Consider the following 144,179-nt stretch of genomic DNA (forward strand, 5'->3'; position numbering starts at 1 on the left):
GGTATATTTACTGTTTTATCAGAGGAACCACTTGTGTACTAAAAGTATTCGGATGATGACAGTATATTGTGTGGGCACCTTCTTCCCTGATATATTACATGTTTCTTTAACGGAGGACTTAACCCTTGAAAACACATCTGTTCAGCAACATCTGGCAAGAGCCTCTGAAAGTGGATAATTCAGACTCTCTGAAATGCAGAGATAATAGGAACTGCAGATGCTGGAGAATCCAAGATAACAAAGTGTGGAGCTGGATGAACACAGCAGGCCAAGCAGCATCTTGGGAGCACAAAAGCTGACGTTTTGGGTCTAGGTCCTTCATCAAAAAAGGGGGATGAGAAGAGGGTTCTGAAATAAATAGGGAGAGAAGGGGAGGCGGATCGAAGATCGATAGAGGAGAAGATGGTTGGAGAGGAGACAGACAAGTTAAAGGGGCGGGCATGGAGCCTGTGAAAGGGAGTATAGCTGGGGAGGTAGGGAGGGGATAGGTTAGTCCGAGGATGATGGACAGGTCAAGGGGGCGGGATGAGGTTAGGAGGTAGGAAATGGAGATGCGGCTTGAGGTGTGAGGAGGGGATCATTCTTCCTCTCACCTATCCCCTCCTCCCACCTCAAGCCTCACCTCCATTTGCTACCTCCTAACCTCATCCCGCCCCCTTGACCTGTCCATTGTTCTCGGACTGACCTATCCCCTACCTACCTCCCCAGCTATTTTCCCTTTTACAGGCTCCATGCCCGCCCCTTTAACTTGTCTGTCTCCTCTCCACCTATCTTCTCCTCTTTTCCACCTTCGATCCGCCTGCCCCTCACTTCCTATTTATCTCAGAACCCTCTCCCCATCCCCCTTTTCTGATGAAGGGTCTAGGCCCGAAACAACAGTTTTTGTGCTCTCAAGATGCTGCTTGGCCTGCTGTGTTCATCCAGCCTCACATTTTATTATGTTAACTATCGACTAGATGTTGAAATTATACTCATTATCATTTGTACCAGACAGTTCATCTAAATAAGTTTAAGCTGCAGGAATTAAAAAAGTTTTTAGAAGAACAAACTGGTTTTTCATAACAAAAGCTCTATAAGATCAGGTTCCATTGATGTTTATATTAAGATTTTATAGGCTGCCTTGTAACAAGGCTGCATTTCACAGGGAACTGCTTGGCCTGCTGTGTTCATCCAGCCTCACATTTTATTATCTCGGAATTCTCCAGCATCTGCAGTTCCCATTATCTCCGATAGTTAACATTTTCACTTTGTATACAAACATCTCCATTATTTCTATGCAGTGCTCTATTGGCCTTCAGAATTTTTCCTGCCTTGTTGTCCTATTTTCACTTGTACCTAATTAATTAACTAAGCTGAGAGCTGTAGTTTCTCCTTTGCCATTCTACTTTGGAATGACTCCTACTGATACACAGCCAGGTAAATTACTATAGTACAGAGATAATCATGTGACATTTAAGTAGGTACAGTGGATGTTTCTCTTGCAGAAAGGAAAATGCATGATGCATGTAAAAATTCAAACCATGTTGCAGCTCACTGTGTACCTGCACTAAATGCTTCATAGAAACATAGAATATAGGAACAGAAGGAGGACATTCAGCTCTTCAAGGCTGTTCCATCATTCAATGTGATCATATCTGATTATCCAACTCTATCCTGTTCCTGCATTCACCTTTAGTCCTAAAAATGATATCTTAGCACCTTCTTGAAAAGTATGGGGTAACATTTGAATGTCTGTGAATGAGATGGTGGCTTCTTCCAGATCCATTAATTTGTTCATTCATTGTGCCTTCAATTTCCTAAGCTCTGAAATCCCCTCCCTAGAACTGTCCAATTCTCCACCTTTCCTTGTTTATGATGGTCCTTAAAATTTTTCCATGTTTGTTGTCACTTCCTAGCATCTCCTAATGTTGTTGGTTGTTTGAAAGTCCTGTGACTGTTTGGGCTATTATACTATGTATAATGTGCTACATAAATGCAAGTTATTGTTGACATTTTTTATTGAATTTGGGGAAGTGATGACCTAGCAATGTCATCGCTAGTTTAGGTCATTGCTAGATTATCAAACCAGAAACTCAGTGAATGTTGTGGGAACATGACTTTGAATCCAGCCATTTTAGAATTTGAATTCAATAATAATTTAGAATTAAGAATCTACTCATGACCATGAAACCATTGTTGATTGTCAGAAAATAAACATCTGATTCACTAATGTCCTTCAGGGAAAAAAAATCTGCCATGCTCACGTGGTCTGACCTGTGCGTGACTCCAGACCCACAGAAATGTGGTTTACTGTCAATTGCCCTCGAAATGGCCTAGTAAACAGCTCAATTCAAAGGCAGCAAGGGACAGATAATAAATGCTGGCCATCGTCCTATGAGTGAATAAAAAAAAGTACAATTCAGATACTGTGTGTTTATACCAAAGAATGGATTGATATCTCTGGAGGTTTCATTGTACAATTTCTGCATTTCCCATTTTCATTCTCTTTCTGAGAGGTCTGTCTTGGGAAGGTACTTTCTTGAGTAGGAAAGAAATACATCATGTTGGAGGTACATCAAGAAGCCAAAGGAGAAAGGGCACTTTGGCCGTTTTTGAAGCTTTCAGTGCTATCAAGTTGAGCTTTGCATTGCTCTGCTGAATCCTAATGCTTTTAGTTTCCATTGGTAAAGTGACAGCAAAGTCATCATAGTCCCAATCTTTTATTAGAGAGAGAAGATTTTTGTTAAGTTTTTAACAAAGTCTCACAATGCCTCAGGCAAGGTTGAGTTTGCAGAAGGCAGGACCCACATTCACCTGGCGCAGGAATCAAATCCACACAATTGGTATCACGATGCATCGCACACCTGCCATTTGGTCACTGAGCTAACTGACCCTCAGTATAATGCTCCAAATTGCTGTCACCTTTTGATCAAAATGTAGGTGCTTTGAGGGGGATCTCAAACATTCAATCTAGGGTGATAGAAAATGCTGTACAAGTCCATTCAAAGATATCTATTATTATTTTAAGAAGCTTTAATTTCTCAATCTGCTCCTAAAGTGCATTAATGGCAATACTGCAATGAATTATTGTTCATAAGTCTACATTTTGTTTACTCAATTGCTAGTCTGTGGATTGTGCATGGTTCTGGGCTGCTGCAAAGTATTGAAGATCTAATCACGAATTTCTATTTCTGTACAATTTTTAATGGCAGATTGAAAATGTATTAATCACCTAATGTAACATAAACAAAAAACTTTTACAACAAAATACTGGTTTTATGATTCACCAACAGATCATGCTGTCGTTTGGGCCTGAAATAATTGTATGAACTTATTTATTTTCATCTATGTGATTAACTGAGAGTAAGAAGTGATGAGTTCTTGCAAGTTGTAGTCAGTGTCTCTACTTTAAATCTAAGAGGAAAGACTAGGCTAATTCTGAAACCCACCGAAATACTGGAATGAGTGGTGGGAAAGTTTAAGATACCTTAAATAGAATTTGCTCACTGATGTCTCTCTTGACTTACTTGTATCTTTCTTGCCTATGATTTAAGTAGTAGTGGTTAAACTCTAAACTAGAGACTTGACACATAAGTGCAACATCAAGATATGATACCTTTCAAATGAAGTTTTAAACCAAACCTCGCAACTGACTACAAAGGATCCCACGGCACTAACTAGGCGAAAAACAAGGAAACTCATTGTGTCTGAACAATCCCTCAACTAATGTTACTAAAGAAGATGATATGATTTCACAGCATTACAGTTTGATTGACTTTGCTGTGTGAAAATTGGCTGCAGTTTCAAATGATCGCATTTCCAACGTATTGCTGAAAAAATACATCAAAGGCTTGCACTCACCAGTACATGTCACAATCAAGTACAAGATGAGGAATCTCAGCTCGATATCTTCTTTCAGTAATATTCAAGTTCTGTATCATCAAATGCCTTTTTAAAAAGAAGTTAGCTGGCTGACTGACACTTTGGAATGTGGAAGGTAGCATCTAAATGAAGGTTTCTTCTTCTCTCTTTCCATCTGCTGCATCACTTCTTTGCCTGGTCTGAACTAAACGATGGAAGACTGCTCAATGCTGAGCTGAGATCTGATAATGTACTTTCTCTAAGACCATTTACTTTCACTTCCCACAACTCACCCCATGCCCTGATATCTGTATCAATGGCTTTTGTAATCTCTAGAACCAAATTGTCCAATGTCTTTCATGGTGGCCTCTCACCATTTGCCCTTCATGAAGTCCAGCTTGCTCAAAGCTCCTCTTCTTGTATCCATTACCAAAGATGTATTCATCTATTGACCTCCCCCTTGCTAATTAGCACCTACTTTTGAACCCTCTAATCTGTTTCAGTTTGAATTAGTTTCATAGCTTTCCTCCACCCTATCCACCTTGCCCTCTCAGTGTTGCATTTCCTCCTGTTTCCTGATTTTGATGTTTACTGCCCCCTTCCTTCTGCTAGTCTGGCTGCATTCAGTGCTGTGAATATTGGAGTTGGGAGGTTATGTTGCGGCTGTACAGGACATTGGTTAGGCCACGATTAGAATACTGCATGCAATTCTGGTCTCCCTGGTATAGGAAGGATGTTGTGAAACTAGAAAGGGTTCAGAAAAGACTTACAAGGATCTTGTTAGAGTTGGTGAGTTTGAGTTATAAGGGAGAGGCTGAAAAGATTGGGGCTGTTTTCCCTGGAGCATGAGATACTGAGAGGTGGCCTTATAGATGTTTGTAATAGGGTAAATAGACAAGGATTAGGTGGAATCCATTTGGGTACAAGTTAGAAATTCTTAAAAAAAAGTCACTGATGGAGGTAGTCTGTAGGCTGTCAAATAATAACATCATTAGGGTGAGCAATAAACAAAGAAATAACTAATGCCTGTAAAAATGGTACGGCAATTATCATGGGGAATTTTAATCTACATGTTGATTGGTTGAACCATGTCGGTCAAGGCAACCTTGAGGAGGAGTTTAGTGAATGTATCCACAATAGTTTTCTGGAGCAGTATGTAATGGAACTGACAAGGGAGCAAGTTATCCTAGATCTGATCCCGTGTAATGAGACAGGAATAATTAATTATCTCATAGTTAGGGATCCTCTTGGAAGGAGAAATCACAGTATAATTGAATTTAGAATACAGATGGGAAGTGAAAAGATAAAATCCAACACCAGGGTCCTGTGCTTAAATAAAGAAGACTTCAATAGTATGAGGGAGGAGGTGGGTAAACTATACTGGAAGCAAAGACTTTATGGTGGAACAGCTGAGGAACAGTAGAGGACTTTCAGTGCAATTTTTCAAAGTGCTCAGCAAAAGTACATACTGGTGAAAAGGCAGGACTGTAGGAAAAAGTGTGATCAGCTGTGGATGTCTAAGGAAATAAGGAAGGCTATCAAATTGAAAGATAAGGCATATAAAGTGGCAAAGACCAGTGGGAAACTAGAAGATTGTGAAAACTTTAAAGCTCAACAGAAAGCCACAAAAAAAACCTATCAAGAAAAGTAATAAAATGTGAGGCTGGATGAACACCCGCATCTCCCGCGACACATCCCTCACACCCCGCCCCCGCCACAACCGCCCCAAGAGGATCCCCCTCGTTCTCACACACCACCCTACCAACCTCCGGATACAACGCATTATCCTCCGACACTTCCGCCATTTACAATCCGACCCCACCACCCAAGACATTTTTCCATCCCCTCCCCTGTCTGCTTTCCGGAGAGACCACTCTCTCCGTGACTCCCTTGTTCGCTCCACACTGCCCTCCAACCCCACCATACCCGGCACCTTCCCCTGCAACCGCAGGAAATGCTACACTTGTCCCCACACCTCCTCCCTCACCCCCATCCCAGGCCCCAAGATGACATTCCACATTAAGCAGAGGTTCACCTGCACATCTGCCAATGTGGTATACTTTATCCACTGTACCCGGTGCGGCTTCCTCTACATTGGGGAAACCAAGCGGAGGCTTGGGGACCGCTTTGCAGAACACCTCCGCTCAGTTCGTAACAAACAACTGCACCTCCCAGTTGCAAACCATTTCCACTCCCCCTCCCATTCTCTTGATGACATGTCCATCATGGGCCTCCTGCACTGCCACAATGATGCCACCCGAAGGTTGCAGGAACAGCAACTCATATTCCGCCTGGGAACCCTGCAGCCATATGGTATCAATGTGGACTTCACCAGTTTCAAAATCTCCCCTTCCCCCACTGCATCCCTAAACCAGCCCAGTTCATCCCCTCCCCCCACTGCACCACACAACCAGCCCAGCTCTTCCCCCCCACCCACTGCATCCCAAAACCAGTCCAACCTGTCTCTGCCTCCCTAACCGGTTCTTCCTCTCACCCATCCCTTCCTCCCACCCCAAGCCGCACCCCCAGCTACCTACTAACCTCATCCCACCTCCTTGACCTGTCCGTCTTCCCTGGACTGACCTATCCCCTCCCTACCTCCCCACCTACACCCTCTCCACCTATCTTCTTTACTCTCCATCTTCGGTCCGCCTCCCCCTCTCTCCCTATTTATTCCAGTTCCCTCCCCCCATCCCCCTCTCTGATGAAGGGTCTAGGCCCGAAACGTCAGCTTTTGTGCTCCTGAGATGCTGCTTGGCCTGCTGTGTTCATCCAGCCTCACATTTTATTATCTTGGAATCTCCAGCATCTGCAGTTCCCATTATCTCTATCAAGAAAAGTAAGATAGATTATGAGAGTAAACTAGCCCAGAATAAAAAGACAGATAGCAAAACTTTTCACAAATATATAAAACTAAAATGAATACCTGAGGTAAACATCGATTCTTTAGAGGATGAAATGGGGATTTAATAATGGGAAATAGCTGAGGCATTAAAGAGGTATTTTGTGTCGGTCTCCATGAGGACACGAATAACATGCCAGTAATTGATGACAAGGAATCTAAGGTAGGTGAGGACCTAGAAATAATCTTTATCATGAAAGAGGTAGTGTTGGCAAGCTAATGAGCTAAAGGTAGGCAGGTCTCCTGGTGCAGATGGAATGTATCCCAAGGCACTAAAAGAGATGGCAGGAGAAATAGCAAATGCACTCATGGTAATTTTCCAAAGTTCACTGGACTCTGGGACACTTCCAGCAGATTGAAAAACAGCAAATGTGATGCCACAGATTAATAAAGGAGGTAGACAAAATACGGGGAATTATAGGCCGGTTATCTTAACTTCAGTGGTGAGGAAAATGTTTGAAACTATCATCAAGGAAGAAATAGAAGGACATCTGGATGGAAATTGTCCCATTGCGCAGACGTAGCATAGGTTCAGAAAAAAGCAGTTCATGTTTAACTAATTTACTGGAATTCTTCGAAGACATTACGAGTGTGATGGACAGCAGTGACCCAGTAGATGTGGTGTATCTGGATTTCCGAAAAGCATTTGACAATGTGCTATATCAAAGACTGCTGTCTAAAATAAAGTTACACTGCTTTACTAGCAACATATTAGCATTGATAGAGGATTGGTTAACTGGCAGGAAGCAAACAGTGTGGATAAATGAGTGCTTTTCTGGCTGGCAATCAGTAGCTAGAGGCATGTCTCAGGGATCAGCATCGGGACGGCAATTGTTTACAATTTACATAGATGATTTGGACATGGGGACCACATGTGATATGTCAAGATTTACAAAAGATACTAAGATGAGTGGTAGAGCAAAGTGTGCAGAGGACTCTGCAGAGGGATATAGATAAGTAGTGGTCAAAGGTCTGGCAGACAAGATTAGATTCTCTACAGTGTGGAAACAGGCCCTTCGACCCAACAAGTCCACACCACCCCTTGCAGCATCCGACCCAGGCCTATCACCCTCACACACCCGTGAACACTACGGGGCAATTTAACATGGCCAATCCACCTAGCCCGCACATCTTTGGACTGTGGGAGGAAACTGAAGAACCCAGAGGAAACTCACGCAGACACGGGGAGGATGTGCAAACTCCACACAGACAGTTACCTGAGGCTGGAACTGAACCCAGGTCCCTGGTGCTGTAAGACTGCAGTGCTAACCATTGAGCCACCGTGCCGCCTGTGATGGAGTACAATGTTGATAAATGTGAAGTCATCCATTCTGTTAGGAATAAAAATAAAAAGGCCAATTATTTGAATGGTGAGAAATTGCAACAGGCTGCTGTGCAGAGGGACCTGGGTGTTTCTGAATCTCAGAAAGTTGGTTGGCTGATGCAACAGGTAATTAAGAAGGCAAATGGGATTTTGTCCTTCATTGCTAGAGGGATTGAATTTAAAAGCAAGGAGGTTATGTTGCAGCTATAAAGGATGCTGGTGAGGCCGCACCTGGAGTACTGCATGCAGTTTTGGTCTCCCTACTTGAGAAAGGCTGTACTGGCACTGGAAAGGGTGCAGAGGAGATTCACCAGGTTGAGATTCAACAGAGTGGAGATATTTGGTTTATGAGGAGAGACTGAGTAGACTTGAAATTTAGAAGAATGAGGGGGTATCGTATAGAAACATATAAAATTATGAAGGGGATAGATAAGATAGAAGTGGGGAGGTTGTTTCCACCGGCAGGTGAAACTAGAATGAGAGGATATAGCCTCAAAATTAAGGGCAGCAGATTTGGGACTGAATTGAGGAGAATCTCTTCACCCAAAGGGTTGTGAATCTGTGGAATCCCCTGACTCGTGAATTATTTTGTAGAATTTCTAGAGTTTGGAAACAGGTCCTTCAGCCCAATAAGTCCACACCAACCCTCACAGCATCCCACCCAGACCCTTCCCACATAATCTACACATCCCAGAACATTATGGGCAATTTAGCAATCCAGCTGCATATCTTTAGAATGTGGGAGGAAACTGGAGCACCCAGAGGAATCCCACACAGACACAGGGAGAATGTGCAAACTTCACATAGACAGTCACCCAAGCGTGGAATTGAACCTGGGTCCCTGGTGCTGTGAGGCAGCAGTGCTACCCACTGGGCCACCATGCCGTTAAAGTAGTTGAGGCTGCCTCATTAAGTGATTTTAAAGCTAAGTTAGATAATTATTTGAACAATGTAGGAATTAAGGGTTATGGTGAGAGGGACCTGTGTGGTTAAGTAGTGCTGTGGACATGAAAAGATCAGCCAAGACCTTATTGAATGGTGGAGCAAGCTTGATGGGCCAAATGGCCTACTCCTGCTCCTATTTTCTTATGTACCTCATCAAACCACCATACCAATTGACTCTAACCTCTTATAATCAGTCTGGCTTCCATGCGTGGAACCAATCTGTGTCATCACTGATATTACACTGGGGTGTGGAAACTTTATGTCAAGCCAGTGAAACTTCTTCCTGTTTTGATTTCTTCTCCCTCCCCAGTTGGATATTCTCTTTCCCAGTTTGTACATTTTTTTCTCTCTTCCCATCATTTCTGATTATTTCTCCCTTGCCAATTTTGAGTTTTTCGTACCTAAATTGTTTTTCTTTCCCATTTATTCATGAGAAATGAACATTGCTGTCTGGGCCAGCATTTATTACCCATGCCTGGGTGTTCTTGAGAAGGCGATAGTGAGCTTTCTTCTGAAATTGCAGCAAATCATTTGCAGTAGGTAGACCCCTAATGCGGTTAAGGAGGGATTTCCAGATTATTAACCCAGTGAAACTGAAGGATTGTTGATATATTTCTATGTCAGCAATGTGTGCCCCTTGGAGAAGAACTTGTAGCTCGTAATGTTCTCATAATTCTGCTGCCCCTATCCAAATGGACGGTCAAGGGTCTGGAGGGCGCTGCCTGAATAACCTTGGTGAATTTCAGCAGTGTATCTTTTCCCCTCACTCTCTATCTGCAGGTTGCATTTTTCTCTTTCTGTCCCCAGTTTATGTTTATCTCTCCCTTACAATTTGTGTTTCTTTCTGTCCTTTTCCAAGTTAATATTTGCCTCAGTCTCACCAGTCTTTCCCCGATATATTAATTCCAGTTTCTTATTAAAGTAGCTGGCAGACCTCTCACATGTGGCAGCCATAGCAACAGCCTTGTATTAATCAGGTAAAATGCATACCTGCCTAGATCCTGGGCTATCTCATTCTGGGCAAGTAGACTCCCACACTTACGCATTATTCATTAATGTTTTGTAATGATTTGCTTCAGCATAAAAAAAGGGTTATTAATAATAAAGCACTCAAAATACTGCAATACAAGAATAATGCCATGAGGTGACTATTGTATCGTGAACAATTAAGATTCATCTTTGAAATGCATAAAAATCAAATTAACAGTGTCAAATTTGAAGCAACCAGATACATCCAACATATATCAACTTTCGTTGGCCATTACTGGCTCTCCTGGGATGGTATCTGTTATGGTCCTGGCCACTGGGACCATCTGAGGTGCCTTGGGTTGATTCACTGCCATCAATCCTTCTTATTTCTAACAATCAAAGTTGCTGATCCCAAGTGGATAAGGTTGCCCACACTGAGTCTGAAGCAGCTGAAAGGCTTAGTCTTCATAAATAGAATAAGTTTCTTGCATTGTACCTAGCAAGTCACATAAGAGTTTTTTGGCCAGAATTCAAGCTGCATTTATGAGTAAGCACACGTTACTGTTAGTGACATCGATTTCACACTAGCGTTGGAGATGGGTTAGCTCCTGTCATGAGAAGTCATTTACATCTTGATAGACAGAGCTTATTTTGGGACGTCAGTTAAACCTTTCAGGTACAAATGGTCTTATAGAATGCTTAAAATTTGAATTGTCATTAATTTCTATTTGTTACAAATTCAAACGAATCTGGTGTTCAATTTTGGAAGTGAATTCCAATGCTTGTTACATATCCATACACATTTCAATAAAAACTACCTGCAGGCAGAGTAGCCGGTGGTAAGGCAAATCACCACTGCTCATTTTGTGCACCTGCCATTGTTGAATGTTGCTCCCAACATGTGAACATTGTCGCAATGCAAAGACTGCCTTTGTTGTTTTCATTATTGAGCAGCTTTTTTGATACAAAAGCAGAAGTTGCTGGAAAAGCTCAGCAGGTCTGGCAGCATCTGTGAAGAGAGTTAACATTTTGGGTCCAGTGTCCTTTCCTTAGATTGTGTGAAGTGAAGGTAAAGTGCTACTTCAACTGGAAGGTATGTTTGGGTCTTTGGATGCTGAGGGGGGTGGAGATAAATGGGCAGGTTTTACACCTGGTACTTTTGATACGCATGTGTGTGTCGGTTCTAGTCAAAGATTAGGAATTGCATTGAAACTCTATAATCTTAAAGTTTGATTGAAACCAGTATTGATGTAAAAGTTAAAGATAACAAAGTGTAAAGCTGGATGAACACAGCAGGCCAAGCAGCATCTCAGGAGCACAAAAGCTGATGCTTCGGGCCTAGACCCTTCATCAGAGATGTAAGAGTTTCCCATTTGCTGTGTAGATTACCTCCCTGTACATGGAGAATTTGCTGAAGCTGAAGTGTAGTGTTGCAGCAAGGAATATTAACAAGAAATCTGGTGCAATGACATAACTGTAGTGGCTGCGCTTTTCAGTGCATTTAACGTCTATGGTGGTTCTATCGATAAGGGTTACAGCATGTACACCATGCTGGTGAAGCTGAAGGATGATGGTGACAACTTTATGAGAGAGACCATATTGAGGAGTATGTTCCATAAACCTTTGTGTCTTACAGAGGAAAAGGTTGTAGTGAGGTTCACCAAAGTGTCTTCATATAGAATGTTGATATTCTTTACATTTTTTTAAGGAAGTGTCTTTGTATTTAGCACTTCTGGCCACATATACTAGGCTGTGTAATAAATATTCAGTGTCTTTGCCTTTATACAAATTACTTTAATTGAAAATCAGTTACTGGGACTTCTGAGTCATTAGCAGTTTTCCACTAAGTTAAATAGTCACTAAGAAGCACTGGGGCTGATCTCTGTTTACCACAGCTCTTAGTTTGTCTGCATTTTATTGAAGTAGTAAAACATTTCATTCTTCGGAAATGGGCCAATGGGCCGAGGAGTGGCAGATGGGGTTTAATTTAGATAAATACGAGGTGCTGTATTTGATGAGGCAAATCAGGGCAGGGTATAGAAACTTCATGGTGGGATCCCGGGCAGTGTTGCCAAACAAAGAGACCTTGGGATACGGGTTAATTTTTCTTTGAAAGTGGAGTCACAGGTAAGCAGGGTGGTGAAGAAGGCCTTTGGCACACTTGCCTTTATTGGACAGTGCATTGAGTATAGGAGTTGGGGTGTCATGTTGCAGCTATATAAAGCATTGTTTAGCCCACTTTTGGAGTACTGCATTTAATTCTGGTCTTCCTGCTACAGAAAGGATGTTATTAGCCTTGAAAGGGTTTAGAAAAAATTTATGAAGACATTGCCGGAGTTGGAGAGTTTGAGCTATAGGAAGAAGCTTAATAGGCTGGGGTATTTTCACGGGAGCGCTGGAGGCTGAGGGGTGACCTTATAGAGGTTTACAAAATCGCGAGTGCCACCGATAGGATTCATAGCTAAGGTCTTTTTTTCAACTTAGGGAAGTCCAAAACTAGATGGCATAGGTTTAAGGAGAGAGGGGAAAGATATAAAAGGGACATAAGGGGCAATATTTTCAACAGAAGGCAATGCATGTGTGAAATGAGCTGTCAGAGGAAGTGGTGAAGGCTGGTACAATTACAACATTTAAAACTGAACGGAATTAGCTTTATTGTCACATGTACTCAAATGAGTAAAGTGAAAAGTTTATAAATTGCCATTTACAGTGCTATCTAATGTACAAAGGTACCTAGATACAACTTCTTCAGTTACAAGATTAGTTACAGTATAACAATGTCACCAATACATAAGTACAATCCTTAGTTACAGAGTAGAGAATTTCAGCTATATTTCAGCTATATAATTACATTTCAGCTATACAGAGTATCACCACAGGTCAGACAAAAACAAGAAGCAAAGTTAAAAAGACAAACATCACAGCCTCTCTCCAAAGGCTGTCCTCAGCAGACCGGCTCAGGGGATCTCCATGTAGTCTGGCTGCTGGCTTCTGCCATGTTCTGCACTTGGTTGCTGCCCCTGCTTCTCCCCTGCCCCCCACCTCCACGACACTGGGTTGCTGCCACCACGCTCTGCACTGGGCCATTGGTTGCTGGTGCCCCGCTCCAGGTCACCAACCCCACTTCAGAGGCACCTGGATGGGTACATGAATTAGGAAGGGTTTCAAGGGATATAGGCCAAATGCTAGCAAATGGGACTAGATTAATTTAGGATATCTGGTCGGTATGTGTGAACAAGTTGGACCGAAGAACCTGTTTGCATGTTTTACAACTCTATGACTAATTGAAGTGCCAATGCAAAGTTAAACATTTGAATAATATTTGACAATGAGTCAGATGTTTCTGGCAGGACTCAACAGATCATTTACCATCTTGTTACAACCCAGATGTGACTGCAAAGTTTCTATTACGAACTGATTAAGGACCATCAACATTTTTATTTAAGGTCAACGAACTTTACAAATCCAAGATTCTTACTAAGAGAAGAAACAGAAAATATGCTTTACTCTACATAATATCTAGCTTATTTTTTAACATCTAGAATTAATCTGAGGTAAAATATGAATTACCACACAATTTGTGTTTGAGCATCCTACAGAGCACCTCAAATGGGAGATGGAGTCAAGAAAAATCCTATGGATTTCTTAACAGCTCACCCAGAAATAACTGCTGCTGTGGGTCACTGAACCTTCTTAAAATTGCTCCAATAGCAATTCAATTTACCGAGGCTGGCACTGCGCCTTGCTTTCTCTGGACTCCAATCACCTAAACTGTACCAAACATATGTTCTTCCGGAGGTGAAATAGGAATTGTTAGTCCTGCGCTGGATTCTGAAAAGTGATTAATCCATTGTGAAGGAGGCAAAAATTTAATCAGATTTGGCAATGCATAGAGGCAGTTATATCTGGGTTAGCATGTTAAGAAATCCGTTGGATTTGCATTCTATTTCCATTTGATGTGCTCTATGGATATTCAAACACAATCTGTCTGTTAACTCATATTTTACCTCAGATTTAACAAAAATGTTGATGTCCTTAACTGGTTCATTATAGAAAGGTTATAGGCACACCTGGGTTTGAAACAAGATGCTAACTGACCTGCTGAATATTGCCAGTAAGATCTGACTCATTGTCAAGTGGTTCATTTTTTGTTCTTCAAATATTTAACTTTACATTGTGACTTCAAGTATTCCCATGAATGAAGCATTTCATTACTTCAATAAGACCTGTGGTAAACTGGGTCAGCCCAAGAAATTCCCCAGCTGAGGGAGGAACAGTGGGTAGAGACCACTGAATTTACTGGCAAACCACTAATGAGTCAGAAACCACAGTATCTGGATTTTCAAGTAGCTAATATAGTATGTAAAGGCACTGAATGTACCTAGCCTGACCCAATATGCTGAATACGAAGACAATGTTTGTTTAAATGTTAGGAATATCAACAATGTATACACAAATACTTCTGAACCTCATTATTGCCCTTTTGTCTATAAAATACAAAGGTTTATGGAACATCCTCCCAATTTTTGGCTCCCTCATAGATCTGTCACCATCTTCCTATTTTAGCACAATGACATGCATTCTGTAATCCTCATCGATAAAACCATCATAGACCTTAAATCAGTGAAGACTGTGGTCACCAAGGTTTTGTCATAGTGCCAACATTCTTCGCAAAATTCTTTTCTGCAATGCTACACCTCAGTTTCAGCAAGTACAGGAAGATAATCTACACAGCAAATGGGATATTCTTCCACCTGCTTTCAATCGAAAACCAAAATCACACCATCTTCAGTCACTGGACTTCAGGTATGTAACTACCACTTGCACATGCACAACAGAAGCTGAGCTCCAGTTCTTTATCAATCACTAAAGCATATGAGAAAACATGTCTATCACCGAACAATCTAAACAATAAAGTCCACTTTCATTAGTTCACATAGCATAGCACCTCTGAAAATCCATCCCGCACATTCACCATTGGTTAAGGCCTTGGGGGGCAGGGTGCTCCCTAAAAGTGCCAGGGAGCTGGGTTCAGCTCCAGACTCGGGCAACTGACTGTAGTTTGTACATTCTCCCTGTGTCTGCGTGTTTTCTCTGGGTGCTCTGGTTTCCTTTTACAGTACAAAGATGTGCAGGTTAGGTCGATTGCAAGTGATAAATTGCCTATAGTGTTCAGGGATGTACAAGCTCGGTGGTTAGCCTTGACAAATGAAGGGTTACAGGGATAGGGTAGGGGGATGGTCTGGTTTGGATGCTTTTTGGAGGGTTGGAGTGAACTGAATGGCCTGCATTTACGTTGTAGGAATTTAATGATTCGAAGACCAGTGGCAAAATACTGGAAAATGTGGATTATTTTTCATTAAGATTTGGAACCTTTACCAACGAAGAGAGATGTGGATGATGAAATTAATCATTGCTGTCTATGTCCCCAGTCAACCTTTAGAGATATGAAGTAAGAATATTTGAGGACCAAAGTCTCAATCCAAAGACTAAGGTCAAGGTTTCCAGGCATGGAACTGGAAACTCCAAAAAGGACAGCAGAATTGGGAACATGCAGAGATAATGTCAAAATGTCAAGGGGGTTCATAAACCACCAGGCATGTCATCTACCTGACTCTTCAGGCATCACTTGCCCATATGTGGCAGACTCTGAGGCTATGCATTGCATTTTGCATTCGTCTCTGAATCCATTGAAATGGAGTGGAAGAATGTCATTCTCAACCCTGACAGACTGCCCAAGGATAAGGAGATACATGGGCCAAGCATTTCAACAATAATTATATGACACATTTAAAAATAATTTCTGTGACGCCTCTATGTTTATTGCTATTTATGTTCCAAATAAGACAAATTACAATGAGATTACTGTAAAACTCTTGCAATGATTCCCTATATCTTGCACATACACATTCTTACATAACAGCGCATATCTTTCAGATATCCCTTCTATTCTTGGATCTTCTAGTGTTAATACTCTGAAAGTTTAACTACTTTGAATGTGCTTTCTGTCAGATTGCTTAGATTGTCTCTTATTGGTGATGGTCATAGCCTGGATTTGTGTGGCACTAATGTTATTTGCCACTCGTCGGTCCAGGCCTGGATATTGTCCAGATTTTGTGTTTGAACATGGACTGCTTCAGTATCTGAGGAGTCACGAATGGTGCTGAACATTGTGCAATTATTGGTGAACATTCCCCACTTCTAACCTTGTGAGGGAGGGAAGGTCATTGATGAAGCAGCTGAAGATGGTTGGGCTGAGGACACTACCCTGAGGAACTCCTGCAGAGATGCCCTGAAGCTGAGATGATTGTCCTCCAACAACTACGATCATCTTCCTATATGTCAGGTATGACTTCAACCACCAAACAGTCGGCCCCTAATACCCTATTTCAATGTCAATTCAAATTTTAAGCATTATATAAGATTGTTCATACCTGAAAGGGATAACTGACATCCCAAGATAAGCTCTGCCTGTCAATACGTAAATGACTTCTCATAGCAGGAGCTAACCAGTACCTCTTAATTGTGGCCTGAATTCTGAGAAAAAAAAACCCTCTGTAGCTCAGATGTGATGCACTGTCCTGTTAAGTACTGTATAATAAACCTATTCTGTTGATCAAACTGGGAAATAGAATATCAAATTGGGGAGGGAGAAACTTAAATGGGACAGAGAGAAAAACAAAACAGGATGAAGTTTTACGGGCTTGATAAGGAACCAGTCTGATTTTAAGAAGTTAAAGTCAGTCAATAAGGTGGTTTGACAATCTCGTGTTGGACGTTTTGGCCAGCTGAGGGAATTGGGGACCTGGTCGTCATAGAAATATCACACAGCCTTATGGTAGGACAGGGGTAGGTTGCAGGTCTTGTGGTGCAATGTCACTCCCTTCTCAATCCACTCAGGTATCACAGTAACAAAGCTGACTGATTCCCCAAAGGCTGGAAAACACAGTTTGCAGAACTTAAAGTTCCCACTTGCCTCCTTGGATCAGGTTGATTGTCAATCTTCCATCCTAGACTAAACCTAGAACTGGGTAGATTTCACACTTTGATCCTGCCCACACCCACCTCAATAATTCTGTACTCCATAATGCAACCCACCTTTCAAAAGTTAAAACTCAGTGCAAAATGAGCAGAGAGAGAAATAAACTGAGAGAAAGGGAGGGAAATTTGGAATAACGCAAATTGGATGAGGGAGAGACCATATAGATCAATGATGTCCTCAGTTATGCCTGAAATGATGCATTTGATTATTGCAGTCAGGTAACTTTGATGCTTCTCTGTAATAACTGAGACACAACTCCCAGAAGTTGAATTTCAGCATTAGAGTTGGAGCCAATGAACTGAATTAGGTTTGGTTTTGGTGTTATTGAATAATTTCATAAATTGCTGAATATAAAGCTTTGGTTAGATGCCACTTACATCAATAATGTTTCTCGTATTTGGTAATATTTACTTTGTGTTCTCATTGCTCAAGACTGCGGAAACATAAAAAAGTCATTTTGTTTCAAATTTGCTCATCATTAAATCTTTTACATTCATTGTGTTCTTTGCTTTACTGCATAGATCTCATTTGACTCATGATGCAACATGAAGTGAAATGTCTGATTTGGTGCTTAGTAACATTCAAGCAACAAGATGAAAACAACAACTCAGACAAATTGCAAATATTAAGTCAGAAAATGTCATAAGGTTATGACTCACGTACACAATGTGTGCTCACATACAATGTGATCAAATGTTGCACAATCAAATCTCCAGGAAAATGTAAAATCAAAGTAAAACCAGAATGTAAAACCCTTTCTGATGAAAGATCTAGGCCCAAAACATCGGCTTTTGTGCTCCTAAAATGCTGCTTGGCCTGCTGTGTTCATCCAGCTCCACACTTTGTTATCAATGACAACTCCAGCTTGGCCCCAAGTCCGATTCCATCTATCCTAGAGTAAAACATCTCTGTCAGTTCACAATGAATGCTCAAAGAGAATTAGAACATAGAACATAGAACAATACAGCGCAGAACAGGCCCCTCAGCCCTCGATGTTGCGCCGACCTGTGAGCTAATCTAAGCCCATTCCCCTACACTATCCCATCATCATCCACATTGACTTTGAACAATCTAAATCTTGTACTTTGTGATTATATTCTCAAAGTACAAATTGTGATTTAACTTGCCCATCAAATCCTTAGACAGAAAGAATCTCTCAGCTGGAGAGATTTCAAGATGATTGACACCAGCGAAGGAAATGATGAATCAGCATTTTCTATGATTAGAGCTGAGTGATGATTTTGCTCAGGTGATGACATGATTTGATACTTTATCTAATCTGGTTTGACCTTAACAAAGAACCGAGATAATGGGAACTGCAGATACTGGAGAATCTGAGATAGCAAAGTGTGGAGCTGGATGAACACAGCAGGCCAAGCAGCATCTTAGGAGCACAAAAGCTGATGTTTCGGGCCTGACATTAAGATACTGCTTGGTCTGCTGTGTTCATCCAGCTCCACACTATCTCCTTAACAAAGAACTTATTGTGATTGACACCAGTCGCCAATGATATGGAAATCTTTTGTTTTATCAATGTTAACATTGTCCATTTATTGTAGGGAATAATACATACTGTGCTCAAATTCAATCATACAGTGTTTGGAATAGTGAAGTTCTGACAAAGCAGTATGTCTTAGAAAGTCAAGTCTGAAATCTAGCACATTTTTATCATGACCTAATTTCTGAGCCTTCTGTTGCACTCCTGTGAAGTTAGCCAAAAATGATCTGGAAAAACCTGTGCATTCTGATGTTATTCCTTGTACAAATGGGCTGAACCTTAGTTTTTTTTTGGATAAGTGCAAATTGCATCAAGTTGTTTGGAGGGATTCTTGCCATGAAATTTCTCACCCAACCTTATGAAACATTAGCCACAATCTCCACCCATGGTGTTCCTTACTGTTCAGTGCCACCTCCATGGTGGGAGGAACAGCCAACAATGCTGAAAGAAGGCCAAGCACCTTCTCCACTATGACAGGGTAACCATCACACTCCTCTCACTGCTGTAGGTCACAGAATTATAAGTACAATAATATTCAATGCCACACAGATTTCTGTGCTGAATTGTGTAAAAATCATTCAATGGAAGCTTCGCACTATAACCAGACTTGCCCTGATATCAGAGATAATGGGAACTGCAGATGCTGGAGATTCCAAGATAATAAAATGTGAGGCTGGATGAACACAGCAGGCCAAGCAGCATCTCAGGAGCACAAAAGCTGACGTTTCGGGCCTAGACCCTTCATCAGAGAGGGGGATGGGGGGAGGGAACTGGAATAAATAGGGAGAGAGGGGGAGGCGGACCGAAGATGGAGAGTAAAGAAGATAGGTGGAGAGAGTGTAGGTGGGGAGGTAGGGAGGGGATAGGTCAGTCCAGGGAAGACGGACAGGTCAAGGAGGTGGGATGAGGTTAGTAGGTAGCGGGGGGTGCGGCTTGGGGTGGGAGGAAGGGATGGGTGAGAGGAAGAACCGGTTAGGGAGGCAGAGACAGGTTGGACTGGTTTTGGGATGCAGTGGGTGGGGGGGAAGAGCTGGGCTGGTTGTGTGGTGCAGTGGGGGGAGGGGACGAACTGGGCTGGTTGAGGGATGCAGTAGGGGAAGGGGAGATTTTGAAACTGGTGAAGTCCACATTGATACCATATGGCTGCAGGGTTCCCAGGCGGAATATGAGTTGCTGTTCCTGCAACCTTCGGGTGGCATCATTGTGGCAGTGCAGGAGGCCCATGATGGACATGTCATCAAGAGAATGGGAGGGGGAGTGGAAATGGTTTGCGACTGGGAGGTGCAGTTGTTTTTTGCGAACTGAGCGGAGGTGTTCTGCAAAGCGGTCCCCAAGCCTCCGCTTGGTTTCCCCAATGTAGAGGAAGCCGCACCGGGCACAGTGGATGCAGTATACCACATTGGTAGATGTGCAGGTGAACCTCTGCTTGATGTGGAATGTCATCTTGGGGCCTGGGATGGGGGTGAGGGAGGAGGTGTGGGGACAAGTGTAGCATTTCCTGCGGTTGCAGGGGAAGGTGCCGGGTGTGGTGGGGTTGGAGGGCAGTGTGGAGCGAACAAGGGAGTCACGGAGAGAGTGGTCTCTCTGGAAAGCAGACAGGGGAGGGGATGGAAAAATGTCTTGGGTGGTGGGGTCGGATTGTAAATGGCGGAAGTGTCGGAGGATAATGCGTTGTATCCGGAGGTTGGTAGGGTGGTGTGTGAGAACGAGGGGGATCCTCTTGGGGCGGTTGTGGCGGGGGCGGGGTGTGAGGGATGTGTCGCGGGAAATGCGGGAGACGCGGTCAAGGGCGTTCTCGATCACCGTGGGGGGAAAGTTGCGGTCCTTAAAGAACTTGGACATCTGGGATGTGCGGGAGTGGAATGTCTTGTCGTGGGAGCAGATGCGGCGGAGGCGGAGGAATTGGGAATAGGGGATGGAATTTTTGCAGGAGGGTGGGTGGGAGGAGGTGTATTCTAGGTAGCTGTGGGAGTCGGTGGGCTTGAAGTGGACATCAGTTACAAGCTGGTTGCCTGAGATGGAGACTTGAGAGGTCCAGGAAGGTGAGGGATGTGCTGGAGATGGCCCAGGTGAACTGAAGGTTGGGGTGGAAGGTGTTGGTGAAGTGGATGAACTGTTCGAGCTCCTCTGGGGAGCAAGAGGCGGCGCCGATACAGTCATCAATGTACCGGAGGAAGAGGTGGGGTTTGGGGCCTGTGTAGGTGCGGAAGAGGGACTGTTCCACGTAACCTACAAAGAGGCAGGCATAGCTGGGGCCCATGCGGGTGCCCATGGCCACCCCCTTAGTCTGTAGGAAGTGGGAGGAGTCAAAAGAGAAGTTGTTGAGTGTGAGGACGAGTTCAGCTAGGCGGATGAGAGTGTCGGTGGAGGGGGACTGGTCGGGCCTGCGGGACAGGAAGAAGCGGAGGGCCTTGAGGCCATCTCCATGCGGAATGCAGGTGTACAGGGACTGGACGTCCAAGGTGAATATGAGGTGTTGGGGGCCAGGGAATTGGAAGTCCTGGAGGAGGTGGAGGGCGTGGGTGGTGTCACGGACGTAGGTGGGGAGTTCCTGGACCAAAGGGGAGAAAATGGAGTCCAGATAGGTGGAGATGAGTTCGGTGGGGCAGGAGCAGGCTGAGACGATGGGTCGACCGGGGCAGGCAGGTTTGTGGATTTTGGGAAGGAGATAGAAACGGGCCTTGCGGGGTTGGGGAACAATGAGGTTGGAGGCTGTGGGTGGGAGGTCCCCTGAGGTGATGAGGTCATGAATGGTGTTGGAGATGATGGTTTGGTGCTCGGGTGTGGGGTCATGATCGAGGAGACGGTAGGAGGTGGTGTCGGAGAGTTGGCGTCTGGCCTCGGCGATGTAGAGGTCAGTGCGCCATACTACCACTGCGCCACCCTTGTCTGCGGGTTTGATGGTGAGGTTGGGGTTGGAGCGGAGGGCTGCCCGTTCTGCGGGGGAGAGGTTGGAGGGGGTGAGAGGGGTGGAGAGGTTGAGGCGGTTAATGTCTCGACGGCAGTTGGAGATGAAGAGGTCGAGGGAGGGTAGGAGGCCTGGGGGTGGTGTCCAGGAGGAGGACTTGTGTTGGAAGCGGGTGAAGGGGTCAGTGGAAGGAGGGTTGGGTTCCCGGTTGAAGAAGTAGGCATGCAGGCGAAGACGGCGGAAAAACTGCTCTATGTCCGACCGTGACTGGTATTCGTTGATGTGTGGTTGTAGGGGGACAAAGGTGAGCCCCTTGCTCAGGACTGACCGTTCGTCCTCAGTCAGTGGGAGGTCTGGGGGGATGGTGAAGATGCGGCAGGGCTCCGTGTGGCTGTCTTCTCTGGGGTAGCAGGCTGTGGAGGTTGTGGGCGGGGCGATGAGGTCGTTGGCCGTGGGCGGGGTTCCGTCGGCGTCGGCCGTGGGCGGGGTTCCGTCGGCGTCGGCCGTGGGCGGGGATCCGTCGGCGTCGGCCGTGGGCGGGGATCCGTCGGCGTCGGCCGTGGGCGGGGTTCCGTCGGCGTCGGCCGTGGGCGGGGTTCCGTCGGCGTCGGCCGTGGGCGGGGTTCCGTCGGCGGTGGGAGGATCGGGGTGGGCGGCAGCAGCTGAGGTGAGGGTGGTGTGTGCGCTGTAGTACCTGGACGTGGAGGTGGTGACTGCAGCAGCGGTTCCGGAAGTTCTGTGGCCGGCGGGGGCGGATGTGACGTCATCGGTGGGGTCTCGGGCCGTGTCCTCATGGTCAATGGCGGCGGGTGCATGGTGGGGGAGGGGCAGGGACAGAGTCGGGATTTGGGAGGCGCAGGAATCCTCTTGTGGGTGGCCGGGGCCCGTGAGTTGGTTGTACTTACGATTTTTGGTGTCCAGTAAAGCTGAGTGGAACTGGGTGTTCAGTCTGTGGATCCTGCGGAGGATAAAAAACAGCAGGGGTCCTTTGCAGGTCTGGGAGAGGGAGGCTCTGAGCTGGGGCAGGCTGGATTGCAGTGTGTGGAGGTGCCGGCGCATGGCTGCAAGTGTCTGTTTCAGGAGTCGCAGGGAGAACCGCTTCTGAAGGGTCTGAATATTCTGCGTGTAGAGGTGGTCACGGTTGGGGCCAAATTGGGAAGGCTGAAATGTGGACTGTAGTCCCTTGGGGATGATCTGGTTCCGTAGGCAGGTGCTGAGAAAGGTGATGTGGCTGTGGTACCTGGTTTGCTTCAGGACATGGTCGAGCAGTTTCAAGGCCGAAGAGATTCCAAGAGAGTTGCAATGGGAGAGAGATTCCCTGAGGTTGGTCCGGAGGGAGGAGGGTAACTTCTTCAGGTTAGGCATCCCTGGAAGAGGCTTCGCAGTGAGGTTAAAATAGTATCAGAGATAATGGGAACTGCAGATGCTGGAGATTCCAAGATAATAAAATGTGAGGCTGGATGAACACAGCAGGCCAAGCAGCATCTCAGGAGCACAAAAGCTGACGTTTCGGGCCTAGACCCTTCATCAGAGAGGGGGATGGGGGGAGGGAACTGGAATAAATAGGGAGAGAGGGGGAGGCGGACCGAAGATGGAGAGTAAAGAAGATAGGTGGAGAGGGTGTAGGTGGGGAGGTAGGGAGGGGATAGGTCAGTCCAGGGAAGACGGACAGGTCAAGGAGGTGGGATGAGGTTAGTAGGTAGCGGGGGGTGCGGCTTGGGGTGGGAGGAAGGGATGGGTGAGAGGAAGAACCGGTTAGGGAGGCAGAGACAGGTGGGACTGGTTTTGGGATGCAGTGGGTGGGGGGGAAGAGCTGGGCTGGTTGTGTGGTGCAGTGGGGGGAGGGGACGAACTGGGCTGGTTGAGGGATGCAGTAGGGGAAGGGGAGATTTTGAAACTGGTGAAGTCCACATTGATACCATATGGCTGCAGGGTTCCCAGGCGGAATATGAGTTGCTGTTCCTGCAACCTTCGGGTGGCATCATTGTGGCAGTGCAGGAGGCCCATGATGGACATGTCATCAAGAGAATGGGAGGGGGAGTGGAAATGGTTTGCGACTGGGAGGTGCAGTTGTTTTTTGCGAACTGAGCGGAGGTGTTCTGCAAAGCGGTCCCCAAGCCTCCGCTTGGTTTCCCCAATGTAGAGGAAGCCGCACCGGGCACAGTGGATGCAGTATACCACATTGGTAGATGTGCAGGTGAACCTCTGCTTGATGTGGAATGTCATCTTGGGGCCTGGGATGGGGGTGAGGGAGGAGGTGTGGGGACAAGTGTAGCATTTCCTGCGGTTGCAGGGGAAGGTGCCGGGTGTGGTGGGGTTGGAGGGCAGTGTGGAGCGAACAAGGGAATCACGGAGAGAGTGGTCTCCTTGGTCCAGGAACTCCCCACCTACGTCCGTGACACCACCCACGCCCTCCACCTCCTCCAGGACTTCCAATTCCCTGGCCCCCAACACCTCATATTCACCTTGGACGTCCAGTCCCTGTACACCTGCATTCCGCATGGAGATGGCCTCAAGGCCCTCCGCTTCTTCCTGTCCCGCAGGCCCGACCAGTCCCCCTCCACCGACACTCTCATCCGCCTAGCTGAACTCGTCCTCACACTCAACAACTTCTCTTTTGACTCCTCCCACTTCCTACAGACTAAGGGGGTGGCCATGGGCACCCGCATGGGCCCCAGCTATGCCTGCCTCTTTGTAGGTTACGTGGAACAGTCCCTCTTCCGCACCTACACAGGCCCCAAACCCCACCTCTTCCTCCGGTACATTGATGACTGTATCGGCGCCGCCTCTTGCTCCCCAGAGGAGCTCGAACAGTTCATCCACTTCACCAACACCTTCCACCCCAACCTTCAGTTCACCTGGGCCATCTCCAGCACATCCCTCACCTTCCTGGACCTCTCAGTCTCCATCTCAGGCAACCAGCTTGTAACTGATGTCCACTTCAAGCCCACCGACTCCCACAGCTACCTAGAATACACCTCCTCCCACCCACCCTCCTGCAAAAATTCCATCCCCTATTCCCAATTCCTCCGCCTCCGCCGCATCTGCTCCCACGACAAGACATTCCACTCCCGCACATCCCAGATGTCCAAGTTCTTTAAGGACCGCAACTTTCCCCCCACGGTGATCGAGAACGCCCTTGACCGCGTCTCCCGCATTTCCCGCGACACATCCCTCACACCCCGCCCCCGCCACAACCGCCCCAAGAGGATCCCCCTCGTTCTCACACACCACCCTACCAACCTCCGGATACAACGCATTATCCTCCGACACTTCCGCCATTTACAATCCGACCCCACCACCCAAGACATTTTTCCATCCCCTCCCCTGTCTGCTTTCCGGAGAGACCACTCTCTCCGTGACTCCCTTGTTCGCTCCACACTGCCCTCCAACCCCACCACACCCGGCACCTTCCCCTGCAACCGCAGGAAATGCTACACTTGTCCCCACACCTCCTCCCTCACCCCCATCCCAGGCCCCAAGATGACATTCCACATCAAGCAGAGGTTCACCTGCACATCTACCAATGTGGTATACTGCATCCACTGTGCCCGGTGCGGCTTCCTCTACATTGGGGAAACCAAGCGGAGGCTTGGGGACCGCTTTGCAGAACACCTCCGCTCAGTTCGCAAAAAACAACTGCACCTCCCAGTCGCAAACCATTTCCACTCCCCCTCCCATTCTCTTGATGACATGTCCATCATGGGCCTCCTGCACTGCCACAATGATGCCACCCGAAGGTTGCAGGAACAGCAACTCATATTCCGCCTGGGAACCCTGCAGCCATATGGTATCAATGTGGATTTCACCAGTTTCAAAATCTCCCCTTCCCCTACTGCATCCCTCAACCAGCCCAGTTCGTCCCCTCCCCCCACTGCACCACACAACCAGCCCTGCTCTTCCCCCCCACCCACTGCATCCCAAAACCAGTCCAACCTGTCTCTGCCTCCCTAACCGGTTCTTCCTCTCACCCATCCCTTCCTCCCACCCCAAGCCGCACCCCCCGCTACCTACTAACCTCATCCCACCTCCTTGACCTGTCCGTCTTCCCTGGACTGACCTATCCCCTCCCTACCTCCCCACCTACACTCTCTCCACCTATCTTCTTTACTCTCCATCTTCGGTCCGCCTCCCCCTCTCTCCCTATTTATTCCAGTTCCCTCCCCCCATCCCCCTCTCTGATGAAGGGTCTAGGCCCGAAACGTCAGCTTTTGTGCTCCTGAGATGCTGCTTGGCCTGCTGTGTTCATCCAGCCTCACATTTTATTATCTTGCCCTGATATCAAATTATTCATAGACTCATAAAGTCATACTGCTAAGAAACAGAACTTTCAGTCTAACTCGAAACTTTTGCAAGTCTCCGATAATTAGTCATTTTTTTGACACAAATAGACAGTTTTTTATAACAAGCTGAATATATAAAATGTAATCATCAAATGGTTCTGTGTAATATTTAAAACTCTTTTTCAGTTATTTAAAATGATTTAACCACAGATGGTGGGCTAGATGCTATGATTTAAATATTTTTGTTTAAAAATAAAATATTCTTTAAAAATGCCCACTTGTGCTGGTTTATTGCAGATTTCATGCACTTTAAAATGCAACTGAGGTTAGGTAGGGATAATGCTCTAGTGGTCCAATTTCAAGTTATGTTCAGAGACATCAATTTTTTTAAGAGATGGGAATGCACTGGCTTAAGTCAGTAGCCCAGTCATTATTTAAAATTTTCTTTATGTTATTAAGCTGGAACTTGTCAAATTTTCACAGCATATATTCACAGCCTTTTTGATTAGCTACAATGGTTGGGATGTGTTGTTCAGATGCCTGACATTAGTTGCCCGAAGCAACTGCTCTATTTGCTATTCAGTTGCCAAAGGAGACTCCCAGCATGACAGTGGAAAGATTTTAGGAGTGTCCTCAAATAAATCTGAAAGAGGTTAAATGTTCCCACTGATTCATAGCCTGTGACTGACCAGAATGGGGAATAAACATTCAGGAAGGTACTGAACACGTGAGACTTTGTCAGAAATACACTGAGGGTAAAGTTGATGCACAGGAGGAACTCTATAAAACTCCAAACCACCAATCTACGCAACCATCAAGCACCACTTGCCCCACGTGTCAGAGATTGTAGAACATAAAGCATACATTTCATCACACTGAAGTGGGGGGAAGCGTATTATCCTCAATCCTGATGAATGGTCTAAGAAGAACAGTCTGACAGCTCTTCCTACTCAGCAAGACCAAAAAGGAATCTTTTACATTTAGTGGTCTTGTTCCATTTGCTGTCTTCACATTGTGAAGTATGGTGAACTATTCAACACATGCCCACTTCCCTTCCACTCCACCAACTCTTAAATTTAACTTATCACCAAATGATTACCAGATAAGATTAAGAAGTGTTGAAATTCTTCTTTGTTTTACACAAAATCAAGAACAAAATGGTCCTACAAATCACATATGAATAAGAAGGAACAAAAGGAAATACTGTTCGCTCCACACTGCCCTCCAACCCCACCACACCCGGCACCTTCCCCTGCAACCGCAGGAAATGCTACACTTGCCCCCACACCTCCCCCCTCACCCCTATCCCAGGCCCCAAGATGACATTCCACATTAAGCAGAGGTACACCTGCACATCTGCCAATGTGGTATACTGCATCCACTGTACCCGGTGTGGCTTCCTCTACATTGGGGAAACCAAGCGGAGGCTTGGAGACCGCTTTGCAGAACACCTCCACTCAGCTCGCAACAAACTACTGCACCTCCCAGTCGCAAACCATTTCCACTCCCCCTCCCATTCTTTAGATGACATGTCCATCATGGGTCTCCTGCAGTGCCACAATGATGCCACCCGAAGTTTGCAGGAACAGCAACTCATATTCCGCCTGGGAACTCTGCAGCCTAATGGTATCAATGTGGACTTCACCAGTTTCAAAATCTCCCCTTCCCCAACTGCATCCCTAAACCAGCCCAGTTCGTCCCCTCCCCCCCACCGCACCACACAACCAGCCCAGCTCCTCCACTCCACCCACTGCATCCCAAAACCAGTCCAACCTGTCTCCGCCTCCCTAATCTGTTCTTCCTCTCACCCATCCCTTCCTCCCACCCCAAGCCGCACCCTCATCTACCTACTAACCTCATCCCACCTCCTTGACCTGTCCGTCTTCCCTGGACTGACCTATCCCCTCCCTACCTCCCCACCTATACTCTCTCCACCTATCTTCTTTTCTCTCCATCTTCGGTCCGCCTCCCCCTCTCTCCCTATATATTCCAGAACCCTCACCCCATCCCCCTCTCTGATGAAGGGTCTAGGCCCGAAACGTCAGCTTTTGTGCTCCTGAGATGCTGCTTGGCCTGCTGTGTTCATCCAGCCTCACATTTTGTTGTCTTGAAAAGGAAATACTTTTTTAAAGCCCAAGTGAAAGCTAATAGCTCAAGTATAGGAGACTATCAGTTTTCATGACATTAATGAAGACATGGTGGTACCTTGATGATAGCAGTCTTAGAAGCTTGACAAATTGGGTTCCCAAGCAGAACATGAGTTGCTGTTCCTGCAACCTTCGGGTGGCATCATTGTGGCACTGCAGGAGGCCCATGATAGACATGTCATCTAAAGAATGGGAGGGGGAGTTGAAATGGTTCACGACTGGGAGATGCAGTTGTTTATTGCGAACCGAGCGGAGGTGTTCTGCAAAGCGATTCCCAAGCCTCCGCTTGGTTTCCCCAATGTAGAGGAAGCCACACCGGGTACAATGGATACAGTATACCACATTGGCAGATGTGCAGGTGAACCTCTGCTTAATATGGAAAGTCATCTTGGGGCCTGGGATAGGGGTGAGGGAGGAGGTGTGGGGGCAAGTGTAGCATTTTCTGCGGTTGCAGGGGAAGGTGCCGGGTGTGGAGAGGTTGGAGGGCAGTGTGGAGCGAATAAGGGAGTCACAGAGAGAGTGGTCTCTCCGGAAAGCAGACAAGGGTGGGGATGGAAAAATGTCCATTTGCTCCCCAGAGGAGCTCGAACAGTTCATCCACTTCACCAACACCTTCCACCCCAACCTCAGGTTCACCTGAGCCATCTCCAACACATCCCTCACCTTCCTGGACTTCTCAGTCTCCATCTCAGGCAACCAGCTTGTTACTGATGTCCATTTCAAGCCCACCGACTCCCACAGCTACCTAGAATACACCTCCTCCCACCCACCCTCCTGCAAAAATTCCATCCCCTATTCCCAATTCCTCCGCCTCCACCGCATCTGCTCCCAGGATGAGGCATTCTACTCTCGTACATCCTAGATGTCCAAGATGGGAACCAGATGAGGAGATTAGTGGACAATAAGGAGGTAGTAGCTGAAGCATGTAAGGAACTAGATAATGAAGTCAGTGTGACTAAGGGGAAGAGGAGGCAGAGAGCAGACGATGAACGTAAAGGGACAGGTGATCTGAGGTGCATTTGTTTTAATGTGAGAAGCGTAGTAGATAAGGCAGATGAACTTGGGGTTTGGATTAGTACCTGGGAGCATGATGTTAAAGCTATTACTGAGATTTGGTTGAGAGAAGGGCAAGATTGGCAACTAAATATCCCAGGATATAGATGCTTCAGGTGGGATAGATACGGAGGTAAAAGGGGTGGAGGAGTTGCATTACTGGTCAAAGAAGGTATCACAGCTGTGCTGAAGGACGGCACTATGCAGGACTCGAGCAGTGGGGCAGTATGGGCACAGCTCAGAAATAGGAAGGGTGCGGTAACATTGTTGGGGCCGTAATACATGCATCCCGACAGCGAGCATGAGATAGAGGTACAAATATGTGGACAGATTATGGAAAGATGTAGGAGCAACAGGGTGGTAGTGATGGGAGATTTTAATTTTCCCAACATTGACTGGGATTCAGTTAGTGTTAGGGGTTTAGATGGAGCAGAATTTGTAAGGAGCATCCAGGAGGGTTTTATATCCCGGGTCTGGGATCTCCTGCCATTTTTACTCTTAAGCTTAGCTTAGTCCTACTATAATATCAAATAGTACATAAATGAAATGAAAAAAATTCTACTTACCAGCATGCAAAAAAAAAGAGAAAAACCTTACCTTATCAACACACTAGTCTTTTTTTTTGATTAGAGGAGGGCGGGTGGGAGACATTACAGGTGTAGTGTCTCAGGTTGAGCCATTGCCCAAATACATCATTCACTCACTTTCCCAGAACGCAATTCAACTGCTCCCACTCAGCTCCTCTGCCGAAATGAAGATCACCGATTCCACGAGGTAAGTATTTAAATAGGAAATTTAACTTCCCGGCTACCCCCGGTCCTCACTCTCACCGCTCCCACTGCTGCTGCAAAAATGGAGTGTCCGTAGTTCTTTGTTTTATTTTAAGATTCTGGTGAATCTGCTCTGCACCATCTCCACTGCAATCACATCCTTCCTACAGTGTGATAATGAGAATTGCACACAGTACGCCTGCTATGGTTTAAGCCATGTCTTGTGCAGTTCTGTCATAACAATTCTGCTGTTGGCTAAAATCAAGTGTGTGGTAGACCAAGTGTACCGCTTGGTGGTGCTCTTACGTGCTGAGGCTTAGTCTCTGACAGTGATGTCTGGGATTGTTTTTAGTGGTCTCAGTGTGGAGGCAAAACCACAGAAAAAGCATTCAATGACTTCTTAAATCACTTGCCCTGTTTCCTTCAAGAACATGCACACCAAGGTTCCTCTGATAATCTACCATTTAATGTGTACTTTCTTGCCCTGGTAGTCCTACCAAAACAGGTCACATCACACTTGATCTACCATTGTTCCACCCAACTCACCAGCCATCTGTATCATCTTGCAATTCTAAGGCTTTCCTCCTCACTGTTTACAACAGCACCAAATTTTTGAGAAGTTGTGTGTGAAACTTCCTAGATTCATGTCTGAATCATTAATATACATTATAAACAGCAAAGGACCCAGCAATGAACAATATGATGCATTAAGTAACACAGGTTACCATCACAAAAACAACCTTCGACTGGGATGTTCAGTATCTTGCCACTAAATCGATTTTAGATATAATGTGCTTCCATGAGGTCTTGCCTTCTTGACAAGTCTCTCTCATGAGACTTTGTCAAATGTCTTAGTGAGGTCCATGTAAACCACATCAACTGCACTAACATCATCCAAACAGCTAGTCATCCCTTCAAAAATTCACTCGAGATCGATAGACATGATCTCTCCCTGAAAAAAAAGCCATTGCTGCCTAATCTTGAATCACCATAAGACCATAGGGCATAGGAGCAGAAATTAGGCCATTCAGCCCATTGAGTCTGCTTCACCATTCAATCATGACTGATAAAGTTCCTCAACACCATTCTCCTGCTTTCTCCTGTAACCCTTGATACCCTTGACAATTAAGCACCTACCTATCAATCTTAAATGTACTCAATGACCTGGCCTCCACAGCCTTCTGTGGCAGTGAATTCTATAGATTCACCAATTTCTGGCTGAAGAAGTTTCTCGTTATCTCCATTCTAAAAGGTCTTCCCTTTACTCTAAGACTGTGCCCTCAGGTCCTAGACTCTCCTACCAATGGAAGCATCTTCCCAACATCCATTTTGTCCAAACCATTCAGTATTCTGAAAGTTTCAATTAGATCCCCCCTCATCCTTCTAAACTCCAATGAGTATGGCCCCATAATCCTCAAATGTTAAGCAAACTGGTGAGAAATTTTGCCCCTCAGAATTTTTTTTCCCAAAAGGTCTCCCTATCAGTGATGTTACACTCACTGGCCTGAAGATCCCCAGTTTGTCCCTACCACCTCTCTTGAATAATAGTTGTCTTCCAGCTCTTTGACACCTCTCATGGCCATAGAAGATTCAAAAATGAATTTCACAGCCCCTGCAATCTCCTCCCTTGCCTCCTACAGCAGCCTGGGGTACATGTAATCAGGGGCTGAGGATCTATCTGATTTTAAATCCATGAAAGCTGCTAATACTTCCTTTCAATGCGAATTTTTTCAAATTAATCGTAATCCCTTTCTGTGATTTCTAGACCTACATTGACTGACGGTGCGAAGTGCTCATTAAGAACTTTACTGTGTTTTCTGATCCAACATAGAGATTGCCATTTTGGTTCCTAATTGGCCTTACTCTTTTTGTGGTTATCCTTCTGCCCCTAATATTTGTATAAAATACATTTGGATTTTCCTTTATTTAATTTTAGTTTAGGTATGGTGCTGATAGATAGACGTCTCCACTGACATCTACCGTCTCCATTTATGTCTATTTCCCCTTAATATTACTCAATTACAAGCAATCATCGCATATAGCTTTTTACAGATATTTGACACCTCCACAGGGAAGTGTGCCCTCTCAGATGGGTAGATAACTCTTGAGTCATATGTGCAGAGGAGGAAAATCTGCAACTGAATATCTCTCATTGTAGTTCTAATTTCCCTTTGTATTACAAATCACTTCTCATGGACTGATGATGGTCTGATCAAATGATAACTCAGAAGAATTGTTCTGACTTGCTTTCCCATCATCACCTTCGCTGGGAATAGTAACCCCATATTCAATTACTTTGATCGTAGGTGTAACATTGCGACTTAAATCTCTTTGTTGGTCTATTTACATTTTACCAATTTTACCACATGCACCATCATTTCTATTGATCCTTTTGAAATTAGATAGTGAGGATTGTAATATGTTTTACAGCCCATTTCCCAAATGCCTTGGAAGGCACTATTCTGTAGATTATCATGTTCTCCAAAAAATGATAAATAATTAAAATTGTGTTAATGATATTTGTCATCAATGTAGGGCTCAAACTACTCAAAACGCCTAAGAAAATTCAATCATGGAGATAAGCAACCAAAAGTTTCCCCTGTACTTGGAACTGTCAGAATCTTAGGAGAGGTGTCCTCCAATCATACAGGGTATTTTTCTCTCTCATGTTTGCCGTTGATTGACTTACATTGAGCTTGGGGGGGGGTGGTTAGGAAGGGAGACTGGTGAGGCCAGAGGTTATGGTGGGGATGCAAGAAGTGTGGCAGGAAGTGAGGCTGACAAATTTGGAAGCTGCGGGAATGGGGAGCAAGCAGCTAGGCCAGGGAGACTGTAAGCTGGAGGAGGGGCTGCAGATGACAGAGACAATGCAAAGGAATTGAGGGCTAAAAAGTATCTACAGGGTCTGAAAAGGGGAGATATCAGAGTTAACTCCTTCAACAAATGATTAATATTGTAAAAAAACTGTCAATATGTTAATACGCAGCAATTTTATTTGCTTTAAATTTGCATTTAAGTGTTATCACATCTCAAAGATTTTCACATATTTTGAATTTGTGTTAGGAACATATAGCTGTGACCTCAACAGTCTGTGGAAAGTATGTTTCATGTGGTGACTTTTTTTCTTCAGGTGTGCATCAATTCGATGTTTAAAAATTGCTAATTTATTTCTATTGAATTGCTCCAATTCAAATACTGAGCTGTTGAGAAAATTGAAATTACACTGTGTGTTGTAGTTTATGTTTAATGGGGTAGTGGTGATTTATTGACCATAATTGTAAATTCTTCTAATTCTGTTTATGTTTGAGTCCAAATACTCTGTGTCAACACATGCAGAAGGTCACATTACTATGTGATTACATCATCTATTAAAGATCTTAATAAGAATAAAAAAGGGCCATTGAAAACCAAAATCAATTTCCTGAAAATCAAAAGGCAGCCCTCAAGGAAATCTCAAGAAAAACCTTTGGGAAAAGAATTATTTGACACCTTACCAATTTTTTCCATTTTGTGACACACTCACATGTACCCAAACTCACACTGTGAAGAAAGGAAGAAATAAGAATGGATAGAAGTTACAAATTTCTTTAAACTGAAGTTATAAAAATTAATTCTTGTGAATTAAAGAGTCCAGTAAGTCAACGTCCAGTTGAGGTTCTTTCATTCAGCTGCACGTATAAAAGTTGGCTTTCTCCGGAATTCAGACACAATCAAATTGCTGATAAAGATATGTTTGTGACAAATTAGAAATTGGTTGACTTCTCAGATACAGCACAGGTATCTTTTCAAAATCATGTATTGGAGAGATACTGAAATCAGAGGCAGATATGTTTGTTTGCTAAGCCTGGAGTTGCTTATTCTTTTGGTGCTGTTACCAAAATGACCAAAGTTAGGGGTGATTCAAATTAACCAGCAGTTTCAATCAACTGATTGGGGTTTGACGTTTAACCAGATAGCAAACATAGTGTGTTTGAGAAGCACAGAAATTAGGAGCAGGAGTAAACTATTCAGTCCTTCAAGACTGTTTAATATATTCATTATCATAGTTGATCCTCAATGCCATATTCATGCTTTTCCCCCATACCCTTGGTGCATTTAAAATTGAAGACAATTATCCAGAGATAATAGGAACTGCAGATGCTGGAGAATCCAAGATAACAAGGTGTAAAGCTGGATGAACACAGCAGGCCAAACAGCATCATAGGAGCAGGAAGGCTGACGTTTTGGGCCTAGACCCTTCATCAGAAACTCAAAATTACCAAATACAATGACAACAATTGTTAATCTAGACTGAGGATTCTTTATTGAAGAATGACAGGAATTCATAAGTGTTATGTTGTTCAAGAATACTCCAATTACTATAGCACATGTTCACTGGCATCACATCCTCTGATGGTGTATGTCACATTATTTACATATCCATTTCTGATGAAGGGTCTAGGTCCGAAATGTCAGCCTTCCTGCTCCTATGATGCTGCTTGGCCTGCTGTGTTCATCCAGCTGTACGCCTTGTTATCTCGTAATATTTATATTTCTACTTTTAGTCCACTAAAATGCATGTTACACTTCTGTAAATTAATTCTCAGAGGTTTTAACTAGCGTATGGCTACTTGGTCATGTTGAAGTGGTTCATGACTTCTATCCTGCAGCAGCTGAAACAAAAGAATACCTCTTGAGTTAAATAGAATTAAAGTTTTAGACCTGTTACCTATCATCAGAGATAATGGGAACTGCAGATACTGGAGAATCCAAGATAATAAAGTGTGAAGCTGGATGAACACAACAGGCCAAGCAGCATCTCAGGAGCACAAAAGCTGACGTTTCGGGCCTAGACCCTTCATCAGAGAGGGGGATGGGGAGAGGGTTCTGGAATAAATAGGGAGAGAGGGGGAGGCAGACCAAAGATGGAGAGAAAAGAAGATATTACAAGAGAGCTGCAGTAGAAGCGAGATACCCTGAGGTTGGTCCAGAGGGAGGAGGGTAACTTCTTCAGGTTAGGCATCCCTAGAAGAGGCTTCGCAGTGAGGTTAAAATTGTATCAGAGATAATGGGAACTGCAGATGCTGGAGAATCCAAGATAATAAAGTGTGAAGCTGGATGAACACAGCAGGCCAAGCAGCATCTCAGGAGCACAAAAGCTGACGTTTTGGGCCTAGACTCTCCCCGTTCCCCTCTCTGATGAAGTGTCTAGGCCCGAAACATCAGCTTTTGTGCTCCTGAGATGCTGCTCGGCCTGCTGTGTTCATCCAGCTTCACACCTATCATCAGAGTTGGGTAAATTTACAGATGCAACAGGCTTTGAGCAGAACGTTCAAGTACAAAGGACTTCAACACAAGCATTCTTGGATGAGTGAATTTTTGGCATGCCTCAGCCAATTTTGGATTCAACATGTCACTTTGGATCTCATGAGCTTACACCTTCTTGACTAGTCTCCCTTGAGGAACCTGATCAAAAGCCTTGCTAAATGTTACCAAATGCATCACTCGTGTCAACACTAGAATTCCAAGATAATAAAATGTGAGGCTGGATGAACACAGCAGGCCAAGCAGCATCTCAGGAGCACAAAAGCTGACCTTTCGGGCCTAGACCCTTCATCAGAGAGGGGGATGGGGAGAGGGAACTGGAATAAATAGGGAGAGAGGGGGAGGCAGACCGAAGATGGAGAGTAAAGAAGATAGGTGGAGAGAGTATAGGTGGGGAGGTAGGGAGGGGATAGGTCAGTCCAGAGAAGACGGACAGGTCAAGGAGGTGGGATGAGGTTAGTAGGTAGATGGGGGTGCGGCTTGGGGTGGGAGGAAGGGATGGGTGAGTTTGAAGATTTGCCTCTGCAAGACTGCCACATGGGTTTGTCCTGAGCAAAAGGTAAAAGTTGTTTAGCTTCCTTAAGTTATCAATGTTTTGCAGCTGTACAAAGCTACTGAGAAACAACAGTATCCTCATACAAACATCTTGATGCCCAACAGACCAGTATTCACTGCTTTCTCCAGGAGTATGGAGTCCTTCATCAAGGTTCAGATTGTCATCATCTACTCAGTTAGTTTGAGGGATATTTAATGTCATGAGTGATGGAGATGTGATCAACGACCATGGTTTTCTTGATCCTTACAATAGTGCAGAACACATTTCAGGGGACAAGGGTGAGGAGGAGCAACGAGAGCTGGAATGGAAGGGGAGAGAGAAGACAAGAGGAGAGGGAGGAGCAGGAGGAAGAAAGGGGGCGCAAGGGAAACTGAAGAGGGCGGAATGTGGGGGAAGTTGAGACGTGTGGGAGGGAGAAGGTTTTGGTGCGAGATAAGAAGTGGGGGGAAAAGGGGGCAAGTAGAGACAGTGTAGGGGACGTTTGGGCAAGTAGAGGAAGGAGAAAGTTTGAGATAACAAGGTGTAGAGCTGGATGAACACAGCAGGCCGAGCAACATCGGAGGAGCAGAAAGGCTGGCGTTTCGGGCCTAGACCCTTCTTCAGAATTTCTACTCCTCTGATGTTGCTTGTCCTACTGTGTTCATCCAGCTCTACATCTTATTAACTCAGATTTCTCCATCACCGGCAGTTCCTACAATCTCCGAACCCCCATTTACCTCTGGCAGGAAGCGCTTAGGCCTTGGCAGCAGCAGCAGCTCCAAATTAGGAAGGGGAAGCTCCGAACTGGACAGAGACAGTTTAACCGTCTTCCCTCGACTCCGCTCGAGCCGAGCGCGAGCCGGTCAGCTGACCAGCACGTGACAATGATCGGCACGTGATCGCCTCTGGCCGGCCCCGGTTTCTCCGGTAGTGGGACACACGGGCTGAAGTGACTCCGTTATCGGAGTGGCGTAGAGCAGAGGAGATCCCGTTAAGGAAAATCGCATCTCTCGCCTCCGGCACGGATTGAAACGTTCGCACATTAGGTGAGTCTGAGTTGCACGGTTCGCTTCCGGCGCTGGGCACGAGACCAGACGGGCTGGGGATCAATTACGGTAACTGTAGCTAGAGATGGTGTTTAGTGGACACCGGCCCTGTCCCTTCCTCATTGTATGAGCCTTGGCTGAAAAGATCGAGCCTGCCGAATCTGTCTTGGCTTTCACTGGCAGTCTCCGCAGCACTGGGCTATATTAATTCATTGTCAGGCAAGATTTGATGTTTGAATTCGTTTCCTTGTTTTGAAGTCTTGTGGTTTCACTAATGCCCATTTCTGTCTCATCTTCACTTTGGAATTGTTGGCCCCACAGACTTCTGATGCCTCGAAGCAATTGGGGGATATGGAGAGTTGATACCCCGGATCATAATGAAGGGCAGACCGAATATGACAGGCCCTATGAACTACTCCACCTATCTTATTATTTTTGTCTTGGAGCTTCTCTGATGGTTGTAACCTACAACACTGGCTTCTTAACCTGATGTTGATAGTGCAGCCTTGGTGCAATTACCTACACAGATACTTAGCTTTTTAATGCCCACTTGCCTTCCTATCCTCCTCCAGTATGATGTCAGAAGTCTTCACCAAAGGAGTAGTACTCCAAAAGTTTGTGATTTCAAATAAACCTGTTGGACTAAAACCTGTTGTCATGTAACTTCTGACTTTGTCCACCCAGTTAACACTGGCACCTCAACCTCATGACTTCAGTATCAGAGATAGTGGGAACTGCCGATGATGGAGAATCTGAGATAACATGGTTTAGAGCTGGATGAACACAACAGGCCAAGCAGCATCAGAGGAGAGCTGACGTTTCGGGTCTGGACCCTTCTTCAGACAACTGTCTAGGCCCAAAACGTCAGCTTTCCTGCTCCTAAGATGCTGCTTGGCCTGCTGTATTCATCCAGCTCCACACCTTGTTATCTTGGATTCTCCACCTTATCTCTCTACACTTGCAGAATCTGTACACAGAGATTTCCAGAAATTGCTGGGTTGTTTACACAGTTGTTTGTTATGCAGGTGTTTGTTACCTATGAAAATATCAGTCTGAAGGTGGAGGAGCACAGCAGGCCAGGCTGCATCAGTGGAGCGGGAAAGTTGATTTTTTGGCTCGGGCCCCTTCTTCAGAAAAGGGGCCTTGACTCGAAACATCATCTTTCCTGTTCTTCTGATGCTGCCTGGCCTGCTGTGCTCCTCCAGCTCCACACTGTGTTATGTCTGACCCCAGTATTGGCAGTTCTTACTAACTCTCTGTTAGTTATATTTTCTTGGACTGACTTTGGTGTTGTAAGTAGCAAGAGGAAATCCTTGAATTACAGGGCAATATAAATAAGCAGATTGGGATGGGAGGAACAGTGGCAGATGAAATTTTAATTCTTACAATGAAGTGATGTATTTTCAGACTAACTAGTGAAGGGATTAATGATAAATGGTTGGATCCTCTGAAACAGTATTATATAGACTTCGGTGTGCATGTCCACAGACCTTTGAATGTGACAGAATGGATAAATCAGGTGGTTCAGAATGCAGAAGGTACAGTTGCCTTAATAAAGTCAAGACATTGAATGCAAGAGAAATCTTGTGTCAGAGCTATACAAGATATTAGGCCACGGTTGGAGTCAGGTGCAGATCTGTTTGTCGTCATGTAGGAAGGTTGTGCACTAGAGAAAGTACAGAGGAAATTCAGTTTTTCATAATATTTTAAAATATGTATTACCTTACAATTCATATGAAGTGCACGTCACATTTCTCCCATCTCTTTGCCCAACCCCATACACCAGTCCTTGTTATCACATGGTCTGCTATTACATGCAACCCACTTGGCCACTAATAGTCTCCATTAGTAGCTGTTCATTCTCCTACGCTGACCGCATACTACTTATTGTCCCCCTTTCCCTTGTCACCCCCCCCCCAACTATCTACTGCATTAAAAATCAACTTTTCCCTCGCTACTGTAAGTTCTGAAGAAGGCTCGCTGTGCCTGAAATGTTAACTCTGATTTCTCTCCACAGATGCTGCAAGACATGCTGAGATTTCCCAACAGTTTCATTTTTGTTTCTGATTTCCAGCATCTGTATTTTTTTAATTTTGCACATCAGTTAGTTTGTATCTGTCATACCATATTGGTACCAAATACAAAATTTTGAGGATCACACATAGAGTAGATATGAAGCAACTTTCTGCTTTAGAGCAGCCATTAACCAGGGACCTTAGATTTAAGATGGAAGTAAAAGTTTAAGGAAGAATATTTTTACCAAAAGGTAGTTGTTTTTTTTGGAAATCACTGCCTGAAAGAGCATCACAGCATTATATATTCAAATAATCACCTGAAGCACCGTTGTATACAAGGCAATGGCCAAGTGCTGGAAAGTACAAATGGAGTAGATAGGTGCTTAATGACGGGCAAGGATACACTTAACCAACAATCCTCTTTCCATGCCGTGGAGTGTTAGAATTCTGATCTTGGTGATGGGACACATTTAAAATGAAAATAGACAATTTGGCCTACTGTGCCAGTGTGACATAAGATGAGATCATGTCTGATCTGTAACTTAAATCCATATTTACTGCCAACAACTGACACTGGAAATACATTGTAAAAGATAAGTCTAGTTCCTTCAGCTTGGAGATGGGGAAAAATATAAATTTGTTTCTATGATTTTTGTCTTTTATGTTTCTCTAAACCCAATCCTTTTTTGCTTTTGCTTAGTAAACCTAATTTTACATTGATCTCAATTAAAACTGACAATTCCTGTTTAGACTCTGTGGTGCTCATTAATTTTTATTTCTTATTTTCCACAGAAATATGCTTTATTTGTAATATTTTTAAATATGTATTGCATTACAATTCAAAGTAGACTTCACATGGAGTGCAGACCACATTACTTTGTTTTAATACAATGTTACTCACTGCATTCACAATTAGTTTGCATTTACTGTACTCATTAAATGCTGAGCAGATGAGTTGTGTTTTTTTTAACAACTTGAAGTGCTCCTGATGACTATTCAATATGATCAGTTTGTGGAAACGCATAGTTATTGACACACTCACCTATTCCTGCATCCACTGAAGGGCGTTGCATTGCTTGGCAGAGAGGAGCTGTGCGAAATAAAATCATATCTTGATGTGATTACTACATTTATTTGCAAATCTAATGAGGTGTTTATCGCCTTTTGGAGATGTCTTTCATCAAACTCAGTCTTTTTGAAACACATTTCAATTTTGTAACCTGACTTATTTTTGAATTTTCAGTCCATTGTTATTCTCTGCACACTTGATTTGAAATCACCTTCTTGGGAGCAGCATTTTAAGATGCAATGCACATTTAAATTGAGCAAGAGATCTCATGGTTTGCTTAAAGAATAGTTTTCAGCTAATACCAAAGCTGATATTATAGAAGTGCACTTTGCCGTCATATTGCAATTCTCTTTTCTCCAAATATGATACCATTCAAATGGCCAGCTGCCTCCAAGGAATGTATTTGCACAAACAACAGTTAAGACTGAAAAATAGGAACAGGCCATTCAATCTCTCAAGCTGCTTTGCTATTTAATGAGATCGTGGCTGATTTGACATTCCTCGCATTCCACTTTCCTGCCCTTTCCCAGCACCTCTGTATTCTTCTATTGATTAAGAATGCCTCAGTCTTAAATGCACAAGAGGACTGTGCCCCATAGCTGTCTGTGGCAAGGAGTTCCAAAGAGATTGAACCCTTTGAAGAAGTTCTTCCTCATCTTAGTCTTAAATTGATACCTCTTTATTCTGAGACTATGCCCTCTGGTCCTAGGCTTTCTCATGTGGCGAAACTTCCTCTCAACATTTACCCTGTCGGGCCTCTACAGAATCTTTCAAACTTCAATGAGTAGAATCCCAAATGGTTTGCCTTTGCCCACAAAATAATCTATCCATGCTGGGGACCATCCTAGTGAACCTTCTCTAAAGTGCCCCCAGTGAAATTATATATTTTGTTAAATGAGGGGATCTGTGAAAATGAGAAATGCTGGGTTTAGGATTGAGACTTAGGATTTTTCTCATTCCACTGAAAATGGCAAACAATGGAGGAGCTCTGTTGGCACACATCTTGACTGCATCTGTTTTATTGATATCTTTAGTTATGACTTCGAAGGGACAACAAAGTTAATCCTGTAAACAGAATATAATTTATGAAGTGGGATATTTTCAGTAGTTTAGTCCTAACTATTTTCTGATCTAATCCAATGGAAGTTTAAATGGATTGAGGTACATTAGTATCTGTATATTTGCCTCTTTGAACAGAGAAAATGTAATTTATATGGTAGCTTAGTTTACCATGTGCCTCTGGAAATGGTAAGATTAAATCTTTTTTGGCTGCACAAAGCAATTGTGTGATTTGAAATGTAGTTTTTGGGGACCTCTTCAAAAATCTTCCGTGGGCAATATTTCATTGAATTTTGTTGTCAAGCACGTTATAATGTGATTGGATCAATGATTTGAAAAGAGGCAGCCTATTTCTTGTCAGAATTAATGTTATACTATGAGGAGTTTGCTTATCAGAAATGAGCAATTAAAAAAAATCCTGTCCTTTGAGATAGCAGTGCAGTGATTTGAACACTTGAACATCTGTAGGATCTCTCCAAGCCCCACAACATCCTCATTTAGAACTATATCACCACTCCTGTTAATGCTAAATCCTGAAACTTTTCCTAAAGCAGCTGTGTGGGTCAACCTATGATATTTGGCCTAAAGTGGCTTGATATCTCCTTGAGGGCAATAATATCGAATCCTGCTAATGATATTCACAATTCACAAGTAAACTCCTTATTTATACTAAGTTGTTGGAATTCTTCAATTACAATGAGAAAGCCCTGGCAAGAGAATAAGTAATGTTTGATCTGCGCAGGGAAAAGGGCAGGTTATACTTTGAGTGTCCTTTCAAACAGTTATTTCACAAGTCAGTTAACTATGGCTAACTAAAGAAGTTGAGATTATTAAGTTGAAAGACACAAATAAGGAGGCAAAAGTCAGTGATAACTTCAAAAACTGGGATAAATTCAGAATCCAGCAAAGGAGGGCTAAAAAGATAATGCAGGGAAAACTAATGAGTATAAAATCTGTTAAGAGCTTCTTTAAATGTAAAAAAGAAAGTGAGAGGCCAAGGTGACTATCGACTCATCAAAAGATAAATCTGGGGAGGCAGTTATGAGGAACAAGGAACCGACAGAGGGTTTAAACACGTTTTGCATCAGTCTTGCCAGTAGTGTGGTGTAACCTACCCCAACAGCCTCCGGTGTAATGTGTGCCCACTGTCACTGCTGCACACATCAGATTGGTCTTTCTGGGAGTCGACTCAAGGAAAGTGTCGGGCCTCGATGGAGTCCCTGGATGAGCATGTAGATCCCGTGTGGACCAACTAGTGGAGATATTCACTAACGTTTTCAACCACCCCTCCTACAAGCTGAAGTCCCTACCTACTTCAAGAAGACCACCATCATCTCAGTACCTAAGAAAACACGTGATGTGCCTTAATGACTACCGCCCAGTGGCTTTGATCTCCACAATCATGAAGTACTTAAAGAGGCTGGTCACAGCCCACATCAACTCCAATCCTCCAGCCTGACTCGATCCCTGACAATTTGCCTAATGACACAAGTTCACAGTGGATGCTATTTTCTTAGCCTGCACTCAACCCTGGAACATTTGGATGACAAGGACACCGTCAGACTCCTGTTCATCAACTGCAGCTCTGTCTTCAACATCATTCTTCCCTCCAGACTGATCTCAAAACTTAGTGACCTTAGTCTCGGTTCCGCCCTCTTCAACTGGATTCTCAGCTTTCTGACCCATAGGGTGCAATCGGTGAAGGCAGGTAACTGCACCTCCTGCACAATAACACTCAACACTGGAACCCCCAAGGATGCGTCCTTAGGTCCCTATTTTACTCCCTGTACAACCATAACTGTGTTGCCAAATCCTGAACAAATCCCGTCTAAACGTTCACTGTAAGATGGGTACTAACAACAACAAGTCAAAATACAGCAAGGTGACGGAGGGCTAGGTGATGTAGTGTAGTGCAAACAACCTCGCTCTCAATATTGACAGAACTAAAGAACTGATCATTCCTTTCAGAAAGAAAGGAGAACACGTCCCCATCTACATCAACAGAGCTGAGGTCGAGAGGGTGGAGAGTATAAAGTTCCGAGGAATGATGATAACCAACAACCTGTCCTGGACTTCTCACATGGGTGTGATGGTCAAGAAGGCACAACAATGCCTCCTCTTCCTTAGGCAGCTCTGAAAATTTGGCATGTTCATAAGGATTGTCACTAACTTACAGATGCACTATTTGAAAGTGTATTGTCCAGGTGGATAACTGCTGTGCCCAGGACTGTAAGAAAGTACAGAAGGATTTGAGCATAGCCCAGACCATCGTGGAAGCCAACCTTCCATCCATGGACTCCATTTACAAGGCTCATTGCCACAGAAAGACTGCCACCATCACCAAAGACACGTTGCACTCCGGTAATGCTCTCCTACAACCTTTTCCTTTGGGCAGAATATACAGACATTTGACCATGTGCACCAGCAGGTTCAGGGACAGCTTCTCAGCTGTTATTAGACTGAATAGATTCTCTTATTTTAAGTAGTGCTGATCTTGTCTAGTGCATACCTTGTGCGACATCACCTGTACGTCTTTGCTTGCTATAATCTGCCTGTACTGCTTGGAGGTAAAATTTTCATTGTGCTTAGGTATATGTGACAATAAATAAATCAAACCTTTAAGTTGGAAGATGCCATGAGCACTCCATTAATACTAAAGCATATGGGGCAGGAATTAAGTTCCATCACTAGATAAGTAGTGGATGTGAGTTTCCTGTTCTTGGCATCAGGGTAGCCCACAAACCCACCGACACTAAAACAGCAGCTAATGAACTTAAAAGACCCTATACAGACAACAAATAAAACGAACGTCATCTACAAAATACCTTGCAAGAACTGTGACAAACACTACATTGGACAAACTGGCAGAAAGCTAGCCACCAGGATACATGAACATCAACTAGCCACAAAACGACATGACCCACTATCACTTGTATCCTTACATACAGATGAGGAAGGACACCACTTTGATTGGGACAACACATCCATCCTAGGACAAGCCAAACAGAGAGACACACGAGAATTCCTAGAAGCATGGCATTCCAACCGGAACTCTATCAACAAACACATTGGCTCCAAATCAATCTACCATCCTCTGAGAAAAAGAACAGGAAATGACATCACCAACCCAAGGAAACCTAACCTGATAAATAGAAAGCGGGACATAACACAGTGCTTTGTCGGAGGCTCACTGATGATGTTACTTAGAATGGTGATGAAACATCTGGGAACAAACCTTACAGCTCAGTGAACCAGCTTACATCCGGAACAAAATAAAGACCCACTCTCTTGTGGACCGAGAGGAGGAGAGTGCTGTCTTGGAGGTGAAAGGAGGACGTCAGGTTGGCTGTGCACCCTTGCGACCAGTGGATCTTAATGCTGGCTTCGGCCTAACGCTGGTTCAGGGAGCAGCCAACCTGCAACGATGGCTGCGGCAAGTGCTCGTGCCCCAGGTCAGGGGGTCCGGAACACCATCCGTGTTTCTGTAAAGAAGGTGGATGAAGGTGCACCTGTGGACCGCACTTTCTTCGTGAAGAGGGTCCTGTTGGACTGTTGTGGGTTCGCTGCTGCGGACATTTACTGCCTGCAGGATTTCCCCGGAGGAGGTTTTTACGACATGACCTTTCAGGAGTGCCAAGCTTTGCGAGCGCTTCCTGGAGGTTTTCAAGGAGAAAGGAGGTGAGGGCCCCTCTCTGTATTGACCGCTGTCCCGCTGTTTGTGATGCCAGCACAGAGGAGCCGTATGGTGACTGTACATATGTACAAGCCGCATGTGCCAGCAGTTGATGTCCTGACCTTCCTCGGAAGGTATGTGAAGGTGGAAGGGGACCTAACTGACATCATGGACCCCTTTGGCATCTGGACGAGATGCCAAAGGGGTCCATGATGTCAGTTAGGTCAGTCAGGTCAAGGTGACACTGAGGATGGGCGCGGACGGGAATGTCGTACACCCACCGTCCAGCTTCGCGATCGGCGGGAGCAGGGGCTACCTGACCTATGCAGGGCAACCTAAAGTCTGCCATGCCTGTGGTAGGTCAGGTCACGTGGCAGCCGACTGCAAAGCCACCATCTGCAGGGAGGAGGGACACCTTGCAAAAGATTGCCCCCAAGAGAAAAGCTGCAACCTTTGCGGGGAAGCGGGCCACCTCTATAGGGCATGCCCGCGGCGGGGGACCACCTACGCCCAGGTCGCCGGCAGGGGCAATGCGGGGCCAGCCCCCCCGGAGGAGGGGAAGGCAACAGGGCCCAGCAAGGACCCCACTAATGTGCAGGAGGGCCCAGCCCCACAGGATGGGCCCGAGGCCAGCAAAGCACCCCTGCAGGCTCCAATTCCCCCCCCCCCGACAACCCGGTGTCAATGGAGGCGGCGACAGGCGACCCAGGGGAGTGGACAACAGTCTGGAAAGCAAGGAGGAAGGTGCGTCGACGGGCCCAGGAACCGCAACCATCAGGCGGGAAGAGGCAGCTACGGGGGGCTATAAGAGCTCCTCTGACGAGGGGGATTCGGAGAGGGCCCACCCGAAACAGAAGTTAAAGATCTCTAGGGGGAAGGAAAGCAGCACCCCGCTTCCAGGTGACAGGAGGCGTCCTGAGGCTCCCTCCGACACAGTGCTGGAGCACTGGAGGGCCCCCCGGGACTTACAGGCGGGAAGGAAGAAACAGCGCGTCCCCAGCCTGACCCGGAGCCGGACCCTCCTGCCTCCGCACCCCTGACGGGGGGATGCCGGAAGGCAGCACCGTCGGTTTCCTGAGCCCAGAGAGCGTCCAGCAGTTAGCCCGGACAATGGGCATGCAGGGACAGATGGAGGGGCTGGACCTTGGACTTGGGGAGGGTACTGCGGTCACTGCCCACAATGGGGGTACGAGTTGCGAGCATTAATGTTGCCAGCGTCAAGTCAACCGCAAGATGTGTGTCCACGTTGGCCTACCTGACCACCATCAAGGCGGACCTACTGTTTCTGCAGGAGTGCGGGATACCGCACCTCGGCAGGTACGGGAAATGGTCCGGCACCTGGACCTGTGGGCCTTCGATCTGGTCGGGGGGTAACAACTGTCGCTCCTCGGGCCTGGCTATTCTGCTGCGGGCGCGCAACTTCACCATCTCTCAAGTTCAGGAGGTGGTGGGGGGGCACCTCCTAGTGGCTGACATCACCTATGGGAACGCTCCCCTGAGGCTGATCAACGTGTACGCCCCAGCGGTACGGAGTGAGCGGTTGGCCGTCCTGCAGCGGCTTCCACCCCTGCTGGCTACGTCCAGGCCGGTCATCCTAGGCGGAGACTTCAACTGCATCATTGATGCAGATGGAAGATCCGGCGTGGGGACAGCGCGTGGGGGGAGTCAACTGGATGTCACGTCCAGATTCCTGATGGGCACGGTGAAGGACGCCAAGCTGCTCGACGTCTTCAGCACCCCTGCAGACGGTGCGCAGCAGAGGTACACCTGGTTGCGGCCAGACGGGTCTATCCGCTCAAGGATAGACTTCCTGTTTGTGTCAAGGACGTTCTCGGTCAGGTCCACCGGCGTCGAGCCGGTGTTCTTCTCTGACCACTGCCTCCTGCTGGCCGACTGTCACTTACAGGATGACCAGCCGGCCGGCAAGGGGACGTGGAAGCTCAACACGACTCTGTTGATCCCAGAGAACGTCGAGGAGCTTAAGAGGGAGTACACCGGTTGGAGACCCGTGAAACCCCTCTTTGAGTTTCCCAGCGACTGGTGGGAGACAGTGAAGGAGAACATCAAGAGGTTCTTTGTCCTCAAGGGTGTTCAGAAGGCAAGAGAGAGGCGGGGAAAGCTGTCGCGACTCCAGAAAAGGGTGCAGAACCTGCTCCTTCTGCAGTTGATGGGGGTCGATGTCACGGAGGACCTCCGTGAGGTGAGGGGCCAGCAAGCCTCGCTCTTCGCCGCGGAGGCCTCCCGGATAATCTTCCGGTCCAGGGTCTGCTCCGTGGAGCAGGACGAGACGTGCTCGCGTTTCTTCTTTCAGATGGTGCACAAAGAGAGCTCTGTGCTTAGCCGGCTGAAGGAGGACGACGGCTCGGTGATGTCGTCTCGGCCCGACATTTTGAGGATCAGCAGATCCTTCTATGCCGGACTGTACGACATGAAGCCCACGGACAGCACGGCCTCCAAGTCGTTCCTGTCGTCTATCACGGAGGTCTTAGACGACAGCACGAGGGACTGGCTGGACCGGCCGATATCCCTGGACGAGCTGACCAGAGCCCTCAAGTCCTTGGAGAGGAATAGGACTCCCGGAAGTGACGGCTTACCGGTCGAGCTGTATTCCGTTCTGTGGGGCCTGGTCGGCCAGGACCTGCTGGAGGTGTACGATAGTGTGCTTAGGGCAGGGGAAATGTGCAAGTCCATGAGGAAGGGCATCATCACCCTCATTTACAAGAGGAAGGGGGAGAGGGAAGAAATTAAGAATTGGCGTCCCATTTCACTTTTGAACGTGGACTACAAAATCCTGGCCAAGGTCATAGCCAACCGGGTCAGGTCTGTCCTGGAGTCAGTGATTCACCCTGACCAAACCTGTGCTGTGCCAGGCAGGAAGATCGCTGAGAACCTCGCGCTCATCAGGGATACGATCGCCTACGTACAGGACAGGCGGGTGGACACCTGCCTCGTCAGCCTGGACCAGGAGAAGGCCTTCGACAGGGTCTCTCATGCTTACATGAGGGACGTCCTCTCCAAATTGGGGTTCGGGGAGGGCATCCGCAATTGGATCCGGCTGCTCTACGCCAACATCGTTAGCGCAGTCTCGATCAATGGTGGGAATCAGACAGTTTTCCTGTTAGATCTGAAGTCAGTCAGGGCTGCCCGCTCTCTCCTGCCTTGTTCGTGTGCTGTGTGGAGCCCTTCGCCACCTCCATCAGGAAGGACGTGAGCCTGAAGGGCGTGACTATCCCAGGCAGCGGAGGCCTTCAGGTCAAGACCTCCCTGTACATGGACGATGTCACCGTCTTCTGCACTGATCGTCGGTCGGTGAGTAGACTATTGGACATCTGCGGCCAGTTTGAACTGGCCTCGGGTGCCAAAGTCAATAGGGGTAAGAGCGAGGTCATGTTCTTCGGGAACTGGGATGACCGCTCCTTCATCCCCTTCACCGTCAGGACAGACTACCTGAAGGTGCTGGGTGTTTGGTTTGGTGGAGCTGGGGCGTGCACTAAGACTTGGGAGGAGCGTATCACCAAATTGAAGCAGAAGCTGGGCAGGTGGACGCTCCGTTCCCCCTCCATCGCGGGTAAGAACCTGGTTGTCAGGTGCGAGGGGCTTTCGGTACTGTTATATGTGGCGCAGGCCTGGCCTATTCCCTGGACCTGCGCCGCTGCAGTCACCCGGGCCATCTTCCACTTCATTTGGGGGTCGAGGATGGACCGGGTCCGCAGGGACACCATGTACAAAGACCTGGGAAATGGGGGAAAGGGCGTACCGAACGCCACCCTCGCCCTGACGGCTACCTTTGTGTGCGGCTGCATCAAGCTGTGCGTAGATCCTCAGTACGCAAACACCAAGTGTCACTACTTACTGAGGTTCTACCTGTTCCTGGTGTTGTGAAGGATGGGCCTGGCCTCGTCGCCGTGGAATGCTCCGAGTAGTTGGACCGTTCCGTACCACCTGTCCTTCGTGGAGAAATTTTTGAAAGGAAACACCTTTGACCACAAGGCCGTCAGGCAGTGGTCAGTACGTAGTATCCTCGGGACCTTTCGGGAAAAGGAGAGGGTGGATCCCGTCGTGTGGTTCCCCACGCAGACTGCCAAAGTCGTTTGGCAGAATGCCTCATCGCCAGAACTTTCAAACAAGCACAAGGACATTGCTTGGCTGGCGGTGAGAGGGGCTCTGCCAGTGAGATCCTTTATGCATGCCCGGAATCTCTGCGCCACCGCACGCTGCCCTCGAGGTGGCTGCGGGGGGGACGAGACTGTTGATCACCTCCTTCTGGAGTGCGCCTATGCGCAGGAGGTCTGGAGGGGGATGCAGTGGTATTTGTCGAGGTTCGTCCCGAGCAGCTCCGTGACGCGGGACTCCGTGCTCTACGGGCTGTTTCCGGGGACGCACACCGAGACCAACATCAACTGTGCCTGGAGGACCATCAATACGGTGAAAGATGCTCTTTGGTCTGCCCGCAACTTGCTGGTCTGCCAGCTGAAAGAACTGACCCCGACCGAGTGTTGCAGACTGGCGCACTCCAAGGTCCAGGACTACGTGCTGAGGGACGCGCTAAAGCTTGGGGCAGCCGCCGCCAAGGCACAGTGGGAAAAGACCACCATATGAACCCCCTCGTCCAGAATAGGAAAAAGAACCCTATCTGGTAACTGGGCCCAGCTGGCGCCTTCCCCAACTGGTCAGGGGGCCAACTGGGACTGTGCGGGGTGACGACTGCCGGGGTGGTTTCTTTGCTTTGTTTTTTTTCCTCTGTTTTGTTTTTTCCTTTAGTTGGTGTACGTACCCCCTGGGTAACCCGGAGTGGCTTGCATGACTGGGTAGGTGTATAAAGGTTTTATTTTTTGTACATTCTATGAATAAAGTATATTTTTTCAAATAAAAAAAAGGTGATGAAACGTCTGAAAACAAACCTTCCAGCTCAGCGAACAAACTCACATCCAGAACCTCAACCTGAGCTACACATCTTCTCAAAACTCGCTAGATAAGTAGTATTAGTCTTATTAGTTTGTCTAAAGATAGAAGTCATCTAGCCCTGCTAGCTTGAATCCAAGGATGCTAAAAGAAATAGTGGATGCATTGCTTGTAATTTTCCAAAAGGATGCTTGGATTCTGGATAAGTACAAGAGGTTTGGAAAACTGCCAATGTGAAACTCCTATCCAGATAGGGAGGGAGGAAAAAGTAATTAACCACAGGCCAATTAGCCTAACATACATTGTTGGAAAATAATAATTGATACCAATTATAGTAGTTGCAGATCTTTTGGAAAATCATAGTCTAATCAAGCAGAGTCAGAGTGGCTTTAAGAAAGGGAAGTTGTCTGGCTGGTTTATTAGTGGCTGAGACTTCCTTGAAAAAGAGTGAATCATGGGGAACCAGTAGATATGTTGTATTTGGACTTCCAGAAGGCATTTTGCCAAGGCACCTGACAAAAGGTTACGCCATACCAAAATAATCCTGCTTTGTTGGAGGTAGTATATTGATAGGGATAGAAAATTTCCTAATTGGCAGAAAACAGGAGTTAAGGGGTTTTTTTTGGGTTGGTGACCTGTGACTCGTAGGGTTCCATGGGGATCAAAGCTGGGAGCACAACTGTTTACAACTTGTGTATTAGTGATTTGGAGGAAAGGAGCAAATGTACTGTAGCCAAATTTTCAGATGACACATCAGGAACAGGATTATGCCATTCAGCTCCTCGGACCTGTTCTACTGTTCTGTGAGATCATGGCTGATCTGTGGCCTAACTCTGTACACCTGCTTTTGACCCATGTCCCTCAATTTGTTAGGCAAGTTATTAAGGGATATCAGGAAAGCAGACAGGAGCAATGTTAGATCAGCCATGATCCAGTGTAATAGTGGAGTGGGCTTGAATGACCAACTCCTATTCCCATTTCTTGTAGCTTTAATCGTTAATTTTGTCTGTTTAGTGGAGTTTGGAGTTGAAAGATTATTCTTAAGTTTGGGGAATGTGGATTATTTATCAGCACAATGAACAGTTTTATTTAGATTTTTCTTCCTTCAGAAGCAATTCTCCATTTTAAAGTGTCAGTTGGCCCAAAATCACCAACCTTCTGTGGAAGTCCATATAGCCTGAACAATTGAGTGGTCTGTACTTATATTAGTTGTCCAAATTGAGTTCATTTGAGCCATGCCTGCTTCTTTTTAAAGCTGTATAATATGTCTCCCTCTCTTGGGCAAAAATGCAATTTAAACTCAGGATCATATTGAACTAACTCTTTTTGAGTTAGTCCTTTAGGAGCAAGGACATGGTGGTAGGCTCAACTGAACTGCATGCAATATTGATTTGTAACCCAAAACTCCTCAATACCCTTAGGCTGCAGTTACTACATACTGACCTGATTTTTTTTGTGTGTGGTAAATGATCACACCCATGTACATTTTCCATTGGTCTCTGAAGAGCCCATCTTTGCCAAGATAGTATACAGCAATATTATTTAAGTTGTGGCTAAGGTGGATGTTATGTAGTTTCATAAGACAAAGCTTTTAAAAGAGAGTGAAGAGGTTTGATGGTTCATGAATCTTCAATTGTCAGCTTGTTGCCAATGTTTTTGCAGTGCTCAAGTAGTCCATTTTAGGCAGCCCATCTATACCTCTACCGATTTCCATTCTTTCATGCTAAGTCTCTATTGTCCGTTGAAATAATGAAGCTGTTTGAGGATAGCACCGTTGATTTGTAATTATGACTTGACGTGTCTGACGTTTTAATGAAGGGGAAAATTTAATCGTGTGGAATTCATGGGACTCAAACTAGGAATAAGCTATACAGCCCTTCAATCCAGCTCACCATTCAACGGAATCATGGCTGATCCTCCTATAATTATGCTGTATTTCTGCTTTCTCCCCGTTCACCTTGATTCCTTAAAATCTTTTTTTCTAAAAAAGATAATCTTGGGTATATTCAGTGACTTTACCACCAAAGGCAATGGAGGCCGAGAATTCCACAGGTTTACTATCTTTTGAGTGAAGTCACTTTTCCTCATCTCTGCTGTAATTTGGCTACCCTGTTTTCTGAGACTGTCACTTGGTTATAGATTCCCAAAACCAGGGAAAGCATTCCCCCCTGCATTTTGTATGTCCAGCCCTGTTAGCATTTTCTGTGTTTCAATCTGATACATTCTAATCCTTCTAAGCTTTAGTGAATACAGGCCAGCTGAACCAATATCTCCTTTATAGGACAGATCTGCCATCTTGGTATCAGGTTAGTGAATCTCCATTTTGTTCCTTCTATGGCAAGTATATCCTTTTTTAAGATAGGGCACTGCATGCAGTTTTAAACCTAGATGTGGTCCCAGCAAGGCCCTGTATAACTGCTCTAAGGCATGCTGTCTTCTGAACTCAAATCCCCTTGTAGTGAAGGCCAACTATTTGCCTTTGTAATTACTTTGCTATATCTGCCTAGCTACTTAATTGACTGGTCCTTTATACATCCACCCGTCCTGATATGTCACCAACTAAATCTGTTTTTTTTTGTACAACAGTATATCACTTCACATTTAGCACAAGACATTGGTGGAGCCATTTTTTTTAAGTACTCAGTATGATTCTGATCAACCTGCTATAGGAAGGATGTTGTAAAACTAGAAAGAGTATTGAAAAAAGTTTACAAGAATGTTACCAAGACTAGAGGGTTTTAGTTATAAGGAGAGGCTTTGTAGGCTGGGACTTCTTTTTTCGCCTCAAGTGTCAGAGGCTGAGGGGTGATCTTTTAGATGTTTAGAAAATCATGGAGGGCATAGAGCAGTTGAATAGCAAAAGTCATCTAAGGATGGGAAAGTTCAAAACTAGATGGCATGGGTTTAAGTTGAGGGGAAAGATTTAAAAGGTAACTGTGGGGCAACTTTTTCAGAGGGTGGTATGTATGTGGGATAAGCTGCTAGAGGAAGTGGTAGAGGCAGATACAATTACAACACTCAACATGTTTGAATAGGAATGGCTCAGAGCGCTATGGATCAAACAAAGGCAAATGGCATCAGTTCAATTTTAAAATAGCTGGTGGGCATGACTGAGTTGGTCTGAATGATCTGTTTCCATGCTGTATGACTATGAATCTGCTGTGTCTTCACCTAATCACTCAACTTTTCTTAATGATCTTGAAGCCTCCTTGTTGACTCCTCACAACTCTTGAGCTTTCCCAGGTTTATATCATCAGCAGACTTGGAAATGTTGCATTTGGTTATCTCATCTGGATCATTTTATGTATATTGTGAATAGTTGGTGACCAATCACTGATCCTTGCCACTCAGAAAAGATCCGTTAAACCCCACTGTATCCTGTCAATCGACTAATTCTTGATCAGTATTATTGTTGTCTCCTATTCCACGTGCTTTCACTTTGCCCACTTGTGAGGGACGTTCTCAAAAGTCTTCTGAAAACCTAAATACACAACATCCAATGGTGTTTCATCTATTCTACTAGTTAGATTATCAAAAACTCCAGTAGATTTGCTAAGCGTGATTTTCTCCTTTATAATTCCATGCTGGTTTTGTCCAGTCCTGTTCATACTTTCCAGACGTTCTGGCTTTACAGGTAAAGCTTGCTAATGGACAAAAGGCAGACCATACAGATTTTTAAAAAAACATGGCTAATGGACAGGATGTTATCTGTGATTACCATTTGTTTTTGTTCTGGAGAGATATACAGTGATATTCCAGGGTAGGTTTTAGGACTGTTTATTTTCTTGTTGCCCTCATTAACTACCTGTTATTTTCATACAGAGTATAATTTTAAGAAATTGCAGATGTGAAACTCAGGATTGTAGAAAACATTAAGTATGGGAACCAATTTTGGGGGGAATGCTGACTCTCCTGGGTGGAGGAGATTTAGATAGAAAAGCGAAATGAAACATTTTGGTGCTAATGTGTCAAATGAGCAACTTTAAAGAGGAACAGAGTTGTGGGAGTGTATGTCCTCTGAAGGATTTGAGTAAAAAAGGAAATTATGCAAAACCTTTTGAAAGCAATGGTTCATCTTCATGTAGGGCCTTGATTTCAGTTTTAAGCACTACGTGGTAGGGGGATACCAAGACTTTAGAAAGTTGCACTGATGATTTTTAAGAATAGTGTCACAGATGCGTGGACTTTTTTTTGTGGATTCTACATATTGACAAGGTAGGATAACTTGCATTTTGAGTGTGGAAGTCAGTGTCTCAGCTTGAGATTAATGAGTGGAAATGGAGTCAAAATAGTCTCATTGAAAGACAGGGATGTTGTAAACAATGCAGGCTCAGGCTGTGTCTGGGGAGTTTCCATTGTGTATGTTTCTCTTAGCTCTATGCAGATTTTGAAAGTTGATCTATCAGTGATGATCTAACATGGAATACTGATGCTGTCATATCATAGAAAGGTATTGTACATTGTATTTTGAACACTGAATCAAAATTGAATTGCATTGTTCAGGTATACCTTGTTTGAAGAGCCATTCATTTATCTAACTACTTCTCTGCTTTCTTACACAGCTGTTGTGAAGTTGCCATGTCGACGGAAAAGCTGACAACTAAAGACTACAATGATTATAGTTCCACAGAAAACAGCCCAGGCCATGACCACTTGAGTTCTTCACCTGATATTTCTTCAAGATCGTCTGATAACTTTGAAAATTATCAGCGTCTAAATGAAAGAACTGGCACAACGTAAGTGCTTTAAAGTTTTGAAGTAAATTTACTGTTTTTTTTAATGTATGGTTTCAGTTGAAAGTCATTTTAGTCAAAGTGGACTATAAGTTGCTCACTGATTAGGGAGGGAAGAATGGTGCTGAGTAACTACACCTTAGCGAGATTGAGCAGGCAGAGCCTTTTTGATGACTTTAGCTGGTACCAGAATTGCATCTGCCTTGTTGGTGTTACTCTGTATTGCAAACCAGCCTCCAACCAACTGTAGTAAACAATCCCAACTGAGTTTGCTGCTAATGTGCCTTTAAAACACTAAATTGCTTCACAATTGACCTATTTTGTTCTCTGTTCCATACTTTGAGGATCTATAAAACATCATTTAAGAACCTTTTTAGAATCAGAGATAATCTTCAAGTTTTGGTTTAGAGAAGGACATGGTTAATTGTTTAGAAGTCGGAGTGGTCTACTGTAAATTTGAGCATAGTGATTGGTCTTTGGTGCAATCAAGCCTAGATTCAGCTCAACTGTCATTGCTGTTTTTGAAAAATACATTTAGAAATAGTGAACAGAAGAATTTGCGCAGCACAAATTTGGAGTTCTCTACTGTTGTACTGTCGAATCTGGTGTTTTGTTAGAATTGGCAAAGAACCAAACAAGTGCAATTTTTAAATTCTGCTTTAAATTTCTGGATCAGAAATACGTTTAGGACTGAGCTATAGGATCATTGTATGTTAACCTGTGTGAGGTGTATTAATCTCTGTTTATATTTCAGGCCTATTGAGACACTAATTCACTTGTTGAAAGGCAACATAGGAACAGGGCTCCTCAGCCTCCCACTGGCAGTGAAGAATGCGGGTATTGTGGTGAGATACTATTTTATTGTTTACTGGTACTGTACAGGGCTCTTTTAGAAATTTTTGGGGAAGTGGATATATTTTCTCCTCACAGTCAGCAGTCAGCCTCTTTTATTCTCAAAATAACTGACATATGCTTCTACAAACAGCCATCACCCGAAAGAAACCTTGCGCAGACTGATAATGCCAAGGCCATTGCATTTTCATTGTATATTTTAACCAGACTGTTAGAATATTATTTTCCGTATCTTTGATCTCAATCTCAGATTTAAATGTAGCAATTACCAGTGCTCATTAAGAATAGGATCCAGTGCAATTTTTAGAAGTATTATCGCTCATTAACTTACAGCTCTTAGTAAGACTTTTCTCATTCAATTTACAAGAAAATTAATTATCTTGAAATCAAAACACTGCAGATTTTGGAAATCTGAAACAAAGTTCTGAAGAAACTCAGCTAGTCTGTCAGCATCTGTGAAGAGAGAAAGGTGGTTGACTTTATAAATCCAGTATGAGTCTTTCAAAACTGAGTCATTTTGGACTTGTAACATTAACATTTTCTCTCTCTAATTGCAGAGGCTTCCAGACTAACTGAGTTTCCCTATAATTTCTGACTTTGAATTCATTACCCATTTGCAGATTTTTTTTTTCTGGATACCAGTTAATTGAATATGACACTTCTGCAATTGGTTTAAATCTGTTCTGTCTTTGTAGCCTCCCTCTTCTCTACCTCTTGCCACCTTTCTCTCATCCACCTCCTTGCTGTCATTGTTTCCCTTGTGTCCATCCTGCCTTGCCCTGTCTCCATGTGCTCAAATCTACTATACCAGACCTTTAACAGAAACCTTTTGAGAATATAAATATTTTCCATCTCCATTACCTATGCCCATACTTTCAATTAGTTCTTCAATGAACTCAATTAGCTTGGTCAAGTATAGCCTTCCATTTTGAAAACTACTGACTTTTTTTTAATATTTCTAATTTCCAGATATTTTATCGATCACACATAGGTACAAAAGATAATGAAATCTTCACTAATGTTAAACTAACTAATATTTTTGTCTCTAAAATACTGTTTCCATAATCCTTGATAATTTAATCCATAGTTCCTCTTTGGTTTCTTATTTTTTCTAACATCTCATTCCTTATCTCCTCCATTATGTTGGCACTTAAATATTTGTCTGTCTTGTATGATATTTCTCTCCATTTTTATCTAAAGATACATTTCTTGAACACTTTTGGCAGTTTTCTAATATTTCTGTAGCTGTACGCTTTTTCTATCTCTTTGTGCCAGTTTATTTTTCCAATTTCCATTCCCTTTGCCCAGAAATTTAGCTTTCCCTTTCCAGTCTTGATCTTAATCTTGCAACATCTCAAGCTCATTGTGACTATACCCGGTCAGGTGAGGTGTCACAACTTAATGTGAGCTTTGTGGATGTTGGTGTGACATTTGGTATCGGTGTCATTAAAATATGTGATGGGTGACAGCTAAATGCTGGAGATGGTCAGTTGACATTTTATTCATAGAATAAACCAAGCTATTTACCTTTCACAGAACTTTAAGATTTCAAAAACACATGAAAATAGAATCCCACGTATCCTAATGCCATCACTTTTACAATACTCAAATACTAGAGGGTTCCCTTATCACATCTATAAGTATGGCTTAATAGTTTCTTTAAGATAAATGGTATTAAATGAATCAAAACCTTGTATCACACTTGTTTATCAAAACCGTTGAACTGCTGCAAAAGTAAATGGTGGGGTATCAAAGAAATGTGGTACTCATGAGCAGGTGTCCCCTTTAATTCCCTCAGCCATTAGAACTTGTAATTGGTTCGGTTTAGAACTAGTGTTGAGCAGTGTTAGGCTTTACTGTTCCATCTTTTTGCTCTCCTTCTATTGGTCCTCCAGTTGTGACCTGTAAAATGCTTGGTTGATACTTCATGAAAAAGAGTGCATGATCAAAAATATCATGGTATTTGAATGTGGAACGGAGGCTAATGTATAATTTCAAGTTTTAATTCCCTTTTTCATTTATCCACAGCTTGGTCCAATCAGCCTCATTATTATGGGAGTGGTGGCTGTACATTGTATGCGTTTGCTGGTCAAATGCAGTCATTATCTTTCTGCTAAGTAAGTTATAATTCTGCTAATATTTTCTCCAGTGAGCATGTGTACACCTACAGTGTTTCATTTTTCATTTCATTCATTTTCACTTTTTATAAAGTCCTAAATGTCTCAATTTATTTGGGGATTTAAAATAAATGATTGTCAGTTGGTAAATGTTTTGAAATCTAAAATTTTTTTTATGTAGAGCCTATTAAAAACTTTCCCATAAGTGCACAATGTAGCTGTCTTTCTCACTTTGGATCGCAAATTCTAAATGAACTAAAAAATATAATTCCAAATAGCACTGTTTAATATACAGCTACACACGGCGCAGTGGCTCAGTGGTTAGCAACGTTGCCTCACAGCATCAGGGACCCGTGTTCAATTCCACCCTTGGACGACTGTCTGTATGTGCAGAGTTTGTATGTTTTCCCCTTGTCTGCATGGGTTTCTGCTGGGTGCTCCAGTTTCCTCCCACAGTCCAAAGATGTGCAAGTTCAGTGGTTTGTCTTTGCTAAATTACCCATAGTGTTCAAGAACATGCAGGTCAGCCATGGGAAATGTAGGGTGACAGGGATAGGGTAGGATGATAGGTCTGAGTCTGGGTAGAATGCTGTTTGGAGGGTCGGTGTGGACTTGTTGGGCCAAATGGCCTGTTTCCACACTGTAGGGATTCTAGTCTATAAATTTTATCTTTATCTTCGACTGTACCTTCAGCCATCTGGACATGGTAATCCTTAGGTTAAACCACCACCGGTTCTTTCTGAAATGAAAGAGCAGCCCTGTAGTATAGTAGGACTATGGTGACTTTACCTTTACACAGTTACACTTTCATTAGTCAACAGTGGATGAAATGAATGCTTAATAATGATGTGTTGGTCAACTGAACTGATTTATTTTTTTCCTCTCTGGATAATTGGTTATTCTAATAATGAGGAGGATGATCTCAGAATACAGTCTGATATTGATCAGCTGGTAAATTGAGCAGAGCACAGGCAGATGGAATTTAATCCTAATAAGTGTGAGGTGATGCATTTTGCGAGATCTTATAATGAACGGTGGGACCCTAGGGACTAAGGAACAAAAGGACCTTGATGTACAAGTCTATAGATCCCCGATGGTGTTAACGTGGTGGCCGAAAAGGAATACAGGTTGTTTGTCTTCATTAGCTGGGATGTAGAATATAGGAGCAAGGACGTCTTTTTACAACTTAATGAAAAATTTGATTAGACCACAAAATGGAATACTGTCTGCAGATCTAGTTGCCACACATTCAGAAGGATATGATTGCACTGGAGAGGGTGCAGTAGAGATTCACCAGGAGTGGGATGTCTCAGTTATGAGCAGAGACTAAATAGGCTGCGTTTGTTTTCCTTGGAGTAGAGCAAGCGAAGGAGAGATCGGATTGATGTATGCAAAATGATGAGACACATAATCAGAGTAAATCATAAGAATCTCTTTCCCATGACAGATCCCTCTTTCTACCTGGAGTTTGGTAGAAATATGGAACACGCTTTGAGAGGTTGGTACATTCGCAACATTTTGAACATCTAGATGACGACTTAAAAAAAAAGGACATAGTAGGCAATAGACCAAATACAAGTAAATGGCATTTGTTGAAGTTTTGGTATTTGTTGACTGGGGTAGATGCACTGTGCTACAGGATGATGTTCCTATGTTGCATGACTCTCGACTCTAATGTCAGATTTCCTAAATATTGTTATAGCTGTGTCCATCCAGGCATAGGGAGAGTATTCAGTCACATTTGACTTATAGGTTCTGGTGAAACTTTGGCAAGTGAGCTGAACATTTTGCCAAATGATGGTAACTTTCTGAATTATTTAATGATTCGTGGATGTCACTGAGTAGGCCAGCATTGTATGCCCATCCCAGTTGCCCTGGAGAAGGTGGTTGTCAGCTCCATTCCAAATTCTCTAGTGTTTTCAATATTCAAGTGCGTGTTAGTCTTTTACCTTATTAACCAATCTGTACTATGTAAGCTTTTTCCTGTTCCTCATGAGTATGGGAAATTGCTGTTGTGTCACAATTAATTTAATTGTTCTGGGACATTTTTGTAATTAGGGTAAAACAGAAGTTTCATTTAAAATTGTCTGATTTACTTTTGGTCCATTGTTCTGTATTTCTGAATACACTAGTCTTCTGTTTGCCTTCTGAGGAAGAGGTAGCTTCTGTGGATATCTGATCTCTGGATCCAGTTCAGTGAGAAAAATGCCTTCTGGTGAAATTATTGTCACATTATGAGTATGCGGAATACCAAGTTTTCAAGAGCCTGTTTTTAATTTTAGATTACAGAAACCGTATCTAGATTATGGAAGTGTGGTGATGTACAGTTTGGAAGAGTGCCCCAACCATTGGCTGCGAAAACATTCTTCTGTTGGAAGGTAGTTGGATCTTTGAGTTGATCTGAGAATTTGTAAACAAAAGTTACGGAATAATAGATAATGCAAATATGAAAGTAAGTAATACTTGAAATGCCTGTTCTTGGTCTCCTCACTCTCTGCTGCTCTTTCACTGTTGCCTACTTTGGACACCATTGCATACAGAACATAGATCAGTACAGGACAAGAGCAGACTATTTGGCCCACTGTGTTTGTGCTGACCATGATGCCATTCTAAACAAATCTCATCTGCCTGCAGATGCCCTATATCCCCTTCTTCCCTGCCTATTCATGTAATTTTCTAAATACCTCTTAAGCTTTGCTTACATATCTGTTTCTACCACTTTCCCTGGCAGCATATTCCAGAAACCCACCACCTCAATGAGAGAAAAAATATCTATCATTGCACATCTCTTTTAGACTTTTCCCTGCTCACCTTAACCTTATGCCCCTTAGTATTTGACATTTCCACCCTGGGAGAAGACTGACTATCCACCCTATCCATACCCCTCATGATTCTATATGTTTCCATTAAGTTGCCTCTCTGCCTCAAAGTGTAGTGGAAACAATTGAAGTTCTACAACCTTTCCTTGTAACCAGTACACTCCTATCCAGGCAACATTCTGGGTAACCTTTATTGCACCCTCTCCAAAGTGTCTACATTCTTCCTATAGTGTGGCAACCAGAACTGCGGACAAATGTGACCTAATCAAAGGCTTATACAGCTGCAACATGGCTTGGCAACATTATACTCAATGTTCCTGAAAGTGACAGCGAGCATGCTGCATATTGCCTTTATCGTCTTATCAGCTTAACTTGTCACTTTCAGGGAGCTGTGGACTTGGACCCCAAGATTTTTCTGTACATCAATGTTCGTGAGGGTCCTGCCATTTACTAAGTACTTGCCTTTTGCATTTGATCTCCCAAAAAAAAATCACCTCACACCTGTCTAGATTAAACTCCACCTGCCATTTCTCCACCCAACTTTCCAGCTGATGATATATCCTATCACATCCTTTGATAACCTTCTTTATTATTCACAATTCCTCCCATTTTTGTGTCGCCTGTAAACTTACTGACCAAATCACCTGCATTTTCAGCAAATCGTTTATATTACAAACAAAACCTGTCCCACAGCTGATTCTTGTGGAACACCACTGGCCAGAAAATGCCTCTTCCCAGCTACATTCTGTCATCTATGACCAAGCCAATTTTGTACCCAACTTATCAACTCACTGTGGATCTCATGTGACTTAATCTTCTGGATGAGCTTACCTTGTCAAATGCTTTAAAGTCCATGTAAACAACATCTGCTGCTTACCTTCAATCATCATGTCACTTGCTCAAAAACTCATTTGTGAGACAAGACTCTACTGCATAAAGCCATACTGACAGTCCGTATCAAGTCCATCTAGTACAGGTAAATCCTGTCCCTAAGTTATCTTCTCCAATAATTTCCCTATCACTGATATAAACTTGCTGCCTATAATTGCTTAGATTATCCCTGTGGCCTTTAAACAATGGAATAATATTTGTTTATTCTCTAGTCTTCTGGGACTTTGACTATGGTTAAAGAGGCTACAAAGATCTTGGTCTAGTCCCCAACATCCTTAATTTTATCTACCTTAATGTTTTTCAGGTCATCCAACACCACTGCTACCTTAAAGTTGACATGCCTCAAACTATCACCGTACCTATCTCTGGTCTTAGCATAATCCATGTCCTTGGTGAATGCTAATATGAAATACTCATTTAGGGCCTTATCCACTTCCTCTGACTCCCTGCATAAATTCCCTCCACTGTCCCATGCTTTTTCTAGTTACCCTCTTGTCTTAATATGGATAAAATGCCCTTAGGATTCTCCTTTAATCCTACTTGACAAAGACATTTCATGGCCCCTTTCAGCTCTCCTAATTCTTTGTTTAACTTCCTTTCTGCTTTCTTTATACTCAGTTGATTTCAGTTTTCTAAATTTCACATATGCTTCCTTTTTTCTTTTGGGTTAAACTTTCAATATCTGTCAAATAAGGTTCCAGAATCAACTGGACTTTAAAAGAGTCTTGTATGTCAGATGTGTATTTACCCTCAAACAACCAGTTCCTGCCTAATGCTGTTAGAATTAACCTTCCCCTGCTTCTACCCCCCCCCCCCCCCCCCCCCACCACCCTCAAATTTAGCACTTCCACCTAAGGACTAGTTGTATTTTTATCCTAACTGTCTTTAAAACTTGTGAAATTATGATCATTATTCCCAAAAATGCTCCCCCACTGAAACTTCTATCACAGCCAGGCATGTACCCCAATGAGAGGTTTAGTACGGCCCTTCCCTAGTTGATTTATCTACATATTGTTTCAAGAAACTGCCCCCCTGCCCCCGCCCCTTGATGCACCTAACATGTATGCACGTGACACTAAGGGAGTCCCAGTCAATATTGGGGATGTTAAAGTCACCTTCTACAACCCTGTTTTTACATCTTTCCATGACCTACTTCCATATCTGTTCCTCTATCTCCCTCTGGCTGTTAGGAGGCCTATAGTATAATCCCATCAAACTAATTGCACCTTTCTTTGACTTAAGTTTTACCCATATGATCTCAGTCAATGAACCCTCAGATGTCCTCTTAATGCAGCTGTGACATTCTCTATAATTAGTAATGCAACTTTCCCCACCCATTTTAACATCCCTCTATCTTGCCTGAAGCATCTAAACCGTGTAATATTGAGCTGCCAGTTGAGCTGTTCCCTCAACCAAGTTTGTCTTAGCCCAACTCTGGCTTACTCCCATAATTCAACTTACTTCCCCATTGCCATCTCCTCTCACGGTGTCAAATTACCATGACGGGCTGCATTTTGAATACTTCCTTCCATTTGTTGCAGGGGTGCCATGGCCCTATGCAGCTTTCATAATATTTACTGTGCATTTTGTTTTGAGCATATTAGTTCTAACAGTTGACTCTTGTTGGTGATGGCTTTTGCTATTCTCTTGCAGGATTTTGGTGGAGTTCTTTTTGATCCTGACGCAGCTGGGATTTTGTTGTGTTTACTTTGTTTTTCTGGCTGACAACATTAAGCAGGTAGGTTTTAATTTGTGAATTAAGTTAGCAGAACCATTATTAAAACACTCCAATTGGACACAAGATTGTACCTAGTACTGTGATAAACTTCAAGTATGCAGCAGAGAAGTAGAGTATTGCATACAGGAATTCCCAGCTTCACATATTGCTGTGAGCAGATACAGCATTACTGAAATAAAATGTGAAATATTGAAAAAGAGTATTTCTCACCCTATCAGAACTGTGCAGATTCTTTTGTGCAAGCAACACATTAATCTCTCATTCATGTTCGTTACGTCTAACTTAACATTTATTCGCCTTGATCAATCCTTTGCATCAATCTTTACTGGAAATTAATACTGATTCTGATTTTGCCAAACTTTCAGGCAGTTCATTTGGTCCTTGCAATGCGCTATAATGCTCCCCCCTCCTTTCTGTTGCCTCTAATTCTTTTTTGCCAATCTATTAAATCATGTTTCCTGATTTAATTGGCTGAGTCAAAACCATCCGTGATTTTTGAACACTATTGAATCTCCTCATACTGTAGACCTTCACTTACTGTACTGACGAATGAACCTTGGTATTCATATCTGGAAATGTGGCTTAAATCCACAATTCTTAAGCTTCATCATTGTGGCAAACTGGTGAGCATGGCACTTGATGTTCTGTTAATTTGTCGGATAGCTATAATATTACTTTGCAAAGCTTGGGAGGCTGTTCCCTCTTAGAATTGATTCAAAGTTTGAGCACAAGATCTTGCTATAAATACAAGAATTCACCTTCCGTGTTTGCATCTTTGGTCAATCATCTGTGGGTTTAAAAGTGAAATTTGGAACTGTGCAGAGCCCAAAAAATGTAACAAATAGGCAAGTACTGCAACGTCTTCGACAGTTTCTGTAATGTTTTTATTTGTCTGTATAAGAATGTAAGTTTAAAACATCCTTGTGTGCTGAGTATATTTCTCAATTAAATATTGGAATTTTGCATTTTTTCACCTTTTAAGGTTGTAGATGTAGCAAATGCTACAAATAATAACTGCAATCAAAATGTCACAACTTTGGAATCTGCTAGTATGGACAGCCGTCTCTACATGCTTAGTTTTCTGCCATTCATCATTCTGTTAGTCTACATTCACAACCTGAAATACCTAGCTCCCTTTTCTTTGCTCGCGAACCTAGCCATGTGTGTCAGCCTCGTTTTGATCTATTGGTACATTTTCACTGTGAGTATCATTTATATTATACTATATTTGTATTATATTTCTTTATATAGTCTGTCATTTTCTTGAGACTAAAGGTATTGTTTTTTTTATTGAATGGTTTTATTTTAAAACCACATCAAACTTTTGACCAAACTTTCCTTGGTTTTTTTTTGTCCTGTAAAATCTTACCATGGCAGTGAAGAGAGTGCATTAGCACTCGGCAGCTATTGTGTGGATTAGGTTAATGTCAATGGTGTGTTGTTCAACCTCCATCTGGCATAGACTCTGGGCCTGCCTCCTTGTGCTATCCGTAATTTATATTTAAAGAAAAAAGCGATTTGCTGTGGTTACAGCAACAATTGCCATGCAAGGGAACACAAAGAGAACCCTACTATCACTAAATTTGTCCCAGATTCGGACAAATCTCTTTTGTCTTTGATAACATGCGCATGATTTAAGAATTGTACATTTCCTGTGTTTGTGATGTGTGCTGATAAATTGGCCATGGTCCTTGTGAATATTTCATAGTAACACAGTGTTTTAAATGCCTTGAAACACTTGATCTTGGTTTTTCTTATTGCTAAATTTGCCCTTTTGGATCCTTGAATGAGCACTGACAACAACTTGTGCATTTGAACTTCGCAGTATCTGATTTTTTAGAAGATGAACTATTCATTGGAAAATACAGTAGAGAACAAAAATTAGTATTGTAATTAGCTTTTTTAACATTATCATAACATGCACAATGAATCACTTTTTTAGATTGGGGTGCTCAGTGAAATCTATCCACGACACTTGGACACCTTGTTTTAGAGAATTCACCTATCCATTTCCTCATCTTTGGTCAGTCACTTGCAGGTTTAAAATGAAATTTGGGGAATTGTGCAAGACATGGATGCATTGTTTATGGATCAAGTTTGGACAAATTTCATTTCAAAGGTCAACCGTTTCTTGTGTCATCACGTCTATTCAACAATCAAGATGTCTTATACTGTTTAATGTGCCACTGGCACCAGTACTAGGGAACATGGATTTTATAGTAGATAACAAGGTGTAGAGGTGGATGAACACAGCAGGCCAAGCAGTATCAGAGGAGCAGGGAAGCTGACGTTTTGGGTGTAGACCCTTCTTCAGAAATTATTTTATAGTATTAGGAGTGAGGTTGTAGTCAGTGCGCCTCTGGTGAAGCGTTGGTATTCTGTCCCGGTTTGTTGGGGATGGTTGGCATTACTCACCGGAGTCACACTGATGTTACCTAGCAGGGTGATGAAAAGTCTGCAATCAAACACGACGGCTCACTGGACAAGTCTACAACCCAAGCTACAAATCTTCCCAAAAAAAACTTTTTAAAATTAGGACTGTCTACATCAGAATTATGGGGACTAGTTTTCATGTGCGCTGCACAACCATGGAAGTAGAGAGTGCGTTAAACTAAATGGGGTGCGAAGGATCAATCTTGGGGAAAATGTACTATATTGATCCTGGCTGCTGTATTAACCAGAAAAGTTAGATCTTCGGATGAAATCTAGCCTGATGGATTTTGTTTTGCTTTGTTTATTAAATAAAATTAAATAAAAAGCAAACACACAATGCTGCTTGTTTTTGGTTTTAACAATAGAAGTTACTTACGCAAAAGAAAAAGATAAAAATAGAATATAATTTGAAAGGTTTCAAAATGCCCAAAAAACTACTGCCACATAGATGAGGCCAACTTTTACAAGAGAGCCTCTGAAATGTCCACCACCTTCCTCAACTGAGGATTCCCCAACACCATTATTGACAGAGTCCTCAACCAGGTCCAACCCAACTTCCCATCCTTCTGCCATCACCCCCTTCTTTTCCTTCTCACAATGTCGATAGGGTCCCCCTTGTCCTTACCTACCAACCCACCGGCATCCACATCCGGAAGATCATCAGACGCCATTGCCACCATTAGACACACAATCCTTTCCCCTCCCTTGTCTGCCTTACACAGGGACTGTTCCCTCCGGGATGCCCTGGTCAACTCTTCTTTCACAGCCCCATGGAACCTTCCCCTGCATCTGGAGAGGGTGCAACACCTGCCCATTTACCTCCTCCCTCCCAACTATCCAAGGCCCCAAAAATACCTTTCAGGTGAAGCAACACTTGGCCTTAATTTGGAGTCTTCTACATTGGGGAAATGAAGCATAGATTGAGTGATTGCTTCGCAGAACATCTACGTTTTGTTCGCTAAAAAGATCCCAAGCTACCTGTTGCCTGCCTCTATGATGCACGACATTGTTCTCTGGCTTACTGCAGTATTCTAGTGAAGCTCGATGCAAGCTGGAAGAACATCACCTCATTTTCAGCCCTCTGGATTCAATATTGAGTTCAATAATTGTAGGGCCTAAACGCTCCCATGTCCTCGCCCTCTACTGCACACAGCAGGCCTCATTATCACAGTCTGCCAGTACACAGTGCCTATTGTTAGCCATCAACAGTCCCCATTTACAGCTATTCACCGTCATAGCCCAATCGTTATTAACTCCTTTGTCCATCCAGCTGTTCCTATCATTTTTTTTCCCTACCCACTCCCCCTTCCTATTTTCTGCATTTAAACAGATGTTTTCCCAGCTACCATCAGTTCTGAGGAAGGACCATCAGACCCAAAATGTTAACTAATTTTTTCTTCACCGATGCTGCCAGATCTGCTGAGCTCTTCCAGCAACTTCTGTTTTTGTTCCTCAGTAAAAGTACAGTCCTATTTGTCTCAATGCTGTCACATTGCGGTACTCAAATTTCAGAAAGTATTTGCTTCTCTTACCACATTGATGGATTTAACTTTCAACTCTTGGTTGTAAGTGTCATATCCTTCGTGATTAATTCCTCAGCTGCATTAGTCTTTTTCAGCTTCAAATAACTCACTTAGGGTTCTAACCAAGTGCTTTGGGTTTGGAACACTTAAACTAAAACCCTTATACTAAAGTAACCTATTTCCTAACTTTTCTGAACTGACTCCTTTCTCCAGAAGAAACTGTTTGTTTTATTCCTCTAATTACAATCAGGGTTTCTGTGAACGGAAACCAAAGGTTTCACTCCTTCTAACGTCCCCGGAATCAAAAAACCTGTTCTTTGTAAACTGAGGAGCAATAACTTGCATTTGTGTTTACTATCCTTGTGTAGAACTCTTCCCTAGGCAAATAAATTCTCATTCATCATCAATACCCCTAACTTTTTAAATATATGAGCTCTTTCTTGGTTAATCTTAACAACTGAACATTCACAGCTCACTGGAGTAGAAAACATTAAAAGATTCAGTCCTCTGGATTGAAGATGATTTTCTGTCTCTATCCTAAACAGCCAATCCCTTATTCTGACGCTGGCCTCTGTGTGACTCTCCAACCTAAAGAAATATCCTCCCAAAGCATGTCCTCTGCATTAATTATATACATCTTATTGAATTCACTCTCATTTTCCTAAATTTGAGGAATCCAGCCCCAGTTTGCTGTTTTTGGGGAATTCTTCTCTCAGAAATCAAGCTGGTGAATCTTCCTTACACTTGCGGTGAGGGGTAGTGTAGCTTTCTTTGAAAAGGAAAAACAAAGCCTTGGTGAAGCCATTTCTTTACCTTTGTATTTCATTGCTTGTGTGATCATTGTTTCCATTCCTAATTGCTCACTAACTGCATGGTAACCTCTGATTCATGTAGAAGATCTCATTCAACATTTCTCAGCCCCTTTCTTTTTGAAAGAAATCAACTTTCCATTTTCCTTCTAAAGTACATAACTTCACACTTCTCTTGTCGTCAGCAATCACTTGTTAACTAGTATGATTGTCCGTTTTGGAAGTTCCATGTCACTAGTCATAGGGTCAAGTGAGTCCATGCATTGGCTGATGTGGTTCTATGATTTGGCCCATCTCTGACCAGATATTTGGCAGGCATTTCTGAAATGTGGAATTTGTCTTTTTCCTGGATCACTTGTATTCCTTTCTCATGTTCCTCTTCTGCACTTCCTGTTACCAATTGCCTTGAAGATTCGTGTCCCTCATTCAGAAGGTTCCTCCAATCCCTGGTTTCTTCACACTGAGTATCCCAGGCATTGACTTCTCTGTTGCATTTTGAAGTGATTGTTTTGTCCTTCTCCATTTCAAGTGCCCTCCTTAAGCTGAGCAAAGAAAATGTTACTTTGGCAGTTGAAACTCTGGCATCCTAAGCATGTGGCTGATCCAGTGGAGTTAGTTTCGGATAATCATGACCTTTATACTGGTGCCATTGGGTCCTCCAAGTGCAGTGCTGTTGGTACATCTGAGAAGAATCCACCTCAAACAGCATTTGTGATTCTTTAGGACCTTGAGAGGGCCCCTGTGTTGTCTATGTTTGGAGCGGTGTGGAAGATTCAGAAGTATCGCTGCCTTTTGTGCAGGATATTGGCGTCAGTAAGGGATATTGCATTTGTTGAAGATTCTCATTCTTAGGTGTTCAGAGGTGGTGCTTGCTGGTTGGCTGTGCTGTTGTATCTGTGCATTGATATCAGCCTTGGATAAGTGATTCCCCTGGTAGGGAAATATTCCATTTTGGGAAGATTTCTCCATTGGTCTTTATGGAGGGATAGGCTGGAACTTACACTGGGATGAGTTGGTAAAGTACTTGAGTCTTTTTGAGGTGAGGACCAAGACTAATTCTTTGGAATGCTATCACAAAAGTGTTAAGTGAGGCTTGAAGATTCTCCAAGAGAATGGAGATGACATTGTTGTCTGCATAATGAAGTTCTGCAAATGATGTTGATGTCATTTTTTTTTTCTTGGACTTCAACTGTTTGAGGTTATTCTTGACAAGATGAATAATAGTGATGAAAATTGATAACTGGGTGATGATGCTTGATTCCTGCCCTGACCTCGGGATTCTGTCACTACCAGCAGCAATGATGGCAGCATCCTTGAGATAGGCAGCAATTTCTTCTTTGTGCCAAATTTTCCGGAATAGTTGATGGAGGAACAGAGGTTACCCTTTATCTCTAAGTTTGAAAATCTCCTTTGGGATCCTGTCCAATCATGTGACTTTTCCATTCTTAGTGTGTTTAATGGCAGTTTTGATTTCTGCCATACCAGGTCAGAGTCCAAGATCATCATTGACTGGGAGTTGGGGGATTTCCGCAAACGCTTCTCAATTTTAGGCAGAAACATTTACTTTATCCGTTTGTCAATATCCCTTTGCAACCTCTGTGCATCCTTCTAACAGCTTATTTTCCCTCCTGACTTGATCATTGTAAGAATTGAATATCTTCTACTCCATCTCTTCTTTGTAAAATTATCATTAACTCCGCTAATACCCACACTCTAATCCACTGACATAATAAGTTGCCTTTCTCACACTTGTCCATGTTAAATTGCAGCTGCCAAATTTTGGCACAATCGCCTAACATATCCATATCCAATTCTAAATTGATAAATTTCTTATTACTTTTATGCCTTGAAGTTGCTCATTTTTACTCTGATTTTTTTTTCTACATGTTTTGTGTTTTTGGTCCCTCACTTTTTTTTTTCTTTTTTTCTTTTTTTAATCCATCTTCCCTATTAAATATGACCATCATCATTCTAGAATTAAGTCTGAAAATTTTGAATATGAATAGCAAATCCATAAGATTTAGGAGCAGTAGCCCATTGAGTCTGCGCTGCCATTCGCTGAGAGTCATGGCTTATTTAATAATTCTGAACTGCACTTCCCAGCCTTTTACCCATAAACTTTGACTCTTTACTGTTTAAATGAAAACAGCCTTTTTACGTCTACCCTATCAAGTCCCCTGAGAATTTGTAAGTTTGAGTAAGGTTGCCTGTCATTTTTCTAAACTCCAGTGCACACAGACTCAACCTATCATAAGACAGTTCCTCCAAACCCAGGATTAATCTAATAAATCTTTTCTGGACTGCCTCCAATGTCAGAATATCTATCTTTTAAGAGGTGAAGTATGTTGTGAAAATTGTACTTCAAAGGATCATCAAAGAGTATTCTTTTTCTTGCAGAGTGCAACATATACAAATGATCTGCCACCTGTGGCTGACTGGAAATCTTATGCAATGTTTTTCGGAACAGCCATATTTTCATTTGAAGGCATTGGTGTGGTGAGTGAAAATACTTATATGATTGATGCTACTGGCAGACTCTTGAAGAGATGTTTAAATCTTAACTTGACTCCTGATAATTGGAATTCAGTTTGTTTACAGACCATTACAGTGGGAACTGCCACAACAAAAGAGACCTTTGCTTTATTTTTCATACTTTTTGTGTAGCTTTTCCTACTTTTGCAAAGCTTTTTCTTTTAGATGTATGCAAAGGTCTTTACTACGATTTGCTTGAATTTGTATAATTTGTTCCTCTCTCCATAGATTCTGTCAGAGTTGTCGAGTTTCTGCAGCACCTTATTTTTATAATTTGTCCATCTTAAAGATGTACTAAAATATCCTTTGATTCATAAACAATTAAGAGTTACTCTTCACACTGTACTTTTGAGCCCTATCCTAATTTTAACTGTCCCTATTCTGATTTTGTGCCAGCTTTGTTTTAACTTGTCACCTGCTTTTTTAAAAATTATGCTAACCTTCCACTGGACTTTAAAACCAAAAAAGGTGAAATTAGGCTCTGCAGCTATTTTGAGTGCTTCATAATCTTTTACGACTACAAAAATTGTTACAGGTAGTTCTGGCATAAAACGACAGTTGTGTTCCTGTGCAATTGCCCTATAGAAAATTACTTTACAGAAAGCTCGCATTGTCCAAACAGCACTCACTAATTTGTCAATCGCAATGTAGCCAGTTCATATTGAAGAAACATGTGTAATAGCAGAACTACCTGTATAAATGCAGACCCAATGGGGAGTCCCTGACATCATCTTTCTCTGCATAAAGGTTGTTGCACACACATATGACTGCAAACAAAACAGAGCCCATGTGTACCAATTTAAAGACTTGTGATGTAGATTGCTCATTATTAAACAAAGCTGAAGGCATGATACAATGCATTTAAAAAATTCCAACCTCCCTAACAGCCGCCTAGCTGTTGGATAATTGCTTTTGGCTGCTGTTGCAATTCTACATGCTTTGTGTGTTTTATAAAGATTCAGTGTTTTCAGGGAGTCCGTTGTCACAGAAGTAAGAGTGCCTATCAAATGTCTTCTGGAAGTCTGAATAAAGTTCTTGTGGAGATAGGGGTAAGGGACAGATACTTTAATTGGAAAGATGTGGCCAGCAGTTTCTCAAGTATCTATGCTCAGGCTTCCAACTATTCACCATATCTTCTGACCCTTAGATGGGTGAAAAAGCCTCATTTTCAAGTTTGCCATTAACAAAAAGATATTTCAAAAGGGTAAATGAAGCTGATGGGCAAAATTGGTAAATGGATTTCAGTTTGGATGACTTAAAAAGATACTCTGCTTTAATATTGGAGGATTTGAGTTTTGATAGATTGTGGCAAGTGGAATTTACTCAATGTTTTGTGGATATGCCAGGAGTGGAGTGGACTGTGGATTTTTTTTTTAATGGGACTGCTTAGAATCACTTTGCTGTAGATCTTGTTGATTTGTGGTTTGGAATGTGACTGGCTTGGAAAGGTTTTTGGTTTATCTGGTTCATTTGTAGGGAATACAGACAGAAGTTAGTGGAAAAGCTCAGCAGGTCTGGCAGCATTTGTGAAGAGAAATTGGAGTTGACGTTTCCGGTCCGTTGACTCTTTCTCACTGGATCTAAGATGCTGCGTCTTCTCTTCACAGGTGTTCTCTTCACAGATTCTTAGGGGACTTGATGAAGTGGATGTGGACAGGTTGTTTCCCTTATGAGAGTATCTAGGATCAACAGGCATAGTCTTAGAATAAAGAGCCACATTTTTAAGACAGATGACGAATTTCTTCTCTTTGGGAAGTAAATGTGTAGAATTCTTTACCACAGAGGATTGTCCATACTATGGTACAGATTTTTAATCAGGTAAGGAGTTAGGGTTCGTGGGATAAGGCAGGAAATTGGAGATGAGGATTATCAATAAACCATGATTATCTTGAATGGCAGAACAGATTCAGTGGGCTGAATGTCCTACTTCTGACCTTGTGTTCTTATAGCCCCTGTGGGTATTGCTAGTTGTTAAATGAGACTGAAGTAAATCTGCATTGGATGAGGCTAGTGGTATGGTCAATAATTGGTATTTGATTTTTTTATTGACCTTGACCTCTTGCATGAGATCAATTAAGTTGCAGGGCCTAAGGCTAAATTTCTAGCTTTGACCTTTGCCACCAACTCTTACCACTGTTCTCTGATCGTATCTGGATAGTCTTGTACCTCTGAGTGTTCAGGATTTCTTCCTTCCTTTCTGTCTCTTCCTCCAAGACCTCCCAGTGCAGCATTCACAGCCCTCGCTTTTGCTTTCACTGTCAGCCATCATGGTTGACTTGTCCACCATAATGTTCCAAATGATCTCAACAACACCTAAGAGCCACAATCAACCTTCTATTCAAAATGTTTTGGATAGTGTTTAGTAGCATTAAACTAGACATTCCAAAGTGTGGGTCACGAGTTGAAGTCTTGAGTTCCCAGGTATCATTGGCCGCTTCAGAGCTCTGCCTCCTCTCCACTTCTTTTCATTGGTAATCTTTCTTCTGCTAGCTGTTTATTGATTCTGGGCTCCCTGTTGATATGTGCAGCTAATGAACAACAGGTCTAAGAGCTCACAGAAGTCATGAGAATGATTGAGCTGCACAAAGTTGGATTCTTGTCTGTGTTGCAGTGAATTGGCATACGTTAATCAAACACCATGGTCTGCGTCTATTTCCATATGATATCCAGTTATCTTCCAATGTTTCAAGAAGCCACTCAATTGTACTTGAGGGATGTTATGAATGGGCAATAAACGTGATCCTGTCCAAGATCCCCTCATGTTGTGAGAGTGAACGAATAAAGATGAATGCCAAATGTGTTTTAATTTTGTGTTTTGTTTAAGGTACTTCCACTAGAAAATAAGTTGGAGGATCCACGGAAATTTCCAGTAATTCTATATTCAGGAATGGCAATTGTTACAATGCTCTATTTGACTCTAGGAGTTATGGGATACATTCGTTTTGGGAGTGAAATTGAAGGAAGCATCACTCTCAATTTACCAGCCTGCTGGTAAGTGTTTTTGTCCTAAAAGAAGTTGTCAGTCTTGTGTTTGACCACTACTTTCAGCATATAGAAAATCATATTTCTTTTCACTGATATAATAGTTACCCTTTATGTAAGCTTATTGTAAAGACCAGTTTAGCAGCCAGACTTGTGCATCTTCATTATCCTTTATCCAAGCTGCTTAATAATTTCAAACCAGTGCTTAAGCGTTTGATTTGTATTTCAAATGCCTGCTTGTAGAAAGACCATTCCTCAACTAACCCAAGTAGGGAAAAAAATCATTCAGGCAGTTAGGAATTTTGACTGAACAGTTTAATCCTCCTGTGAAATTGATTTTATTTTATATTTAATATTGTCTGACTAGATAGTCAGCATTGAGCAGAAATGGAGTGTTGCAGAAGACCCCCACCACCCTCGTGTGTGTTTTGCCACCCTTCCACCACCTCCATGTGATGGGATTAAGAGGATGTTGGGTGGTTGAACCAGTCTGTGCAGAGTTAATTACTTCAAATTTTAATCAAGTATTCAGTGCTGATTTTTGTTATTAATGGCCACCTTTATAGAACTATATTTTGTACAACCAACTCCAAGAACAAAGAATACTGCACAGCAACGGTCCCTTCAGCCCATCAAGATTGTGCTGTCACAAGATGCCATTAAACTGAAAACCTGTGGCCTCTACATATTCATATCCCACTGTTCCCTGTCTATTTATAGATCTGTCAAGATGCCTCTTAAACATTACCATTATATCTGCCTCCAGTACCTTCTTTGGCAATGCATTCCCAGCACATGTAACCCCCTGTGTTTACAAAGAAAACTGCCTTTCACATTTCCTTGTAAACCTACCCCTTTTATTAGGGGACGTGTGTTTAAGGTAATTGAAAAGTCTACCCTGGAAAAAAGACTCCAACTAACCATTCTATCAATGCTTCTCTAATTTTAGTCATACAGCACAGAATCAGACCCTTCAGTCTTATGTGACTATGCCAGTCAGATTTTTCTAAACTGAACTAGTCCCATTTGCCTGCGTTTGATCCATATCCATCTAAACCTTTCCTATTTATGTACCTGTCCAAATGTCTTAAATGTCGTGAATATTCCCTCTGGCAGCTCATTTCATTAGTGCAACTCTCTTTCCAAAAATGTCCCTCAGGTCCCTTTTAAATCTTTCCCCTCTTATCTTAAACCTATGCTCTCTAGTTTTAGAATCCCTTGCCCTTGGAAAACATCCAGGACAATTCACCCTATCTATGCCCCTCTAATTTTATAACCCTCTTATAAGGTCACTGCTCAGTTTCTGATGTCCCAGGGGGAAAAAAGAAGTCCCTGCCTATCTAGCATCTGTTTATAACTCAAACCCACTGATCCCTGCAACAACCTTGTAAACTTTTTCTGCACCCTCTCTAGTTTAATATCCTTCCTGTAGCAGGGTGACCAGAATTCCATGCAGTATTCTAAAGTGGCCTCACCAATGCCTTGTACAGCTGCAATGTGATGTCCCAAAGCCTATTCTCAGTGCTCTAACAAACGAAGGCAATCGTGCCAAATGCTGCCTTCACCCTGTCTACCTACAACACCACCTTCAAGGAACTGAGAACCTGCACCCCTATCCCTAGGTCACTCTGTCCAATAACATTCCCCAAGGCCCCAGGATTAACTGTAAGTCCTACCCTAGTTTGCCTTACCAAAATGCAACACTTCTCATTTATCTAAATTAAACTCCATCTGCCACTCGACCCAGTTGCCGCTCATCCTTCAATGTTCGAGTGAAAGCAGACCGAGTTTGTCCAATCTCTCACAGCTAATTCTCTGCAAACCAGGCAACATCCTGGTAAACAATTTTTGTACCCTCTCCAAAGCACCCACTTCAGCCTTGTAGCATGACGACCAGGTATGTATACAGTACTCCAAATGTGGCCTAACTAATGTTCCATACAGCTGCAATGTGACTAGCCAATCTTGATGTTCTATGCCCTGACTGATGAAGGCAAGCATGCCAAATGCTGCCTTAACCACCTTGTGTTGCCAATCTCTGGAACTGTGGACCGATATGCTTAGATCCCTTTATATATAGATGCCTTTAAGGATTCTGCCATTTGCTATATACTTCCCTCCTGCATTAGATCTTCCAAAATGCATCACCTTGCATTTGTCTGGATTAATTTCCATCTACTATTTCCCTGGCCAAGTCTCCTGCCTGTTCATATCATGCAGTATCCTCTGGCAGTCCTTCTCATTATCCACAGGTCCCTCAATCTTGGTGTTGTGGACACAGCACTTGTTAATCAGGCCACTGCCAGTGGATCCCATGTGACTTTTGTGTGAGCCTGCCTTTGAAGGATCTTGTCAAAGGTCTTGCTTATGTCCATATAGACAACATCTATTTCCCTGCCTTCATCTGTCGTCTTTGTTGCTTCGTCAAAACACTCAAAGTTTTGTGAGACACCACCTCCCCACGCAAAGCCATGCTAACTATCACCCAAGTCCATATTTTTCCAAATGTGAATAAATCCTATCCCTGAGAATCTTCCCCAATAATTTGTCCACCACTGATATAAGGCTCACTGGCCTGTAATTTCCCAGATTATCCCTGTGGTCCTTAAACGAACAATATTGACTATTTTCCAGCCCTCTGGGACCCCTCTGATCTATAAAGGATAGAAAGATTTCGTTCAAGGCTCCAGCAGTTTCCTCATCTGCCTCCCTCGCATTCTGGGTAGATCCTGACAAGTTCTAGGGACTTGTCTACCTCATTACTTTACACAACACCCCATGCCACGTTTACTTTTAACATCGACATGCCCTAGAATATCAACATACCCCTCCCAAGACTCATCATCAACCATATCCTTCTCCTTATGAACACTGATGCAAAATATTCATCTAAGGACATCACCCACTTCTGGCTCCATGCATAAATTCTATCTTTTGTCCTTGAGTGGATCTAGTCTTTCCCTACCAGCCCTCTTGTTCCTTCTCTACCTATGAAAAGCCTTGGGCAAAGACATTTCATGGCCCCTTTTGGCCTTCCTACTTGTTTTTGAGTTCTTTCCTGCTGTCTTTGCATTCTTTGAGGGCTCTGACTGTCAGTTTCCTAAACCTTGCATATGTCTCCTTTTTTATTTTTTTTGCCTTTTTGACTAAGCGCTTAATTTCTCAGTCATCCAGTGTTTCCAAATCTTACCACTAAGATGCCATTAATCTGCTTTCAATATCTTGTCACTTTCCTTAACAAGGAAATTTGTGTTTGTAATTGAAACTTCTTGCAAAATAATCAATTATATATCACAATAACATAACTAGTTGTATCTGTTGAATTTTCAATTGTTAAAATGCCTTTTTAAGTTTCTTGCTTTTGTTTGTAAAGTCTGGAATAGGATGTGGACTCTTGCCCAGAGCTGTGAACTGAACTTCTATTGTGCAGCCGTAGTATGTCTCAATATAAACTGACTGCAAGTTATAAGTCAATTGAGGTTTTCAAGATGTAAAATTGGAGAGTTTAAAACCAAAGTGTTTTAAAGAAGCATGTTGACTGTTATGCAGCAGAAAGCATTGCATAGTGAATCTCATCTCCTTTACATTGGCAATACTAATCACAGACTGGACAGCTACTTTGCAGAACACCTTTGCTCTGTCTGTAGAAATGGCCTCCACTTTTTCAGTTGCGCTCTTTCTATGAACCATCATGCTTCCATGCTAGTATTACTGTCCTGGATATGCAACAGTGTTCCACTGGAGCTCAGTGCAACCTGGAGGAACAACACCTCATTTTTCATTTGAGCACTTTAGACTTGATATTGAATTCTGAAGCCCATATAAACAGCCCTGCCTTCTGTCTTCATCAGTCATCTTTGTCACTTCCTCTGTCCTCCATCTTACTTACACCTTTCCTCTCCAAATTTTCCAGTTTCTGATTCTGGCTGTAATTGCAAGTTGGTCGATTTTGACTTTATTTGAGTAACAAGATTGGATTTTGAAGATCTTCCATTCCTTATGCAATATTTTAAATGCTGTCATGAAACAAATGGGTAGAGAAGGAATTTATCCACTTGATTAAAACTTGTTATTTTAAATCCATCTCTTTTGAGAAAGACAGATTGGCAAGAAAGTAGAGTGAAGCCCCCTCTGACTAGCTTATTGCCCTCGAAGGTGGAAATTATTTATGAAGTGCATTGGGCTATATTGATTTCTTCAGCTGCTAAAAAAGCAAATGCTTGACATTGGGAGCAAGGGAGATGATAAAGGTGTGCCTGCTCTTTATCCTTAAATATACAGCATGGAAACAAATCCTTCAATCCAACCAGTCCCTGCCAAACATTATCCCACACTAAACCAGTCTGACCTGCCTGCACCTGGCCCATATCCGTCCAAACCTTTCTTATTCATGTTCTTATCTAAGTGCCTTTTAAAGGTTGTAACTGTGCCCACATACAGCACTTCCTTAGGAAGTTCATTCCACACGCGAATCTTCCTCTGCATCAAAACACAAAAGCTCCTCGTCTTTTTTTTAAATCTCTTATCTGTCATCTTTTAAAAATGTGCCAAAAAGTCTTAATATCCCCCATCTTAGGGAAACTGACACTACTGTTAACCCTGTCTTTACCCCTTAGATTTTAGAAGTTTCTAAGGGCACCTGTGAACCTTTGACACTGCAGTAGAAAAGAGTCCCAGCCAATCCAGCATAATAAAATGTGAGGCTGGATGAACACAGCAGGCCAAGCAGCATCTCAGGAGCACAAAAGCTGACGTTTCGGGCCTAGACCCTTCATCAGAGAGCTCTCTGATGAAGGGTCTAGGCCCGAAACGTCAGCTTTTGTGCTCCTGAGATGCTGCTTGGCCTGCTGTGTTCATCCAGCCTCACATTTTATTATCTTGGAATCTCCAGCATCTGCAGTTCCCATTACCCCAGCCAATCCAGCCTTTCTTTTTAACTCAGGCCTTTCATAGCCAGCAACACCCTGAAATTAAATCAGATATTTTGTTAAAAAATCATGATTAGAATATTCCAATTATATGCTTAGAAACAACCTTGTGTCTACCTCTGTGCCTGCGGAATGAATAACCAGCTGGTGTTCTGCCAAGTCAGTTCTATGTTCTGAATTGGAGAAGATTTACTTTTATTTGGGCTCCCATCAGGTAGTAACATTACTTGTTGTACTTGTGTTGTCATGTAGGATATTTGAACATGCACAGAAGCAGGATAACAATTCATCAATATCTTGAATTATCAACCAAACGAACTGCGGATGCTGTAAATCATGAGCAAAAACAAAGTTGCTGGAAAAGCTCAGCAGATCTGGCAGCATCCGTGGAGGAGAAAACCAAGTTAACGTTTCGGGTCCGGTTCTGAGGAAGGGTCACTGGACCTGAAATGTTAACTCCGTTTTCTACTCCACGGATGCTGCCAGACCTGCTGAGCTTTTGCAGCAACTTTGTTTTTGTTCATGAATTTTCAATCCCATTTAAACTTAAAGCCACATCACAAAGAAAGCTTTAATTCCTGGATCCGAGAATTTAAATTGGCCAGACAGTAAACATAAATTAGCAATAAAGCCTTTTGGAAAATAACATTCCTCTAAACACACACAGTGAATCATCCTGAATACGTCTTCCACACAGTGTTGAGATCATATCAAATTGTTTCTATCACACATCTGCAAAGCTGGAATACTTTAATCAGGTGCTTATTACTTTTTTTTATAAAAGAAGTCTGTTTCTGGTCTTAATCGCAGATTAAATGACTATTGATCGTGTTTATTGTAAAAGCATTTGCGATATTTTTCACTGTATAGCTCTTGAAAGTATGCAGCTGTAATGTAGATGTACTATATTTGTAAGTAATTATCTCATTAATTTCAACTTTTTGTAGTTCTTTGTTAGCTGAATCTTCCACTGTTCACAAGCTTGCAACACTCTGCAGCTTCTCTCTCTCCCAGTTGTTCCTGTGACCCAGACCTAGAGTTCTTGACTTCGCCTCCTAGCACTGTGGGAGAAAGCTGCTCCCAGTGCTAGGTCCCTTCCTGGCCACTTCCTTTGCCTCCCTAACTCCCAGACCTTGCCCCCTCTCTATTCTGGCTAAAATCTAAGACTCCTATTGCGTGTTACTGTTCCACTGGGTTAAAATAGAGTAAGAGGAGAAAGTAACATTGAATACTTCAGTGCATACTATGCTGTTGCATGTTTGGAAGGGTGCGATAATGTGAAAACTAGCAATTCTGTTGTAAATGAACAGGTGGATTACTGTTGTCGCCTTTCTCCTCTTAATGTTGCATTAATTACTGAATAGCATGTACATGGGGTATGTGATGGGAGGGAAGAAAATAGACAAAATTGAGATCAAATATGGTAGCATATTTTGAATCACTGTAGACTTTTAATTGTGTGCAAACTTTTCTTCCAGGTTGTATCAGTCTGTGAAGATTTTGTATTCTTTTGGGATCTTCATTACCTATGCTCTCCAGTTCTTCGTTGCAGCAGAGATAATTGTCCCAGTTTTCGTAGCCAAGGTCCCAGAGCGCTGGGGGTTGTGGGTTAACTTAGCTGTTCGAGCTGTTTTAGTCATAATTACCTGTAAGTAAATTTCTTTTTTGTTAGAGGGCCAGGTTTCCAAATTTTTCAGCTTTCCTTTGCCTAATCTATGACAATAAAACAGAAGCAGCCTTTGATATTTTGCTTCCGTGCAGTGGAAAGTGTGGAACTATATCCTGAGCATATCTTGTGTCAAAATAGTAATATACTACTGCAGGTACTGGAAATATGAAATTAAATTATTACATCTACTCAATAGCAGGCAGCTTTGGTGAAGAGATAAGTAAGAATGTTAGTTTGTGTTTGTGCTCAATATAACAGATGTTAAACACATACAAAATTAGGAAAAGTGGCCATGGCGGTTTAGAACACAAGCAAAAGTATGTGCTAGAGTGGGAAAGCAAACATGATTTAATGACAAAAAGAATGATGGTACAAGGCAAGATGGGATAGTAATGAGGCAAGTTTACTCTTCGAATCATAGAATTTTACAGTACAGAAGGAGACCATTTGACCAATCATGTCTGCATCAGTGCCGGAAAGAGCTGCTCAGTTAGTCCCATTCTCCAGCCCTGTCTTCATAGCCCTCTTAAATGCATCACTTTCAGATATATATCCTGCTCTCTTTTGAACCCTACTATGGAATCTGCCTCCATTTACCCCAGACAAATCATAGTAACTGAGCAAAGACATTTATCCTCCTCTCACTCTGAGCTGTCAGTCATAAAATTGTGACTGAAAACAAAGTTGTGGGTCCGGTGACCCGAAACGGTAACTCTGTTTTTAAATTCACAGATGCTGCCAGACCTGCTGAGCTTTTCCAGCACCTTTGTTTTTGTTCCTGATTTACAGCATCAGCAATAGAGATAATAGGAACTGCAGATGCTGGAGAATCTGAGATAACAAGCCGTAGAGCTGGATGAATACAGCAGGCCAAGCAGCATCTTAGGAGCAGAAAAGCGGACGTTTTGGGCCTAGACCCTTCATCAGAAATGGGGTAGGAGAAGAGGGTTCTGAAATAAATAGACAGAGAGAGGGGAAGGCGGATTGAAGATGGATACAGGAGAAGATAGGTGGAGAGTAGACAGGCGAGTCAGTAGAGGTGAGTGTAGGTGAGGAGATAGGTCAATCTGAGGAGGACAGACAAGTCAAGGGGATGAGTTTAGTAGGTAGGAAATGGGGGTGTGGCTTGAGGTGGGAGGAGGGGATAGGTGAGAGGAAGAACAGGTTAGGGAAGCGGGGACCAACTGGGCTGGCTTTGGGATGCGGTAGGGGGAGGGGAGATTTTGAAGTTTGTGAAATCCACATTGATACCATAAGGCTGCAGCGGTCCCAAGCGGAATATGAGTTGCTGTTCCTGCAACCTTTGGGTGGCATCGTTGTGGCATTGCAGGAGGCCCAGGATGGACATGTTGTCTAAGGAATGAAAGGGGGTGTTGAAATGGTTGATGACTGGGAGGTGCAGTTGTTTATTGCGAACCGAGTGTAGGTGTTCTGCAAAGCGGTCCCTAAGCTTCCACTTGGTTTCCCAGATGTAGAGGAGGCCACAATGGGAACAGCGGATGCAGTATACCAAATTAGCAGATGTGCAGGTGAACATCTGCTTGATGTGGAAAGTCTTCTTGAGGCCTGGGATGGGATTGAGGGAGGAGGTGTGGTGGCACGTGTAGCACTTCCTGCGGTTGCAGTGGTTGAGAACGCCCTCAACCATGTCTCCTGCATTTCCCACAACTCCTCCCTCGCACCCCGTCCCTGCAATAACCACCAAAAGAGAATCCCCTTCATCCTCACGTACCACCCCACCAACCTCTGGATCCAATGCACCATCCGACACTTTCGCCATCTGCAATCCGACCCCACCACCAAAGACATTTTTCCCTCCCCACCCTTGCCTGCTTTCCTGAGGGACCACTCCCTCTGTGACTCCATTGCCCACTCCACACTCCCCTCCAGCCCCACCACACCCAACACTTCTCCCTGCAACAGCAGGAAGTGCTACACCTGCCCCCACATCACCTCCCTCACCCCCATCCCAGGCCCCAAGAAGACATTCCACGTTAAGCAGACGTTCACCTGCACATCTGCAAATCCGGTATACTGCATCCACTGTACCCGTTGTGGCCTCCTCTACATTGGGGAAACCAAGTGGAGGCTAGGGGTCCACTTTGCAGAACACCTACTGTCAGTTCGCAGTAAATAACTGCGCCTCCCAATTGCAAACCATTTCAACTCCCCCTCTCATTTCTTAGATGACATGTCCATCTTGGGCCTCCTGCCATGCCACAATGATGCCACCCGAAGGTTGCAGAAACAGCAACTCATGTTCTGCTTGGGAACCATGCAGCCTAATGGTATCAATGTGGATTTCACAAACTTCAAAATCTCCCCTCTCCCTACCGCATCCCAAAACCAGCCCAGCTCGTCCCCTCCTCCCTGTTCTTCCTCTCACCTATCCCCTCCTCCCATCTCAACCCGCACCCCCATTTCCTACCTACTAATCTTTTCTCTCCCCCCCCCCCACCCCGCCGTTGACTTGTCCGTCCGGGGAGGACGGACCTATCTCCTCCCTACCTCCCCACCTACATTCACCTCTACTGGCTCCATCCCTGCCTCTTTGACTTGCCTGTCTCCTCTCCACCTACTTTCTCCTGTATCTGTCTTCAATCTGCCTCCCCCTCTCTCCCTATTTATTTCAGAACCCTCTTCCCCTCCCCCATTTCTGATGAAGGGTCTAGGCCCGAAACGTCAGCTTTTCTGCACCTAAGATGCTGCTTGGCCTGCTGTGTTCATCCAGCTCTACACCTTGTTACTACAGCATCAGCAGTTCTTTTGGTTTTTATAAAATTGTGACCTCTAGTTAGTGACACACCAAGTGGAAATAGAATATCCTCCTTTACCATGTTTAAACTGTAGATAGTTTTGAACACCTCAATAAGGTCACTCCTTAATTTTCTCTGTCCTAAGGAGAATAAGGCTAATTTCTCTAATCTTGAATCTAAAATCTCACATTCCTGATATCATTCTAGTAAATCTCTTTTGGAACACTCTCCGTCCTTAAATAAGGTGCCCAGAACTGAGCACAATACTCCAAATATGTTCTGACCAATGATTTGTCCAAGTGTAGTATCACTTTCTTGCTTTTATATCTGAACCTATAAGTCCAAGGATCTTTCAAGCTGCCTTAACTATTTCAACTTGCTTGGCCACCTTCAGAGAATCCTGCACGTGAATTCCAAGATCGCTGTGCACCTGTAGTCCCCTCACAGTTGTACCATTGAACCTGTATTATCTGTGTTTCTTCTGCCCCAAAATGCATTACTTCAGTTCTCTGAATTGAAATTCATCTGCCAGGTGTCTGTCCGTTTGGCCAACTTGTGAGTGTCCCTCTGAAGACTCTCAACATTTTCATAATTCATAATTCTCCATCACTTAGTATCATGTACAAATTTTGAGATTTTGCCTTCAACGTCCGTCTCCAAATTATTTATAACATTCAGAAAAAGCAGAGGCCCTACCATGGATCCCTAGGGAACACCACTTTCAACTTGTCTCCAGCCTGAGAAAAGTCCATCTGTGCCAATCCTGTTTCGTGTTTTTTAGCCAACTTCTAATCCGTGCTGCCAAGGGTCTAGCAATCCCAAACATTTGTAATTTTCTGACTCCAACCGGCCATGTGACACAGTATTAAAACAGGGATTGTGGACGAGATGTAAACAGGAAAAACAGAATCTTTACCAACAACTGTTCCCTAATATAGTAGGAACTGTGGTCATAATGTGAATTTGTGGAACTAAACTCATGTGATTAGAAACTGGTGCTAACTTGGGATTTTGGGGCAGCGGGGCTCGAAGGTGTGGTTTTTGCATATTTTTCAGCATCTTGCTAGTGGCAGTTCATGGCTTTTATTTGGTGAGCATGTGGAGTCATAGTTCTACAGCATGGCAGCAGTGCCTTCAGTCCAACCAGTCCATGCTGAATATAATCCCAAACTAATCTAGTCCCACCTGCCTGCTCCTGGCCCATATCCCTCCAAACATTTCCTAGTCATATATCCATCTCCAAATGTCTTTTAAAGGTAATTGTATCTGCGTCCACCACTTCCTCAGAGAATTCATTCCACGCACGAACCACCCTCTTTGTAAATAAAAATATGCCGTCTTATGTTTTTTTTTAAATCTCTCTCCTCATACCTTTAATGTGCCCACTAGTCTTGAAATTCCCTATCTTAGGGAAAAGACCACTTCCATTAACTCGATCTGTACCTCTCAGTTTATATACTTCTCAGGTCACTTCTCAGCCTCCTACTCTCCAGTGAGAGAAGTCCCAGCCTATCTAGCCTTTCTTGATAACCTAAGCCCTCTGTACTGGCAGCATTCTGGTAAATCTCTTCTGAACCCTCTCCAGCTTGATAATATCCTTCCTATAACTGGGACAAGAACTAGATACAATATTCCAGAAGTATACTCCCCAACATCCTGTACAACCTCAACATAACATCCCAATTTCTATACTGAAAGGACTGAGCAACAAAAGCAAGCGTGCCAAAATTCTTTTTAACCATCCAGTCTATATGTGACGCAAACTTTGAAGAATTATGTACCCACACTTCTAGGTCCTTCTGTTCCACAACACTACCCAAGGCCCTACCATTAATTGTACAAGCCCTGCACGGAAGAGACTTCAGTGATCTAAGAACTGAAAAGCTTGCTGCCTACACCAGTTCTTCAGCCGTGCATTTATCTAGCCCGCCTTTCTATTTCAGTCCTCACGGAAATCACTACTCTTGAGGTCCTTTTTTTTTAAGTTTCTTACCTGACTCCCTATACTCATTTCACAGGACCCCATCCTTTTGTGCACATTGTCTACCTATGTCATTTGTACCAATGACCTCCTGGCTGTTCACACTCTGCCTTCAGAATGTTCTGCAATCCGTTCAGGACACCCTTGACCCTGGCACCCAGGAGGCAACATGCCATTTTGCTGTCTCCTCTGTGGCCACAGAATCTCCTGTCTGGCCCCTCACAATTGAGTTTCCTATTAGTATCACTGACTGCACCCTTTCCCTTGAAGCCCAGTCACTATGCCACTGATCTGACTGCAGCTGCTAACCCCTGAAAGGACATGCGCCTACCCCAAAAAAGTGATATACCTGTTATTGAGGGGAATGGCTGCAGGGGAACCCTACACTATCTCTTTCCCACCCCGCCTCTGCCCTTTACCTTTTCTGGTAATCACCCAGCTACGGGTACCCTGTACCTTTAGGAGGCACCACTTCACTCTGGCTCTTACCAATGATGTTGCCTGTGCCCCAAATAATCTTGAGTGCTTCCAACTCCATTTCCTTAAAACGGTCTGTCAGGAGCGGCAGCTGGGCGCACTTCTCAGATGTCGCCACCAAGGACACTAGAAATCTCCCACATCCTGCAAGAGGAGCATGCCACTGACCTCTCTGCCATCCCTACTGCTTTCAATCTCTACAGAACAAAGTACAGTTAAGGAGCACCTACCTGTTCCTCTTATCCTTACCTACTATCCCACCAGCATCCATATCCAGAAAATTATCAGACACCATTTCCACCACCTCCAGCAAGATGCCACCACCAGACACACATTCACCTCCCCTCCCTTGCCCACCTCCCCTCTTATGTTTTTTTTAAATCTCTCTCCTCTTATCTTTAATGTGCCCACTACTCTTGAAATTCCCTATCTTCCATAGGGACTGTTCCCTCCAGGATGTCCTGGTCTGCGCATCCTTCACCCCTGACACGCACACGCACACAGACCTATGGAACCGGCAAAGACGAAAACCTGCCCACGTATCATTCCCCCTCCCCAGTACCCAAGGGCCAAAACATACCTTCGCCTGTACTTCCCTGAATCTAGGCTACTGCATTCGCTTCTCACAATGTGTTTCCTCTACAATGGGGAAATGAAGCGTAGACTGGGTGTCTGCTTTGCAGAACATCTACGTTCTGCTCACAAAAAAGACCTTGACCTATGTGTTGCCTGCCACATTAATGCACCACCCTGTTCCCTGGCCAACATTTTTCGGTCTCTGGCTTGCTGCAGTGTTCTAGCGGAGCTCAACATAAGAACAGCACCTTGTTTTCCGCTTGGGGGCCCTGCAGCCTTCTGGAATCCATAGAGTTCAATCATTTTAAGGCCTAAACTCTCCCATGTCCTAGCCCCCTACGCACACACCAGGCCTTGATACCACATAGCCTGCAATTACACACCACCTGTTGTTAGTCACTAATAGTCTCAATTAACAACTATTCACCCTCGTAGCCTGATTGTTATCAACTCTTTGTCTGCCCAGCTGCTCTTCACTCTCTTTAGGCTCTGTCTTATCGTTTACTCTCTACCCATTCCCCTCCCCCTTTTTTCTGCAAGTAAACTGACAATTTCTCAGCCTCCATCAGTTCTGAGGAAGGGTCACCAGACCACATATGTTTTTTCCTTCACAGATGGTGCCAGACCTGCTGAGTTTTTTCAGCAGTTTTGTTTTTATATCTGTACCCTGCTCAGCTTGCTCACACAGAAACCTCTCAAGCCAAGGCCTCAGCACTTCCACTCTAACACTGACCCACTTTTTTAATTGCTGCTCCCTTGCACCCCTTTACCCTGCTAGTCATCCTCAGCCTTTTTAATTGGAGGAGGAGGGAGGATGGGAAACACTAGTCTCGTGTTTGAGTTTTAATCACACTTTGACACCAGGTTCGCTGTGACCAGTACAGTCATGATGACTGACGCGATGTACCCTAGAATCCTGCTCTGATGACTGTGTCGTCCTTTGATTCTGGCTGATAGCTCTCTGGGCAGGATTTGCTTTTATAGACAAGTGAGTGTCCAGTACAAGTCATTTGAATGTAAAATTGCTGCCAAATGGCTGTGTTCCTCTTGGTGGCTCCCGACCTGATCAACTTTTGTTTAGCTGGGACTGGGTGTAGAATGTTGGCTGTACTTTAGCCCTTCACCTTGTTTGCATTAATTTTCATTCTGTGAACTTCATGACTTCATTCAATCCCATGGTATTTATAGACATTCTGTTGTACTAACCAAGGGGTGGTGTGACCTTGTTGGGCTGAAGGGCCTGTTTCCACACTATAGGTAATCTAATCTAATCTAGACTGCTAGGATCTCTGTTATCCCCTTGTATTTTATAGGAACAATCATGCTTTTATACATACCTGGATCTGAATACTGTCAGTAGTTCAGGGCAGCAGTTCTTTGGAGGGCTAAATTTGTCTTGGAGGGAGTGCAATGTAGACTTTGCCACTTGAATTTTAATGGTTAAATTACAGACAGATTACACAAGTCAGCCTGTGTGGTTGGTTTTGGGGCAGGAAGATGTGGTTGGGTGCTGTGCAGGAAGATATGGTCTAGACTTTCTGGAATGAAGATACAAAATGCTTCTATACATGCAGGATGTCAGGAAGTTTGGAACTCTTCAACAGTGAACAATTGGTGCTAGGCAGCATCCTGTGAATTGATTGTTAAAAATCCTTATGGTTTACTGTCAAAGTTGGTTTGATAAAGCTCAAATGAAATGCACTGGGGTGCTTTGCTACATCAAAGGCAATGCCTGACCGCATGTTATTAAATCACCAGCTAGAATTTTTCACGTTGAAGTTCGTATACAAAGTTAGACTATAACCACTTTCAAACACCTTGATTCAATTTTAGATTATAGAAAGTCTGAATTATTCTCTGTACACAGTACAACTTTTTTGTAAGTGCTACTTGGATACTCGTAATCCTAGCTGTAATATTGTAGCTTTTGGCTATCATTGTCATTCTTAGTTGACTAATTTTTACTATGTCCTGCCAAGCACAATATAGTGAACTAGGAAACAATCAGTTGTGCGCCAGATCTGTCTCTGGCATATCACTGCAATTACGACATTAATGGGGCTCAGCATTACACATAGATGAGAGGGTTTTAAAAACTTGACCTGACTACTTAGGCTCATTGGGAATTGATAAACAAAATGTCTGACTTCAAGTTTTCAAGCATTGCTGACAAGATGGTCCTTGTAACTATTGGTACAAGTTTTTTAAGGTTGGGCCATTTTTATTTTTTTCTGAATTCAGTCATGGTGCATATGTGTTGCTGTCTGGGCTAACGTTTTATTGCCCATCCCTAATTGTGCTTGAAGCTGGTGATCTGTTGCCTTTGGTCGCTGCATTAATCAGTTGGTGCGTGTTGGGAGTGTTCAGGATGAAGCAAGAATAAATTGGCCACAAAGTGTATGCCATCTCAATTCCACCAAATGCCTTATTTTGATGTGATGTGTTGAGCTCATTAATAAGGTATACTACATTTCTCCCTCTGCCTGAAAAGCAGCAATTTTCATACTAGATTCCTGTGGAATGTTTCATCAGATTGTGATGGAGTAGTACTATGTCCCCTGACGAGGGATTCTGATTTAATGCAGAATTTATACTGCAGAGGGAGTTGACACATAACTATAACAACTGTGTTCTAAATTGCTTCATGTACTTAAAATGTCTGTACAATACTCTATCAAAATGCATGCTTATAGTCCCAACAATGGTACTTTGTATACAGAGCTTTTGCTTGGTAAACTTCTTGAAGCCACTGCTTCTATCTTATATTTAAGAAAAAAGCAAATAAGGACCATTTTTAAAGATAACATAGCGTGGAGCTGGAGGAACGCAGCAGGGCGGGCAGCATCAGAGGAGCAGGAAAACGTCAGAAAATGAAGGGTCCCAACCCAAAATGTCAGCTTTGCTGCTCATCTGACGCTGCCTTGCCTGCTGTGTTCCTCCAATTCCACACTGTGTTATCTCTGACTCCAGCATCAGCAGTTCTTGCCATCTCTAAGGTCCATTTTTGGCTCTTCCTTCAACTTTTTTTGAATAGTTGTAATGTGGTTTCAACCTATACAAAATAAAATGGATTGCCAGCACCAAGTTAGTCTTTCATTTGTAAAATGAAAGCTCATTAATTAGCTGCAATTGTAATTTATCTCTTTACTGTTTGAGTGTGCTGTCTCACTAGTCGTAAATTAGGGGCACATTGGATTATCGGTCATTGGTATACAAGGTAGCAAGTAAATTTGCCTGCAGGCGTCACCACCCCAAAAAAAGCACTGGAAAATTCAATCACCTGAGACAACCAAAGAAAGGAATGTCTCTTCCATAAATGGAAGTGGTTGACTCAACTGCCCTCTGAATCAGCCAAGTAAACCACTCAGTAGTAGCAATTTGACTAAGTCTCAAAGAAATGAAACTGGACAGACCACCCAGCACTGACCTAGGCACTGGAACATTCAATGGCATAACCTGTTGACCCTGCAGTGTCCTTAGTGACATCTGGTGACTAGTGCCAAAATTGGGAGAGTTATCTCACAGGTTAGTTAAGTAATAACCTGACATTCTGTCAGGTATTATTCCATAAGTATGACTGTGTCCCAGACACCATCGTCACCATCCCTAGATATGTCCTGTTGCCCCAGCAAGGCAGACTCAGCAGAGGTGGTGGCACAGTGGTATGTAGTTGGAAGAGAGTTGCCCTGGAAGTCCTCAACATTGGTTCTGGACCTCACAAAGCCTCATGGGTTCAGGTTAAACATGGAAAAGGAAACCTGCTGATAACCATGTACTCTCCTCCATGGACTGATGACTCAGTACTCCTTGATGTTGAACAACACTTGGATGAAGCACTGAGTGGTGGCAAGCGTGCAAAGTGTACTTGGTGGAGGTTTTTTGATGTTCACCACCAAGAATGGCTTGGCAGCAGCAATACTGATTGAGCTGATCGGGTTGGTAAAAGTTATCGGTGCTAGGTAGGGTCTGTGACAGGTAGTGAGGGAACCAACAAGAAGGAAAAACATACTTGACCTTATTACCAATCTGCCATCTGCAGATGCGTTTATCCATGACAGTATTGGTAAGAGTGACTATCACATGGTGCTTGTGGAGATGAAGTCCTGCCTTCATGTTGAAAATAACCTCCATTACATTGTGTGGCACTATGACCGTGCTAAATGGGACAGACTTTGAATAGATCTAACAACTCAAGACTTGGGCATCCATGAGGCACTGTGAGCCATTATCAGCAGAATTCTTTTGGAGCGTTGTTTGCAAGCTCATGGCTTGTCAAATTCCCCGATTCAACTATTATCATTTAAGCCAGGGGACTAATGCTGGTTTAGTACAGAGTGTAAAAGGGCATGCCAGAAGCAGCATGAGGCATATCTAAAAATGATATCAACCTGTTGAAGCTACAATACGGAATTATTGACAAGCAAAATATATACACAGCAAATAATGGACCAAGCTAAGCGATCCCACAACCAACAGATTAGATCTGAGCTCTGCAGTCCTCCTATAATGGACAATTAAACAACTCTGGAGAGGAAGGCTCCAAAAGTACCTCCATCTTCAATGATCATCAGTGCATACATCAGTGCAAAAGCTAGGGCTGAAGCATTTGCAGTAATCTTAAGCCAGAAGCGCTAAGTGGATGATCCGTCTCAGTCTCTTCCAGTGGCCCCCAGCATTGCAGGTAGCAGTCTTTAGTCAATTTGAATCAATCCATGTTATTCAGGAAATGGTTCAAGGCACTGGATGCTGCAAAGTCTGTGGGCCCCTGACAATATTTTGGCCGTAGTACTGAAGACCTGTGCTCAAGACCTTGCTGCTCCTCTAGCAAAGCTGTTCCAATACAATTACAACACTGGCATCTACCCCACACTGAAAAATTGCCCAGGTATGCCCTGTGCACAAAGCAGGATGAATCCAACCTGGCCGCCTGATGCCCTATTAGTCCACTTGATCATTTGTACATTAAGGAAGATGTCTTGAACAGTGCTATCAAGCAACGCATGCTCAGTGATGCCAAGTTTGAATTCTGCCAGAGACACTCAGCTCCTGACCTCATGACAGCCTTGCTTCAAGCTTTTTCAAAAGAGCTGAATTCCAGAGGTAAGGTGAGAGTAACAGTCCTTGACATCAGGATTGACCCCTATTGCGTTTGACAGGATGGCATCAAGGTGCCCAAGCAAAACTGGAATCAGTGGATATCAGGGTAAACTTGGTGGGAGTCGTACCTGGGACATGAAAAGATGGTTGTGGTTTTTGGAGGTTGGTCATCTCGGTTCCATATCATTCCTGCAGGGTTTCCTCAGGAGCTACCTAGGTCCAATCATGTTTGGCTGCTTCAGTGATCTTGCTTTCTGCATAAAGTTAGAAATGAGAATGTTTGTCGATTATTTCACAATGTTCAGCGCCAATCAAGCCTCCTCCAGTACTGAAGCAGTCGACGCTCAAATGCAGCAAGATCTAATCCGCATCCATGCTTGGGCCGACAACTGGGAAGTAAGACTTGTGTCAAACAAATGCCAGGTAATGACTATCTCCAATATGAGACAACCCCTTCAATGGTGTTACAGTCACTGAATACCCACTATCAACACCCTTGGGATTACCATTGACCAGCGACTCAACTGGACTTACCACATAAACACAGTAGTTGTAAGAGCAGGTCAGAGGCTAGGAACACTGGTGAGAAACTCTCCGCATGCAAAGATTCATTGGAGCTTCAAGTACATTGGCACAGTAATTGAGATCGAAGCAAGTTCTTCAAATATTTCTTCCACCTGTTTCTATTCTGAAGAGGGCTTAAACAGAGTAACAGAGCTGTACAACTTGGAAACTGACCCTTTGGTCTGACTCATCTATGCCGACTAAATATCCTAAATTAATCTAGTCCCTTTTGCCAGCATTTGACCCATATCCCTCTAAACCCTTCCTATTCATTTGTATCCAGGTACCTTTTAAATGTTGCAATTGCACCAGCCTCCCCCACTTCCTCTGACAGCTCATTCCATACATGTACCACCCTCTCTGTGGGAAAGTTACTCCTGAGGTACCTTTTAAATCTTTCCTCTTTCTCCTTAAACCTATGCCCTCTAGCTATGAACTTAGGATGAAAAGCCAATCTATGCCCCTCATGATTTTATTAACCTCTATAAAGTCACCCCTCAGCCTCTAGTGCACCAGGTTAAATATCCCCAATGTATTCAGCCCCTCCCTATAGATCAAATCCTCCAACTCTGGTAACATCCTTGTAAATCTTTTCTGAACCCGTTCAAGTTTTAAAACATCCACCCTATCGCAGGGAGAGCAAAAGTGGCCTAACATGTTCTGTATAGCTGCAACGTGATCTCCCAACTCATCTACTCAGAGCACTGTCCAATAAAGGCATGATATGCTATTATGAGTAGTAGTGTTAATCCAATTTGTTCTCACGCATAATATACCAAATTGCCTGTTTTGTTGTAATTTCTTAATATTTCTACATTTGCAGATTTAGAATATTGACATCAAATGGTTTTTTTGTTTTCTCTAACCATCCTCAGAAGTAGAACAGTGAATGATATAGGGGATAACACTTGAAGTACTTTCGTCCACATCTCACTCCATATTGCCTGGGAGCAGCATGGCATTGAGCTGATAACAAAAATCAAATGCACCCTAGGCCATTGTCCTGAACTTGCTGTATGGTGCAGAACTCTGGGTCTGCTATTAAAGATCTGGAACATTACCAAAGAAATCCTGACCTCCATTATGAGGGCCCCAATGCGGGATCACTGATAATGAGGTTCTTTATTATGCTGGATGTAAAAGCATGACGACTGCCCTCCAACTTGGATGAGAAGGCCATTTCTCCTGCATGGTAACTGCAGAATCTGTAACCAGATCCTCTATCGCAGAGACTCTCAGAAAATAACATCAGGGTTGTCAGTACAAATGATAAAGGGACACCTTCGAGAAGAGTCTTAAAGGCATCAGTAATGTTGGCCACACTTTTTGTGAATCCATATACTCACGTGGATTGAGCATTAGTTAACAGAAAGAAAATAGGGTAGGAAGGAATATGGTGTTCTCCACCTGACAGGCTGAGTTAATGAAGTATTCAAAGGATCAGTGCTTGGGCTCTATCTGTTCCCAATGCACATCATTGGATGGGGGGGGGCCAAACGTAATATTTCCAAGCTTACGGATGATACAACTAGGTAGTCATGTGTTGAGGTTTACGCTAACAGCCTTCAAGTATTTGAATCGGCTGATTGAATAGTCAAGATAATGGCCACACGGAGTAAATGCCCAAGTCTGAGGTTATCCACTTTGGTAGGAATAATGGGCAGAGTTTTCTTAAATGGTGAGGAGTTAGGAAATGTTCATGCTTATTCTCATTGTCCTTGTTCATAAATCTTGAAGGTTAACGCACAGATACATCAAACAATTAGGAAAGCAAATGTTATGTTGGCCTTTACTGCGAGAGGATTCGAGTAGAGGACTAAATATGGAACAAAAACAAAGTTGCTGGAAAAAGTCAGCAGATCTGGCAGCATCTGTGGAGGAGAAAACAGTTAACATTTCGGGTTCAGTGACCCTTCCTCAAAGGAGTATATATATTTTGTTTCAGTTCTCTGGAGCCTTTTTTATGAGATTTTACCTATGATGTGTGCAGTTTTGGTCCTCTTTCCTAATGAAGGACTGACTTTCCATTCGAGCGCAGCAAAGGTTCATCAGACTGATGGCTGGAAGGGCAGGACTGTCCTTGGATAGATTGTAGAAACTAGGCCTGTATTATGTAGTGTTTAGAAGTGCCATGACCAAGGATCGTAACCCCGGATCACAAACACATTGAATTTTTAATTGCAGTAACTTTTTTAAGAGGCCTGTTACATCCAAAAAAGGACCTGTGGATGTAATTTCAGTGGCTGCTTAGAAAGAGATCCCTGAATATCACACCTGATAAGATGTCAAGGAACTTTCAAAGGGATGGACTTGAGTTCAGTTTGTAATGGATTTCTGTCTCTTATCTCCTGGGACCCTTCTGAGCCTCTGAATGCAACCAGAAGAGACAGCAGTCTAGACCTAATGCCTGTTTTATGACTTCTGTTACATGATCACACAACTGGTTAAAGCCAGTTCAACCCTGGTGGGTATCCTAGCCATTTGAGAGGCTAGTGTATGCAAGTGCCTAAGATACACCTGTATATTAGCCTGGGTTCAAACACTACAGTACTATGAAGGTCACATTTGAAGCAATGCCTAATAATCACCCCTGGGTTGAAGGTAAGGTCTCTTGCTGTGAGTGCTGAAAGCAACCAAGCCAGTCAAAAGGAAACGAGTCAAAAGAATCTTCACTAAACTACAAAAGCGAAGAATCTTTAAATCAACGGTTCAACTATCAACAAATAAAGAACAAGTCATTCAGTTCTGTGTTGAGGAATTTCTTTTCTCAAAGCATGGTCAATCTTTGGAATTCTGTACTCTGAGGCTGTGGAAGGTTAGTCATTGAGTGTGTTCAAGATATGTAAATTTTTACATTCTAGTGAAGTGAAGTGATATGGGGATATTGCAGGAAAATGTCATTCATGTAGATGATCAACCATTTTAGAATGGCACAGTAGACCCCAAGGCCTGAATGACCCACTCCTCCTCCCATGTTCTTTAGGTGCAAATGATGTGGATGCATTTAAGGGGAGATTAAACTGGTATGAGAGGGATAAAGGAATAAAGATGAAGTAAATTGGTAAGAAGCTTTATGTGTAGCTTGAACATTGGCATACAGCTAGAGTGGTACGGTGCTGAGATTTTTTGGTGTAATTACACTGTGATACATCAGCTGTAGCCATGATACATGTTGTTGTACCTATAACTGCTAACTTCTGAATATCTTGTGGTGCAATGATAATGTACATCTTTTGGGGCAGTGCGCTCCATGTTCACATTCTCAACACAATCAGGTCTTGTTGGCCATTGAAGGAATATTTTCGAGATGTGGTTCAACAGACTGATAAGCCTGCAAATGTTTCTGCCATTTCCCCAGAAAGAACAAAGTATGAGGGAAGATGTATTGAGAAGGAAGCATTAAATCTGGAACTGCTTCCTTGATGCATGCAACATGAGCAGTTTGAGACAGAGAACTGTTACTAGAAGTGATGATAATGTTGACTGTCGCTTTCCTTGTTTTATGTTTGTAAATATTCATGACTTCTATTCAGTGGATGAACCCTTGAACATAATGGAATTGGCTAGTACTATGCAAAGCAAAATTGCTGCCTTGCGGGATAGTTTTTTTTAGTTAAAAACCGTGTGAATTGACGAAAGTAGCATTTTGCCCTTCAAATCTGCTGTATCTTTTGATAAGATCATGGTTGATTTGCTTTTGAATTCCACATTCTCAGCTTGTGTTTTCTAAGTGCTCAGCAATAACCACCTTTTAGTGATCAAATCTGGTATATTTCTCACAGAAGATGTCAAGCGAACTGGTCTAGTTTCCTGCTTTGTTGTCTTCTCTCCTTGAATGGAGGAATTATGTTTGCTAGTGGAGTCATTCCAGAATCTGAAGCTTTGGAAAATTCATACATGCATCTGTTATATCATTAGCCACAGATGTATATCAGTAGGCTGAAGTCAATCAAGTCAACCTGGAAACTTGTCAACCTGTAGCTCCTTGTAATAATAATTTCACCAAGTTGCTCACTTTCTTCTACCTTCTAATTTTCTACTATTATTGGAGTTTTTATATACTACACAATGAAGACAGAAGCAAATATTTGTTCATTTCATCTGGCCTTTCCTTATCTGCTGTTATCACCTGCCTCTCTCCCTGGAGGACCAGCGTACTCTCTGCTTCCTGTTTAGCTTCCTAATCTGTTTGAAAACTCTTGCTATCTGTTATGTTTCTACCTGGTTTCCTGTCATATTCTAATTAATGTCTCCTGACTGATTTGCTGCTGTTCTTTTATATCCTATTCAATCATCTAGCCTGCACTTGTCTTTGAACCATTACACACTTTCCCTTAAAATTGACACTTTTTTTTAGAACGTTTCTTTATGGCACTTATTTCAAACATACTGAAATATAAATCAATGATGGACAACTAAGGAGATATGTTGATCTGTACCCTAGCTTAGTATCCCAGTTCATTTCAGCTCACACAGTTGTCCTTATTCAAGTTTCAAATACTAGCCTTACACCCACTCTTCATCTTCAATCTGCATACAAAATTGAATAATATCTTCACTTATACCTACAGGTATCTTTGCTTTCAAGTCATTCATTAATTCTGTCACCTTTAAACAATACCAAGTCTAGTATAACCTGTTCTCTACTGATAGCAACACATTCTATAAGAAGTTATCTTCAAAGCAATTTGCTCACTAATCTCTTGTTGACTGTATGGCCCTCTGATGTCTGTATGTGGCAGGTTCTTCTGAAGTTCGGTTTGATTTGATTTAATTATATCTTGTTACAAACTACAGTGAAAACTTCTATGGTGTTGCCACTCTTTGGTGCCATCTTAAAATACAAAAATAAACCAAAACATAGAATATAAAGGCAGAGAAATGAAGAAGTAAGGAAAGTATCCAACTTTGCAGTCCATAATGTTAAGCGCTCCATCATGGACAATGGGTCTAGTGGCTAAGCGTGAGTCCCCTTTGCCATGTTGCTGCCACTAGAACAAAAGTTGTCATTCTTCAACATCTCCTCTGCCAAATCCCTTGCCATTAAGTTGTAGCTGGACTCCACCAATTCTGCCAGGTACTGAACTGGCCCAAACTTGACTGTTCCGTCACGAGTACACTTCCGACCCACTTTGCTGCTGACGTTGCTGAGTCCTTTTCTGGACCTGAACTTCCCTGTCCCCTCCATGAATCTGTGTTGGAAGCAGACTTGTCATGCATCAGCCCACTGATCAGCATACAGAACTTCCCAGAGACTCTGCAGTTCGTGGAAATGTTGCTTGAAAGCATTTTGAACTCCTCATCCAGGCTATCATCGTCAGTCTCAGTTGATATGTAGGCAAGGGAATGCACATTGAGTGAAAGGACCTTAAGAAGGTACAGAGGATCAAAGGATACTTGGTGTGCAAGTTCATAGATCCTTGAAGGCAGCAAGACAGGTAGATAAGTGCCCTTTTCAGCTGTCTTGACTTTATTAGTCATGAGATACAATACAAGAGCAAAGTAGTTAGAATGGAGCTAAAGATAATGTTAGCTGGCATACTGTTTGCAGTTCTGATCTTGGCTGGAGCAGTTCAGTAATGACGAAAGCCTAGATAGGCTAGAGGTGTTTTCTTTAGACCAGGGAAAGTTGAGGGAGGAACCTGGTTGAGGTGAACAAAGTTTTTTTAAAATGGGGTATAGATCAGGAAAATCTCTCTTGCTGTTTAAGGTCAGAATGCAAGGTACACAATTTTAAGGTAAGGAGCAGAAGATTTACTGAGTTTGGGAAAGGTTTTTTTCCTACATAGAGGGTGATAGATAACTGGTACTCACTGCCTAAAAGGTGGGAATGCCTATAATATTTATTAAAAAAGTGATAGATAACTGGTACTCACTGCCTAAAAGGTGGGAATGCCTATAATATTTATAAAAAAATTAAGCAAGTAGTTAAAATGTCATAGACTACAAGTCTAAGGGCTAAGTGCTGGAGAATGAGATCAGAATAAACAGATGTTTGACCAGTGCAGACATATGGGCTGAAGGGCTTCTTTATGGACTCGTGCTCTGTTAATCCAGGTGGTATTAGACTAGCCTATCCTCAGGGAGGTGTGACAGCCTCCTGAAACAGTGTTCGGGTATCTCTCCCTTCTTGGGAGCATTGCTGTGTCTTCACCTCAGCCTTCAGTTCAGTAACTGTGTTGGAATTCTGTTACCTTTAGACATTTGTTGCAGATGCATTTCCTTAGATCATAGATTTTGGGTCCTGAAAATCCCACAGTGCTGGTCTCACCATTGTCTGTCTGCCAATCTATTAAATGTATTTTGTTAATCTAATCAGTTGCACAAAACTGTTGGAGCAAATTTCTGCAGATGCTGGAATCTCTGTTGGGAATCCCAATAAGTCAGGTGGCATTCATGTGAAGAGAACAAGCTAACGGTTAGAATCTAGATGACTCTTCAGAGATCTGAAGAGTCATCTTAATTCAAAACAACATTAGCTTGCTTTCTGTCTATGGATGCTACCTTACACGCTGTGATTTCCAGCATTTTTTCCATAAAACTATTCTTTACCACTAGTTTGCATTTATTAAGTGTTGATACCATGTGCAACTGCACATTAAAATATCCATTTATTAAACATGTAACTGTTTTAGGAACCTATATTTGTTCTACTGCTTTTTATTTATAAACCTTCCTGACGACTATTTTAAACAACCTACATCCATCGTCCCTTTACACCGAGCACTTTACGGCCTGTCCGTTTATCAGACACTTGTGAAAATTCTGATTCAAGTGAAGAATGGATTTATTAGCAGTAGATGCCAGCGCTGTACTATTAACTTTGAGAGGTTTCAAGTGTCTAGTTTCTTGATACTTTTTAAGATTGACTTGAAGTTGATGTCCTTTTCTATGATTGAGCACTGTTTTAAAACATAATGATTTCATTTGCATAGTGTGATTTTTGATTATTGGTTAATCCTTCATCTTATTGCTGTTTTTGACATCATGGTAGTGAAATGTTAGTCTCATCACCAACACCAGTGTACTTCCAATTAAAATTTTAGGTTATATTAAATTAGTATAGCTGTGCAAATGTTTGCTTTTAAAACAATCTATCAGCAGCTGAAAAATAAATGGAGAGGAACTCCATCATTGAGCTACTTCATGGTGTATTGATAATGTCATAGGCCCAGACTAACGTTCTGGGGCTATGCATTAGAATCTCATCATGACAGATGACGAAATTTGATTTCAGTAAAAGCTAGCCTAAAGGAGACCATGTAACCACTGTTGATCGTTGAAAACCCCATCTTGTTCACTAATGTCCTACAGGGAGTGAAATTTGCCATCCTTGCATGTCTGGCCTACACATGACTCCAGACCCCACAGCAATGCTCTTAGGGATTGGAAATAACTGTTGGCCTCGCCAGCAATGCCCACATCCCATGGTTTTTTTAAAAAAGATGTAATTATTTGCATAGTGGTATTTATAATTTATGGTTCTTTTGCAGAACTGATTTACATCATATATGGAACACCTGCGAAAGTTTTGCGTTTTAGTTTAACATCTAGGTCAGGCAGCAAATCAATCCAAGCTAATAGGAAAAGAAGCATTGAAGATTATATACAAGTGTCTAAGTTACCATGAGGCTGTTAAGATGGGATACTTAGATTGGAGGTAAGAAAAATGGATCCATGTAGAAAATTCGTTTTGGAGGTGTTGTATCTTACCCAGTAGTAAGTTCTCCTTAGATGTAATCTTGTGACAGTCCACGTTTTGCACTGATGCAAAAAAGGTGCCGCATAAAGGTGGCCAAGTTTGCTTTTGGCATTTTTTCTAAGGACATCTGTCTGTAGTAAGCCATGTTTTAAATTTCACAAGTGTAAAAGAAATGCACTGGAGTTACATTTATTACATTTATTAAAGTGCTTCACACTATTTGTTCATGGTTTCCTGGTACACATGTATTGGAGTGTATTATTAATTGTTCTTGTCGGAATGTAATCTTCAGGATTATTGGAATCGAGTTCTTGAATTTAACTGCACTCTTTTTTTATTTAACAGGGCAGTTAGTTTTTGCAGGTTTTCAGTATATCTTTGACTTCACTCTATAGTGATGGCTTTAATTTTTTATTCTTGCCTTTGTGTTGTGTTCTAGCTTATTTTAGCCTGCTTGACCTGCACCAACTCAAATTAGGATCACATTTAAAATCTTTGCAGCAGAATACAGACCAATGTGAGCTAGATTTGATTCAGAAAAGGTAAAAGTCCCTACCCATAAACTCCTATAGATCACTGAGCTACTTTTTAAACGAAAGTTTGTTTTTTGATATTCATCTTGAAAGCTTCCTAAGCTCTAAAGCAGGTTAAGTGAATGTCCAGGATGTTTCAGAGTTTGACTTGAGAAATTTGAAAAACAGACGGAGAAAGGTATGAATGTTAGTCAAACAATAGAGTACCTTGGAATTGTGTAGAACTTGAAAATTAAATTTGAAACTGAGCCAGAAGCGAACACTCAGCTTCCCCTAACTCTGGGCTTATATTGAAATAAGTGTATGGAATCACTGTTTTTGGTTTATATGATCAACCTGCTGAGGAAGTTGGCTATTTAGAACTGAAACTGATCTCACATTTATTGAAAATTCTTAATTTGTAAGATTTGCCCTTGAACTAAGGTGCTTGCTAAGTCATTAGAGGGCAGTTGAGTTTGCCACATAGCTAGGGTCTGCAGTTGTACATAGGCCAGACCAGGATGGCAGATATCCTTCCATGAAAGACATTAGTGAACCAGGTGGATTTTATGACAATCAGTCATGATCACCACTACTCAGGCTTGCTTTCAATTGATATTAATCAAATTAAAATTCAACCAGTTGCATTGTGTATTTGAAACTGCGTCCAGGTCATTGGTCTAGGCCCCTGGATTAATAGTCCAATGACATTACCATTGTGCCAATCACTATTTCTACAATTGTTGTTCTCTACCATCATGAGCAATATAATGTATTTATTTAATATTGTCATCTCTGGACTCTGTTATAATTTCTCCTTTCTAACCCTTAAGATCCAAAGTTTAACTTTACCAATTCTTCTCCCCCCCCCCCCCCCCCCCCAATTATTAATAACTATAGAAACATTTACAACCTGTATCTCTCATTCTCTTTTTTCCTTTTTTTTAATTCATTCATTCACGGGATGAGGGCATTGCTGGCTAGGCCCTGCATTTATTACCCATTCCTAATTGGCCATAGTGCAGTTAAGAGTCAACCATATTGCGGGTCTGGAGTCACATGTAGGCCAGACCAGATGAGGATGGCAATTTCCTTCCCTGAATGACTTTAGTGGACCACGATTAAGTTATCGTTTTGAGTTCTAAAGCCCTCCCATTTTTCAGGCCAGTTGTACTTTTTGGCAGCATTAAGTCTCTTCCTTCAATCTAATGCTGTCTTTAACTGGATAAAAAAGAACACTGGATGCTAAAAATCGGAAATGAAAAATCAATGATGCATGTTTTCAATTGAGGTAGCATCAGTGGTTTAAGAGTTCATGTTTCAGGCCCATGAGCTTTCAGCAAAACCGGGAAGTGTTAGAGTTGTAATAGGTTTTAAAAAGAGGAAGAAACAAAATTTAAGGTCTGTGATAGTTTAAAATTTAGTATTATATAATGCCAGATTAAATAAAAATGACTGTGCACCATAAACTCATTTGCCAAATCATTTGGTGTTATAGCAGGCCACCAAATTTGTTCTGATCTTTCTAGATACCAATAACTTTTATATGGTTGAGAAAATGAGATCCCACGTATTTAACATGAGAATAAAATTACTACATTCCGTGGTTTTCAACAAACCAAAAGTAACTTTACTCAGAATGGTAATATAATGTAGAATTCATCGATAACTTTTTTAAAATTCTAGCATCCAAAGTTAACCTGGTGTAATTATGGGTAACTGACTGGTCAAACATTCCACATACCAGAATTTTCTTCTGGTAATCCTATACAATTTTTGAGGTTTTCTGTTACGTAAGCTATCTTTCTTTGGGGTGGGGAAGTAAAAATTACCTTGGAGCCAGTTTGTTTACAAAAACATGTCCTGTTTGATGGATATATAGAATTGATACTGGAACTTAGGGTTTTTAGTTGGTATAAAAATTATTAATGTCTCACGCCACACAATTTTTAAAAATGTATTCAGCATATAGGAATAGAAAATAATTTAGCCCCGCTTGTCTCTGTTCTACCATTTAACAAGATCATGGCTGATTTTGTGTCCTAACTCCATTTACCAACCTTCAGCCTATGTCCTCAGTAACTTTTACTTGACAAAAATAACTGATCCTGCATCTGCTGCCATTCATGGAAGAGAGTCCCAAACATCCACCACCCTTTGGTGTGTAGAAATGTTTCCTAACATCTCTACTTAATGATTTGGCCCTGATTCTCAGACTATGCACTCTACTTGTAGGATCCCCAACAAAAAGAGAAATAGTTTCTCTTTATTTATCTGGTGTTTTGCTGACTTTGATCCAATCACCCCTTAACCTTCTAAATTCTAAAGAAAGCAGATCTAATTTGTATGAGCGATAGTGGGAACTGCCGATGTTGGAGAATCTGAGATAACTAGGTGTAGAGCTGGATGAACACAGCAGGCCAAGCAGCATCAGAGGAGCAGAAAAGCTGGTGTTTCAGGTCTGGATCCTTTTTCTAACCCATCTTCATTTTTCTTAAGAAGGGACCAGACCTGAAACGTCAGCTTTCCTGCTCCTCTGATGCTGCTTGGCCTGCTGTGTTCATCCAGCTCTACACCTTGTTATCTCTAATTTGTATGATCTGTCCTCATAATTTAACCCCTGAAGTCCAGGTGTCATACTTGTAAACTTGGGTTGTACTCCCTCCGAAGCCAAGATATCCTTCCTAAGGTGTGATGCCCAGATGTGCTCTCAGTACTCCAAATGAGTCTAAGCAGAGTTTTGTATAACTGCAGCATAACATCTGTATCCTTCTACTTCAGTCCTCTAGATGTAAAGGCCAGCATTCTAGTAGCTTCCTTGATTACTTTCTAGACCTGTTTGTTAGATTTTAAACATCTATGCAACTGAACCCTCAAGTCTGTTTGAACAATTACTAAATTTAACTTCATACTATCTGATCAGTACCTGGACCTCTCCTTTGGTCCAAAATGGATAACTCACGCTTGCATACATTGAAACCAATTTCCCTGTCATGTCAGTAATTTGCCCTCCATTCCGGGGGCTTCTACCTTAGTTAGCAGTGTTTCATGCAGAATGCTATTAAATGCCTTCTGGAAGCCCATATAAACAACAGCCATAGACATACTCCTGTTTACCACCTTAGTCACCTCTTTGAAAAATTCAGTGGGGTTTGTCAGGCCTGACCTATCTGTCATGGTATTCATATCCATGCTAACTCCCTCCAATTAACTGAAAATTTTCAAGGTGTTCACTTGCACTGTCCTTGGCTGTAGGCGCCAATAATTTCCCCACCACAGATGTTAGTCCAGTTGGTCTGTAATTACCAAGCTTTCACCTTTTCCCTCTTTAAAAATGGAGTGACATGAGCAATTCTTCAATCCAATGGGATAACTCCTAGGGAACTATAAGAACTCTGATACAGGCACTAACTATTTTTCATTGTGAACATCCACATCCTCGAACATCCTTGGATGGAAATGATGGACTGTCAAGTCCTGGGAATTTGACACTCTTTCATGCTGCTAATTTTCTTTTATTAATTTTATTTAGGCCCTTTCCTTAATCCAGTATAAATTTGCTCAGAATTTTCAGCAACCTGTCCTCCTTTTCTACTGTAAATACTGAGGTGAAGTAATTATACAATATGTCTGCTATTTGCTTGTAGTTTTTGACTGTAACCCCACTTTTCAGTCTTCTAGGCCCGAAACATCAGCCTTCCTGCCCCTCTGATGCTACTTGGCCTGCTGTGTTCATCCAACTCTGCACCTTGTTATCTCTTGCTGCTGAACATCCACTTTCCCTTTGCGTAACTCCAAATTTATTCTCATTGATTTGTTTTTTGTGTTGCTTGCAATATTTAGTTATTAATTGAAACATCTTTGTCTATGAGGCTTGTGGCCACATAAGCATTTGGTTGATGTACTGACTAGTTTGGAAGTTACGAGGTGTATGAATTCCAGTTTATTATTTGCTGGAAACCCATGTTTCACATTGTGAAATCAAAATGTGAGGGGTAATTTGCTAAGTTATAATTGAGATATAATAAAACTGTTTAACTGGGCCACTTGGGGTAGAAACTTATGCTATAGATAAATTTTCTTTGGCACTAGGAAAAAAATACGTCATTTCTCAGAACAAAATATTTAAAGTATATGAAATGAACAAAATGTGAGCCACCATATTGTTGTTGTAGAAACATAAAATTTGTCATTCATTCCACATGGTCTTGCGTCTGCAAGCCTAAAGAAGAATGAGTGCAAATGTAGAAAATAGGAGCAGAAGTAGGCCATTCAGCACTTCGAACCTGCTCCTCCACTCATTACAGTGATTGATCATTCAACTCAGTTCCTACTTCCATCCCATACCTTTTGATCCTTATAGCTCTAAGAACTATATCTAACATGTTGTTGAAAACAATCACTGATTTGGCCTGAATCATTTTCTGTGGCATTCCACAGGCTTACAATTCTGTTTGTGAAGACATTTCTCCTCGCCACAATCCTGAATAGCCTACCACATATCCTTAGATATGTGCTTCCAGTCATCCATCCTGTATTTACCTTTCTAGTCCTGTTAGTGTTATAAGTTTCTATCACAACCCCTTCATTCTTCTAAACTCCAGCACATGTAGTCCAAACCAATCTAGCTTCTGGATTCCAGTACTTTACAGAAGGCAAGCTTTTAATATATTCTCATACCAAATGTTCTTGTTACTTTGGAAATCATCTTGTGTTTAGGAATAGAGAAATGAAAAAAAATTGAACTTCTAGGAACCAACAACATCACATTATAGTGCTGAAACACTGGATGAACATTCTGTATCCCGCATATAGATTGACTTAACTGTGGCTTCATTTCCTGGTCATGATAATCTGATAGTCTCTTTCTTGATTTTTATAACCAAACCTAGGCAATCTACATAATCCTTAAATGAAAGCAAAATACCGCAGATGCTGGAAATCCAAAACAAATGTAGAAAATGCTGGAGAAGCTGCAGGAGCTCTGGAAGAGATATACTGTACATGAAACATTAATACACTTCAGTCTTCACGGATGCTCTCAGAACCGCTCAGTTTCTCCAGCATTTTGTTTGTTTCATGTAGCTTTTCCAGGGTTTTTAACCAAACGTTGCTGATCTGGATCTTTTAAATTAACCTGTTACACCAAGGTAATTTATTTCTAATAATTCTAAACTAACTTCTCTCTTTCTCAGGAGCAACTGCTTTACACAACCAGCTTCAGTGAAGAACCTTGTAGAACTGCCCAAAGGAAACTGAAAGGCTGCTTTCCAAACTATGGATATTTCCTCCAAGCCCTCCCAAAAAATCCAGAATCTTCTATCTGAAAGCTTAATGCACTGTGCTGTACTCAGTGCATTCTTGAACTCTCCCATTGTAAATAAATTCCAATTTATTTCAAAGCCCGCTCTTGGATTACTTTTAAAATACATTACTATGGCTATAGGAATAGTGACAAATTAATTGTTAAACTCAAAACCTATATACCATTAGTTCAAAGTCCAAACCAAAAAATATTAAAATATATACAAATCATTCTTCAATATCGCAATAGTTTGACAGATTCTTACTGACTTTGTTGAATTTAGTTTCTAATCAGGTTAGTCATTAATGTTATTTGAGGGTAGAAAAATACAGTTACTAAAATTCAAAGTTTATTTTTTATCGGCAGAGACAATTTTAGGGCTGTGAAGATTTGTTTTGGTCACCAACTGTGCCTCCTATATCATTTAGAACTTTACAATTATATTTAAACATCACTAATTTTACATCTTAAATAGACAGTGCTGTACATTACAATATTAATGAAAATGCTGAGCAATCAATTGAGAGTAGTCTCTATTTCAACATGATGCCCCTTTAACTTTTTAAATTGCCATACATGTATTATATAAAAGGAGAATTGTATGCAATTCTCGTCAATGCTAGATGGCTACTAATGCAAACAAGAAGGAATATTGATAGAGTATTAATGATGTCAATCTGAAACAAAAACACAAATTGCCAGAGAAACGGAGGCTTGGCAACATCAGTGAAAGTGGAGTTAACTTTTTTTTGAGTCCAGTGACCCATCTTCAGAACTAAGTTTAAATCATATCTGACTGATGTGTTTCACAAAGTAGTGAGCTAAGACCAAGATTCATGAATGTTGTCAGTGGTTTAATTTTGTTTTTATGTCCCTAGCCTATTTATGTCTGTTATCAGTGCAGACTTAAAGCAAATAAAAACAAGTTGCTAGCAATTCTCTGGCCAGACAGCATATTTGTAGAAAGTCAACATTCGAATGTTAGCTTACTGATGAAGTTCATTAACCTTTTATTGGATGGTTTAAACCATGTTAACAAGCCATTTAATCTTCAGTCTAACAAAAGAGTTTTTTGAATGTATTGCAGAACTGTGATTCTGTATATAGAATGCATCAAGTTTTGGTTCCAGATAATGACATCTGTTATAATTTTTATGCATATTCTCACTCTCTCTCATTTTGGTTCTTGCACATTCCTATTGAGGTCAGTTTTCATAGCTGTTTATCGCTTGTATGCGATTAGCAACTCTACTCCATCCTTAGCAGTGCTTGGACCTACACTGGTACAAATAGGTATGGAAGACAAGGCAGTGTAGTTCTGCCCGGGGTATACAGTTTACTCAGACATTTTCAGAATCCAGATGCTACATTTCTCTTGCCCTGTCTAACCAATTATATTTTACAGCATATGTGATTTATATAGGCTAAAATGTAACTTGGGAGGACTGGAGTATAGGATTTTTTTTCTTTTAGTTACAGCAGTAAATAAACTTCTTTCTCAATAAGCTCCATCATGGAGAAAACCAAACCTGCATTTACATAATGCCTCCCATGTCTGCAAAATGTTCCAAATCACTTCACTTCACTACTAATGCAGTATTTTTGAAGTATAGTTAACATGACTGCCAGTTTGCACATCGTAAGTGCCCACAGACTGCAATGTGATTCTTACCAGATAATCTATTGCTAATTGTGATTGCGTGAATAAATGGTAGTTGTAAAACCCAGAGAAAATGCTTCTGTTGCTCACCGAAGAGTACCATGGGATCTTTTATGTCCAATTATGCTGAATCTGTAACTTTCTGCCTCTGGCGTAAGTGCCACCAACTGGAGCACAGTGTTAATAATACCTTTCTTATATGCTTACCTATAAGAGCACAAGTAGGCCATTCAACCTATTGTGTCTACCCCTCTAGTCAGTGAGATCATGACTGATCTGATAACCCTCAACTCTACTTTCCTGCCTTTACCTATAATCTTTGATTCCCTTACTGCTTACAAATCTGTCTGTCTCAGCCTTGGGTGTACTTAATAATCCAGCCTCTACAGACCGGGGTAAAGAATTCCGCAGATTCATTACCATCCCAGAGAAGACATTCCTCCTCATCTCTGTCCTAAATATACAACGCCCTATTCTGACTCTCTGACAAGGGGAAACAAATTTTCCAGATCTAATCTGACAGCCCTCTAAGAGTCTTGTATGTTTCAATAAGATTGCCTCTCATTCTTTTATATTCCAACAAGTACTTGATCTCTCCTCATCAAACAGTTCCTCTATACTTCGTAACAAAGTGTGGGGCTGGATGAACACAACAGGCCAAGCAGCATCTTAGGAGCACAAAAGCTGACGTTTCGGGCCTCGACCCTTTCTGATGAAGAGTCTAGGCCCGAAACGTCAGCTTTTGTGCTCCTAAGATGCTGCTTGGCCTGTTGTGTTCATCCAGCCCCACACTTTGTTATCTTGGATTCTTCAGTATCTGCAGTTCCCATTATCTCTCCCCTATACTTGATATTGCCTAGTGAACCTGCTGTGGACTGCTTCCAATGCTAGTTTATCTTACTGTTCACCATATTCCAGTTGTTCACAAGGGCTACTGCCTCATAAGTAATAGCAAAACCTGCCTACTTTTATATTTTCATGTTCTTTTAAAATAAGGAGCTTCCCTAGCATCCAGGTTCATATTACCCAGGTGGGTAATAGCTCTTTGCAATTCTTCTACCTGATTAGTAATTTTAGTTCCTGTTGGTGAATTCACAATTTCAGGTGGGGAAACCTATTACCTTTTATCAAATAGGCCAGAATCAATCTGAATGTTCTCATACTGTCCCATATTCACCCAGCTGGAATGGGAATCAAACTCTCCACTTTTGGTGCGAATCTAGAGCATACTGGGTATCCAGCTAACTGACTCACCAGGGGATGCTATAGGCCTAGTGGTAATATTGCTAGGCTCTTAATCCTGAGACCTGGATAATGGGAGCCGGAGTTGGAATCCTGTCATGGCAAATGGTGGGATTTGAATTCAATTTTTTAAATCATTAAATTAAGATTATAATAATGACCATTGTAGATTGGTGGGGAAAACCTATCTGATTCACTAATGCCCCTCAGGAAGGAAACCTGACCTGGCCAACACGTGACTCCAGGCCCACAGCAATGTGGTTGACTCTTAATTAGAGATGGGCAATAAATGCTGACCTAGCCAGTGATACTCAAAAAGTTTATTTTTAAGTATAATTAGGTATATTAACCTGTCAGCCGTGCTGACCCATTGACAGTTGTGGAAACACAGACTGGGCAAAAGACTAGCCTCCATGCAGTGGCATTGTACTGCAGGCTACACCTTTTCCAACTCTTCTCCCCCTACCCACTCCCCGCCCACCACCAATGCACTCCCCATGCCTCATAGATCCTAACCCATGTTCCCCATACCCTCTATGCCACACTGTGTGCCTCTACCCAGATGTTGAAGACCCATGATGCAGCTGCTAACCCCATGGCTCTTTACCCTCAGTGTCGATCGTTGCACCTATACTCGCCATCCTGTCTGTTTATAGACCTTTTGGTTAAAATTTACACCTACCTTTGCTCATTCACCTATCAGCAAATGTCAGTGTCTTCGTACTAGAGAGGAAAATAAAATTCTGTTAAATAAAGTTCTGTCCCTATATTGCAGACTTCATTGCATTGAGCAAAACAATCTCCTTCATAAAAAAAGCACTTTTGCTACTTTTGAAATCCTTCAACACAATAAAATCTTGTAAAAACAAAGTTCTTTCAAATGCAAAATGCACTGAAGTTTAGTCACTCCTCAAGGAGTTCAAAACTGCATGTAGTGAAATAATGGGCACCATACTATAATAAAACCATAAAACATCGAACAAGATAGGCCTGCTCCACCATTCAATAGGATCATGGCTGATCCAATATTCTTTATGTCCACTTTCCTGCCTTTTCCCTGTAACCCCTGATCCCCCTATTGATGAGGAGCTGTCTGTCTCAGCCTTAAATATACACAAGGACTCTTCAGTGGCAAGCAAATGCAAAGACTCAAAACCCTGTCAGAGAAGAAATTCCCTGTCATTTCAGTTTTACATTGGTGCCCCTAAGCTCTAGACTCTTCCTGTGAGAAGCGACATTGCAGTATTTACCCTACCAAGCCCCTTAAGAATCTTTAATGTTTCAATTAGATCACCTCTCATTCCTCTAAACTCTGATGTGTAAAGTCCCAAAATTTCTTTAACCTTTCTTCCTAAAACAATCCCTCCATACCAAGGGCTTTCCTTGTGAACCCTCTCTTAACTCTTTCCAATGAAATGATATCTTTCTTCAAATAGGAGGACCAAAACTGTTTGCAGTACTCCAGATGTGGTCTCACCAGCACCTTGCATAGTTTTGGTAGGATTTTCCAACTCTCCTACACCAACCACCTTTGAAGTAAAGGGTTGCATTCCATTGCCTTTCCCAATTATATGCTGCACTTATGTGCTAGCTTTCTGTGGCTCATGTACAAGTTCTCCGAAGTCCCTTTTGTGTTTCAGCTTTTACAGTTTCCCTCTGTTTAAATAATTCTGTTCTTTACAGATCCCTTACAAAATGAAAAATTTCACATTTTCCCCACTTTATACTCCTTTTGCCAACAACTTGCTCACTTAATTAACCTGTGAATATCTCTCTGTAAACTGTACTCCTGTCTTATCTGCCTTTCTGCCTATTTTAGTGTTGGCTGCAGTACATTCGCTTCTTTCTCCAAGTCATAAATATACATTGTAAGCAGTTGTCGTCCCAGTAGTGATCGCGTTGGAAAACGCTGGTTGCCAGCCAGAAAAAGAACCCCTTATCCGAACTTGCTGTTTCCTGCTCACGAACCAATTCTGTCTCCACAGCAATATACTACTACCTCTGACACCCTATAGGGTGGGGGCTGTACAGAGGGTCTGTGCAGACTTGATGGGCCAAATAGCCTCTGAATTTACCATGGCTGTTCTACTTGGCCTGGACAGTTTAGCATAGACAATCTACCTAATTTGTACATGTTTTGACTGTGAAAAGAAATTAGACCACTCAGCAGAATCTCACACACAACATGGGTTGAACATGCAAATTCCACACAGTCACCTAAGGCTGGGATCAAATTCTGGTCTCGGGTGCTACGAGGTTGCAGTGCTAACCACTGTGCTGCATCTGCTGATGTCCAACTGTGCACGCTAGTTGAGACTTTCTTGAAAATCTCTGAATTAGCCAGATACAACTTCCCTTTCATGAAACCATGCTGATTCTGCTTGGTTACAGTACGACATTCCAAATGTGCTGCTGTTACTTCCTTAATAATGGACTCCATCATTTTTCTAACAGTAGATGTTAGGCCAATCAGCCTATAGTTACCCCCTTTTTCTGGCCTTCCCTTTTTGAATAGGGGTGTCATATTCAAAGTTTTCAAATCATCTAGTATTTCTCTAGAGTCCAAGGATTTTTTGAAAAATTACAACAAATGTATTCAGTAGTTCTGTTAACTACTTTTGAGATCCTAGGATGCAAAGTGTCAGGGCCAGGGTACTTACCTGCCATTAACCCCATTAGTTAATAATGGAGAATTGTGAAATTTGTATACAGCACCAATCCAGTAATGGAATGGTCGGATTTCTGGTAAATCTCTTGATAGCTTGACAGTTCAGTAATTCAGATTTGTTTTGCAACTTTTCAGGCATTTTCCGTCAATTTTAACAATCCCTTTATCAAGATGTACTAGGATTATATCCACAGTGGTACTTTGGGAATTCAAAATATATTTACTCAGCATATCTTGCGTATATCCTATCCAGAAAGTGAGGATATCAAAATGGAATTTAAATGTTCATCTGTCTCGATGAATTGTGCAGTTTCTGGAATATTCCTGGGGAAAATTGAAAATAGTACATTTGGGAGTATGTTTTCCTATTTCTGCTGTTTTTGTGGCCTTAGTCTTTCAGATAAGATGTTAAACTGAAGCAGGTTCTGGAATAGTACTCGGGCCTGTGATCACTTTTCCTGCACCTTAACAGAAGTCATGTCTCCCTATTTAAAATGTCTCCAATTATTTGAAATGTTCACTTTTACTATTTGGAGAGTAAATGTTGTTCTGCTGAAATTGTGACTATGATCTCAATAAAAACAAATAGAAGAACTTTGTAATTTACCTTGGTACTAGACGGTGCTCAAATTGACTGGAATGTTTGCCCAAGTAACTAGCAAAACTTCAAGCACTTCATAGACAAATAATTACATTAAAAGATTTTCCATAAATGAGTTGAAGTTCATTGTGATGTTATTCATTTTTATTCCTTTTTCTCTTAATACATTGTTTTTGTTCTTACAGGTGTCTTGGCTATCCTGATCCCACGCCTGGCAATTGTGATCACATTAGTTGGGTCTATTAGTAGCAGCACTCTGGCATTAATCATCCCCCCACTTCTCGAAATTGCTACCTACTATAGTGAGGGGATAAGCCGATGGAAGATTGCCAAGGATATCGTGATCAGTGTGGTGGGCTTTGTGGGATTTGTGGCTGGGACATTTGTGTCCATTGAAGAGCTGGTGTTTTATACAGTCCCCCTTACCAATATTACTGCTGGTGACCACAGATAGTTTAATTTAATTCTGTGTATAGTGTCCAAAGTGATTTGGATTAGTTTACATTTTTTTTGCTTTTCCCTAAACACTTTATTGTCTTCAATGCAGATGAATAAGTAGCAGTCTGTACAAAACTTTGTTTATATAGCAGGAACACAGGTGGTTTCAAGTGAAGTGTTGTGTAGCTTTATTACTTTTGTTTTATTGATGGACGATTATGTTTAGAAATTTCTTTGGCATTGATTTCTGGGTGGATCCTGTGGTGTTACAAAGTTCAGAACAGAGCAGGGAATTAAATCACTGGTGCTAGTCATTGATGACGTACTCCAAGATTTCATTTGCAAATCTCTGTAATTAAAGATTCTGTTTTTTGTAGGAGTGGCTGTGTGGGAGGCATTTTTAGTAACCTACTTAATTGCATGCTTTAATTTAACTTGGAAATTCATTTTTGACATTTTCAACATCCTGTTATATTTTTCAGTACAAAAGGTGTAAAAGATTTTTTCTTCTATAATGCTCTATATCCAGTGCAACCCCTTTTATATGATTGGTAGCAAGTGCCATGAGGCAAGATTTATCTACAGTTATCAACTAAATCAGGTTCAGAAGGTATCTATTCCCAAGCTTAACTGACCTTTCTGTGTGGCTTTGCATTTGTGGTCAAGTTCGGGTACCTGTTCATTTTTTAGATCAGAGGCGAATCTGATTCAAATCATAGTGGTATTGTTTCTCCATTCACCAATTCAAGTCAAATCCTGTGTCTCCATTCACAGATCCAAGATGATTTGTGTCCTTCCCCTTCCCCACTTCCAAAAAGCTTTGCTTCAGTTTGATGAGTAGTGAGGTAAATTATTGTAAGCTTGTGAACTCATCCCCTTTTTACATTACAATCAAAATTAGCGATACTCTTTTTTTTATTTTTGTGAAATTAGATCTTATATAGGATTTAAATGGAATGTTTTGATTAAGAACACTAGGAAACTGGTGGTATAATTTAATTTCTGAGACTCCTGCAAATCTATACTATTCTGATAGGTGCACCAGTTTGTTGGATGTAAGGTCATTTGAAATATATTTCAATGCATTCATCTAGTTTTAAGTTTTCCTGTTTTTTTTTAAATCTAACATCAATTTGTAATTTTCATTCCAGAGACTAGAAAGTGGCTGCTGTGCTGTGTTACGTAGGCATACAGCATTATACATTTTGATGGAGGGTGGAGTTGCTTTTGACATTAGTGTACTATAAATGTTAATGTATATACATGTAAGATAGTACATGAAGTACTCAGTTTAATTTTATTTGCACCATGGACTCAACTGAAATATTTTTACTTCGGGGTAGCAGAAACAGGAATTACAGTTGAGCACTCTGCTGTGGAATAAAGTTTAAACATTTAGCATTATCACAACATATCAAAAAGATTGACTTCGGTTAAATGGTTAGTTTTCAGCATTTTGAAAGCTGGCTTAATCTGGAGTGAATTATATGATTATGCCACATTTCTGCCGATGGCTTCTGTTTGGTTCGGAATGCCAATGACCTGTTCAGAAACTGTTTTTATGAAGTGATACCTAGTGATATCGTTCTTTTACATTTGAGTAAATGGTTCATATTTAGTTTCAACCTTGGATACTGACTGCTTAGATAAAATAATGCATTGAATATAATCAATTGTTTTTATTAGGATAAGTGTTAAACATTTCCAAGATTGATTGGGCTCATTCTTGAGATATTTCTTTTTATAAAAAATTAAGTAATTTGCACAAGGATGAGGGATTTTAACACTAAAATTCTAACTGTTGTAATATAGCCAGTGCAATATCTGTGTTTCTAAATAACCGATTTCTTGACCAAAATAATTTGAAGAGAGGGAAAATAAGTGTATCAATCACTTTGAATTGACTTTCTCCCCTTCATATTTAATTTTAACTTTGTACTATTACAGGATTTTTATGGCTTCCATACTGCATTCAGATTATTTTTTCTTCCTCGAGCAAATTGTTGCAGGTCAGCAACAACATTATCACTTGCACCTTTTAACGTACTAGATTGTTCCAAGATATTCCACAGGAATGTTTTCAGACAATATTTTACAACAAATCAGAGATACTAGGGCTGATTGCCAATAAATTCAACAGAGAGTTATATTTAAATAAATGGTTGTTATATTGTTGGAGATGTCAACTTGCAAAACATATTAAGAATTTAGAGAAGTTAAAGTGCTATAACCACCAGCATTCAAGGAGCAATGAGTTGCTTACAGATGTTTCAAATCCACCTTTGTTTGTGAGCGCAAAAGTGAATAGAACCATGTGTTCCCAGCAATTTCGGTCTCCAGCAGTCTGACTAGATTCTCAAAGAAACAAAGCAGCAACTGTTTGTATTTAGTGATCCGTTCTTGATGGCCATTAATGGGTAAAGAATAGCTTCCAGAGAATAGTCCTGAAGGTTTTAATATAATTCATCGGTATCCATTTTGACTATTCAAGATTTATTCTACTCTTTAAAGAGTGGCTATTATGTACAGCCAGCACAGTTCCATTTGGTCTTTTTTTGAAATTGGTCTGCCACTAATGCATGCAAACTTTATTTTTAAAATACGGTAGTGGATTTCATGGGAAGTTATTTGCTGAAGTTTTAAATTGCATGATGCAACGGTTTTGTAACTTTATGTTCTAGTACATTAATAGAGGTCATGATTTTAGCCACCGCTCACTATGTGTGTACATACAAATGGAATGTTTGTGTGGTGTGCAGCTTACATCAGTTGAATTACAATTGCTGTCAATACTGAATGTTTACCGCGACAGTACAGAATTGCTGGATCAGGTTTGCACAATATTCAAAGTATTAACAGTTAATTAATAATTGTATTAATCCCTATTAAAGTTAAAATATCAGCCTGTTTTTAATATCTGTATCAATTCTAATGGAGGGACAAAGGAAGGCTGCTGTATAACAGTAAATATTTTTCTTTTTCATTCCTTTCCTCTTCATTATCTGCATCCTTCCTTCCCTGACTCTCCGCCCATCCTTACTTGACAGTCTGTTAGACAAATATTTAGTGTAGGTTAAACAGGCAGTTCATGGATTAGAATGTGCTTGTGTTTCTGGGGATTATTTGTAATCTGCAATTCATAATGTAAACTTGTAATAGCCTTCTCAGGGTAATACATACAAATACTGGATCATCTGTTGGCTTGTTTTGTTCTAAATGACTATTACTGTTGTGACTCTTCTGTATAATAAATGTGCAAATGGAAACTCGTTGCTTTTTTATGATAACTAAAATCATAGAGTACTTTGGACTGCTTTTGTGTTTATTGTTATCTTAGTGCATAGTAGCTTACAGCACAGAAAGAGGCCATTCTGACCATCATTGCCTGTGCCAACCCTTGGACGCACAATACTGTTTGGACAAAATTCTGGTCTTTTCTCAGTTTCGTTTTACTAGTCTGCTAATTAGCTGTATTTGGAACTATAAACAACTGAATTGAAATGATTCTTTGTTTCTAATATGTGATGTGTTTATCACTAATGAGGTCTTCAGGGAGGAAGTTTTCACCTTGAAAATTAGTTTTCATCGCATAGTGTCAGTTTAATTCCTCTTACTTTCATTGTGGAGAAATGTTTCTCTTCCCTATTAACCAAACGACAACAAAAATTAATGGAAAGGAACATCAATGAGAATAAACGAATGGTCCAAACATCAACATAACCTCACACTGCGCATTTCACTGATGAAATCTAATGCGTTAATAAGAAAAGGCTAACCAACATTATTACTTTGAGGATTATCTACCAGAGCCTTCAAGTTTCTCCTCCCCGTTAATTGTCTAATACTATCTCCATTTAGTGACAACTTCAATTTTATGTTCTCGCCATTCCACCACATTATTTTTCTGAAAACTCTTCAAAGCTTTCTCTGATCATGGTTACAAAAAACAGTCTTTTATAACATCAGTTTTCTTCACTAAAATACTAATTTCCATCTAATTTAAAATTCAATGTGATTTCAAGCAAGGAGAGGACAAAAAAAAACTCAACTTGATGTCATTCCATGCTCAGTGTTAATTCTAAATTCATCCTTATCTTCATGCTTGCAAACAAAGAAAATAACAATATTTAAAGGACCTTCAAGAAAATGCCTTGCCAGCATTTATGAGCATCAGCAGAAGTAGAGTGCCCTCTTATTAAATAACAGACCTTCCAAGATCCATTAGGCTTAATAGTGTGGACAGCATCAACTGCTGTATAGAGATCGATTGCCAATTTCTGGCAATTGTCCTTTATCAGAGAACTGTTTGAAGGGTGGGAGATAATTATATTTACTTACATTTCACAAGCTTAACATTTCATGAGATTTCAGAGGTAAAAATGAAGAATAGAAGGAAACATAATGGAAAAATTCTACAAATGGGTAGAGAAATGGACATTAGTGCTCAAATAATATAAGCCCATGAAAATATAAGTGCAGGTAAATGGAGCCAATAAAGTAACCAATAAAAATAACTAGGGATTTAGAAATATGCCTTAGAATACAAGAGTAAATACGCAATCAATTTATACATAACCACAATTAAGCTACAGCTAGTGTACTGTATTAAAAACAAATGGTCTGAGAAACTCAGCAAAAAAAATTTAAAAAGACATGAGGGACAAATTTTTTATAGTGTGGTTTATATGTGGAGTGAACTTCCAGAGGTGGATGCAGGTACAGCTATAACATTTAAAAAGCATGTAGATAAATACATGAATTAAAAACAGTGTTTGGAGGGCTATAAGCCAATCACAGGCATGTGGAACTAAGATTAGTGTGGGATTATGGTCGGTATAGACTAGTTGGACCAAAGGGTGCGTTTTTCATGCTGTATGATTCTCAATGGCTCTCTGTGACTCTATGTCTTGCAGCATCTTCCGCTGAAGAAGTCATATGGACTGGAAATATTAACTCCGTTTGTCCCTCAACAGATTCTGCCAGAATTGTTTTTGTCTTTATTTCAGACCTCAAGCATTCACAATATTTTGCTTTTAGTTGGTGCAGTGTGTTCGGTTTTATCCAGTATTGCTGTAAAAAGCAATTCTAAACTATAAACAAAATGCATTCACCAGCGTTACATAACAATTGGGAACAAAAGGAGAAACCTGCAGATTTACCTGGAGCAAAAATGCCTCACAGGTGATTTTACAGAAATATGAACGGATGTTTTTAGAGAATAACATACACCCTTGTTAATGTTTAGTGGCATGATAGAACGTTCATTAATGTGTGGTTCTGGGAATGTGGGACTTAAGACACGTAGATTAGAGAAGACTGAGGGGATTTTACAGAGTTATTCAGAATCATGAGGAGTTTGATCTGAATAGATAATAGAGAAACTATTCAAACCTGTTAAAAAGATCACAAATGAGATGGCAGACGTTTAAAGAAATTGGCAAAAGAAGCAACAATAATATGAGAAAAACCTTTCTCAGGCAGATGTGGTTAAGGTCTCGAATGCACTGCCAGACTTGTGTGCTGAAGGCAGACTCACTTGAGGCATTCATGGGGTGTTAGATCTTTCCTTTTCAAGTAGCAACGTTCAAGGTTACAGGCAGGAAGTGGAAAAATTACTCTAAAGTGAAATGCTCATTTAGAGAGCTGATACAGACACAGTGGGCCAGGTGGTCTCCTTTTACACTGTTACTGGGAGAATGTTATCACATATAATAAATAGCCCTAATAACCAGTAGCCCAGATCTCTGTACTGCAGTGCAAAAGTGCCACTCGTGGGACATACCTCAACCATAGGGCACCCTGAAGTTTCAACTGTTTTTCAATATATCTGCTGTTTCCCCCAATCCCTCTGATCTGAGGCAAATGTACCCTTTGCCTCTTCCTTTCATAGAATCAAATAATCCCTACAATGTGCAAACAGGCCCTTTAGCCCAACAAGTCCACTCTTACCTTAAGAGCACCCTAACCAACCCATCCCCCATAACCGACCTAATCTACACCTCTCTGGACACTATGGGCAATTTAGCATGGCCAAACCACCTACCCTGTACATCTTTGGACTGTAGGAGGAAACCCACACAGACACTGGGAGAATGTACAAACTCCACACAGGTAGTGACCCGAAGGTGGCATCAAACCTGGATCCCTGGCACTGTGAGGCAGTAGTGCTAAACACTGAGCCACCATTCTGCACAAGACTACTGCACCTGGTATTCCCAGGTGGTCTTCCATCCAAGCACTAACTAGGCCTGAGTCAGCTTAGCTTCGGAGATCAGTCATTCCATACACCTAAATCCACAGATTCCACATTCAGCTGGTTAGAGTCATAGAGTCGTGCGGCTTGGAAACAGACCCTTCGATCCAACTATTCCATGCTGACCATGTTCCCAAACAAAACTAGTCCCATTTGCATGTGTTTGGCCTCCCTCCAAATCTTTTCTATTCATGTGTTTCTCTAAATGTCTTAAGTATTGTAACTGTACCCATATTCACACCTTCATGAACATAGGAGTTATGGTTAGTAAGTTTGCAGATAACACCAAAATTGGAGGTGTAGTGGACAGCGAAGTGGGTAACCTCAGTAGAACGGGATCTTGACCAGATGGGCCAATGTGCTGATGAGTGACAGATGGAGTTTAATTTAGATAAATGTGAGGTGCTGCATTTTAGAAAGGCAAATCAGGGCAGGACTTATACACTTAATGGTAAGGTCCTGAGGAGTGTTGCTGAACAAGGAGACCTCGGGGCGCACGTTTATAATTCCTTGAAAGTGAAGTTGCAGGTAGATAGGATAGTGAAGAAAACGTTTGGTATGTTTGCCTTTATTGGACAGTGCATTGAGTATAGGAGTTGGGTGGTCATGTTGTAGCAGTGCAGGACATTAGTTAGGCCACTTTGGAAGACTGCATGTACTTCTGGTCTCCCTATTATGAAAATTAGAAGGGTTCAGAAAAGACTTAAAAGAATTTTGCCAGGATTGGAGGGTTTGAGCTATAGGGAGAGGCTGAATAGACTGGGGCTATTTTCCCTGAAGTGTCAGAGCTCAGAGGTGATCTCGTAGAGGTTTATAAAATAATAAGGGGCATGGACAGGGTGAATAGACAAGGTCTTTTCCCTAGAATAGGGGAATCCAAAACTAGAGGGCAAAGGTTTAAGGTGAGAGGGGAAAGATTTGAAAGGGACCTAATGAGCAACATTTTCATGCAGAGAGCAATGTGTGTATGAAATGAGCTGACAGAGGAAGTGGTGGAGGCTGGTAAAATTATAACATTTAAAAGGCATCTGGGTGGGTATATGAATAGGAAGGGTTTAGAGGGATATGAACCAAATTCTGGCAATTGTGACCAGATTTATTTAGGATATCTGGTTGGCATGGACAAGTTGGACTGAATGGTCTGTTTCCATGCTGTACGTCTCTATGACTGTATGAGTCTGGCAGTTCATTCCATATATGAACCACTTTATGTAAAAAAAAAGTTACCCCTCATGTCCTTTTTAAATGTTTCTCCCCTCACCTTAAAATATGCACCCTGGTTTTGAACTCCCTCACCTTAGAGAAAAGACCCTTGCTGTTATCTTATCTATGCCCTTCATGATTTTATAAACCTCTATAAGGTCATCCTTTAGCCTTCTACACTCCAACGAAAAAAGACCCAGCTTATCCAACCGGATATTACAACTTAAACCTACCGTTCCTGGCAACATCCTGGTAAATATTTTCTGAACCATCTCCAATTTAGTAATACTCTTCATACAGCAAGGTGACCAGAACTGCATACAGTAATCCAAAAGAGGCCTCACCAACATCCTGTACAACCTCAACGTGACATCCTGATTCATAGATTCAAAGGTCTCAGCAATGAAAGCAAGTGTTATATATATCTTCTTAACCACATCTCTTAACCATCAAGCCAATTTTGTTTCCAATTGGCAAGATGTCCTTGAATACCATGTAATCTGAGTTTCTCCAACATTCTTTTTGTCTTTATTTCAGATCTCTTGCTTTTAGTTGGTGTGATGTGTTCAGTTTTATATAGCACTACAATAAAAAGCACTGTTAAAGTATAAACACAATGCATTCACTGTGATTATATAAAATTGTGGGCAAAATTAGAAAACTGGAGATCTTGGAAATATTCACCCTGGAGCAAAAATGCCTCCCAGGAGATCTGCAGATATATGAAAAACGTTGAATGTTTTTGGAGAATAACCTACTTTCGCTTTAATATTTAGTGGTACCACAGAATGTTCATTTGGGTGAATGGTTCTGGGAACGTGCAAATTAAAACACATAGATTATTTATATGTGACGCAAATTTCAAAGAATTGTGTACCTGAACATTAAGTCTCTCTGTTCTACAACATTAGCCTGGGCCCTATCACTAATTGTATAAATCCTGTCTTTGTTTGTTTTACCAAAATGCAATACTTCAAATTTATCCAAATTAAACTCTAGCTGCCACTCTTCCACCCATTGACCCAATTGATCGAGATCTCTTTGTAATTTTAAATAACCTTCTTCACTGTCCACTACACCACAAATTTTGGTGTCATCTGTAAACGTACTAACCATGTCTCCTAAATTCTTATCCAAATTATTTATATAAATGACAAACAAAATTTGACACAGTAATGAAACTTGAGGAGCACCTCTGGTCACAAATATTTCTGCTAGGGGCCTCACAATTTCTTCCCTAACTTCCCACAACATCCTGGGATACACTAGATCAGGTACCGGAGATTTATTCATCTTTATGCTTTCTACAACTTACAGCACTTCCTCTTCTGTAATGTGAACTGTTTTCAAAACATTGTTGTGTATTTTCTCTAGCCTCCATTTCTTTCTCTACAGTAAAAACTGACGTGAAATATTCATTTCATATCTCTCCTATCTCCTGAGATTCAACACAAACATGACCTTGTTGATCTTTAAGGGGCCCTATTCCCTCCCTGGTTGCTCTTTTATTCTTAATGTACTTGTAGAATTTCTTTGGTTTATCCTTAACCTTATCTGCCAAGGCTATCTTGTATCCTATTTTGGCCCTCCTGTTTTCCCTCTTAAGAATGCCCAAACGCTCTATATATTCTTCAAGAGACTTATTTGATCCTAATTTTCTGTATCTAATATCTGACTCTTCCTTATTCTTAACCAGACCCTCATATCTTTGTTCATCAATTGTTCTTTGCTCTTCCCAGACTTACCCTTCACTCTAACAGCAACATAATGCCTCTGATCTCTCATTGTGATACATTTGAAAGCCTTCCACTTGCCAGACATCCCTTTACCTGTAAACAGTCTACACAAATCAACTTTTGAAAGTTCGTGTCTCATACCATTAAAATTGGATGTCAGGAGGCAAGCAACAGAGAAGGAACGCTACTAGTTTCCCTGTATTTGCAAGGAAATACCTGGTGTCTGTTCAACAGTATTCTGTACAGTCTGATATTAACTGGTCATAGTGATGGCCATATATCCGTCCCATAATATTTTCTCTGAGATTATTCCTTAAAATAGTTTCTTTCAGGCACTACACATTTTTCTTTTCCCATTTTTTCTCTCACATCTTGGCAAAATGTGGTGTGGGTGTAATGTTCTTATCCTGAAAACTTGTGCCTTGAATATCCTTTTCACCTCCAATTCACTTATATGTTTATGAAATTTTAACCCTCTCTTGCTCAGATTTAATTATCCCATTCTTGTACCAATTCACCACCTCACTCTTTACTATTTTCTCAATTTCTTTTCCGTCCTATCTTTTAATCTTTGAACTTTTACCTCATTTTCTGTTATCTCTTTTAACATCCTCGTTAAAACAGTGCAGTTTGCTTTTGGCTTTACTTCATTTTTAATGTCTCTCTCTCTCTCTCAACTTTCCTGGCCCCTCATATCTTTTTCTTATGTCTATACTCGGTTTGTTTGAAAATTTTACAAACAGAAAACTGTCACTGAGATTCTGTAAAAGAAAAGAATGAAATGTAAAATGAGACATTATGGCCTGAAGAGGAATAAAGCATTTGAAAACTGAACAGATCATGTTCTATGTAATGACTTAATTGGATTGAGCAGACCCAGACAACCAAATAGCACATGTAATTACCTCAAAACCTGAATGTAGCTGCCATTAGTTTGCAGTATGTTACTCGCTGAGTGACACTGTCGCAGTGTAATAATTGCAGATGAACAAACAGACTGTTAAAATTAACGAGTTAGAGCATCCTTATTTGAACTTGCTGATGCATAAGATTTCTATCAAGCCAGGACTGAAGTCACTTGGCTGAGTTTGCAGGGATTTCTAATAACTGGAGCATGAATGCTGGATTAGAGCAGTGTGTGACACATTTGTATTGCAGTCTTTCCAGTGCAAATACTGCATTTCTCACTTAATGTATTGGCTATATCAATTCAATCCCTCCAGCTGTTTACACCACAAATAATTCACAATTCGCAAAAAGTAAGGCATTTTGACCCAGATGCTCAAGTGAGTGCTTTGGCCATGCAGTAACATGCATTGTTTCTGGTTCTCAACAATACCCACGCGTTCAGCAAATGTCACTAGACATCTTGGCCTCAACCACCCTGACCACCTATATTATCCTATGTGATACATCCCTGCTAATAATTGTTGGAAGGTGGTTATCTTCAAATCCCCGGACTGGAAAGTGGGTTCCACCACTCTTCATGTCATCAAGACTGTTGTTATTGCAGCACATGTCAAGGACCAAATCTGGTAATTGTGAATTGTATTGAGGACACATTGGCCAGTTATAAATCTAGAAAGGAGTTCAGGGAAACCTGTTTACCTAGATAAAGTTAGAACCCACAAACATGTATAATACTTGAGACAAATACAATGAAGCAGACATAGATACGTACTTGACAGAAAAAGTAATAGGAGGGCATGTTGATGGGCCTAGAGGAAATAGAATGGTTATAAATAAATTGGTTAATGGGGACCATAAAAACCAACACATAGTTTGTGCTAGCTGGCCTATTTATGTGCTATGAATTCTACATTATCAGTGTACTTGTATTAATGTACTTTGTTAGAGTAATACTTACGGTGGCTCAATAGTTAGCACAGCAGCCTTGCAGTACCAGGGACCCAGTGTTGATTCCTCCTTTGGGTGTCTGTTGCACATTCTCCCTGTGTTTGCATGGGTTTCCTCCAGGTGCTGTGGTTTCCTCCCACAGTCCAAAGATGTGCGGGTTAGATGGATTGGCCATGCTAAATTGCCCATAGTGTTCAAGGATGTGTAGGTTAGTTGGGTGGATGCTCTGAGGGTCAGTGTGGACTCATTGGGCCAAAGGGCCTGTTTTCCACACTGTAGGGATTCTATGATTCTAATATTGTTTCACTGTGTTTCTTTAATATAGTTTTATTGAATATTTAGCTTTGGATTTTTAATATTGACAGTGGAGGGTGTTAGTGAGGTTATATAGTACAAATACATCGTTCAATTTATCTGCACTGTCTACTGTAAACCATTGGCTTAACTAACCACAAACATTACCCCTCCCCAAGTAAAAGGGCAGGATCCCAAGTATTTAATTTTGCATGGCTAATCACAATTGCCAAAGTGTTACTCTCAGGCTAACCCATCTGTCCTAAGCTTCCTGCAGTGTTGCAGTGAAACTCAATGATTTGGTCAAAGGACAGCACCTCATCTTTTGATTAGGCATTTTATGATCTTCCAAACTGATTTTAACAATTATCAAATCAGAACATCAGCCACCATTTTCATAGGATCATAGAATCCCTACATTGTGGGAATGGGCCATACAGCCCAACAAATCCACATTGACCCTTGGAGCATTCCACCCAGATCCATCCCCTGATAGCCCACCTAAGCTACACATCTTGGAACACTACAGGCAATTTAGCATGCCAGTCAACCTAACCTGCACATCTTTGAACTGTGGGAGGAAACCACATCACCCAGACAAAACTCACACAGACACAGGGAGAATGTGCAAACTCCACACAGACAGTCACCCGAGGGTGGAATCAAACCTGGGACCCTGGCACTGTAAGGCAGCAGGGTTAACCACTGAGCCACTGTGCCACCCCTACTTTCTGTCCTACTATTTTGTCCTACTTTTTCAGATTTAGGTTTTATTCGAAATTTTCTCTTATTCTTACTTTCAATGGGAGCTAGACACCATTTTGCGATTCACACCCCCCATGGAATCATCTTTTATTTCCTGATTTATTGAGTTGCCATTCCCTTTGAACTGGCCCCAGTGACAGTTTGTTGATTAGCTCTCTCCTACCTCCTGCTCTTACACAGACCTTCCCTTTTGTTCACCTCCCAAACCCCCTCCCCTTCACTCGCTTAAAATCGATTACATTCTAACTTCTCCCAGTTCCGATGAAAAACTATCTCTGCTTCACAGATTTACCTGACCTGCTGAGTATTTCCAGTATTTCCGGGATAGTCAAAATACTTAAAGTCTTTTTTTGAAAATTAAAAAGAAGTACACAACTGACAAAAAACATATAGTGGGGTGGGGTGGTTTTAAATCTTTAATTCACTTATAACTTCATCCTAAAACTGCCTATTTTGTGTTTGCAGAACTTAATTTCAATCATGTGTTAAATTACTGTACTATACACTTGCTATTTTTTTTCAAAAACCTCCTACATACATCATCATGATCTAAGATAACAAAGTATGAAGCTGGATGAACACAGCAGGCCAAGCAGCATTTCAGGAGCACAGAAACTCTGATCATCATGATCTATTTTCCTTTGAATGTTCACCAGCTCCAGTAATATCACAGACAAAGCCATTTTATGTTGCCTTCCTTCAGTCACATTTCTGTGTGGCACCTTGACTGATATTTAAAAATAACCTGAACAGCTTACAATTCTAAAACGTCATGCATAGCCCCACCAGTACAGCATCAGCAATCTTTGGGAACAAACAAAAAATACTTTTGTGTTTTTGACTATGCCCGAGTTGTGTTGAGTATTTTGGAAGGTTACTCGCTATGAATCCTAGCGAGTTTCCTCGTTGTAAAAGACCTAACTCACTGCATTAATTTGTCACCCCTTTGCCGTGTACCCCGTTTGTCTAATTCTAGTCCCATCTTACCTCTTGCCTCTCCTGGAGTAGATCACTACTCAGTGGATATCTACCAACACTAGCTTCCCTTGCATTAGTGCCATCTTTGAAAGGTCGCTGAGGACCAAGATAAGCTCTGGCATTCTGAAGCTGTCTTGCTGATGGAAGGACAAAGTCAGAACATTGTGGAGAAAGCAGCAGGATTATCCTAAACTGACCTAGAAGGTGAGTGTCATGCTCTGTTCTCTGCTACTTCACACTCACTCTATATCTGCCAATGTGCCCATGTCCCACCCAAAGCTCATGCTGTCACAATTGCTTGAAACATCTTCTATCACTTGTTCTCACACCCTCACAGCCTCCTACACCACTAATCTGAAAATCAGAGTAAGTCTCTGGTATTAGTATTGCGTGATAAGCACCGAGAACTTCACTGTTAATTCAAAAACCTGGGTCTGATAGACCTTCCACAGACCCAAGATGATGGTTTTCTATTGCTTTGTGACCAGAAGTCATTTGATTTTCTGGGAGGAAACCAAAGGAAGTCAACACATTCTATCTTCTGAATGTGAAACCTTGACCTACAGATGTCTGTGTTTTCAATCCTATAAAGCACTGCAGAGCTGTGTGTCTTGTCATTTCTGAATATGTATGATGTTTATTTATGATAGGATTAAGAGTTATATAATTTAAATCTGCATAGTGTCTTAGCTAATAATCAGTTTTTCCACTTATTTAAATAAAAGTTTGTTTTAATAAACATATTATTTTCAAGTTTATTGAAGGGACCTGATGATAGTCTCTTTTCTTCTAGATAACAGGAATAAAGCGAAACAGTTTGGTGATTAAATAAGACATTTAACAGTTTTGGTATGGCTGATGCAGTAGTTCCGTTTGATTTCCAGTACTTTCCGACCACCACAACTATAACAACACAGGCTGAGGAGCTCCTAAAGTGGCAACCCAGAACAAACCCTGGTTTCTTCATTGTTGCTGGGTCAAAATCCTGGAACTCCCTCTCAAACAGCACCTGGTCTGCAGAAGTTTGAAATAATAGCTCATCGCTAACTTTTCAAGGACAATGTGGGATGGGCGATAAATGTTTGCCTTGCTAGCATTGCCTGAGTGCCACTAATAAGAAAAATTGTGTAAGATTTTGCAAAATATTGTGGGCAGGTGTGAGTGTAAGACATACTGAAAGTCTCCTATCAACTCTTAAATCTAGGCCATGCTTTTGGAAAAAGACGATGATTATGGTCTAATTATTGTATCCAGGCACTTATGGAAGTGAGTAACAAGCTAATTATAGACTGAATCTGAATTATTCACTTATTCAGCACTTTATTCTGTGCTTGACTGAAAAGTTTGTTTCCAGAGGCAAGGTCCCTGTCAACTGAAGCTTGGTCTATCGTTTGAATCGCCCTGAGGAATTGGACTGCAGAGTGAGCAAAAGTCCCTTTTAACAATATTCAACGCAATAGATATTGGATGAATACCAGCACACTAGTAATAAATTCCTTATTAGTAAACAACAAGATTCAGGTTGAAAATGATGATTCCATGTAATGGAAAGGCATAATGATTGAAAGAAAGAACACAGAATAGGCTCCATAGGTTGGAATCATACCTAACACAAAGGTTTTTGTGGCTGTTGGAAGTCAGTCATCTCACTCTGAGAGTATTCCTGCTGGAACTCCTAAGGGAAGTACCATAGGCCCAACCATCTTCATCAATGACCTTCCACCATCATAACATCAGCATTTGGGATGATTACTGATGAATGCACAATGTCCAGTACCATTCATAGCTTTTCAGATCCTGACCTAGTTTGTGTCCATATTCAAATGACATGGAAACATTGAGGCAAGTAATATTTGCACCACATGCACTGATGTCTCCAAGAAGAAAAAAAATCAATCATTCCTCTCTAAAACGTATCCCCGGCCATTCAAAGGCATTCCCATTGCTAAATTCCTGACTATCAACATTCATTGACCAGAAACTGAACTGACCCAATCACATAAATATCGTAGCAAAAAGAGCAAGTTTGAGTTTAGGAGTTATGCAGTGGGTAATTCACTAGCCAGTGCCAAAAAACTTTATGTGATCTGCAAGGCACAAGTCAGGAGTATGATGGACTTTCCATTTGCCTAGATGAGTGGAACTCCAGCAGCACTCAAGAAAAATCTAGGATAAAACAACAAAGTGTGAAGTTGGATGAATACAGCGGGTTAAGCACCATCTCAGGAGCATAAAAGCTGACGTTTCGGGCTTTTCTGATGAAGGGTCTAGGCCCGAAACATCAGCTTTTGTGCTCCTGAGATGCTGCTTGGCCTGCTGTGTTCATCCAGCTCCACACTTTGTTATCTTGGAATTCTCCAGCTGTTCCTATTATCTTGGATAAAACAACCTACTTTGTCAACACCCCATTCACCACTTTAAACATTCAATCTGCTTACCACCAACATGTGTTAGTAGTATCTACAAGTGCATTGCAACAACTCATAAAGACTTCTTTGATGGCACTTTCCAAATCCCTGATTTCTAGCATCTAGAAGAAGGACAGCAGTTGCATGGGAGCTAAACGAGAATGTAAATTATCAGAAGGACACAAAAGGTTTTAAGGTACTTAGGCAAGCTAAGTGAACTGGTAAGAATGTGCCAGATGGAATATAATGTCATAAAATGTAAAGTTGCTCACTTTGATAGGAAAAACAACAATGAGAGAGGGCTGAATCTTACCAGAAATCAGCTAATTGTTGTTTTTGGTGACTTTCACTCTGGTTTTCTCTCTCCTTGGCCTAGAGGGTTTCTCGTGCTTTTGTCCCAAATTTGTCTCTCTACCACACCACACAGCTGTGGTTCCCTGCTTGCTGTATCGTCCAAGCCAATGTAGTTGAAAATACTCACCACTGCTGAGACATCCCTGGATTCTGAACACCAACACCATATTTAAAATGCAGTTGTGAACCTTGTCAAACATTGCCATCTGGCGTTGAGCTGCATGGTTTGACTCTGTTGCCTCAGACATGGTTGATAAGGGTAAGTTACATGGAGGTCCGAGACAGTGTGGTCCCAAGGAGGACTAACCTTTTCCCCCAGGATTGGCAGAGGAGGCCATGACACCAGGCCTTGTGACATGGATCTCATTCTTGTCTCGTCAATATCCTCTGATATTGAACTCTGCATTCTAATCAATCTTCATAATGCTACTAAAATTTATCACAAAGGTTTTTTAAGTTAAGAAATAGATGCATTTGGGGCAGCTGCCGATTAAGCATGAAATAATTATTTTCTGACCTAAACCTGACACTAAATCATCTGCTCCTGGCATTAACTAAGGCCAGAATATGGATGCTGCTGGGTGCTGGTTTGGAACTTTACATGTGATGCTTATACATATCTAATTCTCCCTAACTATCTTAACCAGTGCCATACATGCCTACCTCTCATCTCCACTCCCTTACTGTGCTCAACTTGTTCTTACCTTGATTCTGAAATACTGCAAAAGTACAAGTGGTCTGGAATATGTTAAGACTCTGGTTTTGTTTCTCTGAGCATGCACAACACAAAGACCAGTAACATTACAAGACATTTTAAAATAAATTAAAGCATTAGATCAATGGCTGTGCAGGAGTTGTGCAGAAAAAAATGATCAATCAACAGGAATACTTACTGATGTTTGAAAAGAATTAATTCTATATTATTGCTGTGCATTTTAAGTAATATTTAATCCAAACAATTTGGGTGATGGAGCAATAGAATGGACTCATTCCGAGAACAGTCAGGACAATGTTCTGACGAGAAAAATGTTACATGTTCCCTATTTACTGCCTATTCTAATGTTCTGTTTTGGTGCATTAATTGATTGTTGATTTATTTTTGCCAGCAATAACTTTTTGATTGGAAGTTAAATCATAAAACATTGAAGTGCTGCATACAGGCTATATTTTGAGTTAATTTAGGAATTTTTATTGAGTTTCTGCTTTCAACAGAGCAGTGAGGTTAAATCCTGCACTTGTTGTGCTAGGAGGGATGTTTGTAACATTTCCATTATGGGTCCCTGCTTTAGGAGAGAAGGCCGTGGGAATGTTCAGGAATGTTCAGCCTACTTCATTTCTTATTTCTTGTAGTCTGAAGAGGATATTATGCTACACTGGGCATAAGGGACAGAGTGGAACTCCATTAGACAACGGTTTCTGAGATGGCATGGAGCTATGGATGGGTAACCCACACGGCTGCTCTATCATTATTGATCAAGGCTTTTTTTTACTGTAGAGAAAAAGAACAAACCTTCTGTTCTGGATGCCCAAAAGCTTCTGACCAAACATTCACACATCCAAGCTGCTCATCAATCTGGGAGGCAGTCACATAGTTATTGTCATTAACAAGTGGTCAACATTGCACAGACAAAACAGCTACATGTTGCCAGCTGAATGCCCCCTTGCATGCATCCCGTTTCCAACCGGTCTGTAGTCCCTCCCTGGCTGCTTGAACAAGCAGCAGCTCAAACAGCACTTTTTTTTTATTCATTCATGGGATGTGGGCATTGCTGGCTAGGCAGCGTTTATTGCCCATCCCTAATTGCCCAGTTAAGAGTCAAGCACATTGCTTTGGGTCTGGAGTCACACGTAGGCCAGACCAGGTAAGGATGGCAGTTGCCTTCCCTAAAGGATATTAATGAACTAGACAATTTTTTTCAACAATCGACAATGGATTCACGGTCATCATTAGATTGTTAATTCCAGATATTTATTGAATTCACATTCCACCATCTTTCATGGCAGGATTCGAACCTGTGCCCCCAGAACATTATCTGGGTCTCTGGATTAGCAGCCCAGTGATAATACCACTCGGCCATCGCTGGCCTAGTGCAAAGAGCGTTAGGTACATTGCCTTTAAAAAGTACAGCTATCCCTTCAATAGTTCTTGATTTTAATACAGCCCCTTTCCTGTTTCTACAAACAAAAATACAGAAATATAAAAAGCTGTGATATTTACAACTGACTGTTAATTCTGTTATGTAACTCTTAGCTGAGGCGGAGCGTAGATATGATGCAGCCTATTCTTTGACCAGGGCAGATGATAGACTTCCTGAGCACAAGGTTCTGCTGCTTGAATTACACTCCAGACAGAGTCTGCCATGTTATCGTGCTCTTCACAACTAGAGCAGGCAACAAGAGGATATGATGAATGTTGAAGAGCTGGGAGAGTGGCAGCAATCTTCCAAGGAGGAAGGTGATGACATTATGCGGGGGTGTATCACCTTAACCTGAAACTTCAGTGCAGCTTCAGGCACAAGGACTTCGCTGACCCCTGAATCCAATAGATGTGAGTTGGATGCAGTAATCATTCATTGGCTGTAAATTTGTTTTTGCTTGAAAGTAAAATGACCCCAGTCAGCTCCTAGAGAAAATATACCTTTCTGTTATTGGCTTTTCCTTCACTTGCAGTGTTGCTGAATAAAAGTGAACATTTTCTACCACTTGAAGGCTTTCCAGTATGAAGTGCTCCTAATTGAACAAAGAGATGTCATGCTACATTAAGCATAAGGGACAGAGTAGCACTCCGTTAAGCAGGATTCTAACAAGGTATGGAACTATGGTTAGGTAACCTATATGTGAGCTTGTTTCTTGTAGTTCCAGTTACAGTGACAGTCAATTTAAGGGGTACTGATGTAAAGGAACAATATATTTACAAATATGAGCTTGTCCTTGCAAAGAAGCATCACCCGTGTCACATTATGTACTATCAGGAGAATTCTGTTCTATACCTCTCCCATTCCATGCACTGAGAAGGGCACCTCCAAGGTGCCAGTGCTTGACCTGCTGCATGGCTAGGTTATAAACGTGGTAGTTGTGCCAGGAAAGCCAGGAAGTCATGGCAGTGGTGAGCAGGTCTGCCATTGCCGATTACATGATAGTACATGTGAGGCACCATAGAGGCCTGGAGCAGAAATAATGAGGAGAGCTGCAGAGAATTGCATGAGAAACCTGCTAGAGCGCACGGACAGAATGACTGTGTGAAATCCCTAAATTGACACTCTTTAGTAAAATTCAGTCCTGTGAAATTTTTCTCTGTGATGGATGGTTGGCAGCTTCTGATGGCTCTGTATCAACTGCTGTGAACATGAACAGTGAGTGGAAGCTGCAAAGGGTGGTGAGGATTAATGTACAATATAATTAAGACTGAGATTTCATGATTTGATTTTGAAATCATCTTGAATCTAATTTAAGTGATCGCAAGCCAGAATGACTTTTGCTCAGATTAGTGGCATTTTTAAATAATGTGATCTTTCAAGTTTCAGTGTAACATTTAAAAAGATCTAGTTTGTGAATGAGATGAGAATATTTTGTTTTGAGGTAATATGTATATCTGTAGGATATGCTTTTGGGGCAGAGTTTACCTTATGTTTCTATGAGATAAGGAGTTTAGGCCTGATAAAAAAAAAGTCTGTAGATATGTCCAGGTTTATTAACGATGTGTGGAAATGCATAGAGGTGTAAGGCTTGTCTTTATACGCAGTGACCAATTCAGGCATTTTTAAGTGTAAACAAGCTTGTGTGGACACGAAGCATACAGAAATGTGTGCAATAACAGCTGTCATACAATTTATCTTGTGTTAGAACTCATCACTGCATCAGATGCAGGGAGATCATTGTTAGAATTGATCCAATATACCTGAATCCAAATACACTATCTCCAAATACACTATTGAAGTAACACGGTACAGAGCTGGATGAACACAGCAAGTCAAGCAACATCAGAGGAACAGGAAAGCCGACATTTAGGGTCGAGACCCTTCAATACACTATTGAAGCATATCTGGACGATAACCAAGTTGACTACACAGATTTAAAAAAGGAATTAATTAACATACAGAACTTTATCACTTCCCAAAGTGCTTTACAGCCATGAATTATTTTTCTGAGGTGCAATTACTGTTGTCAAGTAGCAGGTTATTTGCACAGAAGAAATTCCTGCAAAGTATACATTAAGGAATAGTCGGATAATCTAGTTTTAGTAGTGTTGGTTGAAGAAGGAACATGAGGCAGGATTTTTGGCAAATTGTTTTCTTTTGAAAAGATGCATAAATTAACATTATTCAGTTTAATGTCCAAGGGTAGAGCTTGCACTTTATAATTTTTTGCAGATTAAATCATGTTGGGCAGACATATCCTATGTCTGAATTCAGTAAAATCTTCAAAAGCAGCTGAAGACTTTTGGGCCTCAGACATTACCTTGAGGAACACCTGTACATGTTTTCTCTACTAAAGAGGACTTCTCAGTGTCCAAGTGTCCGCTGATTTTGCCATTTCCTTTGCCTCAATCAACATAAGTTTGTTTTTAAAAATCTTGTGTGATATCAGCATTCCATTCTTGGCAAAAGTCTGCTCCTGTAAAGATTTAACTCTCAAAGGTATAGCAAGAAGAGAAAAGGTTAAGCCAACAGAGATAGTAGGGACTGTCGATGCCGGAGTCTGAGATAAGAAAATGTAGAGCTGGATGAACACAGCAGGCCAGGTAGCATCAGAGGAGCAGAAAAGAATGGTCCAGGCCCAAAACGTCAGCTTTCCTGCTCCTCTGATGCTGCCTGGCCTGCTGCGTTCATTCAGCTGTATACCTCGTCAAACCAACAGTTACTTTGAAACTCAGCCTGGGGTTGAATAAACTCATGCAACTAGTTTAGTTCAGTCTGAGATGGTGTCTAAGAATGAAATCAATAACAAAGGAACAGTTTATGGCAGGGCTCAAAGACAATACCTTTTGTCTTCCCAAAGTTGAATTGAAAGAGTACAGATGTCAGACAAACAGGCTGATAACAGAAGGTAATCAAGAGCAGTACTAGTGACTAGTGAGCTAGGGTTGAGTATAGTGCTTATGAAAACTGAGAAATTAGGCTTTAGAAACAGCAGTCAAATTGGTGAACAAATAATAAAATGTGAGGCTGGATGAACACAGCAGGCTAAGCAGCATCTCAGGAGCACAAAAGTTGACGTTTCGGGCCTAGACCCTTCATCAGAGAGGGGGATGGGGTGAGGGTTCTGGAATAAATAGGGAGAGAGGGGGAGGTAGAACGAAGATGGAGAGAAAAGAAGATAGGTGGAGAGAGTATAGGTGGGGAGGTAGGGAGGGGATAGGTCAGTCCAGGGAAGACGGACAGGTCAAGAGGTGGGATGAGGTTAGTAGGTGGGAGATGGGGGTGCGGCTTGGGGTGGGAGGAAGGGATGGGTGAGAGGAAGAACAGGTTAGGGAGACAGAGGCAGGTTGGACTGGTTTTGGGATGCATTGGGTGGAGGGGAAGAGCTGGGCTGGTTGTGTGGTGCAGTGGGAGGAGGGGACGAACTGGGCTGGTTTAGGGATGCAGTTGGGGAAGGGGAGATTTTGAAGCTGGTGAAGTCCACATTGATACCATTAGGCTGCAGGGTTCCCAAGCGGAATATGAGTTGCTGTTCCTGCAACCTACGGGTGGCATCATTGTGGCACTGCAGGAGGCCCATGATGGACATGTCATCTAAAGAATGGGAGGGGGAGTGGAAATGGTTTGCGACTGGGAGGTGCAGTTGTTTGTTGCGAACCGAGCGGAGGTGATCTGCAAAGCGGTCCCCAAGCCTCCGCTTGGTTTCCCCAATGTAGAGGAAGCCACACCGGGTACAGTGGATGCAGTATACCACATTGGCAGATGTGCAGGTGAACCTCTGCTTAATGGGGAATGTCATCTTGGGGCCTGGGATAGGGGTGAGGGAGGAGGTGTGGGGGCAAGTGTAGCATTTCCTGCGGTTGCAGGGGACGGTGCCAGGTGTGGTGGGGTTGGAGGGCAGTGTGGAGTGAACAAGGGAGTCACAGAGAGAGTGGAATTTTTGCAGGAGGGTGGGTGGGAGGAGGTGTATTCTAGGTAGCTGTGGGAGTCGGTGGGCTTGAAATGGACATCAGTTACAAGCTGGTTGCCTGAGATGGAGACTGAGAGATCCAGGAAGGTGAGGGATGTCCTGGAGATGGCCCAGCTGAACTGAAGGTTGGGGTGGAAGGTGTTGGTGAAGTGGATGAACTGTTCAAGCTCCTCTGGGGAGCAAGAGGTGGCGCCATCCCCTATTCCCAATTCCTCCGCCTCCGCCGCATCTGCTCCCACAATAAGACATTCCACTCCCGCACATCCCAGATGTCCAAGTTCTTCAAGGACCGCAACTTTCCCCCCACAGTCATCGAGAACGCCCTTGACCGCGTCTCCCGTATTTCCCGCAACACATCCCTCACACCCCGCCCCCGCCACAACCGCCCTAAGAGGATCCCCCTCGTTCTCACACACCACCCCACCAACCTCCGGATACAACGCATTATCCTCCGACACTTCCGCCATCTACAATCCGACCCCACCACCCAAGACATTTTTCCATCCCCAACCCTGTCTGCTTTCCGGAGAGACCACTCTCTCCGTGACTCCCTTGTTCGCTCCACACTGCCCTCCAACCCCACCACACCCGGCACCTTCCCCTGCAACCGCAGGAAATGCTACACTTGCCCCCACACCTCCTCCCTCACCCCTATCCCAGGCCCCAAGATGACATTCCACATTAAGCAGAGGTTCACCTGCACATCTGCCAATGTGGTATACTGCATCCACTGTACCCGGTGTGGCTTCCTCTACACGGGGGAAACCAAGCGGAGGCTTGGGGACCGCTCTGCAGAACACGTCCGCTCGGTTCGCAACAAACAACTGCACCTCCCAGTCGCAAACCATTTCCACTCCCCCTCCCATTCTTTAGATGACATGTCCATCATGGACCTCCTGCAGTGCCACAATGATGCCACCCGAAGGTTGCAGGAACAGCAACTCATATTCCGCCTGGGAACCCTGCAGCCTAATGGTATCAATGTGGACTTCACCAGCTTCAAAATCTCCCCTTCCCCCACCGCATCCCTAAACCAGCCCAGTTCGTCCCCTCCCCCCACTGCACCACACAACCAGCCCAGCTCTTCCCCTCCACCCACTGCATCCCAAAACCAGTCCAACCTGTCTCTGCCTCCCTAACCTGTTCTTCCTCTCACCCATCCCTTCCTCCCACCCCAAGCCGCACCTCCATCTCCTACCTACTAACCTCATCCCACCTCCTTGACCTGTCCGTCTTCCCTGGACTGACCTATCCCCTCCCTACCTCCCCACCTATACTCTCCTCTCCACCTATCTTCTTTTCTCTCCATCTTCGTTCCGCCTCCCCCTCTCTCCCTATTTATTCCAGAACCCTCACCCCATCCCCCTCTCTGATGAAGGGCCTAGGCCCGAAACGCCAGCTTTTGTGCTCCTGAGATGCCTTTTGGCCTGCTGTGTTCATCCAGCCTCACATTTTATTATCTCGGATTCTCCCGCATCTGCAGTTCCCATTATCTCTGGTGACCAAATAATCCAGTTTTACTCATGTCGATTGAGGAATATAGTTAGTAGGACCCATGAAGAATTCCTTTGTCCTTTTTCATTTTTCTCTGGGTGACCTTTTTGTTTTATCCCAATGGCTAGATGGAGCCTGTTTCAAACTCTCAACTACCCCGTTTTGTGGCATATGTCAAACCATTGAGCATAAGACCGTAAGAGTCAAATGTGCCATTCACTGAGATTATTCGTAAACTAGAAATCCTCAACTTTACTTTCCTCCCATATCATTATTTTGTTTTCCTTACTGATTAAAAATGTCTATCTTAGCCTTGAATATGCTTAATGATACAACCTTAAGAGCCATTTTCAGTAAAGAGCTTCATAAATTGACTACCCTTTGAGTTGACCAGATCTGGCAATGTAGTTTAGCTCTGCAATCTGTCATCACAGATGGACATGCGTCATTGTCATCGATATATGGTTGTTGCTGACTATGTTCTTTTACTATGCAAGTTTTCTTGAGTGAGGTTTGGTTGATTGCATGCAACTTGGAGATGTCTATTTCTTTGCAGGGCTTAATCATTGTTCATTATGTCATATGACTTGGGCTACACATAATGATGTAATATATTTCCATGAACCAAGGTGTTTGTATGAGAGCCTCAAACTTGCACGCTCTGCCCTGGTTCAATTTCACAGACTTGATAGCACAGACAGCTCAATATTGTTTGAGCAGCATGTGCAATATAAGTGCGGCATGCCTTGTTTCAAATTGGCTCATACAAAGGTTCACAATACCACCAGGCTTAAGGTGAAAATATAAAGCTAAATGCAGTCACGAGAAGACAAGAACAATGCAATGAAACAAAAACATACATGCCCGAGAAGGAAACGCAGTCTCCTTGCCAATAGAAGATGTCAGCCCTTAGTTGTATAGAAATGTGTACCTATAGATGATCATACACATTTTGAGCCCATTCTACCATTCAGTTAGATCATTAGTTGAATTGATTACTCCACATTCCTGCCTACCTGCTACAACCTTTCACCTCCATCTTACTCAAGAATCTATCTACTCCGGTCTTGAAAGTATTCAAAGTCTCTGCCTCCATCCTATTTTGAAGAAGAGAGTTTCAAAGTCTCACAACTCTCTGACAAAAAAATTCTTATTAACTCTTTCTTAAATGATGACACCCAGTTTTTAAACAGTTGCGGATCATTGAACCCTAAAGAAGAAAAAGCAACCAATATGCATGCCAACTCCAGTTAGCAAGTATCTCGCCTATTGTGTTTCTCTTAAATGCAATGGTGAATCTGAAGGCTAGTATTCCTCAAGTGAATTAGACTTTATTTGAAAGGTGCACTTAATTATGGTGAGATTGCCTTTTAGTAAGCAGCCCAAAGGTATGAAAATCACGTGGATTGACCATGCTAAATTGTCCACAATTTTCAGGGATGTGTAGGTTAGCCACATGAAATGTAGGCTTACAGGGGTGGGGTAGCGGAATGGGTCTGAGCGTGATGATCTTCAGGGGATTCATGTGGACTTGTTGGGCTGAATGGCCTGTTTCCACACTGTAGGGATTCTATTTGTTTCATTTGTGCAATTATATGCAAAAAGGCTTCTGCAGAATTTAGTTCCACCAGTCTTCAAGCTTCTGAGAGCTGCACATGACTCTTTGCACCATGAGATTGCCACCCTTATCTTAAACAATTGCAGCTTTAAGTTCTGGTCTTCCCAGGTTTTCTTCAGATCAAAGTCAGGTCTAAATCAAAGCTTAAACATTCACTATATGTTAAGTTACTTTGTGGTGTTGGAGAAAGCTTCATAAAACTTCAAGTTTTCTCCGTTTCTCTTTCCTGTCTGATATTGGAATAAACCAATGATGATGCTCTGTCTGTCCAGACATGGGGGACAACATACATGAAAATGCCAATTGGCAAATACTGGATTTACTTTAGCACTTTAAGCAAACTTCAGAAACGTAAAGGGTTTTGACTCATTTTGCACAAGAAAACTGGGACTTCAGGTTGAGACAGTCAATTTTGTGTCTTTCTATCTCAGTGCCTAAGGAATTCTGTTGAGCAGTTCAGGCACTGGCTGAATCATGTGGGAGAGTTCTGAATGCTGACAGATCCCTGTGATCTACATCAGTCACTGGTTCAATTGTACTGATGAGCGGAGTGGGTATGCTGCTCTATCGAATCTTGTGGAACAAAAAAGACCAGGAGGATTCCTTCAAGCTCTTGAAGAATAATATATGCTGCTCTCCTTGCTTGCATTTCTACCAGCCTTGTCAGTCTATAGGTTACCCAATAGTTAAAGCTGTTTCTTGAAGATCTCAATGTGTTTTTATGTTTCATGAAATCTAATGAAAAGAATTGCATAGCAGAGGCTAAGCAGGATACCAAAACATAATGAATTTAATTACTCAGAGACAGCAAGAACTGCAGATGCTGGATTCAAAGACAACACAGTGTGGAACAGGAGGAGCACAGCAGGACAGGCAGCATCAGAGGAGAAGGAAAGTTGACATTTTGGGTTGAGACCCAACTTCAGAAATGGGAGGGTGAAGGGAGCTGGGAAATAAATAGAGAGAGGAGGGGTGGGGCTGCGGGAAGGTAGTTGGGAAGTTGCATTTTAGTGCCACTCGACATCTGTGGCATTTTTTCTGAACTCTCAGCGCTGTAAGAGTTTTCGTCAGGAGAGGGACAAGGCTGTATTCCAGTAAATTTGATTCCAATACATCCCATCACATTTACTGTGATAGATAGAGGCAAATATAGATAGAGGAAAAAAAACTGCAGATGCTGGAATCCAAGGTAGGAGGGTGGAGGAGCAGGCCAAGCAGCATCTAGAAGAAAGGAGCAGTCAATGTTCAAAGAGGCAGCCAATAGGACTCAGTGGTGGGTGAAGGGGAGGATCTTTCCACTGATTGGAGTTATACCTAGCACAGAGGAAAATGGTTGTTATTGTTGGAGATCCATATTATGTAAATAGACCCCAGGGCTGTTAGGGAGAGGGTTTCAGGATTTTGACCCAGTGACAGTGACAGAACATTTCCAAGTCAGGATGGGTAGTATCTTGGGGGAATCTTGCAAGCAGTGGTGTTCCCATGTATCTTCTGCCCTTGTGCTTCTAGGTGAATGTTGTCATGGGTTTGGAAGATGCAGCTCCAGGAGATCTCTACAGAAGTTTCTCTGGTAGCCTTAAGGCCCAACAATCTTCAGTTGCTTTATTAATGACCTTCCTTCAAGCATAAGGTCAAAATTTCAGATGTTCACTGATGATTGCATATACAGAAGCATTCTAATTCAACAAGATCCCGACATATCCAGGGTTGCCTACAATTTGTTCCGAAATATGCTAGGGAATGACCATCTCCAATTAAACGGACTCTAACCATCAATCCTTGAAATTTAATGGCATTACAATCAAAGAACCCCTTCCCGCGATTACCATTGACCAGAAACTGAATAGGACTAACCATATAAATGCTGCAGCTGCATGAGCTGGTCAGAGGTTAGGAATCCAGCAACAAATAACTTGTATCCTATCTCTCCAAAACCTGTCCATTACCCTCGAGGCATGATGTGTAAATATGATGGAATATTCTCCACTTGTTTGGATGATTGCAGCTCCAAAAGAACTCAAGAAGCTTGACACAAACTAGAATAAAGCAACCTGCTTAATGGAAACACCCGTCCACTTCCTCCCCCACCAATGTAGCAGTGTATATCATCTACGAGATGCACTGCAAAAATTTATCAAAGCTCCAAACCCACTCCCAAACTATCTAGAAGTATGAGGGCAGTAGATATATGGAACACCATCTGAAAGTTTCTATCCAAGCCACTCACCATTTTAACTTGGAAATACATTGAGGTTGCGTCAGTGTTGCTGTGTCAAAATCGTGGATCTTCCATCCCAACAGCATTATGGGTTTACTTACATCAAATAGGCTGAAACGGTTCAAGGACGCAGCTCACTACCATCTGCTTAAGGGATGGACAATAAATCCAGAACTAGCCAATGATACCACAAACCATGAATGAATTTAAAAAAGTTTATGCTGATATTTTCACATTGTCTGGATTTGAGCTAATTCCCTTTAAATAAACATGCTAAAATTCTCCTAAATAATTACACAGTTAGTTTTGACTTCCTTATCAAAAACATGTATGACACCAAACTATTAATACGGCGGGTTTGAAGCTGAACAACTAACGGGATGTTAGGGTTGATGACGTAGGTTTAAATGAGTGTGTGAAATGAGAAAAGAGAGGGCGTGAGGTTTAGGGAAGGCATTCTGGAGCTTATAACATTGGTAGTCTTAAACACACTTGCTAACGAGGGAGTGATTAAAATCAAGGCTGCTCAGACCATTACATAATTGGGAGTCAGTATTATTTCTGTGACCAGCAGATCGTCCACTGTGAGAGGGAATAAAATTGTTTGGCTCTTGTCACTGGAAATGCTAAGTGAAGAAATCATGTCAACATTTATTTTGAAATATTAATTTTTAAATTATTTTAAATCTCCTGCTTTGTCTACAGCAAATTCATTTTCATATTGGTTTGTTTTGCCTCAGTTGCAAATGTTGAAAATTCACCCCCATCTGGACAGTCATTTATATTGCCATGACACAGCAATTCATATATACCTGACAATGTTTGTGTTGCATGTGTAAATTAGGTAATAACATGAAAACAGCATTTACCAAATATGGTCGGCATTTTGAATGTCTTCGGCACGGATAATGAACATTCTTTATAGGTGGAGACAGCATTGTCAGAACTTCCACAATTCTTGCAAAGACCTTTCTGCAAAATAAATTAAAAATGAAAGAGAAAAATCCATGTCCTATTGTTTTCTTTCATCACGTCACATCTAACTGGCAAGAGTGCACTAATAATTATGCCCCACTGTTCCGCAAGTCACTACAAATGCATAAAATCTCTTCAGGCCACTGAGATGATCAATTTGCGTGGCTGACTGTATCTCAGGACAAGACCAATTTATACCAGGTTTGGTCATTAACAGAAAGTATCTGCATTTATTGTGACCCAGAACTTGAAGAAATGGCAGAGAACAAGACTTATAATCTACAGCCAATCTGCTTCTAAGCCCCAAATACATCAACTCTCTGTTGTCTGTAAAGCAATCATCATTCTTCGCATTACTTGTTAGTTGGGAGGAACATTTTAAGCTTTTTTGGGGATTTTCCATGGACAGGGCAATGGAAGGATAGATATTATCAGTTTATAGGCTCTGGGTGTCTTTGGCTGCCCTTGTATATACAGTTTTGTAACAAACTACACATCAACAAATCAGAAGATGGTCATCGGGCAGAATTTCTTTAGCTGAAGGAAACTCAGTTCCACTCAAAATATCCCACTCACTGTCCTAAAATGCAAAATTGGCTTGCATAGCTTAAATGTGCAGCACTTGATTTTTTCAAGTTGCAATATTTTCCTGATATTTCACTTATGTAGCAGTTGAACTTTCATTCCATTTATAGTCCCCCAAAAACCCTACATGCCTCAATCCTTAAAGAGAGGAAACTCCTTTTTAAAATACATTTTGCCATCAGATATACATGATCAATCAGGTGTTGTAAATGTATATTTACTTAAATAAATATCTAATGGCTGTGTCAAGATTTCATGAATACTTTAAATTTCATTATCAGTAGAAATAGAAAGGTTTTTGAAAGTAGTTTCATGCAGTAAAGTCTATGATTGTACCACAGCATCAATTTATCCTCTTGGAAAGTCAATAACATCAACAAACCAACTAGAAACATTAAAGATTGTGGAACAAAAATACCAAAGGTATTATGTGTACAAGTTTGGCTAGGAGGCAGAAGTCATATAATGATTAGGCATATTAATCATTGACAGCTGGTCTATTTTAATGTACAGCTATATGGAGTGGATTCTCGTGGTGCATTGTAAGTGCCCCGACCTTTGAGCCAGGAGGTCTGAGCTCAAGTTCCATCTTTGCAGAGATGTCATAACTCATCTGGACAGGTTGATATAAAAAAAAGTACAATCATTCAAAATGTGGGAATTTGGAGGTCACTAAGGTTTATTTATTTTATACTTGTGTTTAAACTAGAAAGCAAGGTTTAAGTTTAATTTTAACTAATTAAGTTTACAGCAGCAGTAAGAGAAGGACAGCGGAAACAGCAGATATTGATATCTGTTGCATCTATATTGGTCAGAATATCTGGAAACCTATTAATCCTTTGGATATAAATCAGAAATGCTGGGTCATAGCCAGGAGACAATAAGGAGACGCACTAGCATGAGTCACAGGCATAGAGCCTGGAGATCTTCCACAGAGTCGGGAAAAGATTGATAAAGTTGAAAAGTAACACCGAGGCAGGTCCAATTGATATTTAAGAAATTCGCTGTGTATGTGTGGATGGAATTGAGAAACAACATGAGAACCAAGGAGGTCATGGATAACTTATCAAACTTTCATCACCCATTCTAAAGATATTTTTTCCGTTCATGGGATGAAGGCATGACTAGCATTTGTTACCCATCAGTAATTCTTTGTTTGGGTGATGGTGAGCTACTTTCTTGAGCTGTTGCAGTTCATGTGGTATAGATACACCTTCAGTGCTGTTAAAAAGAGAGTTCCAACATTTTGACCTGCAATGGGAAAGGACCGGTGATTATAACAGTAAGGGGAACATGTAGGTGGTAGTATTCTTATGTACCTGCTGCTCTTGTCCTTTTAGATGATAGGGACCATGGGTTTGGAAGTTGTTGTCTAAGAAAATGCTGTGAAAAGGATCACAGAGTCATAGAGTCATAGAGTAATACAGCAGGGAAACAGGCCCTTTGGCCCAAACTGGTCCATGCTGACCATTGTGCTCAATCAGGTGGTTCCAACTGCCTGCATTCAGTCCATATCCCTCTAAACCCTTCCCATCCATGTAAACATACAAAGTTTTTTTTAAATTTTGCTATTGTATCGCATGGATAATATTATATCTGAGAAAATAAATTCATCAGGAATCTGTGAACAGGGCTTAGTTTTCTTCTCTGCAGAAGAGATAGTTGAGGGTGCTGTCATAGATATCTGTAAGATTATGAAATGTTTTTTATAGGATGGACATAAAGAAATTGTTTCTAATTGTCTCAGGATCTTTTGGTGAATTTCTCCAGTCGATCCTGTAGATAGTTCACAGTACTGCTGCTTCAAAGAACAGTACAACATAGGTACAATGTCTTTGGCCCACCAAGCTTGTGCTGATCCATGCTGCCTTTCTAACTACAAACCTGAGATAATGGGAATTGCAGATGCTGGAGAATCCAAGATAATAAAGTGTGAGGCTGGGTGAACACAGCAGGCCCAGCAGCATCTCAGGAGCACAAAAGCTGACGTTTCAGGCCTAGGCCCTTCATCAGAGAGGGGGATGGGGTGAGGGTTCTGGAATGAATAGGGAGAGAGGGGGAGGGGGAGCTTCAAAACCTCCCCTTCCTCCACCGCATCCCTAAACCAGCCCAGTTCGTCCCCTCCCCCCACTGCACCACACAACCAGCCCAGCTCTTCCCCTCCACCCACTGCATCCCAAAACCAGTCCAACCTGTCTCTGGCTCCCTAACCGGTTCTTCCTCTCACCCATCCCTTCCTCCCACCCCAAGCCGCACCCCCAGCTACCTACTAACCTCATCCCACCTCCTTGACCTGTCCGTCTTCCCTGGACTGACCTATCCCCTCCCTACCTCCCCACCTATACTCCCTCCACCTATCTTCTTTACTCTCCATCTTCGGTCCGCCTCCCCCTCTCTCCCTATTTATTCCAGAACCCTCACCCCATCCCCCTCTCTGATGAAGGGTCTAGGCCCGAAACGTCAGCTTTTGTGCTCCTGAGATGCTGCTGGGCCTGCCGTGTTCATCCAGCCTCACATTTTATTATCTTAAACTACAAACCTGTTGTCTCTATGTGTTCCATATACCTCTATTCCCTCCCTATTCATGTATCTGTCAAAATGCCCCTTAAAAGCTGTTATTGTAGTTGCTCTGCCATCTCCTCTGACAGCACATTCCAGGTACTTACCACCTTCTGTGTAAAAAATCTGCCCCTAACATCTCCTTCAAACTTTCCTCTTCCTCCTTCATTTTATTTAATAATATATTCCCTATGTATATTGTTAATAGCTATAACATGTTTGAAAAATTTACAAGTTTGCTCCCTGCAATGTGACAGAGCTATTCTCTATGCAAGACAATTATCTGTGGATACACAAATGCAGCAACTACCAAATGATTTGTTTCTGTGAATTCACTTTTCGAGGTGTTGAGGTCAACATTGCAATACTGCTGGTAATCGACAGATGGCAGCATTGCCCTCTTATTCACCATGCTCATTCCAACAAAGTTAGATCACCCCGGAACATTTATTTTGTGAACTAGATTGGATAAAACTCCAAACCTTTTACTGACGAGTGTAAAATTTCATCACTCAGAATGCACCGAGGATTTTTCCCCTTTTATTGTTTACATCGATCACATGAACAAAATATTCTGTTGTGAGTTCTCATATAGCAGACTAAAATAGCCTTAAGTCATGTAGGATCAAATTTATCACTGTATAGAATGATAGCCCCTTTACCATAAACATGCATGGACAAGTCCATCCCCCTTTCCTGTTACATACAAGCAGGTAAATGAGATTGACTATTTAAGGGGTTTTGGGAGGAACTGAAATGGCTGTGATAGAATCCTTGATAGAACTTATCACGACCTCATTCCATGTCAATTTACATAAAATAATCTGGTTATATCTAATGTGTGCGGTATTAAAATACAGTGGCAATCACATTCCAATGTCAGTTATAAGCCATGCGTACAGTTTCCCTCCTGTCTCTTTTCTCACAATAAATTGGGGGACATCTAATATTTTATTTGTCCCAAAGCATTATCATGAGCAAGATTTTCCTGTTAGCATTTGTTAATAAAGTTTTCCAACCTTTTAATGTAGGAGACTAAGGGATTTCACTATTTTTGAAATCTTTGCTTCACGTCCAATCTGATCTTTCCAACTTCAGCTTTCTGCCAAAAATTCACCATGGAAGTTTGAAGAATGCTGTCTCACCTTTTGATGAGTCATCGTGGACCAGGATTTTGCGGAATCTTTGTGACTCCTTAGACATGTAAACCTGGTGAGAAGGGCCCGGATTCAGAAGCTCCTTCCTCATTTCCAGCTGATCACCAGTGTGAGAAAGTGGAAGTGGCATGACTCTAATCAAATCAGCATGGTCATGAGAACACTCATTGTAGAGCTCAGTCAGACCCCATTTTTATTTTAGTATGAGGCTTAACACTTTCAGTTTTGGAAATGCTGGTGAAGAACATATAAGGTCTTGACCCACCAAGTTGTGAAGTGCCTTTTTGTGCATTTCCTTTTGTATTGTTCCACCAAGCACTTAATTAAATGTTTAGTTCCTGATCTCTTCATCTCAACATGACATCTGAGGTTTTCCCATGCTGGATATCGTGTAAGTTGCAGATAATTGGAATGAAATTGACATGCAGACAATTACAATCGTCGGGGACAGAATGAGGGTTCCCAACTTGGCATGGGAGCTGTAAGGGACTATGGGCTGGATGGATACGGTATAGGTTGGCAAGGAAAGCCATTGAGTGGTGATAAAATGTGAGAGGTGAGGGCCTAAAATTTTAGCTAACAAACGACATGAAATCCCTGAGAACGATAGCCTTTTAAACAGTCTGCCTCAGGCATCAGAAGTTCCTATGGCCTCCTTCTATGAGCAAACAGCATTAGAGATAGTATATGCTCAGGCACATACAATCGGAATTACTCTAGACTAGTAT

The 144,179-nt window shown here is 42.2% G+C and overlaps 1 protein-coding gene across 3 annotated transcripts; it reads left to right on the forward strand.

The window, feature by feature from the left end:
• The first annotated feature begins 36,130 nt into the window (after nucleotides 1-36,130).
• slc36a1 (solute carrier family 36 member 1) lies at nucleotides 36,131-114,197 on the forward strand. 3 transcript variants are annotated; one of them, XM_059650592.1, is made up of 11 exons: nucleotides 36,131-36,566; nucleotides 53,847-54,020; nucleotides 54,772-54,862; nucleotides 56,898-56,986; nucleotides 59,269-59,364; nucleotides 62,350-62,434; nucleotides 63,417-63,635; nucleotides 69,597-69,695; nucleotides 72,556-72,722; nucleotides 79,120-79,289; nucleotides 104,171-104,275. In XM_059650592.1, coding segments are annotated over exons 2-11 (1,176 nt in total). In that variant the 5' UTR covers nucleotides 36,131-36,566; nucleotides 53,847-53,862; the 3' UTR covers nucleotides 104,173-104,275. The 3 variants fall into 3 exon arrangements, with proteins under 3 accessions (XP_059506575.1, XP_048399418.1, XP_048399419.1); XM_048543461.2 differs by lacking the exon at nucleotides 104,171-104,275 and adding an exon at nucleotides 110,637-114,197 and having other exon boundaries at nucleotides 36,132-36,566; XM_048543462.2 differs by lacking the exons at nucleotides 79,120-79,289; nucleotides 104,171-104,275 and adding an exon at nucleotides 110,637-110,811 and having other exon boundaries at nucleotides 36,133-36,566.
• Nucleotides 114,198-144,179: the final 29,982 nt, after the last annotated feature.

The sequence above is a fragment of the Stegostoma tigrinum genome, chromosome 13 (genome assembly GCF_030684315.1).
Source record: "Stegostoma tigrinum isolate sSteTig4 chromosome 13, sSteTig4.hap1, whole genome shotgun sequence".
Lineage (NCBI taxonomy): Eukaryota > Metazoa > Chordata > Chondrichthyes > Orectolobiformes > Stegostomatidae > Stegostoma > Stegostoma tigrinum.

What these genes read in the sequence shown, in the direction of transcription:
- slc36a1 (XM_048543461.2), top strand. Translation starts at nt 53,863, where the DNA reads ATGTCGACGGAAAAGCTGACAACTAAAGACTACAATGATTATAGTTCC. An exon ending in AAACATTCTTCTGTTGGAAG is followed by an intron (nt 59,365 to 62,349) that starts GTAGTTGGATCT and finishes ATTCTCTTGCAG; the next exon opens with GATTTTGGTGGAGTTCTTTT. An exon ending in TGGCTGACAACATTAAGCAG is followed by an intron (nt 62,435 to 63,416) that starts GTAGGTTTTAAT and finishes TCACCTTTTAAG; the next exon opens with GTTGTAGATGTAGCAAATGC.